The following is a 144,179-nucleotide window of genomic DNA, read 5'->3' as shown; positions in this document are numbered from 1 at the left end:
CCATCAAGTACTCCTTAGCACCTATGTGTACCCATAATGGTGTTGGGTCCTCCAGGCAGGGATCTGTGACCTTCAAGGTGCTGCAATTCTTATTCTTGCCCTTATGACCTTGTAGTCTGAAGGATTTCTAGGCCCACAAACTTAGACAGCTGATTTTAAAGTTGAACTAGTTTTTGGCTTCCCAAACATATTTACTCTCCATTCCTTTCTCTTGATTTCCTATGCCAGAGATCTGTCAGTTTCCCAGATTTCTCTCTTTTCCCCATCCCTGGAATAAAATCAGTCACAGAGTCCTAAATCTTCTATCCCTGAAAATGAAACTCAAAACCCACCCTCTTTTTCCATCTGCAATGCATATAGAATCCCTTCTCCTCACTCCCATCCACTGAAACACCCTTGTCACACCTCCCATACTATCCTGCAACTACCCTGGGAGCTACTGGAAGTTATATTTAGCTTTGCTTTCTTAGTAAGCTAGCACAGGGCCAGCATGTATTTGGCATTCATTGACTCTTTTAAATGAATAAATGAATGACTGAATAGGTGATGATGTAAGTGATGCGCTGTTCCTCAGCCATGTCCCTTCAGATTTCTCTGTCTATCGGTCTCTCTCTCTCTCTTTAAACATGGCCAAATGCTATTTATCCTCCAAGACCTAGTGCCCATGTTCACTCCTCCAGGAAGCCTTCTCTGACACGGTCTCCCTGTGTGGCTGATTCACTTTTTCTTCTGTGCTTCCATAGGTCTTGTGCTTGTGCACGTAAGAATCAATAATTCAATGTCTATATGTATGTTTTTTCTTGTTTGTCTCTTCTGGGGAAGAGCAAGTATTTAATTTCACACTTTGGGTTTGCCTGTTGCTGCTGGAAACAGTGTTGAGCTGGATACTGAGGGTAGCTTTTCATCATTATATTGTCTGAGTTCTGTCTATCAGAGGGAGTGGGCTTATTTTCTGAGCAGCAGTGACTCTGAAGAACATGATGTTAGTAAGAAATGGAGAAATAGAAACACTTTTACACTGTTGGTGGGAATGCAAATTAGTTCAACCATTGTGGAAGACAGTGTGGCAATTCCTCAAGGATTTAGAAATAGAAATACTGTTTGACCCAGCAATCCCATTACTGTGTATACACCCAAAGGATCATAAATCATTCTGTTATAAAGACAAATGCACACATATGTTTATTGCGGCACTGTTCACAATAGCAAAGACTTGGAACCAACCCAAATGCCCATCAATGATAGACTGGATAAAGAAAATGTGGCACATATACACCATAGAACACTATGCAGCCATAAAAACATATGAGTTCATGTCTTTTGCAGGGACGTGGATGAAGCTGGAAACCATCATTCTCAGCAAACTGACACAAGAACAGAAAACCAAACACTGCATGTTCTCACTCATAGTGGGAGTTGAACAATGAGAACACATGGACACAGGGAGGGAAACATCACACACCAGGGCCTGTTGGGGGTTGGGAGGGCTAGGGGAGGGATAGGAGGGATGGGGGGATTGGGGAGGGATAACATTAGGAGAAATACCTAGTGTAGATGACAAGGGATGGATGTAGCAAACCATTATGGCACATGTATACCTGTGTAACAAACCTGCATGATCTGCACATGTACCCCAGAACTTAAAGTATTAAAAAAAGAAAAATATGTGTGTGTGTGTGTGTGCGCGTGCGCGCGCGCGTGTGTGTGTGTATTAGCCTGCCAGCTGCTGTGGCTTCTGAAACTTTACGCCAGGTTGATTCAGAAGGGCTAAAGCCTATTGATCTCAAAGCTTGGGTGGAGAAGGGGGTTAAAGCTGTCCTTCAGCCTCGCTTCTGTTCCCTGTGCTAGATGGCTGATAAAAGAGGAAGTTCTCTCCATTCACAGCCCCCTCTATGGCAAACAGATGCTAGGCATGAGACACTGTACTCTGATAGTTAAGGTCATGGACTTTGGGTCGGACTGAGTTGGAATTCCCACACCACCAGTTACTTACTAGTGGTATGATTTGGGGAATGTTGCTCAGCCTGTTAAAACTCCTGTTTCCCTAATTAAGAAAAGGGATTTGTATAAAAGTCAGCCCCCATAGAATCTCTCTTATATGCCAGGCACAGTGTTTTATTTTTAGTCATTATTTTTAAGGATAGGATCTCATTCTGCTGCCCTGGCTGAAGTGCTGTGACGCAACTGTTGCTCACTACAGCCGGGAACTCCTGGCTTCCAGCAGTCCTCCGACCTTAGCCTCCCACAGCTCTGGAGTTACAAGAATGAGCCACCGTGACCTGCCTTACCTGCCTTATTGTTATTTTTGGTTGTGGTTAAAAAACCTGTAACGTAAAATTTACCATCTTAACCATTTTTAAGTGTACAGTTCAGTAGTGTTAAACCCATTCACGTTGTTGTATAACGGACCTCCAGAACTTTCTTATTTTACTAAACTGAAACTCTATACTCATTGAACAACTCTCCATTTTCCCTTTCCCTCACCCCTGGCGACCACCATTCTAATTTTGTCTCCATGAATTTGACTACTTTAGATACCTCATGTAAATGGAGTCACACTAGTTGTTTTATTATGACTTCCAGGTGCTGTGGCTTCTGAAACTTTACGCCAGGTTGGTTCAGAAGGGCTAAAGCCTATTAATCTCAAAGCTTGGATGGAGAAGGGGGTTAAAGCTGTCCTTCAGCCTCGCTTCTGTTCCCTGTGCTAGATGGCTGATAGAAGAGGAAGTTCTCTCCATTCGAATTATGCTTATTTCATTTGGCATAATGTCTCACGGTTCATCCATAGGGTAGCATGTGCCAGGATTTCCTTTTTTAAGGATGAACAGTATTTAAGGATGAACAGTATTTCATTGTATGTGTGGACCATATTTTGCTTATCCATTCTTCTGTTTATGGACACTTGGGTTGCTTATACTACTTGGCTATTGGAAATAATGCTGCTTTGAGCTCTTGCTTTCACTTTTTTTGGAATATATACCCAGAAGTAGGATTGCTGGATTATATGATAATTGTTTTATTTTATTTTTCAGGAATCATTATACTGTTTTCCATAGCATTTATACTATTTTGCATTCCCACCAATAGTGCACATGTTGTAATATCTCCACATCCTTACCAGTATTCATTCATTTCTGCTTTTTTCAAAAAAATTATAGCTATCCTAATGGGTGTAAGGTGGTATTGCATTGCAGTTTTGAATTGCATTTCCCTAATAACTAGTGATGTTGAGCATCTTTTTATGTGCTTTTTGGCCATTCGTACATCATCTTTGGAGAAAGGTCAAATTAAGTTTTTTGCCCATTTTAAATCAGGTTTTTTGTTTTGCTTTGTTTTTGTTGAGTTGTAGGATTTCTATATATATTCTGGCTATAAACCCTATAACAAATATATGATTTGCAAATATTTTCTCCCACTCTGTGGGTTGCCTTTTCACTCTATTAATTGTGTATTTTGATGCACAGACATTTTAAAAGTTGATATGGTCTCATTCATTTATTTTTGCTTTTGTTGCCTGTACTTTTGGTGTCATCTCCTGGGAATCCTTGCCAATCCTAATGTCATGAAGCTTTTCTCCCTGTTGTTTTCTAAGAGTTTTAGAGTTTAGAGTTTCAAATATATGGAGTTTCAGTCATATCCCGGGAATGCTTGCCAAACTCAGTGTCATGAAGCTTTTCTCTTTGTTTTTTTCCTAAGAGTTTTAGAGTTTAAAGACAGTTAGGTCTTTATTTTGAGTTAATTTTTATATATGGCATAAGGTAGTGGGACAACTTCATTCATTTGTATGTGGATATCCAGATTTCCCAGTACTACTTGCTGAAGAGATTGCCCTTTCCTCACTGAATGCTCTTGGCACCCTTGTTGAAGATCCTTCAACCCACACTAGAGCATTTATTTCTGGCTCTTTTTTTAAATTCCATTGGTCTATGTGTCTGTCTTAATTTCAGACACATAGACCAATGGAATAAAATAAAGAGCCAGAAATAAATAGTGTTGACCACACTATTTTGATTACTGTAGCTCTGTAATATAAGTTTTGAAATCAGACCTCCAACTTTGTTCTTCTGTTATAAGGTTGTTTTGCATGTTCAGGGTCTGTTGAGATTCCTTACAAATTTTAGAATAAATTTTTCCATTTCTGCAAAAAAGAATAAAAATGCCATTAGGACTTTGATAAAGATTACATTGAATCTATAGATTGCTTTGTGTAGTATTGACATTTGGACAATATTAAGTCTTCTAATCCACGAGCCTGAGATGTCTATCCATTTCTTTGTGCTTTCTTTAATTTCTTTCAGCAATGTTTTGGAGTTTTCAGTGTACAAGTCTTTTTGCTTCTTTTTTTAAGTTTACTTTCCTAAGTATTTTGTCCTTTTTTTTTTTTTTTTTTTGACACAGTCTTGCTCTGTTGCCCAGGCTGGAGTACAGTGATTTGATTTCAGCTTACCGCAACCTCTGCCTCCTGGGTTCACGTGATTCTCGTGCCTCCCAACTAGCTGGGACTAACAGGTGTGCACCACCATGCCCAGCTAATTTTTGTATTTTTAGTAGAGGCAGGGTTTCGCCATGTAGGCCAGGCAGGTCTCGAACTCCTGACCTCAAGTGATCCTCCCGCCTTGGCCTCTCAAAATGCTGGGACTACAGGTGTGAGCCACCGCACTTGATCCATTTTACCCTTTTTGATGTCATTGTAAATATAAATGGATTTGTTTTCTTAATCTCTTTTTGGATATTTCATTATTAGTATATAGTAATGCAACTGATTTTTGTGTGTTGATTTTGTATACTGCACCTTTGGGGAATTTGTTTATTAGGCAATTTAAATCTTTTACTTGGGTAACCTCATTTAGTCTTTATTGTCCCCCAGTGATGTAGGTATCATTACTACACTTCTCTTACAGATTAGGACACTGAGGCTCAGAGTGCTTGGGTAACACGCCCCAGGTAACTGGTTGGAAAGGCGCCTACCAGACCTTTCCTGGATGGAAACTCAGACTTCCATTACTTTTAGTGACGATACTTACTAATCACTTTTTGATAAGGAGTTTTGTGAGAGTTACATGACTTAGTCTTTAAAAATGCCTCACATAAAGATCTGAATACTTAATAAGTGATAGTTTTTTTTTAATACTTAAAGAAAACTTCATTGAACATGCAAAATGAAAGGACTCACAACATTCCAAGTAAAAAGAAATTGGGGATTCTCACCTAAAACATATTCTAGCAAAAATATTTCAATTACGAAGATCATTTATTTTTTATATTAGAAGCATCAAGGAAAAAGAAAGACTGCTTAGAAAGAATATAAAAATTGTTGTCTACAGACTTTTCTTTTGTTCTTCTAGGTGGAGCTTCTACAGGGTTTTTAAGGGAGAAATTTGGAAATAAAAATTTTGAAAACTTTATAGTAAAATCAATGACGTACAAGCAATAGATACACATTCTTAGCCATGCAGGGACTTGAAATAGACTTACACTAGAGAGGTAAGACAAACCAATGTTAAGAATATGAGAATGGGGGAGTTCTGGCATGAAAGGACTTGTAGTTCTTCTTTTACAAAACTTAGACTCCAAGATTCAGCAATCCCACTAAGTGCTTCCTTGAGTGTAGTCCTCACTACTCTCCTCAACTGCTCTTCTGCAACTTCACTGAGTCCAATAATTATATTTCCCTATTTGTATATGTTTCTTAATACAGGTTACATCACTTAATTCAGAAAAATAGGGATTAGGAGAACCAAAGTTATTTGTGAACTTACATGGGTCTCACAATAACCGAGTGGCATTATGGGATTCCTGCTGAGTTTGTTAAAACGCAACCTTGGCCTGACACCAAACTCTCCTACACCAGAGCACCCCTGGGACTGACAGAGGCCTCTGGACCTGTGCTGCCATTTCCGCTGGCTGCTTGGGTTTTCTGTGTCTTGAGGGCGAGGGGCTGCACCAGGAGGCATCCACAGATGCTTGCCATTTCTCTAATAGTTTCTTCTGGGCAATACCAGAATAAGGCTGGAGTCCTGATTTGCTAGTCCCTGCAAAGTTGCACTGCAGAGTAGGGGCCCAGCCTTCTCAGGCATATCCAGCCCCAGAACCTTCCTGCCTGGCACTTTTCTTTAGGAAAGTCTCTCAGATCCTTGGTTAGAAAACCAAGAGTGAGCACGTCTTCCTCTTTCAAGATAGCTCTCTCCATGGCCAGAAGACCAAAAGGAAAGGCTGAGGTAGAAAGGGCCCTGACATCTCACACTCATGGTTCTGGCCCTGCTTTTTTTAGAAAAGTAACTCTTTCCCATGGCTAGGGGAGAAGTCAGACCTTCCTGTTCCTCTTGGGCAGGGCATGAAGCAATTTTCAGCCCTGATGTTGACACCAGGTTATACCCCCAGACCTCCCTGGGCCAGGTTCTTTGGTCTTCTGAGCTCTGGCCTTTCCAATAGGAAAGTGAACAACTAGCCACAGAAGGAAGGCATGCATCGCTTTTGCAGAGGAAAAGAAACAGCAGGGAATGGAAGCAAGGACCCAGACCCTGGGACTAACTAGTTTTCCCAAGCTCCACTGCTTTTTGTCTGGGAGGAATCAGAAAAGTTACTTAACCTTTCTGAGTCTTGGTCTCCCCACCAGAAAAAGAGGGAGATAGTGCTATATGCACAAGGAGATTGTTTATAGGAAAAAATGAGAAGATCTACACAGAGAGTTTAGTGTAGGGGTTGGCACACAGCAAATATTCCATAGGCATTAGTTACTATCAAGATTACTGAAGGTTGCATCTAAATCCTTAGTTTCAGCAGCTATCGGAATACACAGTGTACGGGAGGCAGGATTGTGAAGAGAGGACTTTGGATTCAGTGAGAACTGGGTTTAAATGCCCACTCCAGTAATTACCAGTAAGTAGTATGAACATGGAAAAGTTAGTTGTCTTCTTTGAACTTGATTTCTCACCTCATGCTTTCCTTGCGTGGTTCTTGCTAAGGGCTGGTGGTGAGATTATGTGAAATCATGCATGCCAGGCACACAGTGGGTGTGTAATAATGGTTTCCATTATCACTAAGGAATCAAGTCAAATCCATTCAATGGTTGGCCTGAACCTCTGTGGGTCTGACCACTATTAAACATGTGAAGGTGGGTTAGTTAGTCTACTGGCCTTTTATGTGTGTGGAGTGAATCAAAAGAAAAAATTAAGGTCAAAATAGCTTTCTTCATTTGATCGTTCACTTTTTCATACTTCCAGTGCCTGGCACAGTGTCTGGCTTATTTTAGGTCCTCAATACATATTTGTCAATTTAAATAAAGCTTTATTAATGCCAACATAGTTTTGTATGGGCAGGGCTGGCTCCATGGGCAGCCATGTTGGCACGGCCATGCTTGGAAGAGCACCATGATATCTTCAAAGTTTAATAATTTTAAAATAAGGGCATTCCATTTTTATTTTGCACTAGGCCCCACAAATTATTCATTGAGTCTTATATACAGGCAAATAAAATGCAATGTAAAAAGGCTAATCTTTTCCTTCTAAAAACTCTCCCTTGGCTACCCATCACACCTAGAAGAAATCCAAGCTCCTTGTGTGACTTACTAAGTGTGCCTGCTATCTGTGGTCACATACACCTTGATTCCTGAACTTCGGCCACCCAGGCCTGCTCATTTAACAGACTGAGCTCTCTACCTGCTCCCCATTCCTGTCTCAGCTCCTAAGTCACTTCCATAGCAACGTCCCTCCCTGACCATCCTCCTAGCTACTCTGTCTTTTTTAAAAATTTGTTTTATAATTTCAGCTTTTATTTTAGATTTGGGTGTATATGTGCAAGTTTGTTACATGGGTATGTTGCATGATGCTGAGGTTTGGGGTATGGATCCCATCACTCAGATAGTGAACATAATACCCAACAGGTAGTTTTTCCACCCCTGGGCCCCCCTTTCCCTTCCCCTTCTAGCAGTCCTCAGTGTTGAGTGTTCTCATCTTTATGTCCATGTGTACTCAATGTTTAGCTCCCATTTGTAAGTGAGAACATGCAGTGTTTATCTGTTTCTGCATTAATTCTCTTAGGATCATGGCCTCCAGCTACATCCTTGTTGCTGCAAAGGACATGATTTCATTATTTTCTGTGAATGTGTCATATTCCATGGTATATACATACCACATTTAATTTGCCTGTGGTGGGCACCTGGGTTGATTCCATGTCTGCTATTGTGAACAGCTCAATCCATTTCATTAGCCGGCTTTACACTCTTCATATCTCCTAATACTTTCTGAAAGGTGTTAGTTTACTTTTATGTTGACTTGTTTGTTTTCTGTTTCCCACACTGTTCTAGACTTGATGAAGCCAGCCATCTTCCTGTCTCATACCCTATCTTGTTCCCAAAGCATCGCCCAGCCCTCAGCATGCAGTGGGTGCTCTGTGACTACTATGGACCAAAGAATGAATGGACTCGGCAGTTCTGGGATTTAAATCTTAAAATGCTGATCCCTCAGGACTTTCTCTGATGGGAAATTGAGAGCAGAGTTGGCACCATATACTCTATACCCTAATTGGGGATGAGTGACCATGTGGCTCCACAGCCTTGCAGTTAAGCAAGATGACCACCATTTCCATGTTCTCCTGGTAACACAGGCTGTGAAGGGCTGGAAGCTGGGACTGGGCTCCTAAGCCCAGTCTCCTGGGTCAGATCCCTGCAGTAGGGTCCTCTCTGCAGATGGAGTTGTAGAAAGATCTGGATAGCTGGTGTAAACCAAGAGAATAGAAAACAAGAGATTGATATCAATGAAAACATCAGGTGAGAGGCCACTTAACCCAACGCCCCATTTTACAGAAAAGAATATTGAGATTAAAAGATAGGAAGAAACTTATTCTCTAATAACAATAATAATAGCAAAAATCTAACCCAACTTAAACCAAACCAAGTAAAATAAATGAAACAAATGAAAAGGAAAAAAAAAAAAAAAAAAGAAAACCATGAGAAGCAGTATAGTGTAGCATTGAGACCTCAGTACAAGTATGGTATTAAATGAGTTAATACTCACATAGGGCTTAAGGCAGTTCCTGGCACAAAAATTTGCTATATAAATGTTCCCAAATTAAAGACTAAATCAATTGTGCTCTTTTGTTGTTCCAAGAAATTTGCAAGCTTATTACTCATGTTATTTCATTTGATTCTTCCAGCTACCTGTTGAGGTAGTTGCTACGATGATTTGTCCCCATTTTACAGATGAGGAAATCAAGGCCCAAGTGGAAGAGTAGCATGGGAGCTGGTGTAAACCAGATATGGCCCCAGTCCGGCTGACTCTAGGGCTGGGTTCTTGGGCACTACCCTGGATTGCACTCAAGGGCAGAGCTGGCCTGGCACCTCTGTGCTCTTTCCCAGTGCCAGACCTGGGATTGGCCTAAGTGGGAAATGCTGCTGATTCACATGTGCTCTGCTGGGAAGCTGCCTTACTCATTGGCTCGTTCATGCTGCAAGCATCCCCTGCATCTGCCTTGCTCAGACTTTGTGCCGGGTGCTGCGAACAGACAGGTGAAGTCAGGTGTCTCCTGTTAGGGCAGCAGGCTTCCAGCCTGGAGGGGCTGATGGAAGGTGGGACACACGTAGGAGAGCTGATGAGTACAGGCTTGCTGAGTTTGCTTTCCTCTGTGTAGGGAGTGCAGCTGGCCTGGGTGTCAGGAATGGTTGGGATCCCAGATTTACCAGAGCAGATCTGGCAAACCTTTGAACCCAGGTGGCCTGCTCAGCCCTCCTATGCAAACTCTCATGTGGAGGGCTGGGATGGAGAACTCTGCTGGGTCTGGATGTGCCTGAGAGCCTCACCTCCCAGGAGGCCAACTAGCTGTGGTGAAGGGATAAAGTGCTAACAGGAACTACCCCTGGGAGCCCAAGGGCCTTCGGCAATGATTACAGATTCATCTCCCTTACCACTTCCTGGCTTCTCCAGCCTGGAACCCCTGGGCCTGTTCTGCTCCTTTGGATCTTGTCCCCACCCATGTCATAAGCACCCCAACAAGCCTTGTGGCATTCGACATGGTCCACTCAAGGTGGTTCCTTCTTCATTCCACAGCAGGCATGCCCAACCCTACTGATCTCATTTGCCCGTTCATTCATGGCTTTATGCCTTAAGTCAACAAATAGTTATGGGATTCCTATTGTGGGCTAGGTATTGTGGTGCTCTCTAATAAGAACACAGCTGAGAAAAAAACAGTTATAGCTTCTACCCTCAAGGAACCCACATTCTAGAAGGCTAGCATAAAAAGAGTAAAGCAAGGAGGAAAAATAATTACACATTTAAAAATGTGCACATCGGTGATATAAGTTGGTGATCTGAATTGACACTGATTCATATTAGCTCATGAGAGTCAGTTGTTAGATTTTCAGGAGTTTTTGTGAGCTAGTTGTTAAACACAGACATTATAAACATTAAATTATATAAATAGTATGTATTTTAATAAATAATATAAATCATATATATTATATAAAAATCAAAATAAATAATGAATGCATCAATTATTTTACTTCTATTGTATCCATATGATGGAGATAATATGTAATAGTGAGTGCATTATTGTAATTCTTTGCTTAAACCCATATTCAGTGACCACATATTGCTATCTTGATATTGACCATAATGGGAATATTTACATTATGATGATTAGGAGACACGACAAATGAGGGCTTTTGTTTTTCTCTGACAACTCTTTGTTAACATTTGCTAGCACACTCCTGGGATATGGGAGAGAATACAGGGGGATTTGACTTCAGGTAGATTCATTTATCAGGGAAGATCTCTCTAAGAGGGGAATAGTTTTCTATTTCTGAGACCTGAGGATGAGAAGGAGTTTGACTGTTGTAACCATGTGTTGCAGAGTTTCATGGTCTGGGGCATGGGCATTTCTGGGAATGGAAAGGGGACCAACATGGCTGCTCATCAGCACATGTCGCTATGACATAAGCAAGAGGGTAGGAGGAGGGAGATGGGGTTGGAAAAGCAGGCAGGGGTCAGGGCATACTGTAACCTCCAGGAAGGAGTTTGCAGTTTATTTGAAGCCATGGGAGAGGTGCACAGCTGTGAGAGGGCAGTACTGCCTGACTCCCACTCCACATCTTTCCTCATTCTCCAGAGCTACAGGGGAGGGGATGTCAGGAAATGAGCTCTCTTGGGGGCAAGCTTCAACCATAAAGCCATAGAGACTAATGGATAAAGATCCCAGCTTCCTGTTTTTCAGATGGAAAATTCTGGGAGGCCTTCTGTACACTTCCCAGAGGTCCTGGTACACTGAAGGTCCCTTTGCCTACAGTAATGATCTCAGTAATATTCCCATATGCAGATTGAGCATCCCAAATTTGAAAATCCTAAATCCAAAATGCTCCAAAATCTGAAACTTTCAAAGCAGAAACATGATGCTGAAAGGAAATGTTCATTGGAATATTTTGATACTCATTAGAGTACTTCCTGGGATCATCTCCCAAACTGACTACCTGCACCAAAGGCCTTATGGCAGGCTATGATCGCCAGGGAACCCAAACTAAGACAGGGTGATGTGAAAACCAGGCACATGGAACTAACAGATGGGGAATGGATTGGAGGGGCCATTTCTGCCCACTCAGCTTCCTCTACCCATGCCTGGGTCCCCTGGGTTCTTTCTGCAGGGACCCCTTTATCCCACATCCTGGAATCAGTCCTGACTAGGGACAGCCTAGTTCCTGCCCTTAGGCCTGAGTGGATCAGCCAGAAGGTGATGAAACCTAACACCACATTGTGGGGGCCACTTCCCAGGCCTGGCTGCATCTGTGAAGACCCCCAATCCCTTCCCTTTTCGGTCAGTCTGGCTCTTGATGCAGATTATTCTTGGCTCCTCCTGAAGGTATCCTCATCCTGTCCTCCCACCTAGTTCTGTCAGACTGCCGCCTGCATCTGATGGATTGTTGAGCCCTCTTGAGCTGAGAGCCCCACATGGTGGCTTGGCTGTTCTCCATCCCTCGTCATGTGCCTAAATTAGGCTATACTTGGTATGTCCCACAGATCCCTGCCATGGAGAGTTGATCTCACCTGTCCCAGCCTGGGCCAAATAGGATACCCAGTGTGGCCCCTTCCTCAGTTTCCCCAGTTCAGCCTGGGTTAGCAACATCAACCCACTCACTCAGCAGCCTCGGCTTCAAGAAACTGCTGCTGCATTGTGAGAGTCTGAGACTGAGCCTTCAATGAGGGCAGGTGATCTGTGCTCTTTATACACCCCTGACTGAATCCTTCCCTGCTTGGCAGCCCCATAGGCCCCTTCCTTCTCCTAATGCCCCTGACTTTGCACTCCTCCACACTGGCTATCCTTTGTCATCCAATTTGGTGAGGCAATGGACCCTACTCCTTCCAGGACATGTTTCCCTGGCTCCATGACTGGGAAACCTGCCCATTCTCCCTCCCTCTCCCCTAGGGACCTGGCTCCCTTTCTCCCCATCAGCCCCTCCTGCTGCTCCCTTCTGAAGCTCTCCAGAGCATTCTGACTCACCTTCTGACTCAGGAGGAGCATATTCCTGTTCCCACGTCCTGCAACTTAAGACCTGGAGATCACAGCTGTTACCTCTGTGCATTTGTGTGCCTCTGTGTATGTATGTGTGTACCCCTGTGTATGCATGTGTGCATGTGTGTATTCTTGTGTGTGTGTCCAAGTGTATGCATGCATGCCTGTATGTGCCTGTGTGTGTGTGTGGGGGGGGCATATTTTCCCGAGAGAGCTGGGGAGGGTGATTCTCCTATCCCTTCTCTACCTCATATATCCATCCCTGACCCCTCAGGAGCAGACAGCCACCCTCACAGGCCCCTGGAGGGGTAGATGGTGAGTTGCCACAGAAAGCCTTACGCTCATACAAGTACAAGACAGTACAAGATGACTGTCCTATCCAAGGTGCTTTTTAGAAAAGAAAATCCAAGTTGATGACCCCATCCCTAAACCCTGAGTCTAGAATCTCTACATTGTTGAGCTGGCAGGAACTTAGGGGCTGAAGCCAACTCCTCATTTGTTACTTTGGGCCTAAAAATACCCAGATTAGTAAGAACCATGTCCCAAATTACCCAGCAAGCAAGTGGCCAAGCTAGATTGGCAGCATAATTAATTTATGCCCTGAGCCATATCAGTCTGCCATGCATCCTCTCCCCTTGCCACCCTCCACCATCCTGCTAGACCTGTGCCATCCAGTATGGTGGCCACCAGTTGCACGTGGTTATCAAGCACTTGAAATGTGGCTAATCCTAATTGACACGTGCTGTCAATGTAAAATATGCATCAGATTTCAAAGGCTTAGTATAAAAAAGAATGGGAAATAGCTCATTAATAATTTTTTATATTGATTACATGTTAAAATGATATTTTGGATATATCGCATTAAATAAAATATATTATTAAAGTTAAATTCACTCATTTATTTTTACTTTTAAAAATGTGGCTACTAGAAAAGTCTTAATTGCATATGTAATTTAAATAGATAATGGTTTATGTTTATGGCTTACCTTATATTTTAGCAGGTGTTGACCCGCCTTTGGACCAAATATGGCCCACTGACTGTTTTTATAAAGTTTTATTGAAATGTAGCCATGCTCATTCATTTCCATAGAGTCTATGGGTGATTTTGCTCTGCAATGGCAGAGTCATGACAGAGACCTTATGAGCCACAAAGCCTAACATATTTACTGTGGTTCTTTTTAGAAAAACTTTGCTGGCCTCTGTACCAGACCATCAATTTCGTAAGAGTGGAGATTCTGAGCTTCACACAGGATAAATGCTTACTTAATACTTGTTAAATAAATGAATTACTTGATTAATTTTTAGAAGATAAGTTTGTTGAAATTCCAGGCAGAGGACATAGTGTGTTGTCAAGGCATGGGAGAAACAGCCCTGGGTTCTGATTTGAGGTGGCCTTACACACTCACATCAGCCCCCTCCTTGGTCCCTGGCCTCCTGCTTCTTTTTTTCCAGGAAATCTCCATTCTGCCTATGCAAATCTCACCAACCAACTCTCGAATCTCCAGTAGCCTGGTTGCTGCCTTTAGGATGAAGGCAAAGCTTGTTAGCATGGCCTTCCAGCTCCTCCTGCCCTGCCCTGCCCAGCCCTTTAGCCTGGCGCTCTGCCATCTCCTCTCCCCTCCAGGGCTCCGGCACTTCTCCTGCACATACCCCACCCATTCTGATCTTCATGCCTTTCTTCATACTCTTTCTCTGCAAGTCACATAGCCACCCTTCCAGGCTCAGATCCAATAGTTCTTCCTTGAGACACAATGTGGCGTTTTGCCAGCTTTGGAGTTTCTTTTAAATGATTGTTCCTGTACAATAAATGATAGGAGGCAGTCGGTTCCCACAGCACTTTGTATCTTTCTTCACTGTAGCACTCATAATTGAAAGCAGGAAGTCTCACTTTTTATTTGGTATTTGCTGTGTGCCAGACACCACCCTCAGGTCTCTCTACAGAGTGCCTTTTGAAATTCTCATCACACTTCAGGAAATACGTGCTGTTTTGCTTCCATTTAACAGGTGAGGAAACAGACTCAGAGATGGTCCTGAAATTCAGATTCAGATTGCCAGATTCTAGAGCCCACAGTCTTAATCGAGGGCCTGTGTTCCTTCCTGAGCCTAGGTCCTACCTACCGATGCCTGGGGTCTCTTCCTTCAAGAGAGGTCCTAGAATCAGCCCTGTATGGGGACGACCTAGGCCCTGCTCTGAAGCCTGAGTGTATCAGTCCAGAGGTAAGTCTAACCCAGCATCACAGTATGGAGACTTCTCTGCAGCTGCTCAGAGAGGCAGCCTCCATCCTGGAAGGTCTAGGGCATACAGTTAAGTATATGCTAACTCTTCCTCATTTTGGGTCTCAAAATAAACCTTGCTTTCTTGTGGAAGTCCTCCATGATTGCCCAGACTATGATAGATCCTTGGATATATGTTCTCATAGTACCCAGCTCTTTTCCTTCTGTAACTCTTATTCAAATTTTTTTTGTACTCTTTTATTGTTGGTTTTCCCCACTAGACAGTAAGCATCATGAGTGCAGGAACTTTGCTCGTTGTATTTCTAGCACTTTTCTCAGTGTCTGGCTGTTGCTAGGGACAGGGAATACTTGAGTGAATGAACGAAACTCTACTTGGTCTCTTCACCTGGACATCAGCCTCACAAATCCACAGGGAAGCAGAAAAGCATGTGAGTTTCTGTCCCTATCACACTCCCTCTGCAAGTGACTTAGTGTTGAAGACACTGGCATGTGCTGAAAGGAGACAGTGGGGGATTGATGATCACAAAGCTGGTAATGTCTGAGCTGTGAGCAGAACTTGAGACAAAGCACATTCCTCTGCCTCAGCCAAGGAAACCTACTCTCCATCCGCCACCAACCCCACGTGGCCTCTTGGGCACAGCCTTTGCTGACATCAGAGCTGAAGAGCAGTGGGTGGGCAGGTCCCCTGTCTGGGGACAAGCGGACAGGCCTGTGGCCTGGGCAGTGAGTCAGGCAGACTCCCCACCCTGACCCCACCCCCAGAGAATGAGGGAAGCGAGCTGCTCGGTCACACACAGACAGCTCCATGGAGGAGGGATGGAGTGGGATTCCAAATCACAGCTAAAGTGTTTCCCCCATTCTTCCTCCTGCTGCTTCAGTGGGTGTGGCTTGAGAATTTCAGCTTTCACCTGTTTCAGGGAAGGCAGTGGCCCAGGTGAGGCCTGCAGTGGTTGGAATTTTTATATTTTCCCTGCACAAATGTCTCAAGGCTCTGCTGGGGAGTGGGAGGGTTGGTCTGCCCTAGGATTCCTGAGAATCAGGTCTCATGTGCATACCTGGGTCTAGGGTGAGCAGCTCATTTTGGTTTGTCTGGGCCTGTCTTGTTTGAAAAACGAAAAATTACTTCCCAGTCCTAGGCAAACAAGGCTGGTTGGTCCCCCTACTGGGGTCCCTTGCACTTCAGTGATTGGCTTTAGTACCAGCTGCTGTGTCACTAGTTGCTGGCTGACCACTTCTTCATCACATCAGCACATGGCCTTGGGTTTCTTTTGAGGCTCATGCTTGGGCTTAGACTAGGGACAGCTTGCTTGACCTGTGAACCTGGCCAGACCACCAGGGGTTGGTGTTAGCTGTTTCACACCCAGTGTAAAGACCACCAGAGGTTCTGCTGAAGTTCTTGCAGATGGTGGGGTGGGGGATGAACCCAGGGCATCTATCTGATCTACCAGTTTGTGATCATGGCCACATTGAGCTGGCCTGAGTTTTGGGAGATATGTCCATGCAAAGCAGAATAAGCTACATCAGGGGATAGAATAGATATACAATGCAAGACACATAAGTAATTTTAAATTTTCTAGTAGTAAGATTTAAAAAAGAAACAGGTGAAATTAATTTTAATAATAGAGTCTGTTTAACCTGGTTATCCCAAATATAATCACTTCCACATCCAATCATGGAAAAATTATTAATGAGATCTTCTAAAAGTTTTCTTTCTTCATTGTAAGTTCAACATCTGGGCCTAAGTGGGAGGATCACTTAAAGCCAGGAGTTCTAGGACAATCTGGGCAACAGAGTGAGACCCCATATCTACAAAAAATAAGATAACTACCTGGGTGTAGTGGTATGTATTTCACGATGTCAGTGTATCTCAATTTGGACCAGTCATATTTCAAGTGCTGCTTGGCCACATGTGGCTCTGTATTGGGCAGAGCAGAGCTAGGCACTTTTGCAGAAGGGAAAAGGGATCTTTATCCATTTTTGGACTGATTCTTTCTCATCTTTGTGGGTTCATCTACCTACGATCTTTGAGACTGCTGACGTTTGGATGGGGTTTTTATGGGGTCTTTTTGGTTGATGTTGTTGTTGTTGCTTTGTTTGTTTTTCTTTTAATAGACAGCCCCCTCTTCTGTAGGGCTGCTTCAGTTTACAGGGGAACCATTCCAGACCCAGTTCTCCTGGGCCCCTCGGGCACCTGGAGGTATCACCAGTGGAGGCTGCAGGACAGCAAAGGTGGCTGCCTACTCCATCACAGTACTTCCTACTCCTTCCTCTGGGAGCTCTGTCCCAGAGGGGCACCAAGCTGATGCCAGCCAGAATGTTCCTGCATGAGGTGTCTGGCGACCACTGTTGGGAGGCCTCACCCAGTCAGGAGGCATGGGAGTCTGGCTGCCCCTTGGCTGAGCAGGTTTGGCTGCACTGGGAAGAATCCCCCTCATCTGGACTTCGGCAGGCAGGAAAGACTCGGTCTGCTAAACCATCAGACCAAGGCTGCCCCTCCTTCAGGGGCTCCATCCTGGGGATATTAGAATTCTGGCAGTAAACCCCTGGCTGGAGTTGCTGTAATTCCTTCAGGGAGGCCCTGCCCAATGAGGAGGGATGAATCCAGATCCCAGCTAAAGAAGCAGTCTGGCCACACTCTGCCCCAACTACTGAACTGTGCTGTGGGGAACTCCTCTTGGTCCAAGCTACCCAGTCTTCCCAACACCAGCAGGAGAAAATGGCTGACTGGAGCCAGAGTGATGGTGGCTGGCCCTCCCCTCAGAAGCTGGGTCATCCTAGGCAGTGTCCAGCCTGCTGCTGGCTGCAACCTGAGTGGGTGCTCTGTGCCTGGGACCCAAGGCCCTGCTGGTGTGGGCTCATGAGGGGACCTCCTTATCTGCAGATGTACGGATCCATGGAAAAAGTGTGATTTTCCAGGTGGTAACCTCCCTTAGCTGGGTGTGGGAGTTCCCCTTATCCCATGTGGGCTGTTGCTCCATCCTGCTTTTCCTAGCTCCGTGTGGGTCATGCCAACCTCCTAGTCAGTCCCAGCGAGAGAAACTGGATACCTTAGCTGATGCAGCAGGATTCACTCACCGTTTTCTGCCTTCTCAGTGGGAGTCACAGCCTGGAGCTGCTTCCAATGGGTCATCTTGGTTCCTCTGACCAATACGCATTGTTTAACCTCCTAAACTCATAGTAGTTTGTCATGCCAACAGTAGCCAATAAGCATAACATGCATGGGTACACTTAACAGTTGGTTTATTAAATGCAAGTAGATGCTGTGCACTGTGCTGTGTACTTTGTGTGTGCAGCCTTGCTTAGTTTTCATAAGAGCTTCATGTGATAGCATTATCTTCATCCCCATTTTAAAGATTGGGTCTTAGAGAAGTTAAGGAAATTGTCCAAGGTTACAGAACTTGTGAGTGACAGCAGTGGGATTTGAACACTGTTCTGTCATTCTGTTCAGCTCTATGTAGAGTCACTCACATCTAGAGTAAAAGATCTTTTTAATTCTTTTTTTCTCTGATCCAGACATGATGAGGATACAGTCTGCTTTTGCAGAACCCATGAAAAAAAGATGTCTACAAGACACTGGAAAGTGACAGCTCTTTAGGGCAACATACTTTAGTACTTGAAGAAGCATCTTTATTTTTTTTTTCCCTTATAAATTGTTTACGGGACATATGCTTTAGAACTCAAAGATCCATCTCTTTTCACATAACCAATTATAGAACTAATTACAAACTGTTTTTATCTGTTCATTAAGGTAGATATAATTAAAGCAACATTTTGTTAAACTAGTTTGAGTGTGTGCTTTAAAGTAATAATTACTACTCTTATTTCTTTGAGACTCTTTCTAATATGTCTTGGCTCTATCTCAGGCTAGCTCATGTTCTCTCTTGCTCTCTGTTCTACATCAGAAAGACTGTGAACCTTCTGTCCTGCATTCCTGCCACTTTACCTAGTTAATTTCTACTCATCCTTCAGTTGTTCTCTTGAATATTCCTTCCTCTGGGAGGCCTCCCTGATTTCCCAGGCTGGATGAGTCCTCTGGTGTTCATTCCCACAGTGCTCCATTTCTTATTTTTATCTGTCTTATTACACTCAACAGTATATGAATGCATTGCCTGTATTTTCCACTACACCATGAGCTTCATGAAGTCAGGGCTTAATGTTTGTGCTGTTTTCTCTTGTGTCCCAAGTGTTCAAAAGAGTGCTTGGCATGTAATAAAGTTAAATAACTATTGGCGGATTGATTAATGATTTGGCCTGGTCTTTGCCTCTTACTGAACACTGTTGGAGTCTAGACCTACTTTAACTGAGTTACACATTTTGCCCTATCAACCACCCTCTACTTCTTCCTCCTACCTCTGATGGGGGTAGAAAAGCACGTACACACACACACACACACACACACACACACACGGAGCAATGTCTTTTCAAATGTCCTCTGCCTTTAAGCTAGAGGCCCTTAGCCCTTGTTAGTGAGCTTTTGAGTTAGGATATAGAGGGAGAAAAAGGTTTCTAGGCCACTTTTGGGGAGGGGTGCATTGCCTCCTGGGAGTATCTACCTTCTCGGGTACTGGGAGATTATTTGTGCTGTCTTCTGTCTTCTGCCAGATGTCCAACTCTGTCTCTGAACAGCACTCTGAGGGAGGCCTTCTTTGCCCTGAAGCTCACAGCCTTATATCCCATTCTTGCTTCCCTGTGGGCTGGTGCTTACGCTATGGAGGCAGAAGCTGAGGCCACACCTCCTTCTCCCCCTTTCTCCTTAGTGCCCTACGGGTGTCTTCAGTAGGAGGTTCCCTCCTTCTAGGCTCAGCATTGCTGCCCAGACAACATATGGCCATGAGCATGAGGCCAGGGTGCAGTCCTAAAGGGGGACTGACCCCTGGACCGCAGCCCTCTGGTGCAATGCCAGGGTGGTCATTTCACAATAAGGAGGGAAATTCACATCATGGAGTGTAAGACCTTTGACCGTGGAATCTCAGCTCTTGGAAGCAGATATAGCTGGCAGTGGTGTTCTCTTGTGTGTCTGTTCCCAGTCTGGTTCAGATCTTCTCCTTTCCCCCATTCATGCCCAGCCTTTGCCCTGAATGCTGCTGTTTCCCAGTGTCCATGGTCTGCTCCACCTACTGTCTAGACCAATGGGACACCAGAAGAGGACAGTCTGATGGAGGGGATGGGGGTAGAAAAGCAAAAGCCTTCACACCTAAAGGTGGAATTGCAGCAACCCCTCAGTGCTTCAGGAAGCAGCTTCCTGGACTCCATGGGGAGCTGGGTGAGCACCCTCATTTGTTTCTTTGTCCCCCCAGGACACCGGGGCATCTGGAGGGTGCCCCAGTCCTTATGCCTGCTAACCTTTTTGCCTGCCTCCTTGCTGCTTGTCTCATTACTGTTCTCCAGCATCTTGTTCACACCATTTATCCTCAACAACTCTGCTCCTTTATTTTTCCCACAATGGATGCAGAGTAGCTTAAGACCTTTGGAGTCCACAGACCTGGGTTCAATGCCTGACTATTTGACCTTGAACATGTGACTTCCCACTTTGAACCTGTTTCCTCATCTCTAAAATGGGCTTAATAATTCATTTTTCCCAGGGTCATAATGGGCATGAATTAAAGCAACACACCAATTTAACATATACTTTCTGAGCACCCACATGTGACAAGCACAGAGTGGGGTGCTGAGATTATAGTGGTGATTAAGACAGAATCTGGTTGCAAGGAACCTACAGTCTAAGTGGCAGCAGAAAGCTCTCACACATATAAAAAGAGATACCCCAATAAATAAAGTCATAATTCCCACTGCATATTGGGGGTTGCTAAGAAGCAAACAGGTGGAAGCAGTGAATGAAAGCACCAGGGTGAGGTTACCCTTAGTAGGTGAGGACAGGGAAGGGCAGTTTTAGGAGATGGTATTACCCAGAACCCTGGAGAATGAGAAGGGTTCCAAGACCTGTGACAGTGGGACATAGAGAGGGCCCTCCTGAGCACTAAGGTCCCAAAAGCAAGAAACAGGTGAGTTTATGGATCCCAGTGGGGATCTTTGTGGCTTGGTATATGTGAGTGACAGTTAGGTTAGGAAAAACTGAGGCTGAAGAGGCCAACAAGAGTCAAAATATGCTGGGTCCTATGGCCTAGCGGTTCTCAGGAGCATCAGCATTGCTTGGGAACTTGTTAGAAATACACATGCTTGAGCCCCACCCATGATCTGCTGAATTGGACACTCAGGAGGTGAGGCCCAGCAATCGGTGTTTTACCAAACCCCACAGGTGATTCTGATACATGCTATGTTTGAGCATCTCTGCTAGACTATAGTATGGAGTCTGGATTTTTGGTCCTTTTGTGGCAGAACACTGTTAGAAGGTTTTAAATGAAGAGTGAACTGTGACCTGATTTATTTATCTCAAAAGATCCTTCTGGCTGGAGGGTGGATGGCTGGTGGGAACCTGGAGTGGGAGTTTAATTTTTTAGCTGAGTTAGGCCTACAGTATGGCTTAATGGTTGGGGTTAGCACCATCTTTGTCTCTTCTTTCCACACTCAAGCCTTGCTGTCTCCTCTTCTACTTTCAGTGAATTTTGAGCAGCCACACACTGTCCACCTGAGGTCACTTTCCAGGGCTATTACTTGCAGGGGTTGTACACCATAGGGCCATGAGGCTGGACCATGATCTTGCAGACGTGGGTTTCAGCACCTTTCTTGTGGGAAGACTAGGAGATGAAACTCAGCAGGCCATGGCTTGTGTCTGGAAGGCTGCCATTATTTGGAAGGAGGAGGCAGGAGCTGCACTCTTTAAGGGTCATGGAGCCAACAGGGAAGTCAGGCGGTCAAACTTGCACTTTCCTGCCCTCATCCTGGTTCTGTGGATAGTGTCCCATGGACATGGGTGGCCCTGGAAGACTTACAATGTAGATCCTCCTCACTGTCAGGCCCATCCCTGAGGCCCCAAGTTTGGGAGCTTGCTGTGGAGTATCCACCCCTGTCCAATTCCTGAAATTGTGGTCAAGAAGGTAAGACCCCCACAACCTCACCATACATACCACCAACGAACAAATCTCAGCAGACATTTAGATAAAACTTACTAAAACACCAACAAAATCAGGAAAAATAGTTGAAATATTCAGGCAATTAAAGCCAAATAACTGAATGATTTTAGAAATTTTAGGCAAAATAGTTGAAATATGAAGAGAATTCAGGGAAAGCTGTTTGGTAGTCAGTGTGGCCAGAGGAATAAGTGGAGGTTTGGATCTATAGCCAGGGCTTGCAGATACCATCTTTGCTGTGTGTCCTAAAGTAGGTAACCTGTTCTTTCAGAATCATCATTCCCTCTTCTGTAAAGTACAGATAATAGCACCCACTTTGTAGGAATTGGGTAAAGACTGATTGAAATCCTAGAATACACAAAGTGACTAGCAGAGAGCAGGCATGCAGTGAGTAGTTTCCCTTTTGTTACTACTATGCTACTACTGCTATGCTTCCTTGCTGACTGTTACAGCTCCTATTGCTGTGTAACAGACTACCCCAAACTTAATGATATAGAGAACAACCATTTTAAATATGTCCACAATTTGTTTAGATTGAGAATTCAGAGAGGGTACAGTAAGGATTGCTTGACTCTGCTTTAAAGCTTGTCTGAGGCCTCCGTTGGGAAGACTAAAAAATGTGGAGGTGACTTGAACAGTAGGAGATTGGAGAATTTGATTCCATGCATCTGGCACCTTGGCAGGAATGGCTGGAAGCTGGACTCAGCTGGGCCTGCGTGTTTCTATTCCGCTGTGCTCCTTATGTGGCAGCACAGTGTCCCAGAGAAGGAAACTTTGTGGTCCTTTATGACAAACCTTGGAAGTCACATAGCATCATGTCTGCCACATCCTACTGAAGGAGTCACAAGACCACTCTGATTCAAGGAGGGCAGACAGAGATCCTACCTGTCAATGAGACAAGCGTCAAGAAATTTGTGGCTGTGTTTAAATCCACCACACTAACAAGCCTTCTGGATATAAACTGGTGATGACCAAAACTGCTCCTAGTTCATTTTCTGAGTGATATGGAGGTGCCTTTCAGCTGCTATAGATGCAAAATCAGCTCCTTGCAAGCTTCAGAGTTCAACTAACCTTAGTCTGTGACCTGAGTTGGGGCATAGAGTCCATTGTAGCCTGTGGAGGTCTGCCTAGATGGGGAAGGGATGAAAAAGATCCACCAGGTTTTCCCTCTCCAAGCATTTAAAAAGCAGTAATAAATGGATGAGAGCCTGGGAGGTGTGATTGATTTGTTTTATGAATCACAGAAGAGGCTGTAACTCATGGGAGATTAAGGCTGAAGTAAGTTGTACGGCTCTTGCATTACATGTAGAGATTAATGACTTATCACATGAGGCCCCACCGTTAACCCAGCTCACCCACAGGGAGTTTAATAGCAGGGCCATACGGGCTGACTTTTAATACTTGAGCAGATGCTCCTGGCTTGTGTGTGGCCCTGATTCTCAACAAATGAGCACTTCCCTGGTTAGAGCTATGAATGCCCAGGAGTTAGGGACTAACTTCTCTTGAGAAGAAGGAGCTAAGTATTTCCAAGGATACCCATTTCCTTCCCACCCTGTTATTTTCTCAAAGCAATGAGCAGAATGTCTCTGAAAGGCTGAAAGATGATGTCACTTTCCTCGGGTCCTTTTCAGGTCCTGTGCCGAACGTTTTGTAGTTTCCTATGGAAATTTCACAGTAGCTATATAAGGTAGGCACTACTGAACCCATTTTATGGAGGAAAAATGTGGGCTGGAGGCTGCAAGGTCTGATGCAAGAAGCATGGGCTGGATTCACACGGACCCAGGTTGAAATCCTGGGTGCATGCTTCCTTCATTACTCTACCTACTGTCTCGCACTTCCCGTTGTCCCATCTTGTGAAATGGATAATGTAGATCCTTTGTAGAGGTGCTCTGAGGACTACATGATCACAGTGTCTGGCACCTAACAGGTGTTTATTAGAAGTCAGCCCAGGAGACTACTGTGGGCAGGAAGGGGCAGGAGTAAAAGAAGTCATCATGTGCTTCTAAGACAAACCTGGTATGCCCTGGGCACCTCTGGGATCATACCTAGGAGTTCAGAGAAGTTGACTAGGATGATTCGATAGTTCTAGGCTGGGGAAGATTGAGATTAGGCTCTAAATGTGCCATGATACAAAATCTCAGCCTCATGGTGCTGGGTGAGTGATGCATGTTGCAGAGTGTGGCTTGGAGAATTCAGGAGTTGGACTGGTAACATCAGCTGCAAGCTGAGCCCTACTTACCCAGATATCTATCTGGATCAGACCAGCAGCTGTCAGAGGTCTCAGATGAGCCTTCATGGGGGCCAGAGTTACTTGTGTTGCTGGTGGGCCCAGCACTGAGTGAGACCATGGAAAGATCTTGAACTTTTTCAACATAGCCTGTTTGTCCATCTTTACATCTCAGCTACTGCCTCTGGTCCCTTGACCTGCCTGATGGATTAGAGCCCAGGATCTGGGTGTGCCATCACATATAGTCCTAGCTGCTGGTTTGCATCCAGCTGATTTATTCAGTTGGTACTGTAAACGTTATATGCACCTGCTCCCTCATCTTCATACGCATAGAGAAGGCCTTGGGTTTTATGGTTGTCCATATCCCACCAGAGTCTCCCACATTGCTTGGAAATCTGTCTTCCACTGGAACCAACCAACACACATTAATGTTCTTGAGCTTGACTTAATGAATCCTAATACTAAAGATGGAGTAATTCCCCTTAAAACTCACTGAAGTAGCTTTAGGACATTAAGACAACTCCCCACCCTTGTTCTCAGAGTAGGAGTCATAACATTAACATTTATTGCATGGATACCACACGTCAGACCAAGTTCTTTACATTTTCCACATGAGATAATCCTCCCACCAAATGCATCCACATCTCTCCTCACAGCCTGGCTCCTCCTTCTCCTCCTTTTTTTGATTTATTTCTACCTAGTATGTAAAAAACTTCTATCTTATAGTATCCTTACTAATTTTAATTGTCTTTCTCTCTACCCCCATGACAATGTAAAGTCACAGGACAAGAATTTTTGTCTGACATATTCACTGTTATATCCCAGCCCTAGACAGTGTCTGACACAAAGTACAGTTTCAATAAACATCAGGACTTGTGTCTTATCAGTGGAATTGATTGGATGAATGAAAAAATATTTATGAGCTTTCAGAGACTTGGGTCTCCCAGATGGCTGTCTCCTACCCTTAAGCTCTGGGTTTGTCCTCACCTGGCTCAGGGACTCTAATCTCTGGGGAGCTTACCATGGATAATCGGCCCCTGATTGGGCCACTTAACTTTGCTCTCTGGCTTCAGTCTTGGCCTCTGGCTTGGGTTTTCCAGGAAATCAAAACCCAGCTGTTCCAAAGTCAAGATTGTTCCAAAGTCAAGACTAGGAATAACTCCTAAGTTAGACACTCACTGGCTCCTAACTTGTCTCTGAAATTCTGTGGGGCTCTCACTCCTCTGTGGGGCAGATACATAGATGCTGAGTCATATTGGGTCTGAGGTCAGTCCTATGGCCACATAGCACATCCTGAATTAGGCAGTCAGTCAACAGGTGCTTACTACACAGAGATAGAAATTTGGGGCCATGCTGCCTGGGTTAAAGTTCCACTTCTGCCATATATTAGCTCCTCATGTAACCTTTCTGAGCCTCAGTTTTGTCATCAGTAAAATGGGCTTAATGATGCTTCATTGGAGGCTTTAGTGAGATAAAGTTTAAAAAGCAAATTTGGTTTGGCATACAGTGAGTGCTCAATAAATGTTTAGTAATATTATTAGGTGTCAGGTACTGGGCTTGTTTTGGGATTATGGGGGCAAATAAGACACAAGTCCTGGTTCCAAAGGACTTATACTCCAGAGGGAGAGGCTGACAAATTTTTAGGAAATTGTAGTGCCATAATTGGAGCTGTGATGGTGAAATACAGGGCATGACGGCACCACTCAGGAGGGCCAACCAGCTCAGCCAAGGTGAAGGACAGGAAGCCAGAGAAGACTTCCTAGGACAAGTGGTACTGGAGTAAGTGAATATACTCTGCCAGGTTGAAAGATGTATGTATTAGTTCTCTATTGCTGTGTAACAGATTTCTCTCAAACTTAGAATTTTAAAACGAAAATATTCATTATCTAACAATTTTGTGGGTCAGGAATCAGGGCATGGATAAACTAAGTCCTCAGGCTTGGGGTCTCCCCTAAGGCTGCAGTCAGTATATTGACTGGTCTTGAGGTTTCATCTGAAGCCTCAACTGGGGCAGGATCCCTTTCCAAATTTACTCATGTGGATGTTGTCAGAATTCAATTTCTCATGGGCTGCTAGACTGAGGGCCTCAGCTACTCACTGGTTGCCAGCCAAAGGCCTCCCTCAGTTCCTTGCCACATGGGGCCCTTAAAAACATGGGAGCTGGCTTCCATCAGAATAAGCAACCAAGAAAGGATGAGCAAGACAAATCTGTTACCTAATTGCAGAGGTGGCATCCCATCATTCTTCTCTTCCAGTAACTTAGAGGAGAGTTATTAGGTCCAGTCCACACTCAAAGGAAGGAATTATGCAATGGCAAGAATATCAGGATGTAGGATCATTGGTAATCATCTTAGAATCTGCCCTCCACAGTAGGGATGCTTCTTACAGAAAAAGGAAGCAACATTGTGCAAAGGAATGAAGGTGTGAACCTGTATGGTGGGTGTGTTTGGGAAAAGGCAAGTGGCTCAGGAGGAACAGTTCAGAGGAGAATGTGTTGGGTGGTGATTGCAGGTGGAGGTGACAGCAGGTGGCACTGGAAAGGAGGTGAGGACTAGTCCATGAATAGCCTTGAAGACCCTTGATAGGATTTGTTCTTTATCCCCAGGACAATGGGGAACTGCTGAGAGGTTTTGAGGAGGGGAGTGACATGTGGAAGGAGAATCTGCATGTGTTTTCACATGACCTTCAGTGACTCGGGAGACTCTTCTTCAAAAGAATAAGAACTGATCAGGAAGTGGTGTCTCAGGTGTAGCCAGCCCACATTTTCACTCATATGCTCTTACAGATTTGTCTTATGGTTTCTATACTCATGACTACTTTCTCTCACCCCAGTATTGTCTCCACAAGCCCACAGGTTGGATATTCTCATTGTCCTTATCAACCTCCTCATCAAAAGTTTCAACCACTGACTGCTAGGCTGGCCTGTGCTGAACAGAGGAGATTAAAAGGGGGGCAGGGACAAAGGTGAATCAGACTTAGGCAGGGCAGACCCACTATACCCTGTGGCTAAATCAAGGGTATTTTTTTTTGAGACAGAGTATCACTCTGTCACCCAGGCTAGAGTGCAGTGGCGCAATCTTTGCTCACTGCAACCTCCGCTTGAAGGTTCAAGTGATTGTCCTGCTTCAGCCTCCTGAGTAGTTGGGATACAGGTGTGTACCACCACACCAGGCTAATTTTTGTATTTTTAGTAGAGACAAGGTTTTGCTATGCTCACCAGGCTGGTCTCGAACTCTTGAACTCACGTGATCTGCCTGTCTTGGCCTCCCAAAGTGCTGGGATAATAGGCATTAGCCACTGCACCTGGACTAAATCAAGGGTATTACTAACATAGTTAATATTTACAGAGGGCTCACTGTCTTAGCTCATTTGGGTGGCTGTAGCAAAATACTATAGATTGAGTGGCTTATCAACCACAGTAACTTATTTCTCACAGTTCTAAAAGTTGGAAATTTCAAGATCAAGATACTAGCAGATTCAGTGTCTGCTGAGGGCCTGCTTCCTTGGTCACAGATGGCACCTTCTCACTGTGACCTCATATGGTAGAAGGGGCAACCAAGCTCCTTTAGGTTTCATTTATATGGGCATAATTCTCATTCATGAGGAGTAGACCCTCTTGAGTTAATTATTCCCCAAAGGCTTCACCTCCTAATACCATCATTTAGGCCTTAGGATTTTAACATATGAATTTTGAGGGGACATAAATATTCAGACCATACCACCCACCATGCACTGGATAGTGTGTTAACTGAGTTATACACACCTCGTCTCATTTAACTCTCCACCAACCTCCTGGAATATACACTTTACCAATGCTAAGTGTATGTTCTGAGAGACAGGTGACACGGTGGTGACTGCACAGGAATCTGGGAAACTGAAGCCAGAGCCCAAGCTCTCAGATGCTGTGCTGTCCGGCCACAGTCAGTAGCCTGTGGACATGAGTGTACTGCATCTTGGTCATTTCTCTTATTATGACACACATATAAACTCATCACATGACATTTTATAGTGATGGAAAAAGTCAAGAAAATAAAAAATAACCGAACTCCAAAATGCAGAGACAATGGGATTCTCTGCTTAAAAACTTTTTTAAAAAATCACATTTCTATGGCAAAGTGATGCCTGACACGTTGTCTCCCTGGGACATAGGATTATCCAAGCTTCTGGTTGATTTTAGTTCTTCAGGGAGGTGATGGAATGTAGATCAATGGCACGGAGCTTGCTGGAATTTCATCTCTGTCACTTGTAAACTATGTGATTCTGGTAAGTAAAACTCTTTGTAGCTTACACTGCCAGTGCCCCAGCTTTATTCCTCCAGATCCCTTCACAGTTTTGTACTCACCAGCCAATGGGCTGGCAAGTGTGGCTTCTGGCTGCAGGAGCCCCTTAGCCCCTGTGCATAAGAGCTGGAGCTGAAAGCAATTGCTGGGTGTAGGGGGCATATGTTCTCAGCTCCATTGCCCCTCAATTGGGATAGCTCTGAGGTGTGACCCATACTGTTTGCAGAGCTTTCCTGTGGGACTGAGCCAGACTCACCTGCTGTGGGACTTTGCTTGATAGAACAACTTTGTTGGCCATTTTCCTTCTATGGTTCTACTTCCTCTTGGCGAGTGCTTTAAATAAATCTTTGTTTCAGTGAAACAAAAATGGATAGACATTCTACAAAATTCTCAGCCAATCCTCTTCAAAAATGTCAAGGTCAAGAAAGGCAAAGAAAGGCTAAGGAAATATTTTAGCTTAAAGGAGACTAAAGAGACATGATAATTAAATGTAATTTCTGGTTCTGGACTGGATCTTGAACCAGGAAAAATAAGACATTATTGGGACAATTGAAAAATAAATACTTTATAAGGACATTATTGGGACAATCGATGAAATCTGAACGTAGGCTGTGCAGATAGTAATATTGTGACAGTGTCAAATTTTGTGATTTGGTAATTGTACCATGGTTGCATTAAAAGTAATGCAGGAATAGAAAACCAAAAATCACATGTTCTTACTTATAAGTGGGAGCTAAGTGATGAGAGTACGTAGAAACAAAGAGGGGAACAACAGACAGTGGGTTCTAACAGAGAGGGAGGGCGAGAGAGGAGCAGAAAAAAGAACTCTTGGGTATTAGGCTTAGTATGTGAAAGCTAACTGTAATCCCAGCGCTTTGGGAGGCTGAGGTGGGCAGATGATTTGAGTTCAGGAGTTTGAGGCTAGCCTGGGTAATATTTTTGTAGAAACTTTGTCTCTACAAAAAATATTAAAAAATTAGCTGGGCATGGTGGCTCGTGCCTGTAGTCCCAGCTACTTGGGAGGCTGAGGTGGGAGGATCACTTTAGTCTGGGTGTTGGAGGCTGCAGTGAGCTAAGATTGTGCCACGGCACTCCAGCCTGGGCAACAAGCCAGACCCTGTCTCAAAACAACAACAACAACAACAACAACAACAACGAAACAACAACAACATCCTTATTCCTGGGACATCAACACTGAAATATTTAGGGGCAAAGGTGCATGAGGTCTCTAAATTACTTTAAAATAATTCACTGAAAAACCATGGGAGGCAGAGAGAAGAAGGAGAATAATGAAGCAAGTAGAAGAAAATATAACAATTGGCAAAGCCGGATAAAGAATATTATGAAACTCTTCTGCTGTTATTGCAACTTTTCTTTAAATCTGAAATTATATCAAAGTAGAAGGAACCTTTCTTTGCCTCACCATCTGCTTCTGGGGGAGCTAAGCTAAGACACTCAACTGAGCCTCAGTTTCCTCAATTGTTAACTAGAGATCAATGTCTTTATCTCACCAGATTGATGCAAGAATGAGAATAGCTAATATTTGAGATAAGCCTGGCACAAAGCTGGCTCTCCTCTTCCCATTTTCTTTTTTTTTTTGAGACAGAGTCTCACCCTGTCGCCCAGGCTGGAGTACAGTGGTCCAATCCTGGCTCACTGCAACCTCCGCCTCCCGGGTTCAAGTGATTTTCCTGCCTCAGCCTCCCAAGTAGATGGGATTACAGGGGCACGCCACCATGCCTGGCTAAGTTTTTGTATCTTTAATAGAGATGGGGTTTCACCATGTTGGCCAGGCTGGTCTCAAACTCCTAACCTCATGATCCACCCACCTCGGCCTCCCAAAGTGCTGGGATTACAGACATGAGCCACCGAGCCCAGCCCTCCTCTTCCCATTTGTTAGCCATGCATTCTGAAACTCAGGGCTTGGGATGACAGCAAAGAGCACCTTACACAAATGTCAGGGGCCTCGGAGAAAAACACACTGTGCTTCCCACTTACCTCTCTCTGAGTCTGTGCTCTCTCACTCTGCTTGGCCTGTCTCTTTGTACAACCCTTCCCTGTCTGCAGCTGTGGTCAGTGATTTTTGTAGATTGAATGAAACTCTGGGGAGAGGCAGAGTTTTTTTCTGGGGAGATCAAAGACTCAGCCTAAGATAAAAGAAACCTTATAAAATGATATATATTAGGAACAAAATAAAACAAAACACAAACCCGACCTGGGATCATGATCCATATGTCAGAGTCAATATGTCCAGACTTCTGCGATATGCTCTATAGAGCTGCCAACTGAGACAGGAATGTTGCCTTGTCCAGAAAAGGCAGCCGCATAAAAGAGAGATTTTTATAGACTTTGGCATGAGGATGAGGCAGGAACCCACCGTATGTCCAAGGCTTTGTGAGGAATCTCTAGGAACTGATGTGGCTTCTTTTAGCCCTACATTTTTTAAACAGCTTTGTTGAAGTATAATTGATATTAAAAATATACAGATTTAACATACACAGTATGACAGTTTGGACATATGCATACACCCATGATACTACCACCGTAGTAAAAGTAACAAACCTGTCTATTCCCTTTGTAAGTTTCCTTTTGTACCCCCTTTTTTGTGATAAGAACACTTAAAATGAGATATACAAATTTTTAGCTGTGCAATATCATACTGTCAACTATAGACACAATGTTGTACAGCAGATGTCTAGAGCATATTCATTTAGTATAACTGAAACTTTATACCCATTAAGCAAAAACTCCCTTATTATTCTCTTCCCCCCAGGCCCTGGCACCTACCGTTCTACTCTCTGCTTCTATGAGTTTGACTATTTTAGATACTTCATATAAATGAAATCACGTAGTATCTGTCCTGTGGCTGGCTCACTTGACATAATGCCCTCCACGTTTATCCACATTATCACAAATGTTAGGCTTTCTTCTTTGTTAAAAGACTGGATAATATTCCATTGTATGCACAGATCACATTTCCTTTATCCATTCTGTTACTGTGTAAATCAGGGTTCAACCAGAGAAACAGAACTAATAGGATATATGAATTAAGATTTATTGCAAAGAATTGGCTTATGTGATGTTGGGGATTGACTGGGGAAGTCCAAAATCCATAGAATAGGCTGTCAGGAAGGGCAGGCTGGAGCTCTTGGCTGAAGCTGCTGTCCACAGGCAGAGTTTCTTTTCCTGTAGGGAAGCCTCAGCCCTGCTCTTAAGGTTGATTGAATCAGACCCACTCAAATTATGCAGGAGAATCTCCCATACTTAAAACCAACTGATTAAGGATTTTAATCACAGTCACAAAATACATTCACAGCAAATTCTAGATTAGTGTTTGATTAAAAAACCTGCAGACTGTAGCCTAACCAAGTTGACACATAAAACCGACCATCTTAGTCACCAAAACCAGTTGAAACTCCCTGCTAATATTTTCAGGATCCCTGCCCTTCTTTCTGCCCTCATTTATACTGCCCAAAGTCAAGCCCCAAGGTCAGTGGCTCCTTCCTGGTGTCCATATATCCAGGCCCATGGTCTATATCCCAACTCAGTGTGGCATACTTGAGCTCAGAAGCCGCTTGGCATTCCCCACTGATTATGGGACAAATACCAAAATCCTAAGCGGAACGGTTACTGCGATTCATTTCAGACCAAAGCCCTAAGCCACACTGATTTGCTCATCTATTTCACAACTTTCCTTCTGTACATCATGATAAGAGCTGACATTTCTTGGCCCTTGCCAGTTCCCAAACACTGTGCCCAGTGCTTTGACATAGATTGCCTAATTTAATAATGAGAACAATTGTAGTTTTCATATGGGGAAACTGAGGCACAGAGCGATTAGTATAACCTGTCTCAGTCACCAAGTTGGTCATGGCCTAACCTGTAATCTCACAAGTCTGACTCCATAGTCCCTGACTTTGAGCATTACATTATGCTGCTGCTCCGAAGGATTTGTCCTCATTTATCTGATGAGTTTCTACTTATCCTCAATGTCCATCTCAAATGTCAACTCTTCTCTGAAGCCTTTCAGATTTCAAAGGTAGAATCTGCAGTCCTCTGTTCTGTGCCTCCAGAGTTCTTTTCTCACTGTGTTTTTTGTGCCCTTTCTATAATACTTTGCTAACTTGGCTGCATTGTCTCGTACTTGATGTGAACTCCTAAAGGAGAGGCAAGGTGTTGGCCTCACCTGTTTCCCTAAAGCCCAACACAGGGGTGGATGCAACTTCTAGTTACCATACTTGTTGTCAAAAGATTGACTTATCTGAGGACTTATGTCTCCCAAGGCCCCACTAATGACCGTGCATTGCTAACAGCCATGCATTGCTCTGCTCTTTGGTCTCTACCCATGCATTCTTGCAATAAAATGGAAGCTGATTTCTAATCCTCTCAATTGCCATTGCAGCGGGGTGCTGATGACTGATAGCAGCCTGCAAATAGAATGGTCTAACTGGTTAATGAAGGAACGGTGGTATGTGCTTTTCCCCCTTGAAGAAGCTAAGTAGCTCTCTCCACTGCCAACATCATCTCAGCTATGTTTCCCCAGTGTCTCAATGACTGAATCCAGTGTCAAAGCAGTTGTCTGGGAAGGCCCAAGCGTCAGATGGCATGGTGTCACTGATGTGCCTATCTGGGGCACTCTGGCATCTCCAGGTGGCTGCAAGGAACTTCATTTGCATGAAACCTTGAGATGCCTTCTGGGACCAAAAGGCAATAAGGGTCCCCCAGTGTACCAAAACTAACATTCCTGAATGTGGGCATTGCATGTTATTGCCAAACTTTTAGACTTGGGTTTCTGTAAATTAAAAAATAAATCAATGGATTTTCCCTGAGGTGGGCAAGCTCCCAGATGCCTGGGCTATTAATGGGAAGTGACAGTGTCTGTTGCCAGTTGTCTGTCAGCCCATGCAGCCTACAAATGATCCAGGCCTGAGTCCCCCCAATCCTAGCTAGGACGCTGTTACACTTTGCCCTAAGTGAGAAAGACTCCCTTGTTTGACAGGACAATGCGTATCCCTTGGGTGGGAAGGGGATCCTGTCCAACCAGGGGAGAGCATCAGGGATGAATAAGGTAGCATCAAGTGACCCACTCTGGCATGGAGGAGAGATGCAAGGCTCAGATGACAGGCACATGAAGTATTATAATTAACCTCCTGTCCGTGAAGATTGCTCATTCACAAACATGTGAATGTTTGTGTCCTCCCAAAATTCTTATGTTGAAGTCCTAACCCCCAGCATTGTTCTGTTAGGAGGTGGGGCCTTTGGGAGGTGGAATTAGTGCTACAAGAAGACATGAGAGCGCTCTAGCCATATGGAGATACAACTAGAGGATAGCCATCTGCAAACCAGGAGAGTGTCCTTATCAGACATCATTATCTATCAGTGCCTTGATTTTGAACTTCCTAGTTTTCAGTGAGATATAAATGTTTTGTTAAATCATCCAGTCAATGATGATTTGTTATAGCAGCCTTAACCGACTAAGACAGCTAGTCATCACAGAAAGATTTGAATGGTGGCAACTCCAGATGCTGAGGAGGGAAAGGAGAACTCTAAGCCATTGCAGTCCCTTTTATTCTGCTTGGGGGCCTCAGAGTGAGTAGCTAGCTGCATTCCCACTGTAGTTTGGCTGGTCTGCCCTAGGCTTGCATGATTTCCCTACCTTCATCAGCCTGCTCCAGTGGCCTCTTCCTGAGAGCTGCATTCTACAGCTTTCTTGGACTGCATGCTTCCCAAGGGTGGGGACCATCTCAGTCATCTGTGTCATCCCGACTTCCAGCACAGGGCTTGGCACATCTCTGGCACCCAATAAACATTTGATGAATAAAAATGAGGTGCAGATCACAGACAAGACACAATTGCTTCACTCTTAAAGACACGTTGATTGGCTAAGATCTGCTACAGTCTTGCTTAGGTGCAGTTACAGCTACATGGCCTTAGTTAATTTTATTTGTTTTGGCAATTATGATAACAATTATGATAATAAGAATTCTCTTTCACTCCCAAATCTTCTGGCTTGGATGTCTAAGATAGTTGCCAAATTCTCCTGGGTATTTGCCAATTCTCCTTTTTGCTCTGTACTCTATGGATATGGCCTTGCTCCTCCAAAGCACTGGTACAGAAGTGGGTTTGGGAGTTTAAATTAGTCAGTTAATCTGTTCTTTATTTGGACTAGGCAGATTAACTGGGGGAGTGTGAGAGAATAACATGAAACTTGGGGACTAAAGAAACTTGAGTCCCATTGTGATTAAGGCATTTAGTCTCTATGTAATTTTGAGTAAACCTCTAACCTCAGTTTCCACATCTGTAAAATGGAATTAACCATCTGCCACATAACATTGTTCAGAATGTTAAGGAACTACAGGAAATATCTGGAGAGAGGGAGCTCAGGCTGATGAGGGGGATAGAAAATTAAAAAAAAACAAAACTCTTCAATATCTGTATCCTGGCAGGGGTGAGTCTGAGGCCTGCTGTGGGAGCCTGAATTACTGAGTATCCACCCTGTGCCTCAGACTGTGCAGGACAGAGGGGCCATGGAGGTTTATACCCATGCATGTGTAAATGCAATGCTCGTGGCTCACCACAGCCTCTGGCATGCGTGGGTCCTGGATTGGGCTTGAGGGTCCTGTCAATGGACGTTGATGAAATGTCTCTTTGGAAGTAGGGTCCTGCACACACATGTGAATTTAGCTCCCAGTGCACATTAGTCATAAGAAATAGAAAATGATAGCTTTCAGGAGGCAACAGTTAAATGGATGCAGAGGGCATGAATGTGGACACTTGTTAGAAACATGAACTTTCATTGTAGGGATCAAAACTCGTCCTTATACTAAACCACATGAAAAGGGGGTACATTTCGTGACTTTGTTCTGGGTGGAGGATTTAAATGGTAAGAGAGGGGCCGAGGTGGAGGCCAGGAAGGAAGGTGACTAATTTGTCCTGCTGGATCCCTGCACCTGCCCCAGTGGGAATGAGGTTGATTTCAGCAGGGAACATTTAAATAATGGTGTCTAGGATGGGTAGGGGTGGGATTTGGGGTTTGGGAGAAGGGGGCAATCAGTTAGGCAGAGGTGCAGTGCTGAAGGCTTTGGAGAAAGAGTGTGGAGTGCAGACTAAGAACCGAGGTGAGGTATAAGATGATGTATGCTGTTCATCTGGCCTCTCTGTGCCTCAGTTTCCTCATTTGAGAACATGGTGCTGAGCTGTGTTTCAGGCACAGTGAAAGAAAAAAAGGTGACAGTTAAAAAGTGTTGTGATTACCCAGATCACTAAATAATTGCATTTAATTATTTATAATGTGTTTTGAGATCTTGGGATGAAAGCTATGGAGATTATGTCCCATTATTAACTTGCTGTTAGGAACCTCTGTTCAGGTAAAATACATAATTACTACCCGAATTTGATATGGGGAAAGGAGTAGAGGTTTGTCATCTCATTCCACTCCCAGGTCTTCCTAGCTATTTCAGGGTACAATGTGCACCCACTTGTTCTAAACCTTTTTCCTTATCTCGTGCATGGCCTGGGCCCCACCACTGTTATATCCAGGGAGTGCATTCTGGGTGAGGGTTTCCTGGGCTTTTCAGAGTTGATGAGGCTGGTCTCTGCTGTCCCTGCCTATCAATCATCAGCTCTAATTAGATTGAAAACATCTTCCTCCCACCCCCCCCAAGTTTGTGGCAGGTCACATGGCCGCTATGTAAATCTCAGCCCTGGGAACAGTTTAACAACTGCAGTGACCGTAGGTAGTAAGTCAGCCATCCCTACAAATGGAAAATAAAAACAACAACCCATTACAGATGATGGTAGGTCTGTAACCTGCACGCAGCACGTTGTAAACTTGAGCGATTGCTCCTGTGCTTGGCTGAGGACAGGACCGGGGAGGGGGCACAAAGTGGCAGGAGAGGAGATTTGTGACCTGTAACTTCCAGGTTGCCTCTCCCCTCTCAGTCCTGGCCCAGCCCAACCACAGGTACTGAAGAACTTCAACCTGCCCTGTCCTGAGCAAGCAGGACGTGGCTTCACATCAGGCTCCCTCTCCACCTGTGGGCGGGGGTTAGCATTGGCTGGTTATACTTGCTGCTCTCATTCCAAAGCTGCTGTATGTGCTGGACATTACTGGGACCACTGCAGTCCTGTTGCCGCTCTCATGGTATGTCATCAGCTTTAGAGGGGGAGCATGACAGAGGGGAAGTGTAAAAGCCGTAAATACGGAGACTCTTTAATCACTTGCTTTAGACACTGCTGTAACCTCAGCATCTAGAGCTGTGCCAAGAATACAGTGGGTGCTCAAAAAAGATTTTTTTTTTGAATGGAGCAATAAATGAATAAGTAAAGTCTCTGGGTTGGGGAGCCTGGTCTGATCCCAGCTCTGCTGCTTGCTAGCTATGGTAAAGTGGGAAAGTTACTCAAGCTCTCTGAACCTCCATTTTCTCTCTATAAAATGGAAATTAAGTGCCTATGTACCTCGATTGTTGGGAGGGCTAAAACAGACGATGTTTCTAAGCATGCCTAGCCCTGGCCGGCACATGAGTTACTTCAGAGGGACAAATGAGGCTATTGAGGCATAGAGAGGTTTACCAAAGTGGTGGAAAATGTAGGGGGGGAAAGCTCAGGTGTAGTGAGTCATTCAGACTTATTTCTTTTCACTGATCTGAACTATGCATGTCCCAGATATTAGAGAGAATTTGGTGGTTCCTCTCTCCAACCCTGAAGGACTCAAGAGTCCTCAGAACCTATTCAGGTCTGATGTCCATTTCAGCACGTGTTTATTAAGCACCTACTCCATGCCCAGCTGGGCTGGACCTAGGGTAAGGGTGGATAAAACCAAGTCCTTGTTCTCAAAGAGCTCACATTCTGGTGGAGAACATAGACACAGTGGAAATGACAGTGGAATATGACCAGCACCATATTGGCATTATATACAGAGTTCTTCAGAAACTCATAGGTGGGAGGGTCTAACTCTGTCCAGGAGTATTTGGGAAAGCCTTAGAGAGCATAGGATGTAAACTGCGTCTTGAATGATGAGAAGAAACACTCCTGATGGAGAAAGGAGTGGATATTAGAGGTAGAGAAACTAGGGCAGAGGGAAAAATCTGAAAGTCTGAATATGCGCGGAGTGTGTGTGGATTGATAAGTGGGTTGGTGTAGAAGGAGTAGAGGCAAGTGAGGGAGTACAGGAAGACCAGGAGGGGTCAGATGATGAAGGGCTTATGTACTATTCCAAAGAAGTATTAGTGTTCTTTTTCTTAAGGGCACTGGGGAGCCACAGTGGACTATAAGCAGGAGAATGACAAATACATTTACGACTTGATAAGATTACTGTTGACTAACTGCTGAATGATACAGAAGGCTTCAAAACCGGGCACAGTAAATGCAAATTCAGATGCAACTGAAGGTAACCCAGTGTGTACGACACACCTGACTGTCATCTCATTGTAGCTATGGGCAAGGGAGCTCCAGGGAATTATAGCAACCACCAGAAACCAAAGAAAACATGAAATGATCCTTCCTTAGAACTCCCAGAGACTGGCCCCATGACGCCTTGATTTTGGACTCCTGTTCTCTTGAACTGTTAGAGAATGTATTTCTGTTATTTAAGCCACTCAGTTTGTGGTGATTTGTTATGGCAATTCCAAGACATTAATACACCTTCCACAACAGCCTGTGAAGGATATGCAATTTTTTTTTAAAGGAAATCTAATTCTGGTAGAGACTGAGGATCCTGGTAGAGATCTCTGGTAGAGGCTGAGTTATCCTCCAATTATGGGAAGGGGGAAAATATGCACATAATCATACAAATAATCATGCAATTACAAAGCTGATAAGTATGATAAAATTAAAGCATAGGAGATGGGAGGATCATGGTTACCCTCCCATTAAGTATAGGATCTGGGTTTCAAAATAAGGTTTACTGACATCAAACTCATTCTCTTTTCATTAGACTGGTGAGGAATTCTGTGAGCAGCTTATTTGGGAGAGAGGTTAGCTATGCGTGGGAACTCCAGTTCTGGGAGGTGAACAAAGATGCAGATTGCCTTTGGAAAGCCCCACAGAACATTCTAGAGACTCGTTTGAAGCCAGTAGGAACCATTTAATCAGCTCGAGGGACACTAGGGTCACTGCTCCTTTCTTTTTGAGTCCTCACTTCCATTATTAGCATAAATAGAAAATTTCCAAGGACCACTGGCATCTTGTTTAGCAAGAAGGGGACCCATTCTCTTCCAAATGTCAGGTGGGAGAACTAGAAATCTTCACCCATTCACTAGAGTATCATTTTGGTTCTGACTACATGGTGGTGCTGTTGAACACCAGTCTCATATATGGTCCAGTGGACCCTTGTTCACTGAAGCACTAATGTTCTTGCTGGCCTAAATTTCTTCAGAAGTCTCAGTGATGGGGGCTTTAGATGTGAGGTGTCCCAGAATGGGTCCGACTTTCATTACAGCAAGAGCCCAGACTTTCATTACAGTTATGTGTATGTGGGTGCCTGTGTGCATATGTTATATGTATGTGTGTGTTGGTGTCTGTAAGTCTGTAGGTGTATATGTGTTTACATATGCATGCATATGTGCATGTGTGTATGTGTACATAAAGCACTTGGATTCCCAAGCCTTTTTGTAGGATAGAGTACATTGTCTCTAAAATGAGTATTGAAGTAGTCTTTCTGATTTGAGGGTATAGGAGCTCTGTCTTCTATTTCTATTTCTTCCTGGTAGTATGTTGATGGGAAGGCATTTGACTGGAGCTAGGGCGAGTAGGCTGCAAACATGCTTAAATTTGACTGCCACAGGAAGGCCTTCCTTCACCCCAAGTTTAAGTTAGGACTGCTCTGTTATAGTCACTTACAATGTCCTGTGCTTTAATTTATCATACTTATCACCTTTGTAATTGCATGACTATGTGTGTGATTATTTGCGTAATGTTTCCCCACACTTCCCATAATTGGGAACTCCATGAATACCAGAAGCATTTTCTTACTTCTGTATTCCCAGAGCCTAGAATCTGGCACTTAAGAATTTGGTTAATATGAATATACTATCAGAGACAACGGCTCAGACCTCAGTTCTGTTGCTAAACATCTGGCCTATGAGATCGGGGGCTAGTTGTCCAATCTCTCCAAGCCTCTGCTACTCCACCGGGAAAATAGATATAAAAATATACCTACTTTGAAGGGATGCTGTGAGGACTGAGTAACATAAGGCATGGAAAGCACAGCATCATGCCTGGCACAGAGCAAGCACTCCCCATACAGCAATTTAAAAACATCTTCCTCCCTCCCACATTTCTTTCCTTCCCTTCCTTCCTTTTTCTTTTCTCTTTCTTTTCTTTCTCTCTTCCTTTTGTCCTTCCTCCTTTCATTTCCACCCTCCTGCTCACTTGCTACTCTCTTAGAGCATTGTGTGTACATGTGTATGTGAGTCCATGTTGTGTACATGTGCATATGTATGTGCATATGTGGTTATGTGTATGTGGGTGCCTGTGTGTATTTATTGCATGCATGTGTGTGTTTGTGTATATAAGTGTCTGTAGGTGTATATGTGTTTACATATGCATGCATGTGTGTATTTGTATCTATGTGTTATCTGTGTTAGTTGTATGTGTATATATGTATTGTATGTGTATATGTGTTTTTGTGTGTGCCTATGTGTATATACACATACATGTATATATGTGTGCATGTGTATATGTGTGTGTTTGTGTGTGTGTCTGTATATGTGTATGTGTGGTTTTTTTTTTTTTGCTTGTGTGTGTGTATCTCCAGCATGGGAGACTCTCACCCATGGGTTGTGAGTAAATCTTGGGTAGAGGAGTCTGTGTTACCAGTTTAGGGGCTCCATTGCCTGGAAGGCCCGGCTCTTCCAGGGCATGTAAGGACAGTGCTGTGCTCAGAGCTGTCCTCACCTGCCTGGCAGCAGCTCCACCCCTACAAGCCATCAGCAGGGGAGGAGGCCTGATTTGTGATGAGGGCCAGATATCCATACATCTGAGTCTGTCTTTTGCCTGCGTCATCCTGGGTCTTCTCTAGCTCCTCCTGGCCTCGAGACTTGGAAGGTGAGAAGGATGGGAGGTACAGAACAGGTTGTCGAGGGAGATGCCTTTACTTTCACAGGCATTGCAGGAAGACCCTGGGGATGCCACCCACTAGTGACCTTGCAAGTTGTTAAGCTCTTGATGTCTCAGTATTCTTATCTGCATAGTGGAAATTTTTGAGTTGAGAGTCTTAAGCTCAACTCAGTTTTAAGCATACCCAGGCCAGGTAGCCAAATGAGTGAAGAAGGTTAATTTTGGGGAAAAAAAAAGGATGCAGGGGAAATATTCTGACCCATATATAATTCAACCTCAGCCGATTGTTGCTGTATAAGAAGTTCATTTGAGAACTTCCAGCTTTCCAATCATTCAAGAGAAGGCAGAAATATGAATTTGTACACAAAATCTTGCAATAGTTCATGCTGAAGAAACATCAAGATCTCTTAAAACACTCTATGTGTTGTAAACAAAACATCTCTGTGGTCCAGATGTGGTCGTCAGTCCATTAGTTCATGTTCTCAGTGTTGTGCATGTACTAAACACTCAAATATATTTGTAAATAATCAGATGCTGTTTGCTCCAAGAATGAAAGAAGAAGAAAACTGGGGAGAGGGAGAGAAACAGAAATGAGTAGTGGAGTGGGAGAAGGTGGCCTAGTTAGGGGTGTGATTGAGGGCTGGTTAAGGGTGAGTTCAGCTGTGAGAGTGTGATTTGCTTCTGTCTGATCCCAGGGCAGAGCGGACACACCTGGCTCCCCCTTCTCCACTGATGCAGGTAAAAACAAATCTTGTTGTTGAGATGTTCAAGATGGGGTGACCAGGGTGTCTGAATCCTCACCTCTCCTCTGGGATCAGAGGGTAAGATGGGCTTCTCTCCACATGCACATGTTCCTCCCCTAGCTTGCTGTCATTGTAGAATATGCTGTTTTCAGAATAAAGAGGATTTCATTCAAAGGTGGAGGGATTTTTGAGTTGCTCAATTTGGCATTTGATATCACCAGACTAAATCAGATAATATTGTACCAGCTGGGTTTACAGAAATCATCCTGCACCTTAAAGGGCTGGGGCTAAGGTAGGAAGGTGGGTGCCTGTCAGTGAGCTCAGCTACCTGCCTATCCAGATGCGTTCCTTCCAGTACATCTCAATCCATGTGCAGGGAGCTGTAACTGCCCTAGGCAAGTGACTTCAACTTCCTGAGCTTCAGTTTCTTCATCTTTAAAATGGGCATAATGACACTTGGCTCACGTTCATTGGGAGGCCTGGGTAGAATGCCTGCTCCTTTCTTTCTTTCCACCTTGCGTTGGCCAGTGTTACATAGATCTCATCACCTTACTTGCTTCTCCTCTGTGTGTCCAAGATTTCTGAGAAGTTTACCTGACCCCAGCCCCGCTCCTTCTCCCAGAATCTATCTATCTAGGGGCCTGAAGAGGAAAGGTCCAAGATATCTGTGGCTTCTAAACCCTTACTCACATCATCTGTTGACACGTGTGAGTGTACACTTCAACAAGCACACTCTGGAAGTGTTTGGGCTTCTTCAGATTCAGGATTGGCAGAGAGACAGCGTGCTCGATTCTCAACTTGCTTTGGTCAGGTGAAAAGGGGTAGGGTATGTGGTTAGGGCCAATTCCTCCTTTTTCTGGGAACCACATTGGCTCATTTATCCTTGGAGACAGTGCAGCATGGAATGAAGCGTGTGGATCAGCGGAGAAAAAGAAACGCTTCTACACCGTTGGTGGGAGTGTAAATTAGTTCAACCATTGTGGAAAGCAGTGTGGCAATTCCTCAAAGAGCTAAAAACCAAACTACCACTTAACCCAACAATCCCATTACTGGGTATATACCCAAAGAAATATAACTTGTTCTACCATAAAGACACATGTACATGTATGTTCATTGCAGCAGTATTCACAATAGCGAAGACATGGAATCAATCTACATGCTTATCAGTGGAAGACTGGATAAAGAAAATGTGGTATATATACATCATGGAATACTACACAGTCACAAAAAATGAGTCCTTTGAGGGAACATGGATGGAACTGGAGACTATGGCAGGAACAGAAGACCAAATGCCTCATGTTCTCACTTGTAAGTGAGAACTGAATGATGAGAATCCATGGATACAAAGAGGAGAAGAAGAGGCCCTGGAGGCTGCCTGAGGGTGGAGTGTGAGAGGAGGAAGAGGATCAGGAAAAATAACTATTGGGTACTAGGCTTAATACCTGGGTGATGAAATAATCTCTGTACATCAAACTCCTGTGATCCGAGTTTACCTACCTAATAAACCTGCACACCTGCACATGAATCTCTGAACCTAAAATAAGATTTTTAAAAAAAAATAAAGCAAGGATCTCTTTAAAGAAAAAGAAACACAACCAGCCTGGCCAATATGGTGATACCAAACCCTATCTCCACCAAAAATATAAAAATTAGCCAGGTGTGGTGATGCGTGCCTGTGGTCCCAGCTACTTGGGAGGTTGAGGCATGGGAAACAAGGACCATAGTGAGATGAGATCATGCCACTGTACTCCAGCCTGGGTAACAATAGAGTGAGACTTGTCTCAAAAAAAAAGGCATGTGAATTCAGTTTGTTCCAATCCCAGGTCTGCCATTTACAAACTGGGTATCTTTGGGCAAATGAGTTAACCTCTCTGAGTTTCAGCTGTGAAACAGACAAAACAATAACGCTGACCTCAACACAGAACCAATGTCAGGAGTCAATGAGACAATGGACAGAGCATGGCAAGCAGAAGCAATCCAGATTCTCAAGTTTACATTCCTATGTTGATCTAAGTTTATAATTCTGGCAATATACTTTAACAAAAAATAGCACTTTTATTGTTTGATGGCATCCAAATCTGAAGGCAAAAAATTCCAGAAGTCTTAGAATCCAGTACAAAAAACAAAAAAACCCTGGCAATGAGAAAGACAATGCTTTCTTCTGACTATTACAGGGCACAGTGCAGAGTCTATGTTACTTCCCTCTCCGACTCCAAGGAGGTTGAGCAGAGCTCTGTATTGGACTGTGGGTCCAGTGCAGGGGAGGTGGTGGAGTTGAACAAGATGGAAGGCCTTATCTGGAGGCTCCAAGAAGGGCAGAGGCTAGGGAGATTAAAAACTTCAGAGAAAAGAAGCTGAGGTGGGAATGGGTAGAATGGGAATATATTAAGTTGAAAATACTTTTGAGCATATACTGTGATTCTAGACACTTGAGACAGTGGGGAACAAGATGAACGTGGTATATAAGGCATCTAGCCCTTATGTGAATGGTGTGGTGCAGAGTCTCCTTAATGAAGCACGCTTATGTTTTTAATAGTAATAGTAACAACAGCAGCAACAACAACAACTAACAATTACCAAGCTCTCGCTATCTGCCAGGCATTTTGCCCGTATGATCTCATCACATCCCTCCCAGAGCAAGCCATTGGAATAGATATTTTAAACGAAGTTGTGGCTCTGGGAGGCGGAGTATCCCTGCAGTCACTTGGCCATCAGGTGCTGAAGTCCGGTTTGGGGACAAAACCTCATAGCTGTCCGGTGAATGGACACAGGGAATTCTGGGTTTCAACTAGTCCTACTTGGGCTACTTGAGTGCAACCTGAGAGCCTCCCTTCTGTTCTCTTCCTCCAGGACATATACAAATTCTCCTAAGGTAGGAGGAGAGACCTTGGAAAGGTAGACACACTGAAGGAAAGACTGGCATACAAAAAGCAAGTGAGGGAGGGCCATTTCCATCTCCTCCCTTTGGTGGTGATTTTGTTGTCTTTTCCTTCAGGAATGTACAAGCTCACTGCATTCAATCAAACCTCCTGGGCACCTATTTCTCTAGGAGGCTCATACTGTCAGTGGAGTGAGGTTTCCCATGGGTATGTTTCCGACTTTCTCTTTTTATTTGGCATCATTTGAGGATGAGGACGGGCCTGAGGTCTCTTCCTCTGAGGGTTGAGGGACGAAAGAAATTGTCTGATTTCCAGCTCTTTGTGCTGACACCTTGGCTTCATGCACTATCCTACGGATCAGCCCCTCCATTCGGCAAAGGAAGATGAAGCATATTTTTGTGGTCTTTTCAACACTTGGACAAAGCCAAAGGCCCATGTGGGAGAAGACAGATTCATAAGATAAAATCTTCCCATACTTAGGGGTAGCATCAAGTGTGACTGCTTGAAGGGTGCTTGGTATTGGAAGTTATTTTCTTTCTAGACCTTGCAAAGTTGCTTGTATGCATGACTGTGGGTTCCAATTCTCAGGCAAGGTAAAGGTTGAGCAAATTTTTGCCAGGCCTGTTTGAATCTGGACAATGAGAAGAAGAAGCACAAGGCACATTTTTAGAATCACACTGGACAACTCCTTTTTGTGGCCGTAAATGTTCAGACACTTTAAAACAAATGAACTTCTGCTTTCCATCTCAACTGGAAGTGGTCAGGACCCAAACTGAAAGCAGTGGCATCTAGGAGTGAGGCTTACCTCTCTCTAGTGGAATCTCCTGTCCTGGTCTGGCCAGAGTGAGACCCAGGTGCTGGGTCAGCTTGGTGAAGACCTCACAAGATAGCTCATTCTTTAGTTGCATATTCAACAAGAATTAATTGCTGCTCTTTTATGTCCAGACTTGTTTTGGAAACTGGACATTGAGAGATGGTGATGAGATAGCCATTCCTGATCTCTCAGGAAATCAGGAACTGATGACAGAGAAAATATATAGTCAAATAAAATATCCCAATGTTAAAACTTAAAACAAAGGTCTGTATGAAGTGCTCTGGTTGCAGAGAGTAGTCACTAATTCTGCTGGGCCAGGGAAGGTGGTAGGCAAGCTTAAGAGTTTCAATTTAAACTCTAAAGAATGTGTAACCTGAATAATTCTTGACATATCCCACGTGGCTCAGTCTGATTTTGGTTCAGCCAAAGAGAGTAAAAAAAAGGCAAATGTAATTGTTGGAAGTGACTCAAGCTTTGATTCAGTTTCTGAATGAAGTGTTAAATGGGATGGGCTACTCTTATAAATACTGTCTTCTTCTAGCTCCCTCACTCAATATTCTCTATGTGGGAGCCCCTGAAGTTCCCTCTATTTTCCAATCTCAACTGTCAATGCCACAAGACTCTCTGACTCTTAGCTCTCTTTTATTTTAAGAAATACGTCTTCTCTGTATTACCTATATCTCAGCTCTTTGTTAAATAGGGGACTCCATCTCTACATTCTATGGTATCTTTATGACGAATGTTGCCCTGATTCTGCCTCCTGAGGAAGTGGAGTGGGGAGGGAGGGAAAATCCTGAATACTCACATTTTAGTAATTTTTATTCCTGTTAGAGTTAAATGGGGTTTCTCTAAGACAAGCACTGGGAGAAGGTCCACTCTAGTAAAGAGGACCTTCTCAAAGGTATAAAAGAAGACATGAGAGGGCAATTAGATGTGAATAGAGCTGGGGATGCACATGAGGAAGAAAGTGGAGTGATATGTTTGAAGAATTTAGAAGCCACTGGAGTGTGAGTGACCTTGACGCCAATGTGTAGGAATCTGGACTTGATCCTGAGAGTCATGGAATCCATGGGGGATTTTTTTTTTTGCTTGTTTTTAATTTAGATAAGATGGGATCAGGTTTGCATTTTAAGAAGATGGCTCTGATGGCTTGTGGGAAAATTGGACTGCATAGAGAAAGAGACTTGTAGCCAGAGAACCAGTGAGGAAACTCTTGCAGAAGCCTGGGCACATGAGACCTGAATTGATGTGACCAGGGAGACTGGGAGGAAGGGATGGATGTCCAGGCTATTTCAGGGTAGAAGAGGCAGAGGAAATAGCTTTACCTGTTGACCAGTGCCCGCTCATTTGTCAAGGTGGTCATGAAAGAAGGCATTAGGCACAGGACACATGGATACCCAAAGCCTTGGCACCCAATCTATGTGCGCAGTAGGTTAATTGCACCTGTAATTAATTACAAGTCCAGGCTTGGAAGCCTTTTTCTGAAGACATAGACCAATGGACTCAGAACAAGCATCTGGGTGAGGCTAATCCACGTCCCCAACTTTCCTGGCCACTTCCCACACAGACTCTCGTCTCCAGAGACCAACCTGGGAGCACTGCCCTCTTTCTCAATCCATTGTTCCTCCCTGCTTGGCTTGAAATCTAGGTGGAGGCAATAATAACTTCTTTCCCAGGGTGCATTCAAGAGCACGGAGAGGAGGACATATGGCCTTTTGAGGCAAAAAACCAGGACTCAACTCCAAACACCACTGGGCTTGATGAGTCACCTCACCTCTCAGATCTTTAGTTTCTTCATCTGTAAAATGCAGGAGTGCCTCCGTTTATAAGTTGTGAAAATTATGAAGTAACACACACAAACCCATATCATGTGCTTGGGACATAGCAGGTGCTCAATAAATGTTTTCTTCCTTCCATTGAATTTTGACTTCCAATGTAAGCCTCAAATCATTGCACAGGGGGATAAGCAACTGTGTCTGGTAACTATTATATTATTTTATAGATGAGGACATTAAGGTACACACACACTATATATGTTACTATTTGTAAAATCTAATTTGTACTATCTTACAGCCAGAAATTGGCCCGCTTCAAGCTAGATCCTGAAACTTACCCCACTTCAAGCTGAGTTCTAGTGTCTGGCTTCAAAGGAACTTCAGCACCGAGGTTTTAAAACACACAGCACGTTAATTGACCAGGGGCCTGGGAAGCTGGATTCTAAGGAATGCCACAGAAAGTTTGAGTCTGAGCGTCAAGCCTATCTTCTTTCTGTGAGCTGGGTGACTGGCCAAGTGGTCCTCTCACCAGTAGGCTGGCCCATTGCTTATCATAGACTTTGTTGAAGCTGGGACCAAATTGCTCTGAAGCAGTTGTGTTGTAGAAGGAAAAGAACAGAGAGAAGGAATGAGCCATGTCCCGGGCTCTGAAGGGGAGACATTGGAGGCCTTAGAAGGACAGGTCTCAGGCTGGGGACTGCATGGGGACAGCCTTAGGGAGCTCTTTTCTTTCTACCACGAGGGGCAGCTGAATTCCAGAAAGTCGTATTAGTATAGGGCTTTCTATCTTACGGCATTTAACCTACCCAATTCAGCTTTGAAACAAAAAGAAAGAGAAGAAACAAAAATGTAAGCACGGAGATAATTCTGACCATTATTCTCCTCAGTGAGGATAGGCACAGAGGAAGCACTTGGTGTGGGGAAAGTGAACCTGCCAGCTGGGCATTCATATGCCTCTATATGTATGAGTGCCTTGCAGCACCAGGTGTGATTCTGGGGGTTAAGGATTTTGATATTTTCATGCAACATTGTCCCAAGCACACGTCTATTTTGTTCTCTAAGTGCTTAAGGGAAGCAATGGTGGTGATTGCTTCCCTTAAGCACTTAGAGAATTCAATACTAGAGAGGTAATCTGGCCTCGTGGACAGATTGAGAAAGGTGTGTGAGTCTCCAATAGGGATCCTAGGATGGTGATTCACAGTTCTTACCAGTTCCCTGTCCTTTTCTCTGTGGACATAGAAGACTGAACAACTTTTAGCTCAGCTGGGGCCATGTGACAGATTCTAACCAGGTTCTAACCGACAGATTGTGAGATAAATGATATGCCCCACTACAGGATTGAGGTTTGTAATTGCCAGTGCAAGAATCTCCAGAGCTGCCTTTCTTTCTGGCATGGTGACCACTGATGGCTGCTATGTAAGCCCTGGATCCTGAGTGACTTTGGCAGACAGAGTCTCCCTGCCTGCATGAGAAACTTACAGCACTGGGTGAGAGACCTTTACAATTTCATCTGAGCTCTTTGGGGCTGGTTGTCATAGCAGCATAACCCAACCTGTCCTTACTGATACAGGGATTTTTAAAGGGGAATTTTGGGTATATATGATTGCCACCTTATGCTGTGACTTTTGAATCTATGCCCCTGTGGGCCCGTTAGAGCAATAGCTCAGTACTTCACATGCATGATCCCATTCAGTACCTACCAGTACCCTAAGAGGTTGATAGGATGTCCCCCAGTAGGTGAGGAGATGAGCACAGAGTGGTCAGATACCTCGTCCATATTCACCGTGGTAGAAGTGGGTTTTAAAGTCAGGTCTTTCTGATGCCAAAGCCTATGCTCTCTCCATCATATCACCTGTCCTTGTAGCTTCAGAGCTAGGTTCTCCCAAGAGGGAGGGTAAAGCAGTTGAGGCTGGTAATGGAGCTGCTCCACCAGGCCTTGGCCATTCCAATGTCAGCCAGTTCCTGCCATGTGCCAGGTGTTCCTGCTCCTCCACTTGCCCCACACTTCCTCCTACACTAATGATATTTACTCTTGCCACTCTGGCAGGGTGTTCCACTGCCTAATTACTGTTTAGAAACCTCTGAAGGCAGAAAACATGATGTTAAGTGCTTAATGGTTAAAGGATTCGTGTCAAGTCTAGAGTTGAGTGGGAGACCTGGGTTGCTGGCACAGGGCAGGGTGGAGAAACTGGGGATTGAGACCAGAGAAGATGCATTGTGTCATGGAAAAGTAGGGCAGGAACAGAGGCTCTGGCAATGCCTACTTAGGCTTAAGCCAAGACTCATATTATCTGGGTCATGTGGCCATGGGGAATGTCACCCACCACTGTCAACTCTCCATTTTTCTCTGGGGCCAAACCCTTGGTTTTGCCATTGTATCACAAATACCACAAACTATTTATTGAACAGTTACTAAGTGCCAAAGAGCTGGCTAAGAACCAAACAGTCATGATTTCATGTATTCTCCATCGTCATGAGATAAGCTTTTGTCTCCATTTGGAATCTGAGGCTCACAGGATGACATGATTCATTCAAGGATGCACAGGTGGTGAATGGTGGATTCTAATCCAGATCTTTCTGGATCTCAAGTTTGGGATCTTAAACTCCAAGCAGCCATATGTCTCTTTTGAATGAAGTTTGGAAGAACAAAGTCAGGCGTCTTTGGGGTCACAATAATATGACTTTGACACTTCAAACTCTGTGCTTCAAATTTCTATATCTTTAAATCTGCCTGAATCATGGTGCCTACTTCATTAAGGTGGGAATTGGGATTATATAAAGTAATAGAAATTAGTGTCCTTCCTGAAAATTCTTAGCTCTTAGCTTAAAAATACCGTTCAGTGATAATCCTCTCTACCCCAGACTTACAAATTAATTCCTCTCTTGATATCTTCCAAGATGGGGAACTCACCACTTCTCAAGGCAGCCCTTTCCCACATTGCACAGAGCTCTGTCTCAGAGAGCTCAAACTGAGTGAAGATACAGGCAGAAGAACATGCCTCACCCCCAAGGGATGTGGGAAGAGTAGAATGAGGGGGAAGGAGTGGACATTTAATGGCTGCATCCTGGTGGGTGTCCAGGAGTGCACATCTGTGATAGTGATGACTCCATAGTGATAATGGGCCCATTTCCCTAATTGGCATTAGTGACGCCATTTGGTCTGAGCACCCACTTCTGCTTTTCCTTGAGCCACACCTCACTGAAGCTCTGCTCTAAATGGCCACACCTGACCTGCCAATATCCCTGCCAGTATCCCAGTCTGGCTAATACTGATTGGTCCTGGAAGCTTAGGCAGAAGGTGTATCTCTGTTTTGGGTGCTTTTAGACCCAGGATTTTGGCCTGTCTTGACCTGGATACAAGTGAAAGCCTGGTTTTCTTCCAAAATGGGATGACCATTTTCTGAGCGCAAAGGCCTTTTATGACTCACATAATGGCCTGGACCAGAAATTTCCCCTCACTGGGATTTGACAAGACCTCCAGGGGCCAAAGCTGACTACCAGCCAACCCACAGGAGGGAAGGGGACATGCTGACTGACAGAGACAGAGAGATAGACTTACAGATCCATAGACAGAGGGTGGCACAGAGAATCAGACAGAGAAATAGAGAAGGAGGGATGGAAGGAAGAAAAAAGAAAGGATGGAAGGAAAAGGGAAAATAAGGAAGGAAAAAAGAAAGGAAGGAAAGGGAAAGGAGGGAAGGGAGGAGGAAAGTGGAAAGAAAGAAAAGAAGGAAGGGAGGGAGGGAGGAAGGAAGCAATAGCACATACTTTCACAAATGTTGCTTCTTTTGGGAGGCTCCTCAGTTCCCTGTCCTGCTGTCTCCCTCCCTATGCTGTCATATGCTAGTTACACAGAGACTCATGAGTACAAGGGCAGCTGGGAAGAAGAGAAAACAGGTGTTCTGGCTCCACTGCACAGCTGAGTCTCTTCAGACATGTGTCGTAGGCTTGGCTATCAAATGGAGACTTCTCCCTCCTGAGTGGTTCTGAGCTGCTCTGAGTTGTGGATTGGGAAGTTCCTTGGACTCTGAGGGATGCCTAGAGGAAAACTGGGGTCATACTTCAGAGGTGTAGGCCTGGGACACCGTGGGAACCCATCAATAGGCCGAAGCTGCCTGGCACTCAGGAGCTGAGTGGTGGCTGGGGTGGGGGTGGCCAGGGTCAGCTGCCTCCTGAGATGAGAGGCCCTGAATGCCTCTGTGGGTCCCAGGGGGAAGCTCCTGGGGGAAGAGGGGTGAGAGAGGCTCTGGAGTGGGTTTTGCTACCAAAGTGAGATCTCCAGCTTGCCTTGGGTCCCTGCATTGTTACTCATTTTCTGCTTTTCCCTTTCTTACCTTCTGCTCCCAAGGGCTGGGACTTCACTCTGGCCTCTTTTACTTATTAGTTTATTAAAATCATTTATTCATTGATTTAGTAACTACCTATTGAGATTTGGTATGTGTTAGGCATGGGAGATAGAGCAGCAAACAAGCATATGCAGTCCTGGCTTTGTGAATCTTGCATTAGAGCAGGAGAGGCACAGAATAAATCCACACATAGGATTACTTAAGACATTGGCTGGTGCCATGAAGAAAATCAAGCAGGCTTGTAAAGTAGGGAATGACTAGGTGAGGGGTGGGAAACATGAAGAGCTGGGTTAGGAGACATCTCCCTGAGGGGGTAATGTTTAAAATGTGATCTGAGTGACGAAGCGCCAGTCCTGCAAGGACCTAGGGGAGGGCATTCCAGGTGCAGGGAAAAGCAGGTGCAAAGGCCATGAGGCAGGAAAGAGAGCTTAGCATGTCCACAAAATAGAAAGAAGGCCTCTGGTTACCCTCAACAATGGATTGTCCTTGGCCAGGCACAGTGGCTCATGCCTGTAAGCCCAGCACTTTGGGAGGCCAGGACCTGCAGCAGATCACCTAAGGTCAAGAGTTTGAGACCAGTCTGGCTAACATGGTGAAACCTCCTCTCTATTAAAAATACAAAAAATGAGCCAGGCATGGTGGTGGGCACCTCTAATCCCAGCTACCCAGCTACTTGGGAGACTGAGGCAGGAGAATTGCTTGAACCTGGAAGGTGGAGGTTGTAGTAAGCCAAGATTGTGCCACTGCACTCCAGCCTGGGCAACAGAGCGAGAATCCATCTCAATAAGCAAAAACAAAAATAAAAACCACAAAACAAGAAATAGATAGTTCTCATGCATAAAATTTGGACCAAAGGCTGCCTGCCTTGAACACCCACTGAAAATGGAAGACCTTCCCTTGCTGTGGTCCCGATTAACCCTCTTCATTCCCCTCACTTCTGCCTCTTCCTGTACCATCTTCATATCTTGCTTCACTGCTGTGTTCTGAGCATGCTCCACAGCGGAGCCCCAGAAGCCAAAGGCCTCCTTTTAGATACAAGTTTTTTACTCAACTCTGAGGCAAAGAATCTTTCCCTAGATAGAGGTTTGTCTGTTTCTGACGTGGCATGGCCTGGGGCATGGCATCTCTTTTACCTGGGCTTACAGATTGGGCAGGGCCAAATTGGCGTTGGCAAATGCATCACTCATTTATTCATTTATCAATAGTTATTCGCACCACCATCAATAGAAACAAGGATAACAAGTGACAGTTCATGAGGGGAAGTTAGCAAGGAAGATATTTTTTGACGGCATCTAACTGGGACCTGAGACTCAGGCAAGATTTTTAGAAGTAACTGATGTGTAAATGGGAGTCTGAAAGGTAAGTAGGAATTGACTAGTAGAGGGACTCATGAGAAGGAAGAGAACTCTAGATTCTGGAAACTGCCTGTGCAAAGGCCTTGAGGTGGAAGACCTTTGGGGGTGTATGTGTAAGAATCTGGGTGGGAATCCTCTAGCCTGTGGGGTCCAGATTCTGCAGTGCCTTTTTCCACCATGGTTTTTGTGTGTGGATTTTTTTTTTTTCGCATGCTTAAAACTTCTTTATTAGAGAGTCAGGCCTATCTCAGAGGTAAATTATTGCAGAGGAGAAACAAAGATTGAAGAGATGATTAACCTTGACTTTCTCTTGTGCTTTTCCCGCATGTGGAAAGTGATTTCTGCAGATTCCTCTTCCTTTCTGGACCTGGCTTTCCAGTCTCAGGTTTCTGTCTCTGCCTACACGCCCCCATTTTCCAGTATCTCGCCCAGCTACCCTCCTGCCTGTCTTGAAAATTCTGCTCCTTCTGCCACGTGATATTTTAAGCCCCAGAGCTCAGGCTTGAGTAGACAGACAGTCCAGCTGTGGTGAAGAGAATGAACTGGAGGAAGACAGCATGGATGGGGAAAGACCAGTAAGGGGAGGTTGTGATTATCTGGGATGGCAGTCATGGCAGAGTGGGTGCAGAGAGTTGCTATGTTTGAGAGATTTTCAGGAGGTCTTTTGGAAGGCGTGTGGATAGACCTACGATGGACATAGACACTGAAAAAAGAAACACAGGAGGCAAGATGGGGAGGCAGAGTGAGGCTGGGGGAAGTCGCAGAGTGGGGCTGGGGGAAGTCACAGTGTGGAACTTGGAGTCAAACAATGCACAACCTTGAGCAAGTCATTCATGCCTCTAAGCTGCCTTTCCTTCCGCTTAAAGTGAGGAGACAAGCAATGCCTAGCTCATAGAGTGGTGGTGAGAATGAAATGAGCAGTGTTTAGTGCAGTGATTGGCACATGCAAGCTTTCACTGTTAAATCCATTCCAGGGGCTGCTTTCCATAAACATGTGGTTACTATAGATCTGAAGTCTGGGAGGAAGACCTGGCTGAAGGCAGAGATGTGAGATTTATTTCCCTGAGTCATTGCTCCCATCCACAGGGAAAATGTTTGCAGTATTAATATTGAAGTATTTAAGAGAATCAACTCTTCACCGAACAGCTTCAGATGCTTTAGAGGAACTTGTTTGCATTCGAGCAATTAATATGCCAATTGCAAACCAAGCCACTTCACTCAACAGAGCCACCCAGGGACTGGGTGTAACAATTCAGTGTTTAGTGTTTAGTGTGAGTTACAGTATGTGTTGTGGAGCAATAAAACTGTAGTCTTCTTTTTTCTCTTCTTTCAAATGCATTTCACTTTTCCTCTTTCAGACTGGTGTTCCTTCCCAGTAAGTAGCCAGCATTCATGGAGTGTCTGGAGTCACTTTGAATTCCCTTGTCTTTTGGTCCTAATGGCAGCCACAGGGCTCTAAGTGGCCAACTGTCCTGAGAAGGGTGTGATAAGTGCACTGAGGGGCAGGTTCATCTGCAACCTATAAGTTCATTTGAGGTGGCCTGGGGTAGTGACTGATTCAAGTTAAGATAATAAACATATGATTTCTTCTTTTTTAAATTGTTTTTTTAATTTTGAGATGGAGTCTCTCTCTGTCACCCATACTGGAGTGCAATGGTGTGATTTTGGCTCACTGCAACCTCTGCCTCCCGGGTCCAAGTGATTCTCCTGCCTCAGCCTCCTGAGTAGCTGGCTTTACAGGTTCATGCCACCACACCAGGCTCATTTTTGTATTTTTAGTAGAAATGGGGTTTCACCATGTTGATCAGGCTGGTCTCGAGCTCATGACCTCATGATCTGCCTGTCTCAGCCTCCCGAAGTGCTAGGATTACAGGCATGCGCCACCGCACCCAGCCAACATGCGGTTTCTTCTAACCCGGCTCTGGGCTCTACATTTCTCCCATCCAAGGAGTCTAGTTGAACAAGAAAAATCAAGAAAGTGTGAATAGCAAAGGAAGAGATGAATGGGTAAGAAGATGGACCAGCTGAAAATTTAAGAGTCCTATCAGTTATTTGTGCTGTGTACAATACAGCCCCAAAACTTAGTAGCCTAGGACAACAACTTATTAGGCAGGGTGGGTTTTCTGCTGTTCTCCGCTGGGTTCATCATATGGTTCTATTCAGGTGGGACCTGGGTGCAGCTGAAATGGCTGGGGATTTCTGGTCCTCTCTCCAAAACGTGGGTCACTCTTACCTTCCTTCGGGCAAAGCAGCCTCAGGGCAGTGTCTCATTGGCCAAAGCAAGTCACGCGTCCGAGTGCAGGATCACTGTTGGGGAGGAGACTGCACAAGCGCACGGATTCTGAGACGGGAGTGTCATTGTGGGTCATGGCTATGACAGTCTATTTCAATAGCCCAATCAACATTTCAAAGACTTGTAACTGCAGATCCACTGACTCACATAGAGGTGGTGATGCAGATGCTGATAATAATCATAGTAGGATTATTAATAAGATGCACCATTTTACGCAGCATGAATTAAGTGTTAGGGGTTTAGATAATGTATTCAGTAAGTCTTCACAGCAATTCTTCCGGGTTGGTACCACCCACCCCCAGTTTATAGTTGAGGAAACCAAGGCTCAGAAAAAGTGAACTCTGTTTCTCAAAGCATATCTAGTGGCTACAGTTCTTCCTAAAGTGGGAAAGGCATGACCTGAATCCTTCCACCTTGGCCAAGAGATCTTTGGACAAAGCTAACTCACAATTCCAAAGGAAGTCCTTTGACTTGCTGAGATGTGAGCAGCTTTCACCCAAATGGCAGTTTGGTGAGCTGAGCATAAGTGAATCAGAAACACGAGGCTGATGTTTGTCTTCATCTGCACAGGGGTTTGGCAGTTTCCAAGTTCCCTTGGCAAGCAGGATTGAGGCTCTGCCAAAACCTGGGGTCTGGCATCATCCTGCGGGCCTGCAGGTCAGGCCAGGCCTCCAGCCCTTCTGCTGTTCCAATCAGAGTCTGGCCCCTTGTGGTCTCTCCTGCTGCTTCTTCCTGTCCTGGAGCCCCAGGAATAGACCAACAGGAGATATCTCGATGACTCCAGCACATGTGGGGGCAAGACGGCACCGGGTATGGGTTGCTGGAGCACTGCCAGGGCAGCAGTCCCCTAGATGCCAGGAAACCCAGGTTTCAGAAATTGTGGTGGCAGTACCCATCCACAGGGCCTGCTGTCTGGAATAAGCTCTGGGTGAGGAGAAACTTGGCCTAACAGGGCAGGGAGGCTCACCTGGGGCCAAGAGGGAGGCGACCTTGCCTGATGCCTTTAAAATCCTGGGATGCCAATCTGAGAAAAAGCAGGTTTCAGGCTGAAAACATTTGGAACAGACCTGGTTAATTACACTTTTTTTTTTTTTAATTGCAAAACTTCTCAGAACCTTTGATATTCTGATGTGACAATCCAAGAGGGGAAGCAGGGGTGCGGCAGATTCAAGCTTGCCTGACGGTGGAGCATTTGGCTCGGCATTTTGTGGGGCTGGTGTTCTATAGGAGGCACTGCTTTCAGTGTGCTCTCCTTGCCGGCAAGGATGATGGCAGGGACCACCTCCACTCTGTTGTTACCCCTATAGTCTAGTACATGATAAGTGGCCTGTGAATGTTAGGTAAAAAAATCAGTAAGTAAATGAATGTAGGACACTCACAGACTCTCTCACTGTTCCTTTCTCCCTCCCTCCCCCTCTCTCTCCCTCCCTCCCTCCCTCCCTCCTTCTCTTCCTCCCTCCCTCTCTCCCTTCCTCCCTCCCTCTCTCCCTTCCTCCTTCCCTCTCTCCTTTCCTCCCTCCCTCTCTCCCTTCCTCCCTCCCTCTCTCCCTTCCTCCCTTCCTCCCTCTCTCCCTTCCTTCCTACTTTTTCCCTCCCTGCTTCTCTCCTCTGCTCTTCCTCCCTTCCTCTCTCCTCTCTTTTTCCTCCTCCCTCCCTTCTTCCCTCCCACCCTTCTTTTCTCCCTCCTTCCCTTTTCCCTCCCTTCCTCCTTTCTTTTTTTCCTTCATCCAAGTATTTCTTATAGTAGTCACTGTGCTAGCTCCTAGGGACACAATATAGAAACAGAACAAGACTGGGCGTGTGGCTCACACTGGTAATTCTAGCACTTTGGGAGGCTGAGGCAAGAGGATTGCTTGAGGCCAGGAGTTTGAGACAAGCCTGGGCAATATGGAGAAAACCCATCTCTACAAAAAAATCTAAAAATTTAGTTGGGTGGGGTGGTGGGTACCTGTAGTCCCAGCTACATGGGAGGCTGAGGTGGGAAGGTCACCTGAGCCTGGAAGGTCAAGGCTGCAGTGAGCAGTCTAGCACATGCCACTGGACTCCAGCTGGGTATCTAAATAAAACAAAACCAGAACAGGTCTATTGTATGGTAATTAATTAATCACAACTTTTGACTTCAGGAGACTAACTGCTTTTTCTCCCTTAACTGGAGAAGGGTGAGAGTCTGAGAGCTGCTGGGATCCCCATCAAGTGCTAGAGAGCAGGCATCTCCTGACCCCCGGCAGGCTGGCTGCAGATCAGACTGCAGGTTCCTTCTTGCTCCCCTGGATTATCCTTTAACGCCTCTTTGTTAGGAAGGCCTCCCATACCCCAGACCTGGCAAAGCAGCCACCAGCCCTCCAGCTCCCTTTCCTTGCTGCTGCTAAGGCCAAGCCACTGGCCTGGCAGCTCTGGGAGAGCAGAAGCCATGTCTGCCTTGCCCATCAGGGAGTCTCTAGTACCTGTCAGGGACCTGGCATTAGTGAATACTTGACAAATTATGAAGTCCAGATACAATGCTGATTTAAGGCTTAGGTCAACATCTATGGGTAAGAAAGAAACAAAAGGAGCAATGTGTGTTCTGGGGTGTTCCTGACTTCTTGACTATGGTCCCAGCTCTGAAGCTCCAGATGTGCCCCTTGCAAAGGCTGAAGAACATCCCCCCAGCCTCCCTTACTCATCCCTGAAGTTGGAGCTCAGCCAATACCCCACCAAATCCCCTTATGACCAACATTTCTTCCGGGGAACTGCAAAGATCTCTCTTTTCCATACAAAGGCTGCAGGTATTCTCAGGGAAAAATAGGGTGGTCCTCTCTGGAAGGAGAAAACTTATATGGGTTCAAGGTAGCCAACTTTATTCCTCTTCATTAACTGAATGGCTCCAGGTCCCAGAGACTTATGGGGGATTCTGGGACCATTCCTCATCCCATGTCGGCCCTTAGCACCTGTATCTGGTGGTGACTGGTTGGTTCCATCAGATGCTAGAGCTGAACTCCCTTCCTGAATTCAAGGCAAAGATCTGAAATCATGGAGAACGTTAACATTGTATTATAAACGTGGAAACCTGCTTCAGATGACAGTATGGTGATGATGAGAAGAGGGGACTCTGGGGCTTCCCCCAACATTGAACACCCACAATAGGCAAGTGACTGGGCTGGGGCCTATGTTCGTGCCTTACACAATCCTGCAAGACAGGGACTGCTGCTCCATTTAAAAGATGAGGAAACTGAGTCTCAGTGAGCAAAAGTGACATGTCAGAATCCAAGTGGCTGAATGGGCTTTGAAATCAGGCATGGCTGATGCTGAAGCCTCGGTGACTTTCAGACAGCTCCATTGCTTCCTGAAGGTATGCACTTTCCAAGGCTGTCTCCTCAGCTCTGATGACAAAGAGAAGGCCTCAGGGAGAGATGTGAGGCATGAGACCAAAAGGCAATGGGGTAAGGGAAGAGGAGTAAAGTTACTCCTTCATTTATTCATTCATTAAGATAATACTGAGCATCTCCTCTGGGCTAAAGGCTGCGGACCCAGTAGAAAGAAATCTACTATGACCCTGTAGACTCAGAAGGTGAGTCACATGTTTTTCAAGTACACTAAGTCCTCATTTAACTTTGTTAAGTTCTCAGAAACTGTGACTTTAAGTCAAAGAATGTGCTATATAACAAAATCATTTCACCATAGGCTAAGTGATATAAACGAGAGGTAAGTTCCTACGGCATGCAGTATGTCCTTTTGCTTAATGTCACAGTTTCTGAGGACCTATTGATGATATTAAGTGAGAATTTGCTGTATTCCACACATAAATGTAAATGGAATCTGTGAACAGTGCTCTGAAGGAGAAGTATGAGGTGCTAAGAGACATAATGAGAGGGCTCTGGTATAGTCAAGAAGGGCAAGCTTCCCTGGGGAGGGAATGTTTCATCTGGAATCTCAAAAATCATTAGGGGCTGGGCACAGTAGGTTGCACCTTTAATCCCAGCTACCTGGGAGACTGAGGCAGGAAGATCGCTTAAGGCCAGAAGTTTAAGACCAGCCTGGGAAACATAGCAAGACCCCTGCCTCTTAAAAGAATGAGTAGGACTTAGCAAGATGTGTGAGTGTGAAGAGGCAGGAGCAAGAAATATTCCAGAGAGCACCAAAAGCATATGCAAAGGCCCTGGGGCAGAAGAGATCCTGGTGCTCTCCAGGATCTGAAGCTCCAGATGTGCCCCTTGCAAAAAATAAAAGTCTGGGTGGTGTCTTGAAGTTGGAGCATAATTAGTTACTGAAATATTTTAAGCAGAGGAGGGAGCATAATCATGTTTGGATTTGGAAACTGTCTTCCTGGCTCCTACACAAGAGGGTATGCTTCCATGCAACTGCTGAGAGTAAGCCTGCCAAGAAGGGACTGGGAGCTGAATCTCAGCAAGTCAATTCCTTTTGATAGGTCTCAGTTTCTCCATCTCTACAGTGAGTTTGTAGTCAATGGTGGATACTTTTCATCTGGTTTAAATGCCCTGTGGCACTTCCTTACTCTTTATGCTGTCCCTCAACAGTACTTTCTCTCCTGGGGAGAAGAAATTCTTTGTATTTCTCAATCTTCCTCTTGACCATTTTAACACGAACACTTGGAAAGTGAGTTCCCATGTGCACATGGATGCATATTTGTAAATACTTAGAGAATAGGAACTGTTTTCTTGGGATCGCCATGCAGTGATATCTACTGAACCTAAACATGTGCAGCTGTGATTTAGAGATTCTACTCCTTGGCGTCAACTTTCAAAAAATACCTGTGTGTGGGCAAAGAAGGCTTATAGGAAGGTATTCATCGTAGTGTTGTTTATAAATAGAGAAAAGGATGGAGACAATTTTAGAGTCGGTGCTTAACAACAATTAAAACTCATGGCACATTTATAGTGTTAAATACTAAGCAGCTATTAAAAGAAATCGTGAATCCTCTATGTGACAATGTGGAAAATCTCTAAGACATTCTGATGGGTTAAAAAACAAGTTATAGAAGCATACATATTGTGGGAAGATAAGTATGGAAATGTTCCCCACAGCTAGCCTTTCTTCTGAGTTTATTTAACCTGTAGACACCACACAAAGAACAGAGATTGAAGGAGAAATACTTAAGTGATAGTAGTGGTTGTCTCCGGATGGGACTGGAGGTGACAGAGTCAAGGAGGACTCCTTCCTTCTTACTAATATTCTAATAGTTCTAAAAGGAGGAATGCACTTATATATTTCTTATGCAAACTAACATTAATTTAAAAACAAGTGAGAGCCCTTGAAGACACTCAGGAAAATATTAACCATATTTACAACTGCAGAGGCCGTGTGGTAGGGCCTGAGGGGTGGTTTCCCATTTCTATATTTCTATATTTGATAGTCTTTACATTTTTTTCATAATGAGAATATGTTTATATATTCATGGTGCAATAAAAAAAGGAAAAAAGGAAGTAGTCCTTCTAATTTAGTTCTTCTCCAAATGAGCTCAGTAGCTGAGAACACTTGGGGGAGCAGAGGCCCAGGGAGCCCATGTGATTGCAAGCAAGTGTGCAGTGAGTCAGTGGGAGAGGAAAGAAAAGGCCATCCACAGGCCCAACTACATCACGTGACCCCAGAATACAGCAAACTGGCTTGTTTTGCAATCCAGGCAGGTCCTTTAACCACAGGCCTGCTGGCTGGCCCCATGCGGCTGGGGGAGAGGGTGCCAACTCTCTTCTCTCGAATGAGTCATGCCTCTTCCCGCAATAGCTGGGGGAGGATGTGGAGAAGTTGGTCTCCAGGGCAGAGGCACAGCAACTGCTCATAGGCCCCTGCCAGGCTGGGCACCCTGAAGGCCGAAGAGCCCCAAGGGCCCTTGGGATGTCCCCAGATGGGGGCTGTAGATTAATATAATCATGGACATCTGTTACAGGCCATTGCAGTCAGAGCCCATGTGTGGTGATTACAAGCAGGTGGGGTTTTGAGGAGTTTCCATTGCACACTGATGTATATTACATCCAGGACACTGTGCTCATGTGTCTATTACCTGTGAGACAGAGCTGGCTGGCCCCATTTTACAGATGATAAAACTGAGCCTTGATGGAGGTAAGTAACTCATCCAAATTCTCAGGTCCAAGCTAATAAGTGGTAATAAATTTTACCTAATAAATAAGGTAAAAAACTGAGTGTAGCTAAATCCAAGACCAGATAATTTTCATTGCACTCTGTTTGCTTCCTTTGGGCAAAAAATACAGACTCCCAGCTGTGTGTTCTTGGAGGCCACTTCTCATTTGATATGCTCTCAGGTTTGCTGATAGAAGCAGAAGACAAGGCACAAGAAAAGTGGGAGGTCCTCAGAGATGGCAGCACAGCCATAGATACTGTTTCTCTGCAGGCACCAGCCTGAGCACATCACTGCCATGTGCTCTTCAGTCTCAACAACTGGTGAAACAATCATCCCTGTTTTCCAGATGGGCAAACTGAGGCTCAGAGACTAAAATGATTATCAAGTCATGTAACTACAAAGAAGAAGCAGGGTTCAAAACCAGGTCTGTTCGATTCCAAAACACCTTCTGTAGTTACTCATAAGTCCCATCAACCTGTGGGCATACATTCTCAGGGAGACCTGGCTCTCGGCCCTCCTTTCTCTCTTCAGCCTGACTCTTATCCATGAGGCAAATTCTCATCCCTGCTTCAATGCCCCATGGGACATGACCTTCTTCATGAAGTCTTCCTCAGCTCCTCAGTGAGGGATTCTCACCTCTGTCCTCATGGCTTCCTGACCACAGAGACCCATCCTGACACGTGTCACATGGCTTTGTTGCTCTTCCTACTTGTCTATTCAGGGGACTGTGAGCATCTGCAGGGTAGAGATTGTATCATGTTTATCAATTGTTTTTTTAACCTGTATCATGGTTATCAATTATTTTGTAACCCCCTTGATTATGTTTTTTATTCAGAAACTAATGCAGTGGTTACATCACAGCTTTATGGATCCACAGATCTGGATTTGAATCCTCACTAGGCTGGGCGATGTTGGGGCAATTACTTATTTTAGCTCCATCTGTAAAATGGAAATTCTAATGTCTACATCTCAATGACCTTGTAAAGATTAAGTGAAATATGTATGTAAAGTGCTTAGCACAGTGCCTGAGGCACAGAGCGCATAAATATTCTGACCCTCTGGCCTATTCCCGTGGTGCATCAGCAGTGTACTGGGGAAAGCGTGGCTGCTCTTGTTAATGAGGCTGCCCTACTCCACCGCAAGCTTTGAGTGCTGTCCACGATTTATAACTCCATCTCCTGAATATATCATTCTTTATTCTTCAGTGGCCACGGATGGTGACTTACACCCACATCTACAAATGCAGATAGGAATGGAATAGGCTGAACAAATCTGTAAACAATAATTCATATATAAAGTTAAATAAAAATTAAACAAACATTTTCAAAAACTAAGTTAATTTTTAGTTCTAACCCAGGAGATTATAATGATTTATATGAATCATTTAAGAAAAAAAAATGTTATTAGTGCCCAATGCTGGTGAGGTTGGATTGAAAATCATGCAAGCACTGCTTGTGACCATCCAAATTCTTACAAGCTTCTGAGATGAGAACACATTGTCACACCCTGATATTCAAAGTGAGAAAATGATCTTGAAGAAAAGACTAGCTATAAGCAAAAGATGTTTATTACATCAGTATCTAGAATAGCAAAACCCTAGATAATTCTCAAAGGCCTATTTACAAGGGTGTGGTAAATTAAATCATGTCACACCAATGTAATCATCAGCAGTGTTGATGACAAAGGTCTCTTGGAAACATACAAGGTATTTATTATACAATACCTGGAGAGCAGAATATTAACTGGAATTTATGAGTGCAACTACGTTAAATTTGGGCAAGAACAAATATGGGCAAGAACAGAAAGGTGAGAGGTGAAATGAAAGGGTTGAGGTGGGTGGCAGGCTGTGGATTGCCTCCAATGCTATGGACTGAGTTATCCTGTAAGTGACCTGAAGAGGTCCCCGGACTTTAGGATTTCATGGCCAGCATCCTTTTCACCAGGCTGTCCAGACTTTCTGCATCTCCTGTAGTCAGGCCTCACCAGTGATTCCTCAAATACAGTTTCCTAAGGTAGAAATGCATATAATTGCCTTTTGTCTGGCTTCAGAAAGCCAAATGGCCATTACCAGGGATTTTTGGGAGGTCAGTGCACTCTGATCTTGACTGGAAGGTTCCCCATGAGTGCTCTTTAGCATTGATCAGTAGGGGCTGATCTTGTTTAATGGCTACTAAGAGCTCTTTTCATAGAAGCAAAGAGCTTGCATGGTGGGGAAGCCACCTTAGGCCTAATGAGGCTGATGGTAACCCTGCTCATTAAGTTAGGACATTTAGCTGTCCAAGAAATGTGGGAATCATGCACTTTAGCCTACAGGATCATTTTCATCTTTAGTCAAAGCAGCATCATGGATGGAACCATTCGTCTCTGAAAGGAACTGCAGAGGGGTCCTCTCAGGGATAAAATTCCCAGCTCTCCAGCCACCCACCGTCTCCCCACAATCCTCTTTAGCCCCATCCACAGATGCAGGCTTCTGTCCTATGCTTCCATCACAGATGACTCCGCCTTTGCCCAGCTGCTGAGAACAGGCGTGCACTGCCAGTCAACACCCAACCCTGCCACCAAATCATGCTATTATAGCCTGGATAACCACCCAAATTCTTACAAGCTTTTGAGATGAGAACACATTGTCACGCCCTGGTATTCAGTAGCCATAGAGGAGTGCTTTGGCTCAGTCATGATTTTGCCTTTACAGTTGTTCATTTGTTCATTCATTCATCTGTTCTTCGGCTATGAAGTGCCACGTGCTCTGTGTCAGACACTGTTCTAGATTGTGGGGATATGGCAGAACCATGGTGGCCCCAAGGGAGTAATAAAAAGCCAAGAAAATAACGTATTTCCATCAGTTCTATAGAAGAAATCAATGGGGTATTCTGTTCTGATGCAGAACAATGGGTAGGGATGAGCAAGGTAGACCTTTTCTCCATTGGGGTGACCACTGGAGAATGTTTTGAGGAAGTCTCACTTCAGCAAAGGCTGGAAAGGGGAGGAAAAGCCAGCTATGCAAGAAGCAGGGGGAAGAGCCTTCCAGGGAGAGGGAACAGCCAGCTGAGCAGCGTGCAGGCAGGCGGGAGCTGGTGTGGTCCAGCATGCTAGAAACATGCTTCCCTGTCTCCTTTCACTCTTCTCTCTCTTTCTGTCCCTGCTCTCTTGCTCTCCCTCTCTCCCTCCTTAGTTGACCATTTTGTCTCCATTTGTATCTTAATGTCTGATTGACGTACTTTGAGTCTGACCCTGTCTGTCTCTGTCTCCTTTTTTCTTCCCCTTGCTGACTCTTTCAGTCTCCTGAACTCCGAATCACTTTTTCCCAGCCTTTATCTTTTCTCATACTCCTCCCACCCTGCCCCTAGTTTTTTTAGTGCCTCTCACTTTCTCTCTTCTCCCTCCCCTTTAGCTTTCTGTCTACCCCTGACTTTGGCTCCAGTGCTGTCTCCCTCTTTCCGCTCCTTTGCCTGATGCCTCTTCCGTTCCTGGGCAGAGGCCGCTGGGAAGTGCGTTTGATTGATATTGCTACTGACAGTTAAAGCCTGTAAATCATTCTCACAGTGGGTCTCTGGGAGGTGGTAAGCCGGCAGTGTTTTGTCTGTACCCGAGAAAGACAGGGGTTTCTAAACAAATATATACATTCTCAGAAATCCAAGTGATTGTATTTCTCCATTGATCCATGATGACGTTGAGTAAGTGTAAAGCTTGCCTGGTGCCTGCAGGGAATCACAGAGTGAGCAGCCTGTGCTGGGCGAGGAAGGAGGAGGGGGCCAAAACTGGCCCAGTGGGGCCCAGGCTACAGCCTGTGCTCCAGGCTCCAAGGACCTGAACAAAGTGGCTTATTTGTAGAAGGGAAAAGGATTACTTCCTGTTGGGAGAATCAGAGAAAGCTTTATGATGCTTAAGCGTCATCTCTTTTGTGAAACCTTCCTGACCACCTCTCTCATCCCTAAAGAGAAGTGACAGCTCACCCTACATGTGAGCTCTACTGTGTATAGATGTCTGGCTCAGCACCTAAAACTCTTTTTATTTTTATTTTACTTTAAGTTCTGTGATACATATGCAGAACGTATGGGTTTGTTACATATGTATACATGTGCCATGGTGGTTTGCTGCACCTATCAACCCACCGTCTAGGTTTTAAACCTGGAATGCATTAGGTATTTGTCTTAATGCTTTCCCTCCCCTTGCCTCCCATCCCCTGACAGGCCCTGGTGCGTGATGTTCCCCTCCCTGTGTCCGTGTGTTCTCATTGTTCAACTCTCACTGTGAGTGAGAACATGTGGGTTTGGTTTTCTGTTCCTGTGTTAGTTTGCTGAGGATGATGGATTCCAGCTTTATCCATTCCCCTGCAAAGGACATGCATTCATTCTTTTTTATGGCTGCATAGTATTCCATGGTATGTATGTGCCACATTTTTTTCATCCAGTCTATCACTGATGGCCATCTGGGTTGGTTCCAAGTCTTTGCTATCATAAATGGAGCACCTGGAACTCTTTAGGATCATTTTTTTGTCCATGGGTTTTTCTTCCTCATGGGACTATGCACTTCCTAGAAACAATGATCCAGGGGTACTCAGTTCACACCCTTTGTGGCCATCCTGCAGCCTCTATCCTGTCTGGCTGAGCTGCTTTCCAGTTCAGTGCTCATTATGGGGGTCTATGTAAGTAACACTCACTCAGTAGGTTAATGGCTTTGGGAAAGTGCCTCAGTTTCCTAATCTCTAAAATAAGTATATCAGTGAACCAGTGCGGGTAAATTGCTTGGAAGATGGCAGAAAATGCTCACTCATGTGAGCTCCTGTTACTGCTGTTACTGTTAGTATCACCGTTGTCATCATCATCATCGTCCTCTTCAGGCTTGGGCGCCTTGTAGTTAATTGGCTATAGAATCCTAGCTCTCTTAGTTCTGAAAGAATAGACCACTATAATTTTTGACACAAAGGGCTAGTTATAATCTATGTGGGTTTTTAAATATTCTTTCGAATATATTCTTTTACACCCCGAGTCTCTGTGCAGAAATATTTGGAGAACTCAGGGATGGGTTTGGGCATGATAGGTGTTTGAGGAGTATCTTGCTTGTCTGCTCTTTCTGCTTGTCTGCTCTGCCTGGAAAGGCCTACTTCCACGCTGATGCCGTTGTTTCTTCCCGGTGGTGGGGTCTTGCCTGATGCCTGGCCCTTGCCAGCCCTTGGGAAGGTGAGATGACTCCTTTCGTTTGGTCGTAGCTGCACAACATATGCTCTGCCCGGGTGTTTGCCACAGTAGTTTAAGGAGCTCAATTTATTTGATTCTGAAACTTCCCACTTGTCTCTGAGCTTTGGCTTGTTCTAGTGTAAAGTGGGAGTATCATGTGCTTATACTTCAAATGAAGATTAAATGAGCGAATACGTTCTCCATCCTTACCCCATTGTAAACTATCCAAGGGCAAAGGCTATGTCTGATTCATCTCTGAAGTCCTCGAGCTGCGCTATTCAGCATGTCAGCCATGAGCCACATGCTGTTATTGAGTGCTTCATATATGGCTGGTCTGGATTGAGCTGAGCTGCAACTTCAAGATACACAGTGGGTTTCAAGACTGAGGACAAAATACATGCAAAATAACTCAGTGTTTTTTTATATTGATTGCATGTTGAAATGGTAAGATTTTGGATATGTTGAGTTAAATAAAATGAGTGAAAAAATTATTAAATATTTATAGTACTTATATTTTATATTAAAATAAATATCTACTCTGCCACAATACTCACTTTATAACAAAATAATTGTTAAGTGATAACATTATTATTTAAATGTATTTTACTTATTTCTTTTTTATTTTTTAAAATATGGCTACTAGAATATTTAAAATTACATCTGTGGCTCACATTATAGTTCTACTGGGTGACGCTGCCTTAGAATACAGTTAAGAATCTGCTTAGCACAAGTGAGCAATGCAGATAGAGGGGAATGAATGGATAAATAGAGAAGGAAAAATAGCAGTAAATGAATAGACAAATAAATTAGTAAATTAATAAAGGGTTAAGTGAACAGATGAAAATAGATGAATAGAGAGAGAAATCAATAAATAAATAGAAGGATGGATAGATGCAGCAGGTGTGGAGAATGGAAGGAAGAATGCATAGAATGATGGAGTGAAAGAATGGCTATAAATAAAAAATGAAAAACTGATAGATAACTAAATTATGAAAAAAGTTAAATATGTAAGTGCCTAAGTAAAAAAATAGATACATTAAAAAAAAAGAACAAATGTCCTGAGAAACCAGGACTTGACTTTGACAAGAAGGTTTGTTCTTGCGCCTGAGTCTAAGCCTTTGACCAAGAAAAAAGGTTTACCCTTGCTCTTGGGGAATTTATTATTTTAATTGTTAGCCTTCATCAGAGGTTATTGGAATTTCTTCCCCTTCAGACAGTTTATCACTTGTAAATTATTTGTCACATCGTTGCCATTCTATCCAGATCCTTAACTTTCTAATCATGCATCTTTTATGGGGTCTCCTTTAAAGAAGCACTATAATTACGTGCCAAGGGTCTCAGTAAATTTTATCAGGCCATAAAATATTATACTTTAATTATTTGAAAGGGGAAGAAAGGCAAATGTTCCCTCTTCAAGACTGGTGATCAATACTGCAGGGCCCATGGTGGCACAGGCTGGTCCAGACGCCCTTCCTGGGGAGTCCAAGAGCTCATGCTTTTGGTCTGATGCAGTGTCTGCACACACTAGTGGGGCCCGATGTACTGATGGTCTTTCTTGATTCTCCAATGGACATTGGGCCATAATCAACTCAAAAGTATACATCCTTGACGTGGTTTCATCATGCACAGCAAGTCTAAGCAGTTGTTTTGGAGGATCCTGTTATGTCGCCTTTTTTACAGATGAGGAAACTTAGACCCAAAAGGCAATTATACATTATATTCTAATTTAGCTTTCCTGGCTCCATGTGATTTTTCTGCCCCACCCCCCCCCCGCCACCGTGTCACAACTGCTATTATGGACTTGAATCAGAGAATGTGTATGAGTTCACTGGGTGGATTTTTTTTTTTTTTTATTCTCAAGGGTTTGGAAGCTGTAATGCTCTAGCAACAGCACTTTGCATCCAACATTTAATTAGGTTGTTTATTCATGCTAAACCCTGGTGCTGGAAGAAAGCAGTAAACAAGGTAGACAAATCCATGTTCCTTTGGGGACTGTGGTTTTCCTGGGGAGATAGGCATTGGTCAAATCATCAATATAAACCATAGAATTTGCACCTATCATGACTCTTAAGAATGAAGGGTCCATGGGCTTTGAAAGCTTAAAAACAGAAGCCTTTAATGAGATGAGGTTTGTCATGGAGGATTTCCTGAGGAACTAAGTGATCTGAGATCTGAAGGATAAGTAGAAATTAACTAGATAAACAGAGGAAGAGAGATTGTTCTCAGTAGAGGGAAAGGATATACAAAGGGCCTGTGGCAGGAAGAAAATACAGGGTGGTTGAAGCCTAGTTACCAATGAGAGACAGAGTTAGTAAGCCATGTTAAGTCCTTTGGTTTTTACCCTAAGAGCACTGAAGTTTCAGGCAAAGGTTTAGTGAAGAGAGATTTCTTTAAAGGCAGTGCAGGCAAGGTAAAGCTCCTTGCAGCAGATGAGAGGAGGAAGGATTGTGTGTAGAAATGAATGTCAGAGGACTCATTTCACTAAGCACAGAGGTGAATTCAAGAAGAGGAGGAAGGCAGGAAAGGATGACTAATCCCCACTCATCCTTCTGGTCTTGGCTTCTATGTCATTTCCTTAGGGAGTCCTTTTCTGACCCCCAGTTTGGCCAGTCCCTTCACCCCCTCCCTAGTGGTTCCCCACCCTTCACTTCCCTTTTCATAATACATATACTATTACTGCCATGTCTTACTTAATGGCCTCTTCCCCTCACTGGCTGTGGGCACCATCTGTGAGGGCAGGGATCAAGTGTGTCTTGATCACTGCTAGTTACCCCACTCCCAGCCCAGGGCCTCGTTCATGGTTAGCGGGCGAGACATTGCTAAACGAAAAAATGAATGATTGGGACATCCATGAGAGATGGAATTTGTAAGGGGCACGTTTCCTCTAGACTCTTCCCCTCATTGCCCCTCCCCTCTCATCTCTCTCTCCCTCCTTATTCACTTCCCTTTTTTGCCCTAAAGCTGAACTCTTCCTAACTTCCTGTTTAAGGGGCTCTCATCTGAAAGATGTGATTGACACATGAGAATATATCTGAGCTCTGGGTCCATAATATCAATTTCCCCAAAAAGGGTTGTGATGTGTATGTTCTTCATACAAATTACCTTGATTGTTGATTCAAGAGGTAAAATGACTTACTTGGTCATAATTGTATAGGAGGAAGATGACAGAGCAATTTGTGAAAATCCTTCATGTCACCATCTCAGAGTGACTCATCTTCCTACTAGGTTTGCTGCAAATTATCTCCGGGTGAATGGTGAACACGTTTTGGTAAACCCTGTGGTCACCAAGCTGGTGAAATCCCTAGTAAAACTTTTCTGCCTAAAGAAAGTTGCATATATATATATCAATAATAATACTTATGCTGATGGTAGCTAACATTTGTTCCAGGAACTCTCCCAACTCTGTATCATTCAGTCCAAATGCTGAATGTTCCAGCAGCATTTTCTTTTTGGGTAACTGAGTATCTATTATGACATAACGATACCCTTAAAATAATAATGGAAAACAATGATTATTTACTTTGCTCCCAAATCAGCAATTTCAACAGCGTTTGGAAGTGACACACAATGTTCCACACAGCATCAGTTGAAGCAGCTCAAGTGAAGCTGAAGATAAACTCCCAGGATGACCCATTCACAAGGCTGTCATCAGAGTTCTGGCTCTTGGTCCCCTTCGCAGGAGGCTCTCCGCCAGCATGTCTTGGGCTTCCTCACAGCATGGTGGCTAAGCTTTAATTATGAACATCCTAAGGCACAAGAGGTGGAATTTGCCAGTTTCTCAAGATCTTGGCCTGGAACCTTGCAGGCCACTTTTGCTATATGCCATTGGTCAAAGTGTCATAAACCTGCCTAGATTCCAGGGAAGGGAAAGAGACTTGAAGTGCTATATTTTTAAAACCCCATGGCAAATATTCATAACCATCTCTGGGGTCCCTTGAACTATTACTTTGATTCAGCATAATCTATCACTGGTTAGGGTGACCATGATAATTTCCTGTCCAAACTAGGAGACATTAAAAGAATGAAATGGAATGCTAGGAATAATAGGACTGGCCAATGAGTGCAAAACAATGGTCTCAGACAAATCAAGTATGCAGTCAGCTTGTCTCTAGGGGCAAAGATTAATGCCTTTTAGATGTCCCCAAATAATTTTGGAAAGGTTATATAAAGACCACTGTGTTCTGTTTAGGAATCCACTTAAGAAAATCTTGATAAATCATTTAAAAATAAAGAGTAACGTTTTACCTAGATGTAAAATCATCATTTATCTGGAAGTCTCATTTAAATAGAGTTACTGCTTTCCTGAATCTTCCAGTTAACTGTACTGCTCCATGCCACCATCAGAGACAGAGTACCCCTAAATGCCACTGGCTGTGGCTGTCCTGGCCTCCAGTTGCTGAGTGTTCATTCTCTGGGCTAGATCCAGAGAAAGCAGATGTGGGTAAAACATGATCCTGACCTGTAAGTGCTTGTGACTTTCTTAGACATGACAGAGCCAACAGGTCATTGCAAAGTTCAGTGGTAAGGGCCACCCTAGAAGTAAAAGTCCAATATTGTGAAAACGATGAAAATCGGGTAAATGGAAAAATTTCAGAAAGATTTCACAAAGGGAAGTGACATCGATTTATTATTTTAATTACCTAGTATGTCTCAGGCATTTTGCTAAGCATTTTATGTCTATCATCTCCTTCAATATTTAGAAAACTCCTTTTGGAGTGAACATTGTTTTTTTTTTTTTGAGACGGAGTTTCGCTGTTGTTACCCAGACTGGAGTGCAATGGCACGATCTCGGCTCACCGCAACCTCCGCCTCCTGGGTTCAAGCAATTCTCCTGCCTCAGCCTCCCGAGTAGCTGGGACTATAGGTGTGCACCACTATGCCCAGATAATTTTTGTATTTTTAGTAGAGACAGGGTTTCGCCTTGTTGACCAGGATGGTCTCGATCTCTTGATCTGGTGATCCACCTGCCTCGGCCTCCCAAAGTGCTGGGATTATAGGTGTGAGCCACTGCACCCGGCCTTGAGTGAACACTGTTACTATCTCTAATTTGCAGATGAGGAAACGGAGACTTAGAGAGGGGAAGTAATTTGCATACAAGTGGCAAGCAGCAGAAGTAGAACAGGTATTGGGGAAAGTGAGGGAGGATGAGTAGGAATTTCCAAAGCCTCAAAGAAGGGCATTTTAGGCAGAGGAACCAGCAGTGGTAAGGCCGGGTGAGTGGAATAGAGCTTGACTAGCTTGGGATACTGCTGGCCTTTTGATGTGCTTAGAGCACAGCTGGGGAGAGTGGGTGGAAGGAAGGTGAAGGGGGGTTTTGGCTGGGAAGGAATCCTGCAAGGTAGAGAGTTTGGATATTCCCAGCAGGCACTGGGCTCCTTCTGTGTGTTGAGGCAAGGAAGTGAGTAGAATGTTAGACTTCGCCAGCATGAGCCATCTCCAGCTTCAGCCCCTCGCTGTTCTAGGAGATATCCACAGACCAGCAGCATCACCCAAAAGTTGCTTAGAAACGTATCATGAGGCCTCACCTCAGACCCATGGAATCAGAATCTGCCTTTTAGCAAGAGCCCCAGGTATTCTGTCTGCCCATGAAGCTTGGAAGCACTGTTCTGGCACACTGCAGATCTCAGAGTTCATGACTTTATCTTCGCTCACACTCAAGACCTTCCACTGAAAGTTTCCGGTTTTGTAAATCTGAGCAATGGTTTGCAAAGGTTTTGGGAAAAGGTCAGAGGTATAACATCAATAACTATGATCCAGCCATTAGATTTCCTTCTCCTGGTTGTTCTAGTGGCCTGGACACTCTGCAGTGGAATCAGGTCCAGCTCTGGTTCCAACCCCTCCAAAAACTTGGAAGAAGTCAGCTCAACAATACAATTTCATGCGCCACTGGCAGGCACCATGGGTCACTGGGTCCTTATATCATGAGTCCACTGTCACTAGTCCCTGAGGGCAGGTATAGTTATGAACAGATCCCTGCCCTGTCTGGCTCATAGAACAGCTAACCAAGGCTGAATGGGAAAGTGACATTCATATTTTACTAGGACAGGGGCTCTCTCTGGCAAAGGTTGGGAGTCTGAGCCCTGAAATGGCTCCCTTTGGCAATCATACTCCCTGCCCATCTGGAGATGCTCTGGGGCAAGAGTGAGGGTAGATGGTCGGGATGTCAGATACTAGAAGGCTTAGGTTGCAGAGATGTTGGCTCTTACTCCTGGCCATCAGGGAGCTTTAACTAGCTCCTAATGTTGGGAGTGGTGATGCTGGGTAGAAATGCATCTTCCTGGACACTTCCATTTTTCCTGCTTCCCTCTGCAAGCCATTTCATAGGTACCTCCTCTCCCACATCAGCCTGTGTGACCTCTGGGATGAGGGGTTCAGAACTAGTTCTTGACCTACAAGAGCACTCAGGAAAATGAAGAGAGAGACAAGTAGTGCAGTGTTTTAAAGGCTCTGAGAGAGGGAAGCAATTGGTGCTGGGAGTGCAAGAGGAATGGGTCTCTGGTTCCACCTGGAAGAGAGCTCTGCCATGTGCCGCCTTCATGTCTTTGATCCAATATCACAGCCTCTTGGATCCTCAAAATCTTAGCCATGTATGCCATGGTTATACTAATTTCCTCTTTTAGGTTAAGGTGGGGACTAAATGGCCTATGGGACAGCACCCAGTTGAGGATGTGGCAGAGGGTAGGCATTCATAGAATCCCGTCCCTAACTCAGACTCCAAGCAGGAACAACCATCCTGCTCACCAAAAGAGATACATCAAAAGGGCTGATTTCATTTCGCAAGCCACACTTGGCCCAGAGTTCCACCCTGTCTTGTAGGGAAGTGACCTCCTTCACGTGCCTGAGAAGATGCATGTGATGATGGCGTGCCCCAGGCAACCAAAGGGATCTTGCAAAACTTAGAATTCTCTCCTTGTTGCAGAGGAATGAAAGGGAGGGAGGAAGTAGGCACCCCTCCTTCTTGCATGGCCTACAAAGGGTCTTAAGGCTGTTTTTATGAAGATGGATTCTGAGTGATTCAGGAACTCGCCCTAAAAGCGCTTCTTTCTTGTTTTCCTTTTCCTTCTCCTCCTGCTTTTCCTTCCTCCTTTTCTATTCCTCCTCCCTTTTCTTTTAATAACATACCTTCTATGTACTTTCTGGAACTTTTTCCCATAGAGGGTAACCCTCAGAAAACAGTGAACTGGTCTAGGCTCCAAGGGACTTGGCAGGTGAGCTGGTTCATTCTGTGGTTTGCACCAGCCTGGCAACTGGAGAGCACAAGACAACGCTCCCAGGAGGGTGGTAAGGCATAAACCTGGTTCACAGAACTCAGAGAAGCTTCAGAAACCTGGAACAAATAGGCTGTAATGTCAATGAGAAGGTCTGGCCCAGCAGAGGAGGTGAGCAAGTTGGGACCCTACTCTTCCTCCCATTGGCCAGACTCTATCCATTCTTGCATGCTCAGCTAGAGACACTTGAGAATCTGCTTTTCTTGATGCCCCCAAGTCTTTTGGTCTTAGCAGTAGGTAATGACTAACTCCTTCCTGTGAACAGCGAGAACTCTGCTGTCCTTTGAAGGGAGCATGAGTAATGGGTCCACTTCTGCACTGTGGCTCAGCCTCTCTTCCTAGTCACACCAGGAGTGACCCATGCTATGCACTCTCATGGTGCCCACACACCACTCGTGTATGCACATTTACTTCACCCATATACACGCTTACACTTTAAGTGTACTTGGCTCCACACACCTCACAGGTACAGGCACCTGCACCACAGGGCTCGTACTCCCCTCCACAAGCACGTCCTGCCCACTGACTCCATTAGGGAGCTTTATTGCCTGAGCCCCCAGGTGTTTGCAGACCTAGCACTGGCAGTGACTGAGTGGGTCTTTTGGTGACACATTCATAAAATCTCATAAATTGTCTCTGTGCAGCGTCGCATGAACATTTTTATTTTCCTCAATAAATACACACATTCTTATTTCCTAACAGTTCCAGCATTGGCAAAATGCCTGGCCAAGGGGTTCACTTACTGTGCACTGGGCCAGGGTGCATCACAGATAGGAATGGGGCCACTCTGTCATTTGTTTGAGACTTAAGACATCTTTGGGGACCTGGGATAATGGAGGCCTGATTTGGATGGGATAGTAGGAGTCATCTTGTCTGGATACATATTCTACCTCTCCCCTGTAAGCCATTCATCTTTTCACTCATTCATTTTTTTCTATTGAAACTCTTTTACAAAGGTTTAAGGCAAGAGTTACTATCAAGCTTGTTTTTCAAACTCAAAAACTGAGGCTCAGAAAAATTCAGTGATAGTCAAGGATGAGGCCTGAGAATTGCATGTGAGTGACACTTCAGATTATTCTGAGGCAGGTGGCTCCTGGTCACAGTGGGAGAGTAAATGTATTTTGTGATTATACTTAGACCTCAGGGCGTAGAACATATTTTCCCCCTTTTTAAGAATAAAAACACCTTGGACTTACTAACTCTGAAGAAGTGAGCAGTTACACTTAGGACAAACTTTTTTTTACTGGAAGTTAAAACTCTAATAACTGTGGAGTTGACCCTCCAGAGAAGCTGGGGGAGGTGGGTTATTTACCCCTTTCCATGCCAGTGCAACCCTCTCCCGGCTGGCTTTGCTCTAACTTGGGCATATGACTGTCACTTGCCCCGCCTTACAAATGATGACATTACCTTATAAGGTGATACCGCTTTACCCCTTACAGAGCTCTTCCACAAATATCATCTAATCCCCACAGCAGTCTCACACAGTGAGCTGTTCCCAACTTCATTTAACAGCATGGGAAGCAGAGGGGTTAAGGTGAGGTTTCACCACCGGTAAGGGTCAGAGCCTGGACTATGATGTCAGCTCCTCAACCTTTAGTAGAGTTGTTTCTATGAGCTAACAACCATTTGCTTGATGTAAGGGGGTTGTACTTCCTGTGAGCTTCCAGGGGTCCAGTGTGATGTATGGTAGGAATTCCAGGGCTGTGGTAACTAAAGTCTCCTGGAATGGAAAGAAGGCAGGAAAAAGGGAGATGAGGGCTGGGGGCAGAGATGGGAGGGTCCTCATTTAGCATTGCCCTATTTTGTGCTACCAAGTCATGCTAATTGGGTGCCATGTCAGAAGTGGAGGGTGACATGTAAAACAAAGGAAGAGTCTTTTTTTCTGAGGCTTTTAAAGTTAAAAGATTGGGTAAGGTGGAAGTGAGGAAGGTATAGAGCTCTTTGCTTTGCTTTGCTTTGCTTTGGTATTCTGGGAGGTCCATTATGAAGGAGCTATCAATGGTCTATGAATGTCACAAAGGACATGGGCCACAGGGGAGGTCCATAAGCTCTGATGCACCTGCCTCTTTCTGGGTTCCCCTCAAAATCCTGCGGGGATGAGGCAAGGTCTTTCCCCTGGGGCACGTCTGCTGAGCAGGGTGTCAGATCATACAGTTAATCCCTTACAGATTATGTGTTCATTTGAGATGCTTCCAGAATACAGAGGAAGATGTTGATATTATCTTAACTCTTCTGACTCACCCATGGGAAATCATAAGCTCTGGGCACTTCAGCCTGTTCTCTAAAGTCCCGAGTCTTCCTGATTCCTACTGGCCCTGCTCCATACTTCCTGCTTTGTGCTTGTGCTCACAGAATAATGAGATGCAACCCAGGAGTCTCTTGTTGCCTCCTCTGCCACTTGTAGATCTATATTTCATCAGCGAAGTGTCTTTGGTGGCAGGGATGGAGGTTTTGCATGGGCTTAGCAACATGGACTTTCACTCCTCAAGGCTACTCTGCCTACTGTGACCGCTCACTGCTCTACCTACTAATAGAAGTGACCCACTCTGAGTCCTCAATCTGGCACCATTCCCCCTGGGATCAGCCTAGCGGTAGGGTGATTACATTGAATTATTTTTATCATAGAAGGAGCAGTGCTTTGTTCTCACGGGAACAGACACTTACTTTAGATAGACATAGACCTGTTTTCTCTGCCTGAAATGCTGCTTCCAGAACTACCACATATCCCAGAGGGTCCTCTTTACCATGTGTTCCAGGAGCATTGCTTCTGACCAAGGGGCTCATGTGTCAGCAAATGAAGATCAGCAATTAGCTCATGCCCATTAAATTCACTGGCCTTTCAATGTCCTCCATCAGCCCAAAGCAGGTGGCCTGATAGGATTCTGGAATAAGCCTTTCGAAGACTTTATGGCCCTAGCTGGGTGGTAGCACTTTGTGGACTGGAATAATCAGTGATGGATTCACCATAGCCAAGTTTCATAGGTTGGGGAATGAACTCTTCTTTCTATTACCCTCATGATCTGAGAGCAAAATGTTTGCATCCTTCCCCTGTGAACTTAACCTTTCTTTCCTTTTTTTTTCTGTCACCCAGACTGGAGTGCAGTGGCACAATCTTGTTTCACTGCAACCTCTGCCACTTGGGTTCAAATGATTCTCCTGCTTCAGCTTCCCGAGTTGCTGGGATTACAGGAGCCCACCACCATGCCTGGCTAATTTTTGTGTTTTTTAGTAGAGATGGGGTTTCGCTATAATGACCAGGCTGGTCTTCAACTCTTGGACTCAAGTGGTCCACTGTATTGGCTGGGATTACAGGCATGAGCCACCGCACCCAGCCTAACCTTTCTTTACCCAGAAGACTTAGACCCCAGGGGAGAAGTACTCCCTTGAAGGAGCACAATAACAGCCAATTAGAGGGAAGTTGAGACTGCCTCCTGGCCCCCCTTGGACTCCTCATGTCCCTGAGTGGACTTATAAGGAAGGGAGTTACTGTGCTGGCCAGGGTGACTGATCCTGAATACCAAAGAGAAACTGGGTTGCTACTACATACTACAGGTAAGTGGAGTGTGTCTGGAATGTAGGGCATCCCCTGGGGCACCCATTAGTATTTCCAAGTCAGGTGATAAAAGTTGAAAAACTACCGTGACCAAATACAGGCGGGACAGCTGATAACCCAGATCCTTCAGGAATGAAGCTTTGGGTCACTTCACCAAGCAACAAAGCATGATGAGCCAGGCTACCTGCTCATTGCAAAGGGAGCATGCAAAATGTGGCAGGAGTGTACCAGGACTGCCAGCCATGACCACGTGACCAGTTGAAGAAATAAAGCCTATAGTAATTATGAGTATTTCTTCATTATTTTGATATAATTATATTTGCATTAACCAAGTCTTTTCTTTTTCCCCACGCTAATTCTCTCTCCATCAAATGCAAGATACATTAAGAGAAATAAACCTTGTAACTCTGCATTTAACTTACAGACTATCAAAAGGGTGCGACTAAGTGTGGCTTAGCTGCAAGATAAATGAACATCATCCAGTGGGACTCTGTATTCTCTTTCAGGGAGATAGCATGTTTTCAACTGTTTGAAGACCAGTTGCATCATGTTAAGCAGGAGTACAACTTTGCTGGTATCTTTATTTGGGTATTATTGAAAGAGTTGTGCATGGATGCCAGGTTAAGCAAAGGATGGATGGTGATGGTTTTGAACTGTGCCAATTTAGTAAAGACGGAACAGTGTTTCCCCAAATTCCCTTCCTTGTATGGTTCTAGGTTAGGGTTGGCCACAAGAGAAATTTACCTGAGATGAGGAAGGTGGAAAGGAAGCAGCTCTCATTTTACTCTGAAGATCATTAACACAATGTGGAAAGTGGAGGGCTCCATACACTGCTGCAGCCCTTGCAGGCTTTTGCTGATCAGCTGTCTTTCACTGGCTCTCGTCCATCAGTTTCTCTGAGCCTAGGTCATATGTATGTGCAGCTCTGTGACAAAGGGCTTCAGCTTCTTCTGAAAGTTGCCTGTTGACAAGGTTAGACATGGAGAGAGACAGATGTGGATCCCAGTTCCTTCCTCTCTACTGCTTCACATCATTTTATATCCTGATTGTCAACCCTGCCAGCATGTAGCAACTTCAGATCCACTGCCAATTGCAGAGTCTACAGACATTTCCGCCAGTTCTGACAATCACATTAGGGCCAATTCGTATTGTAAATCTTGTATTCCATACTGCTTATGGGGTTCTGCTTACATATTAAGAAGTTTGTTCATGGTGGAGAAATATTTATTAAGTGTCTACTACATGCCAGGCATAGTCTAGGGGTCTGGAATATATCAATGAACAGAAGAAAAATACATACTTATGCATTTGGGAAATGCTTATATAAAAAATTTTAATAATTTATTGCCTAGTAGAAATAAAGTGTAACTGCCTTGTGTTCTTACTTGCTCTTCCTGGTAATCCTACCCATCATGGACAGTGAGATACTGGTGGGCTTCCAGCCCTGTGTTTGGGACCCAACTTTGTACCATTCACATTGCACTGATAGTTTCTGCAGTTCCACAGGTTGAACACGTTTGAAGTGACTTATGGTGAACCTGAGGTTCCTCCAACAACAGTCCTCTTATTAGAAGTCCAAGCTCTCCTTCACTTATTTACCTTTTGGAGACCAAGGTAAATTTATTATCTTGAAATAAATGGTGCGATGCTATATCTTCTTTAATTCTCATACCAGTCTTGTAAGGTGCATATTATTTCTAATTATATCTACAGTGTAGAAAGTGAGGTTTGTAGAGATTTAGTAACTTGTCCCCAGAGCCAGGAAGTAGTAGAATCAGAATTTGAACACCAGTCAATCTGACTTTCAGTGGGCTTTGTTCACCTTATTTATGTCATAGGTATCTCAGTTTCTCAGCAATAGAAAACATACCTACATTGAATCAGTTAGACTCATCTTTATCAAATAGCTCAATCTGCTTGGGTATATAGCATTGGGTTTCTTCTTGGGAAGCCCAAGCAGGCTGATGACCATAGGATGATGGTGATGATGGTCTCCAGGCACAATGAAGGGTGAAGAAGAATTAATTCTCACCCTTGCAGAACGTTGATGGTGGGTGACCCATTCAGTTGATCTGTTACTCTGGTTTCCCAAGGCCAAGTGTTCACTTCTGATGTAGAGAACTCCATCTGCGACAGGGATTGCAGAGGCTTGTTAGGCTGGTTCTCTTCAAAAGTAGAATAGAGGATGTCATATATCATTGGCACCAGGCTGTGGTCCCAGGAGCAGCTTTGGGGAACAAGCCATAGGCTGAGATGACGGAGCTAGAGCAACAGCTCAGCTTGTCTTCAAGTTTCTCTCTATTGACCTCTTCTTAGAAGCAGAGACACATACACACATTTGAGATGATATTGCATATAGCATTTTGTATCATGAATCTTTTCACCTAACCCTATATTTCAACTTTTCAACAAGTTTTTAAACATTCCTCAAAAACATGATTTTTAATGACTAGATAGTATTACTTATGGACACACAATAATTTAATAAAACAATCTCGTTGCCATCAATTATGTAAGCTCATTCTTTTTTTCACATTTAGTCATTAGGTTATTTCTAATGATTTACATTTTAAAATGTGTATAGGAGATACTAAATATTTTTAAAGTTACCAAGATGATAGATTAGTTTTCTAATGTGTTATTATTGCAATTTTGAAAAAATGTATATTCATTTTATATCAAGCTCTTATACTCAGTCTTCAAATTAGCACATTTTAATTTGATTGTCTTAGGATTTGAGATGTGTGGTAATGTCATGAGTAAGTGTTCATAATTTTGTTTTCTTTTTTCTAATAGTTATATTTCAATGTTCTTGTTTTATTGCTTTGACTAGAATTTCCAGGGCAATTATTAGTGGTGATATTGTAGGGAACATTCCTGCCTTGCTCCTACTTCTAATAGCAATACTGCTTATATAGTGCCTTTAGTATAAAAGCGACTATTGCTTTCAAAATACATATGTTAATCATATCATTTTAGGTTTGAATTTTGCTATTCCTTATATTCTACAATTTTTTTTCCCAAAAATGGACATCAAACTTACCAATTAATTGTTAATATTTATCTAGATGATTGCACTTTCATTGACCTGATACATATATTTGTAATGTAATAATAATGCTATTATAATAATGTTATATTATATTATTATAATAATAATGCTATTATTATTACATTACAAATATATAATCTTAAATAATAGCATTAAATAGCTATTATTAATAGCTAGGATTAAATAATCTCTTTATTAGTGGTTTTAAATAGCTATGTGTTTAATGTTTTAATGAATTAAATTTGCTGGTGGGCTTGTAGAATTTTTGTAACAAGCCTTAAGAGCAAGATTAGTTTATAGTACTATATCCATATAGTACATGCATGCTGACATGAAAGAGATGGGAACAAAACACATCCAACTGTTAGCAGTGGTCTCCTCTGTGTTGGATGGTGGAATACTGGATTCATTTTACTACGTTCCCCTAAAATTTAATATACATTTCTTATGATAAAAGTGAACATTGTATCAGTTATCTATTGCTGTGTAACAAATCAACCCAAAACTTAGTGGCTAAAATAACCACCATTATATTGACTCATGATTCCAAGGGCCAATAATTTGGGCTGTGCTCAGCTGGATGTTTCTTCTGTTGGTCTTGGCCAGGGTTACACAATTCTATTGCAGTCAGCTGGTGGGTTTGGTGGAGGCTGGTTGAGCTAGAGGACCCCAGCTGAGACAGTTATTTCTGTTCCTTGTCATGCCATTCAACTTGATAGAACTGTTCACAGTTGACTTTGCAAAGTCAAATTGCAGAGGAGGGCTGCATGCCGGGATGAGAGGAACTGTTGTAGACAATTTTTGAAAGTTCATTACAAACATACATTATAATTAAAAATAAAGAGTAATATTAAAAAAAGGATAATATGCAGTGATGACAAATTTGGCAAAGTGAGTTTTCTTACACATTGCTGAGGACCCTACTAAAATTGTAACAAAAATGATTTGGCAATGCATTTTATGAGTGGTAAAGTGTTAGTAGACTTTGACTTAACTTTTTTGAATTCAATTTATTCGAAGGAAATAGTCAAAGTTTCATAAAAATTATGTGCAAGAATTTTTCTGTATATCATTTTTATAAGTGAAATACTAAACACAATGTAAATGTCAAATATTAGAGGAATTAGTGACAGTAGATGGTATCTCTGTATGATGAAACATAATATAACCACAAATATTATATTTTTGGGCATGACAAAGCTTTAAAAGTAGGATTTGTGTGCTTTCACTATGAATCTAGTTTTGAAAATTGATTGTATTCATATATGTTAATACAATAAACTTTAGAATACAACAACATGCCTGTACACGCAAAGAGAAAAATAACCGGAAAACATATATGAATATAGTAATGATAATTATTTCCGGGTGGTGATTGGATTACTGGTGGTCTTTGTATTATTAAAGCCACAAGTGTCAGTTTGGGGCCAACCTGCCACTTTTGAGTTAGACATTGCTGATTTTAACTGCCATCCTGTGTCCTGTGGAAAGTCCACACCTTCCTAATGAGTTGTGTGACTCCTTGAGGACTTGCATTCTCACCATCACCTCTAATAGTGACTTCATGTCTTTACAATTCCATTATTCTGTTCTGTCTTTTGTGCTTTTTTAAAAAAATTATTTTTGTAGAGATAGGCTCTCACTATGTTGCCCAGGCTAGTCTCAAACTCGTGGCCTCAAGTGATCCTCCCACCTTGGCCTCCCAAAGTGTGTGGTTTTTCTTATATCTTTGATCTGGCAGCTTGACCAATGCGTGTGGCATAGTTCCTTCTCTTTTATTTCTTCTACCTCCAGTCCTCCTTCAAACAGTTTGGAATATGAATCTGTTGCATATACTGTACTAGACTTTTACTAAAGATCTATAGATTGGCCGGGCATGGTGGCTCAAGCCTGTAATCCCAGCACTTTAGGAGGCCAAGGCAGACGGATCACGAGGTCAAGAGATTGAGACTATCCTGGCCAACATGGTGACACCCTGTCTCTACTAAAAATACAAAAATTAGCTGGGCGTGGTGGCGTATGCCTGTACTCCCAGCTACTTGGGAGGCTGAAGCAGGAGAATTGCTTGAACCTGGGAGGCGGAGGTTGCAGTGAGCCGAGATTGTGCCACTGCATTCCAGCCTGGTGCCTGGCACCTGGCGACAAAGTGAGACTCTGTCTCAAAAAAAAGATCTATAGATTAAGAGTCCTTTGCAGGGGCATAGATGAAGCTGGAAACCATCATTCTTAGCAAAGTGGCACAAGAACAGAAAACCTAAAACTGCGTGTTCTCACTCATAAGTGAGTGTTGAACAATGAGAATGCATGGACACAGAGAGGGGAACATCATACACTGGGGCCTGTTGGAGGGTGGGAGGTTAGGGGAGGGATAATAGCATTAGGAGAAATACCTAATGTAACTGATGGGGTGATGGATGCAGCAAACCACCATGGCACTTGTATACCTGTGCAACAAATCTGCATGTTCTGCACATGTACCCCAGAACTTAAAGTGTTATGAAAAAATAGAAACACTAAAAAGAAGAGGTTTATTGTCATATACCATCTAAAATGAATACATTCTATATTATATCAGAGATACTTAAAGATTTTTGTTTTTGTTTTAAAGATTCCTTATTGGCAGTCTTGTGAAAACTATGGACCCTTCCAAATATTATGTTTTTAAATTCATGCAATAAAATGTACAGGATTACAAAGAAAATGAATTATGTTAAAATAAACTTATCAAATATTTAAGAAAAAAATTGGTGATACAGTGATGTGAAGTGCTTCTTTACTAATAATGCATTCAATAACATGATATACAGGTTAGACAGAAATTGAGTATAGTATCAAAGTAATGATAAGTATAAATAATATTTTGAAATGTATGCAACAACTATAATATGATATGAGAACATCTGTGATTTCTATTGATTGCAAAGCCAGGAAAGTTACCAATAACTATTGTGAGGGGTTGTTTATGTATTTATAATTGAAGAAAATGTTAATTTTTGTTGGAGGTTGGTAAAAATAAGCTGTAATTTTTCCCCCAAGTCAGTTCAAAGACTCCCTGAATTCTATCTGTACATCACTTGGAATCCATAGGCCCTGGATTAAGATTCCTTGTATTAGATATTTCTGTTCTTCAAAGTCCATTTGGCTCTCCACATGGGTAACACTATGCCATGTTAAGCCCCATTCTCTTGCCATACTATTTTTTTTCTCTCTCACTTTCTCTCCTCTCAGTTTGTTCTGAGATACTTGGAATTCTTTTCTCTTTGTTAATTTGAGTGATTCTATAATATCCGATTCCTAATTTTAAAGGTATCTTCTGCCTCATCTTTGTATGTACACAATCCTTCAGGGTGTTTTCAATCAAAAGAACTGGTCATTTACTCCTTTGGTATTAATAATTATGCCAGCCACTGTTCACAGGGTATTTTCCATGGATGAGCATTGTTCTGAAGAGGGCCTTATTTCTTTTTATTTTCTCAAGGGGCAAAGCTTGTCCAAAGTCACGCAGCTAGCAGAATGTGGAGTCAGCTCTTACCCACGGTACTAGGCTGCTTTCCATTAGTAGCACCCAGAAGAAAATGAAATGGAGCTATTTGGGTTTTTCTTTTCATAGGGTTGGCCATCTTTAGAAGGCAATTATTTTAAAATAGCATTTTGTTTCCTCTGGTGGTACATTTCTAAATCTTTCACAGTGGTGCTGGTTTTCAATGCTTTGGCTGGCTAGGCTCTGGATCTTCCTGGGAACTGCTAGGAGAAAGCTAGTGCATAGGATGAAAGTGGACTAGAGCAAAAGACTCTGAGAGAAGCAGAAAGAGGGGACATGTCTGGGACTTCCTGGGTCCAGTCTATTTGAAGGCCTGGCTGGAGCCTGCACCTTGGTTCTCAAGTGACTCCTTTGGCCTTCTATCATAGGCCCCTTTAGGCTTATTTCATCTTCAGTTGGCTTTTGTTACTTGCAACCAAACATATTTAACAAATACATAATTGACATACATTAATTTTAAAACCAGGAAAAGAATCCATGTTATCAGCAAGCATTACCAGTTATGAGAAAGGATCTATCATTCTTCCCAGCCCATGCCCCAGGATTGTGCCATTCTAGTGACAGTAGAAGTGATGAGAATGGTATTGAAAGTGATTCTGGGGAGGAAGGTACAAGAAAATGAAAATGCATATCCTTCTTTATGTTTCTACTGTGGTTTTTCAAGCATTGAAAGCCAGTACCACCATGGAAGCTTTAGAAGTGTACCACCAGAGGAAACAAAATGCTATGTTAAAATAATTGCCTTCTAAAGATGGCCAATCCTATGAAAAGAAAGACCCAAACAGCTCCAAATATAAACTAATGTCCACCTTGTATCTTAGCCACTCTTTTTGGGACAAATAATAGCCTTTTGTTGCTTGTGAAAGTTTATTTGTTAAATTGGTCTTTCTGTGTTTCCACCCTGTGGGACTATATACTCCCACAAAGTAGAGTTCCTCTTTGTATCTACTGAATTCTAAATGCCCAGGAAAAGATGAAATACAAGACAGCCACCATGATGCTATTGATACTTCGTGGACTGTGATGCTGGTGAGAGAGGTGTCTTCCATCTTGGTTTGCATTTATTAAGTCAGCCTCCTATCTCCACCATCCAAAAGGCTAGCCCATAAAGGAAAGTTCCTGTACTCTGTTAGTGTCGGGAACAATTGTCTCAGGTCTTTTGCTCTTATTTTAAACCTGGTGTTGTTCTATTTCTTCCAGGCTTGAAGTTGTGTTTAGTCTCCTTGGCATGAAGTACTTGCTTTCCTTAAGAAATCTGGCTTCGTCTTTGGGCTTACTTGGGTAGGAGATCATAGTCATCTTTAGAATCTCAACCCCAGGCCCTGGCTTGCCAGCAAACACTTGGATATAGGATGCCAAACCTGAGTGTATTTGGAGTAGAGGTGGGTAATATGAACCAGGTGACAGGGATAGTTGTTTTGGTCAGAATCCTTTCATTTTTATGCCAATGAAACTCAATTCAAAGCAGTGTAAGCAGAACAGGTAACATTTTAAATAATGAAATCTATGGACATGCCTGAATCCAGGGGGCCCAACAATTTTAAAAGAGCTTCTCTCTTTTATTTATTTATTTTTGTCTTATTTGAGCCTTTGGTGTATATTTCATGTTAAATAAGTTCTTTTTTTCCTGTTGGCAATTAGTGACCTCTAGCAGTTTTAGACTTACCCAGGCCAGTCTTGTGATCCCAGTGACAGAATTAAAAAAAAAAGTCAGTCTCAATATTGGTAAAACAGATATATTTGTACCTTGGGCTCAAATTTTGGACCAGTGATGAAATCATATGACATAGGGAAAGGGAAGGAGAGAGGTGTGTTGGAAGATGAAAACAACAGATTATCCACCATCGGAATGGCCAGAAGGGTAATTATGTGGGAAAGATGGGTAAGGGAAGTGATGAGAGCCAGAGCATCAGTGGTGTTGTTGTGAATCTGGTCATGGAAATGGTAGTGCTGGCTATGGTAGTGGTGGGGTATTGGTGATTGTGAGAGATCTTCCTTCTTGTTCCAGATCCTACTAATTCCAAGAGCACAGGCCAGGAGGATGGTGTATCCAACCCTAATACTAGTGCAGCTCTTGCCTTTAAGGGCACAAAGTGCTACATGTTTGTCCTAGAAAAAAATTCAATGGTTCCTGAGTCAGCAAGCTCCCCACGTTTGTGGAAGCAGATCACATGGTATCTCAGAAACATACCTATGAATGTTAGAAAAAAAAACAAAACAGAGAAAAATAAGCCTCCACCACCAGGATGGCAGGAAGTGTGGTCAGCTTTCTTGGAGGTGAAGCCAAGATGAGAGGTCGTTGGCTTGTACTAATGAAGAGGCACAAAAACTGCTGATTTAAAGAATAATAATAAAAAAGCACCCTGGGGGACATTTTATTGCACTTAGAAAATGTCCAATTTCATCTTTCATATAAAAAAGTAAAAAAAAAGGCACATTTTGATTTTCATAAAAACCAATAGATTAATATAGAAAGAAGAAGCTCCCAGCCAAGAACTAAGCCACAGTTGTGTTCATGTGTATGCCTGAGCTAACTCCTCTGGCCTCATGTGAGCCTCTGCATTTGGCATGCAGATCCCTTGTTCTGTAAAAACTATTTCAGGAACACTTTGAAAAGGCTGCCCAGTGATGGCTGCCTCATTTGGGATTTATTATAATATCATTAGGAGGGGTTATATCACTTGGTATAATGTCAGACACATTGTAGCCTGTGGTTTTATGATGTGGACAAATATCACACTCAGGAATAAGATGGCTCTGAACAAATCAGTTCCATCTGGGTCCTACTGTAAATACAGCTTTTCCCTTCTGCTGTGGAGGGTGGATTTCCATTCTCTTCTGGTCTCCTGACCTTCCATTCTGTAGGGTCTTTCTTTTCTTGACCTCCTTCCTCCTCTATCTCTGGGGCCTAGAAGGGAGAGAAGAAGGGGTGGAATATGAGAGAGAGAGAGAGAGAAGGAGAGAGAAATTCTTTGAGACCCCAAAACCTAATAGAAGAAAGAAGGTGCTTGTCAAGCTCAAATAATGCAGAAAGACTGGGGAATTTGCCTTTATCCAGTACCTGCCATGTGGCTGAACCTGTGCTAGATATTTTCACCTGTTTCATCTCACCTCATTCTTACAACGAGCCTATAGAGTGATAGATAATGTCACCATTTTACAAAGAAATACTAAGACTTATGTGTTTAAAAATAAAATCTTTTTTTTTTTTTGACAAGGTCTCACTCTGTTGCCCAGGCAGGAGTACAGTGGCACAATCTTGGCTCACTGCAGCCTTGACTTTCCAGGCCCAAGTAATTTTTCCACCTCAGTCTTCCAAGTAGCTGGAACTACAGGTGTGTGCCACCACTCTTAGCTAATTTAATTTTTTTTTTTTTTGTAGAGATGGGGGGCGGGGGTGTCTCATTCTGTTGCCTAGGCTGGCCTTGAACTTCCAAGTTCAAGAAATCCTTCCACCTTGGCCTCCCAAAGTGTTGGGATTACAACCGTGAGCCACCCACCTTGCCTCAAAATAAAATTTTGATTCAAGTCTGTAAACTAGTGAGTGGGGAGTTTTGAAGCTTATCTGAAGTTCATTCCAAAGCCTGTGTTCTTTCATGGAATTCTGCTATCCCCAACATCTGTACATCCATGAATAAACTGTTCACAGGAAGTAAGAAAACAAGAAATGTGGATACAAGTTGTATTTGGTCAAAAACATGGTTATATTTATTTATTTATTTGATGGAGTCTCTCTCTGCTGCCCAGGAGTGCAATGGCAGGATCTTGGCTCACTGCAACCTCTGCCTCCCAGGTTCAAGCAATTCTCCTGCCTCAACCTCTTGAGTAGCATGCAAGTCACCAGGCCAGGCTAATTTTTGTACTTTTAGTAGGGATGGGGTTTCACTATGTTGGCCAGGCTCATCTAGAACTCCTGATCTCATGATCCTCTCACCTTGGGTTATTTTAAAAGCAAATAAGAGCAGGCACAGCCTCCTCGCAGAACTCTTTGGCTTTTTTTTCTTTTTTTTGAGACGGAGTTTCGCTCTTGTTACCCAGGCTGGAGTGCAATGGCGCGATCTTGGCTCACCGCAACCTCCGCCTCCTGGGTTCAGGCAATTCTCCTGCCTCAGCCTCCTCAGTGGCTGGGATTACAGGCACGTGCCACCATGCCCAGCTAATTTTTTTTTTATATTTTTAGTAGAGACGGGGTTTCACCTTGTTGACCAGGATGGTCTCGATTTCTTGACCTCGTGATCCACCCGCCTCGGCCTCCCAAAGTGCTGGGATTACAGGCTTGAGCCACCGCGCCCGGCCTCTTTGGCTTTTTTGAATAAAGTTAAGTATCTGCCTATCCTATGAACTAGGGATATCGTTCCCAAGAGAAATAAGTACATAGGTACAAGTCCACAAAAAAGCCGTGCACAAGAATGTTCACAGCAGCTGTTTCGTAGTAGCAGCAACCTGGAAACAATCCAAATATGCATCAGCAGGAAAATAGAGAAACAAACTGTGGTGTGTCCATATGGTAGAATACTACACAGCCATAAAAAATAGTAAAGTAGGGATATATGCCACAACATGGATGGATCTTATAAATATCATATTGAGCTAAAGAAGAGAGACACAAGAGAAAACTCGATGTATGATTCTAGTATTATAAAATTCGAGAATGAAGAAAATTACTCATATCTAAAGAACTTAAGCTCAAGAGATAGCTAAAGATCTAAAAATGTTAACATTAAGATAACCATCTTAATCTTTGATTAAACTATATTAATATTATAGGTTAAGATATTTATCTATATCTAGATAGTAAAATTACTAATATCTAAGGAAGTCACGTTCTTTTCCCTTTGTTTACTTTTCCTCATACTTGAAATTTCTATAACTGGAATCACACCTTACCCAGCAACACCGCTGTTACTCTCACCCTTTTACAAAGGTGAAAGGAGTTATCCTGGGTTAGGAGCGGATTGTGCCCAATAAGGAGCAAGAGAAAAGTTCCTGAAGCAATGGACCTGGAGAGTTGTTTATACATAGGTAAAAAACTAATTGAGTTGCATACTTAAGGTTTTGTTGTTTATACACTAAGTACTCAAAAAGCAGAATATAATAAAGAAATATTAAAAGAATCAGCTCAAGTGATAGGAAAAGATGGTCAAACTTGTCACCGTCAGTGCTTTGGTTTTCAAAAATTGGCTATTTGGTTAATTTTAACTCTACTCTTAAAATAAGGTAGTAGGGACGTGTGGAAAGATATATGTTGTGCTATAATATTGGATGTTGGATGTTCAGGAAGAATAAATAAATGGTTGATTGATTTATTTTTGGTTCTTTTTAATATAGACAATGAGGTGTCATTCTCTTCCTTGATAAATTGTTACGTGCGTCTCCTGCCTGCTCCCTGCCCATTTCCTGTTGCCTTTATTCTTCCTCCCACAACCGCTATCACTAGCACATTTGTATTACAGAGTTTAACAGGTCAGAGGATTTTAGGTGAATGGAGAGAAAAGGAAAACGAAAAGCTGACTTCTTTCATTTTGGTGTTAAAATATAATGAAGTACTTTCCATGGGTTTTATTTTATTATTTTCAGAAAGGCTCTTGTAACAGGTCAACTCATAAATTGGCATGACATCCTGTTTGTTTCTGCCAAAAAGTCAGTCAAAGTGAGAGGATTAATTTATTTGCGCAGATATGTGTCAAATTCACTTAAACAATGCTGGGATGTTAACACTGATGCATTCTATTAAGGAATGCAGACTTGATTTTATCACCATCCCCCTAAGGAGAGCAACTATATTTTGGGAGGGGTTTCTATGATATTTACTTATGTTCCATTATGTTTTCATTTATTTCTATGGCCTCAGTGTAGCCTGAAAGAACAATTCTCAAGTAAGCTGAGGCTGTGTAGACAGATACTCTGAGTAGTTTAGATAATTCATCTACACTGTCTTACATCATGAAGTTGCTGTTCAGTTCCTTGCATCTCTTTGTATAGCTGTGGGTTATTTGGGCCAGAGATCCTGTTCCCCTGAATCTTCAGGGAGTTTCTCTTCACTCTGGTAGCTTGAGTATGATTTCTAAAGGCTGCCTTTGGCCTCCCTGCTCTTCTGTGTGGATGCAGCTAATGACCTCAGTGTCTACCTAATGGCATCTTACTCTGCAGTGATGGCTGTTCTGCATACAGAGTAGGGGAATGGTGATGGGTCAGGATGGGTGGAAAAGTAATAGTTTCATGATGGAAATGCAGACAACTCTTGGATTAAACTCAGTGCTCTATTCCTTCTCCGTATGGACCATGTCAAGTTCTCTATTTCTGTAATTGAAAAAAAAAGTGAGAGCACAGTTTGTATCATCACTGGTGGAGTATTAAGTTGTCTGGGCTGGCACAAAACAGTGGACAGAAGAGCCAACTGCTGACCTCAGTAACACATGCCTAACTCCTAGTGCAAGGTTTGGCTTAGGAATAAGATCTTGGTCATAATTACTCATGGATGCTCATGGTTATCTGGACTGGGACTCACACCCTCCCTGTCCATGGCAGGCGGTCAGACCCTGCTGAGAGATGTGCAATTCATAAAATCCTTCTATGTAACTAAGTCCATGGTTGCTATTAGTCTGCAAAACATGAGAATAATAGGACTAATTTAAAAATTTAAACCCTTAGACTTTTATTTCACTCTGTTCCTTATAAAATAGTTGTTTTCTTAGCTACATTGAGGCACTTAACATTAATCTGCTTAGTTTTAAACAATGTCCAAATGTTTTCATATGTACCCCAGTCATTCTTGGCTTGCTTAATGAGCTCTAAAAATATTTATTGAGTCCTACTATGTGCTAAACATAGTTCTAGGCAACGGGGACCAAGAAGACAAAGAGGTAGAGAAGTTTCTCATTATTAGAGGACTTAGTTCTAGGGAGGTAGACAAACAAGAAGGGAATAAACAAATATACAATGCCAGGTGATAGGGTTCGTGGGTAGATATGATGGTGCAGGGAGTATGGTTGTAGTTAGGTAATCAGGAAGGATTTTCTGTTAGAGCAGAGTCCTGAATGAAGAGAAGAAGGCCATGTGGCTCCCTGAAAGAAGAGTTGTGGTGATGGAATAGCCATCTTGGCCTACTCTCATGGAGAAAGATGAAGAAATGTGCGAGGTAATATGGCCCAGAGATCAGGTGAAATCACCAGTCTCTGGACCTCTGGATTGATAGAGGTCCTTGCTAAGAGTTGGAATCCCCATAAGCTAACATTTCAATGGTCATCTTGGGCTCTGAAGTTCACCTCTGAAAGTGCATTTACTGATCCATGCCATATTAAACCAGGCATGGTCAGCTCCCTCCTTGACTGACTATTCCCCTGCCTTACACATATACAGAAATAATAACCCATTAGACTTTAGCAATGGCTTGGCATGTAGGAGTACCAAGATGGCACTATATCTGAGCTTCACAGCTGCTTCAGAGTAAATATTAGATAACCTACTTGTTTGAAATGTCCTTGGGTCCCAGGACCTAAGCATCACTACTCCCCAGACAACACAACTCTCAACCTCCTGATATCTTGATGGCTCTTTGATTCCTTTCCCCCTTCTCTACCTCTCCTCCTCATCCCCTCTTTCATGGATTGCTCTTGGAATCTCCAAATTCCTCTGGTTTTATTGTGTATTGGCTCTTTGCAGCTTCAGCTCCATCTTTGGACAATATTTGTATATCGAAACTTATCAACATACTCGGCAGAACATGAGCCTTTTATTAAACAGCACACCACATTTTCTTTAGAAGGCAGCAGTGATTAGAGAGAGAAAAATGCCAAGAAAGAAGCACTGTATGTATAGATCTTATGTTCTCGGCCAGTATGTTCTGCTGGATTAAGTCTAGGGTTGCATCTTCAGGAAGGGAAAGGACTGGGTGCTATGGATAAGAATCACGTGAAGAAGAGACAGACCCTACAAAAATAAATGGGAACATAGAAGGTAGACTTCAGACCAGTGATGTTCTCTCTTCAGGCTTTGTTCTCTTGAGCTTAAGTATTCAGAATGTGGTCATGGGCTTCCAGAAATAGAGGTTCATGCTTCATCTGGGGAGTGCAGTCCTGTGACTACATGAGTCGGTCACCTGGAGAGACTTTTAGGGGAAGAGGGCATGTACAGTCAAAGAACCAGGCTGGGCATAGTGGCCCATGCCTATAATCCCAGCACTTTGGGAGGCTGAAGTGGGAGCATCTCTTCAGCCCAGAAGTTTGAGACTAGCTGGGACAACATGGTGAGACCTCATTTCTACAAAAAAAAAAAAAAAGCTGGGTGTGGTGGCATACACCTGTAGTCCCAGCTACGCAGGAGACTGAGGTGGGAAGATCACTTAAGCCCAGGAGGTTGAGGCTGCAGTGAGCTGAGATAGTGCCACTGCATTCCAGGCAATGTATCCATCAACATTCCATAGGCACATTCTTTTTGACCTAGTGTTTCCACTTATGGAAATGTGAGCACTTTCATATGACATATTGTGATAACAGATCACTAGAAACAACCTTAATGCACATCATTGGAAACTCAATGTAAAACGTGATACGTTGATAGGTGCTTATAATTGTAGCCATGGAAAAGAACGAAGGCCCTGTCCCTGGAGGGACATAGAATGATATCTAAGATATGTTGTCCAGTGGAAAAGACGAAGGGCTGTGAAATGTTACAGTAGGCTTTATCAATGAAGTCTTGAAAAAATGTTTCGATGGATAAGGTGTTCTGTGAATTAGTATTCGATTGAGCTGTATCTCACCTGCTTGGCATGATTCCTCCCAACCTTGGTGATCTGGTTCTCTGGGCATTTTATGCAGACTTCTGGCATGGTTCCTGGAAGATAGTAGGTCTCCATCTCTGCTTGGATTCCCCTGGGGGTGGAGCTTATTATTTCATTTTGCCTTGCAAAATGGACAGTTCTAATTCTCAGGGAGCGTGAGCTCCTCTGCCTCTTTTTAACTCCTAGCCAGGGGTTCTGGCATGGCTCCGAGCAGGGTCACTCTTGTTAATAGTGCTCAGTCCTTGCTTGGTTGTATCTGTTCTCAATCAGATGTTCTTCCAGATTCTCAGTAGCTCCCACACTGCCTTTAAAGCTAAGAAGAACCTTCCACCCTTTTGAGATGGGCTTTGCTCCTAGTGCATGGTCAACCTGCCTGGGCACTGCTGCTAATGCCTCCCAAGATCTCTGGGAGATGAAGTCTCTCTCTGCATCGAGCGAGTGCTTCCTTGCTGCGTTCTGGGACTCCTACAGTAGTTCTGGCAAGTTAGTGGGACAGAGCTTTAAAAAGGCTTGTCTGGCTGTCTCTAACTTCGAGGCTGTCAGCCATCTCAGCTCAGCTGTATGTAGTTTAATGAATTGTTACTCTTTTGTGACTGTGCCCTGAGGTGATTCCTTACCACAAAGGGCAAGCTTGAGAAAATCAAATAAATAAATACTAATGAACAGGGAAGCAAGGCTTGGAGAGGTTAATTGCTTTTCTGGGGTTGCAAGGCACTAAGAGGGGAGCTGGGTTGGCTGCCACCTCCTCTGTGCTCCGGCCACTTTGCCATTTCACTGTCCCAGAGAGGCCCACTTAAAAGCGAACATATAAGTGGAAGTAACTTTTTCAGCAACTTATTGGGTCTTTTCCCACTTAGGAATATTGATTTTTCTCCTCCTGAGCCTGGGATGAAGGCGAATGGTTGAGTCTTTCTGAGTCTGAGCACCAAGTAGGTGGGCATGGTCCCAGCTTGAGTAGGTGTCGGTGACTGCACCTGGGAACTGGTCTCCAGAAGCCCATGTCCTCTCTGCGATAGACGGATTATGTAAAAAGCTCCGAGACACCACAGAAACCTGGCCTGGTTGATACCTGAAAGGAGGGAGGTGTATGGCGTACATTCTACTGCTCTAATCACGCCACTTTAATGAGATACAAAATTGTGCCAGTTTCACAATTATGATATATATCAGCGCTTAATTATATGTATAGGATGCTGTATTCAATTGAGTACATGCAAATGGAAAAGAGATTTTCATCTTACGTGTCTCTCCCACTCTCCCTAACAAAGAACTTTCTAGGGGTTTTAGACATATGAGCATAGTGGAGAATCAACTTGTACCACATGCCAGCATCTTCTGGCTTTCAAAACAATGAGGAGACACTGAGAATCCATGACTAGAGAGCTAAGGACACTGAATAAATAAAGATGAACATGATAAAAATATGGTGTATTTTGATAGCCCAGGCAAACATGTCTGGCTTCAATTTGTGGGGATTGTCTTATTGTTAAATGACAAACATAAAAAAAGAGCTAATAAAAATTCTGTGGCTAAAGGTCTTTTTAAAAAGTACTAGAAAAGCAAGTTAAGAGTCATGGGCTGCATTTGTTACTGATTATGAGCAGAAATGGGGAAAAACATTGACCCCTGTGACTTGGCTCTGAATGTGCTGATGAAGCCCCTGGGATCTCCCTGCATTTTGCTTTCTTTATTTTTCAATTATTACCTTTATTATTATTATACTTTAAGTTCTGGGGTACATGTGCAGAATGTGCCGGTTTGTTACACAGGTTTACATGTGCCATGGTGGTGTGCTGCACCCATCAGCCTGTCATCTACATTAGGTATTTCTCTAAAGCTATCCCTCCCCTAGTCCCCACCCCCCTGACAGGCCCCAGGGTGTGATGTTCCCCTCCCTGTGTCCATGTATTCTCATTGTTCAATTCCCATTTATGAATGAGAACATGCTATGTTAGGTTTTCTGTTCTCGTGTCAGTTTGCTGAGAATGATTGTTTCCAGCATCATCCATGTCCCTGCAAAGGACATGAATTCATCCTTCTTTATGGCTGCATACTATTCCAGGTGTATGTGTGTGGAACCAACCCAGATGCTCATCAATGATAGCCTGTGTGTCGCTTTCTGATGCCCATAGATGCCGGGATAAGGAGCAAGGAGGGAGGGCTTCACAACAGGCCACTGTTTTATTGTAGGAATGGCTTTGTGAAGGGCTCTTGTGACACTCCAGGATCCACTTGGAGGAAATTCACCAGTTAGCAAACTCTATGAAAGAGAGACCTTGTGGGAGGAAGTAAGGTTCAACTATCTAAAATGTCCCTGGCTTTGTCTTAGGTACTGGGAATACCTCTGGCAGGTAGAGAGGCCACTGATTTTAGGGACTTTCTTCTTTCTACTTGATGACTCCAGGGAAAATCTAGGGAGCCAGGTCTTGGTAGCAGGTTGGCTAACCTCTGTTTCTGTTCTTGTAGAAACACGGACTCTAGGGAGAAAAACTGACCCATCTATTAAGACTTCATCCAGACCTAATACCATTATTTTTCCATTCATTAACTCATCCATTCATTTATTCATTCGTCTCGTGAGCTTTTAATATGTGCCTGTCAAAACACTAAGGCCGTAGGAATGAATAAGGTGAGGCCTGGCGTGGTGGCTCAAACCTGTAATCCCAGCACTTTGGGAGGCCGATGCAGACAGATCATGAAATCAAAAGATGGAGACTATCCTGGCCAACATGTTGAAACCCCATCTCTACAAAAAATAGCTGGGCGTGGTGGTGCGTGCCTGTAGTCCCGGCTATTTGGGAGGCTGAGGCAAGAGAATTGCTTGAACCTGGGAGGCAGAGGTTGCAGTGAGCTGAGATTGCCCTACTGTACTCTAACCTGGTGACTGAGCAAGACTCCATCTCAAAAAAAAAAAAAAAAGATGTACGAGTAAGACTTAATTCTGTCCTGCAGAGTCTTGCAGTCCAGTGAAGGAATGCATGCAATAAAGCATAGGATACCTCTGGTGAGTCCTAGCATAGCAGAGGTTTCCCAGAAGCACAGAAGCAGGTGTAGTAAATGCTCCCCTGGGTGGGAATGATTTTGCAAAGGGGACAATGATTGAAAAGTGTCAAGAGAAGTTCACCAGGCAGATATATTGGAGAGAGAGATTATTTCTGGTAGAGGGATTTGGGTGGTAAAAGGCAAAGAAACCTGAAACAGCTGAGGATTTTGAGGGATCTGCAGGCTTCACATCTAGAAACAGGTTTCTAATAAAGTTCCTTGATCGTTCTATCCAACATAACTCATTTCAATGATAGCTTTTTTCTTATATCTAGGGCTCCATCCAGGTGTCTGGCATCCTCTGTGATAATGAGGATGAATAAATGGAAACTAATATGAGAAAACCAGGTTTGTCCAGAAGGAGTTTCAAGTCCAGGAGAGGTAAAAGCATGCAGATAGCCTGTCCAAGGCATTACAGTGATTAGTGCATTAGAGAGGCACAACCAGATAATTGCAGGAAACAGAGGAGATGCCACATGCTGGAGAAGCAGACCAAGAAGGCTTCCTGGAGAAGGCTAAATTCGAATTGGGTCTTCAAGGATGGAAGACAAAAGACATCCTCCTATGCATGAACAAAGATGTGGGAATTCCCTAGGCTGTGCGAGAATATTTCTACTGTCAAATGTCAAGCTAACTTCCAAAACATTAGTTTACAAACCAGGTTCTATACCAGAATCCCTTATTGAGAGGAGGGAGGAATTAAACAGAATTTCTGGGACTGATTCCTAGAAATTCGGATTTCAAGTGGAACACACATTTAGCGAACTCAGAGGATGCCAATACCTGGAACGCAGAAGGGATCCATCTGATGATGGCGGGAGGGAGGGGAGGACTGACTAGATGTACACAGATGTGGGTTCAAATCACGAATTTGCCTCTTATTTGCTCCGTCACTTAAGGTAATATGCTTAGTTCCTTTCAGCCTCACATTACTTGTTGCCAAGAGGTGATAATAACAGCCCAGAAGGGTAGCTGTGAAAATAAATGAGATGATATTTGTCACAATGCTAATATAATTTCTGACTAACAGTAGGTAGGGGATAAATCTGAGTTTTCTTCCTCTCCTCTGTTTAGTAAAAATGGCATATATCTTTTGGGGTGGTCAAAATGCCCAAGAGGCATAGTTCTTGGCCCCAAGAAAGCACTGGCATTTCCCATTCTCATATAAACTGTTAGGCTAAGGGAGTCTCCTGGACCTCAGCATCTTTCCTGCCTTAGATAATGTCTAGCATTCTCTAGCTATGCCCTTTAAACCTGGGCATTAAACAGTTTTTGTGTCCCGTGAATATACAAATATCCCTAAGGAATGTTAGTGGATTAGGCCCCTATGAACTCACACCTTAGAGTGAATGAAGTACTGGCTGAATGCTAACCTGATAGAGGAGTGTCAGCTCTTTAAGCCTGCAAACTGGTAATCAGGTCTGGTGGTTTTAAAATTCTGCTTCATGAAGCTCTAGAGGTGAGCCCACAATATTTGGTTATGCTCTGGACAACTCTAGGGGGAGCCAGCCTCATAGTCTACAACATGCCCTGTAATTCCTAAGGTTGTACAGTGTATAACCTGCGCAACTGTCTATGGTGGCTCGCCCTAAGGGTTTCCATGGAGTTGGTTTTGGAAGGAGGGTAGGGAGTCTGGCAGGCAGAGGTGGCTACAGGTCTCCACTTGCCTTCAGAAAAGCCCTGTGGTATAAAGTAGGATTTTGTAGAAGGTTTTCTTTAAAGACAAAGCAAAGGATAAGCCAGGGCCCTATTCAGTCTCCCCATTTTGCAACTGGGAAACTAAGGTTCCACTGTGAGAATGTGGTAGAGCCAGCACTATTCCCCAGGGTTCTTTGGCCTGGGGGGACAGGGTAGGACAGGCATGAGGGTTGGGGAGTGCTCCATTCCAGTAATGTGTCTGGGCAGGAAGAGGAGGTTCTGGCCAGAGTAATCTTCCAGAAAGGACAGTTTTGAAGAAATCAAGCCTCTGGTCACAGGTGGAGCCTTAGGCCTGCCTCCAGGGAAACTCAACGCTCCTGCTAAGCAAAGGTGTCAGGAGCTGAGGCATTTTCGGATTGCCTGTCATTCAGGCAGGCAGCAGCTAATAGAGGCCTGTCTAGGCCAGAGCTGAGGCCTGGGACCATGCATTTGCTCATCAAGGCCAGGGAGAGGCTTTGAAGAATCCACTTCCCCTTTTCCTGGCTGAATTATAAGAAACGGAGAGAGAGGAGCACTCAGCCAGGAAGGCAGGCCAAGGCAGCCCTTGAAGGAAAAGGAAAGTGAGATGAGGGTGTATGTGGGTGGGGAGAGACGCCCCTCCCTCTGCCTCCTCCTCCGAGCTTCCTGCTGGGGGCACCTCTCAAAGCCTCTTGGGGAGCCTGGGCCTGTTCTCTGGCAGGGGCCTGAGCCGGGCCTGCGGTCAGCCTTCCAGACTCAGGGCACCTCCAGGCCTGCCTGTGGGTCTGGTTCTCACCTCAGGGATCTCCTGGGAAAGCAGAGCAGGCGGGCCTGCCTGGAGCACTTTCGGGCAGCAATGACTTCAGTGCTTGTCCCCAAAATAAATGCACCACAGACAAGACAATGTGGTCAGGGGCTGAGGAGTTACTGTAAATACCAGCCCGGGGCTTCCTATTTCTGTTCCTGTGACTCCCAGCGGGGTAGGCGCTGGCCGGCCCCTTCCCAGTGCACTCTGTTCTCACTGCCACATCCAAGGAAAAGCTTTGCCTAGAATTCTTCATCCAGCTGTCCCTGGGACCCCGTTTTTGGTTTGCAGAAGGCGCATTACTCCCACCCCCAAGCAGGGCTTAGACTGAGTCTGGCTTTCCCCAAGAAAGGGATGCAAACGCTAAGTGTTGGCAGCGTGCCGAGTATTCACATGTTTTTTGGCCTCACATTAAGCCCTAAAAGTTGCAGAATCAAAATAGTAGCATCTTATCCTTAAGAGCACTGTCTTAACCTATGTATGCCTAGTGTTCCATTATTGGAACGCTAAGCTTGGAGTTATTTATGTCCTACTGCTCAAGGTCATCGCCAAGTTCTGATTTTTCACAGAAAGAATTTTTAACCGTTGTAAATGGGTTAAAGGCTCTACATGGTTTAGCACACATGGTCCTAACCATAGTCACAGGATATAGATCTTATGTCTATACCCATTTTATAGATGAGAAAATCAAAGCAAGATATAAAGGTGCTTGCCCAAGACACCCCATCAGTAAGCTAGGAGTCAAACCCAAGCGGCCTGACCCCAGACCTGTATTTGTAGCTACTAGGCTGCACAGGGCAATGATGTCAATCACTTTCTGCAGAGCGAACAATCTGCAAAGAAGGGTTCAAGGTCATGTGGCTAACGAGTTAGTGGGTGGACGTGAATCCAGGCTTGGTGGGCTCCAAAGTTCCTCCCACTGCACTGGGGCACCTCCTAGAGGCAGGACAGCAACACATCGTTGAAAATTTGTTCTGATCTCTTTCCAGCTTCTGGGCAGCTGACACCCTGGCTTATAGCTGTCTCCCATGGTCCGTGCTTAGGGAGGGATGGATCAACATCCACACATACCCACACAAAGGCTTCCAATTTGAGTAAGTTTGCTGTTTCCAATGACAGATGGCCCCTGCCTTTGGGAGGCTGCTCTGGTTGGGGTGTTTCTTGTCTTTTAATTACTGAGTGCTCTCAAGGTATATCTTCCTCAGAGTCCTCTCACTCTTAAAGAAGCACGCTACATCTCTGAACTGACCCCTACCAGGAAATCTCACAGCAGTCTCCCAGGGTGTCTGGTCAACCTAGAAAATGGGCGGGTAGCTCATCCTATTCAGCACCTCTGCTGTAGAAGGGAAAACAATGGAAGCCAGGCATTTTCCTCCTAAGGGGAACTAGTTAGTAGGTTCGCATGTAGGGAAAGAAGAGACACTGGTCTGGGTTGACCACATGGAACAAAACTTAAATGCTGTGTCATTTCTTTCAAGCAGATCTGCTGAGGCCAAGTGGGAGCCAGGAATACCTTCCTGTTCATCTAAAGTATCTAATAAGACACTAGCATTGGGTGACAGTATGTTGCTTTCTGCATATAATAGAATTGTGGAATCTCATCTGGTTTACCTTGCTTTGGCTAGTAAGAAGCTCATAACTTAAATTTGTACTTAATTGTTATAACTGTTCTCAAAAAAGAAGTTACTGGAACACTTCTACTCCCTTCATCTTCTGCATAGTGTGGCTCTTCTTGTGTTTTGTTTAGGATAGGTCTGAAATTTTTCATTTTATGTGAACTCATTTATCATAAGCCACCTGGAATTCAGAGTCTAATAAAATAAATTTTATAAACACATTTTGCAACTAGTATGTGCCAAGTACCATACAGTTTAATTTCATTCACTACCCATTTGTTGTTTGCTTGTTTATTTCTCAAATTTGTTTATTTCTCAAGTATTTGTTGAGCATTTTCCATATGCCAAGATGCCTGTCTTAGATTGCTTGTGTTGCTATAAAGGAATACCTGAGGCTGAGTAATTTATAAAGAAAGCAGATTTATTTGGCTCATAGTTCTGCAGGCTGTACCAGGAGCCTGGCATCAGCATCTGCTTCTGGTGAGGGCTTCTCCTCATGGTGGAAGGAGAAAGGGAGCAGGTGTCACATGGTGAGAGAGGAGAGGGAGGTGCCTGGCTCTTTCAACAATCAGCTGTCATGAAAACTCACAGAGCAAGAACTCACTCATAACCTCCAGGAGGGATTGGAGGCCATGACCCAGACACCTCCCACCAGGCCCCGCCTCCAACACTGGCAATCATATTTCAACACGAGATTTGGAAGGGACAAATATCCAAACTATATCAGTGTCATTGGTGCTGGGGATACTCTGGTGGGCAAGTCAGTCAACGTCCCTACTGTACTGGGGGTCACCATGAGGGAGTCAGGCATTAAACGAAAAGTGCACATGGGTAAACACACACTGCACACAAGCACTCCAAATGCACTCCACACAACACATACACTTCACATGCACACACACTCAACACTCACACAGCGGGCCAGCTAGTGTAAAGTCTTATGAGAAAAAAAATTAATAGGGTAAGAAGTGAGAGGAGGTCTGAGTGGGGGGGGGCAGGGAGGTGAGACATGGCTGTTTTGCGTGGGTCACCAGGGGAACCCTCCTGGTTTACCTGACCTATGAGCAGAGACCCAAACAAGAAAATTGAAGTCATGTGATAATCGGGAAATGCAGGTAGTGCCTATGACCTTTACAACAATCTGGGGGGCATTAAGGGAATCAATGGCTTTTAAAAATTAATTGTTTTAGTAGAAGGGGAGTCTGAGGCTCAGAAATTTAAAATAATTTGAAGCTGAATCAGGCTTCTGTCCCAGGCCCCATGTCATTTCTGTCAGAGTGAGGCATGAAGATGTGTGTGAAGGGTTTAGGGCCAGACCCACCTGACTGCATTCCAGCTCCTCCATCTCATCAGCTCAAGGCATCAGAGTCAACTTTAGCAAGTTGTAACCGCTCTGTGCCTTGCTTACTCATCGGTAAAATGGGGATAAAAATAGTCCCTACCTTACTGGATTGTCATAAGGATGAAATGGTTGGTTCAGTACGTGGCTGGAGGTTGAGGCCTGTTAATGTAAGCCATTATTCTTATACATGTTGATTGTCTTCCTTCAAAGGAGATGGGCTACAGACTTCCAAGTCACTCTGGCTTCTATGTAATGCCACGTTCTCCTTCGTCTCTTCCACAGGCTGGAGGAGACTTTCCCTGCAGCAGCAAAGGCTGCATGCTGAGACAAGCGGCCTCAGGGTGCAGGGTGGAATTGCTGCACCATCTCCCTTGGGTGTCTCTTATCAGGGACTGATGGCAGCTCCAGACTAGAGCATTTGGAGGTGGTCTGAGGTGGGTATGGAGTGAGGGTGTTTCCCAAAGAGCCATAGAATGATGTGCTCTTCCTGAAAACTGTGCTATAGAAAACCTATGTTTTGCCTTCCATTCCACAGCAACTTCCTTTAAAAGCATCAGGGAAGGGAAGCACACAGAGGAGGTGGGGCCGGTCGGTACTACAGCGTAGGCTCTGAATTGGAATGCAGGTCCCCTGGGAGCCTATCTGGACTTACAGAGGCTGTTTTTTGCTCAAAATAGAGGCCTTAATGGTTTCCTGTTTAGATGTTATTGCTTTACCCAAGAGAGATGGTGTAGCAATTCCACCCTGCACCCTGAGATGGAAGAGATGAGGAGACCAGAGTGTTACCCTCTGAGGGCTGGCTGCACCCTGCCCTGCCTGGTGCTTCTCTCTGACAACCACAGCTACTCTCTCCAGGCTCTTTCCTCCCCTTTAAACTGATGGAAAGTAATGGTTCCTCTGTGTTGTCAGCCCCTGGATGCTGCGCCAACTCTTCTGGGTCTCCTTAACACTGCTTACACCCTTGTAAATGCTCCCTATGATAAACTCTCCTCAGTTTTCCCCGTTCAGGAGCCCATCTGTTTCCTTCCAGGACTAGCACTCATATAAGCTGACAATGTATTTGCATTCTAGAAAATAATTCAGTGTTCCAGACTAGAATATTGTTGATATTTTTTTTGAGACAGAGTCTTGCTGTATTGTCCAGGCTGGAATGCAGTGGTGCAATCTTGGCTCACTGCAACCTCCACCTCACAGGTTCAAGTGATTCTCCTGCCTCAGCCTCCTGAGTAGTGGGACTACAGGTGCATGCCACCATGCCCAGATATATATATATATATATATGTATGTATTTTTAGTACAGACAGGGTTTCACCATGTTAGCCAGGATGGTCTCAATCTTCTGACCTCATGATCCTCCGCTTCAGCATCCCAAAATCCCAGCTGGGATTACAGGCATGAGCCACCATGCCCAGCCAAGAGTATTTTGATTTTTAAAGAGAATTCTCATACCTACATTAAAGGAACACCAAATTTTTTACTGTATCAGTGAAATGAGTTATCATAAACCATGAGTAGACAACCAAGAAATATAAATGGTTAATAAACTGAAAGATCAGCTCAACTGTAATAAAATAAACCACAAGTAAATAAAAAATACCCTCTTGAATCCTGTTGTGAAGATGCTAAGTGGGTTACTTAGGGAAATGCATCAAGAGCCTTAAACATTTTTATTCTTGTGAGTCAAACAACTCTCTTATGAAGTATCCACTTAAGGAAATACACAGAGACGTAAAGATCTATGGACAAAGATGTACCTCTCAGGGTTATTCAATAGTGACAAATTGGGGACAATGTTCATATTCTACAAAAGAAGATTGGCTTAAGAAACCATATTCATGTAGAAGTAAAGTGGTTAAGCACATAGGTACTCTGGCATCAAACCGTCTGGTTACACATTCTGCCATGGTGTGTGTCGTCTCCTCTAACCCTCCCCATGGAAGCTGTGCTTGACAGGGGACACCTAGGAAGTGCTCAGTGAAGATGAGTGTTTATAGATTTTTAAAAGTTATTTTCTAGAAAAGATCCTCTATAGCTGTTGGGTGGATGCTTCTGAAGAATATTTAATGATATGTAAAATTATTTGTGGCATAAAATAAGGATCAATAAAAGAAGAATTTATAATTTAGATATAGAATAATCCTCATTATTTTAGCATGAAGGTATGTTAAAATGATAAGAGCCTTTAGATCTAGATGGTATGATTACTCTTGATTTTAACTTTCTTTAGTTTTCAAATTTAAATAATTTGAAAATAGATGATTAACTTCCTCCTTTTCTTCTTTCTCTCTCTTACTATGGAGACACAGATGACACCATAATAAGACAAAATGAAGTGACCTACAGTCCCATTTCCCAGATATCTTTTACACACACACACACACACACGCCTGTGCACACACACACATGCATGCGTGCACACACACACCATTTAAAATAGCACAGAAACAAAATCCAAAGTCTTCCTCTCACCTACCATCTTCCCAAATGAAACCATTGGTAATAAATCCTTTGATTCATTGCAGAAGAAAGTATGTGCACATACCAGCAGATTCAAGTTCTTTTCAAATAAGCTTGTATTGATTTTATAATCAAAAAATTGTAGCATTTAAGATGTGGGCAGCTTTATTGTCAGCCCCTGGAGGAACAGGCTTGGGTCAAACAGCCTGTCCCCATCCCATTGCAGGATGATCAGGAGCAGAGGCACTACCGGTGGAGGGGGGCTGGAATCAGTTTTGTGGCCATTGGCCTGGGATGGGGAGGGGCTCTAAAATGCACACCTTTCATTGGTCCTCGGTTTCCTCATCATTGGGGTAGGATAGACCTTGAGCACTGCACATCTTATGTTGGGGCAAAAACCAGCATTAAGAGACTAATGTTGATTCCTGAGTTTAAGTATTGCTGGTGTCTGCTGGGCCTCCACGAGCATTGCTACCAGTCACTTTTCTATGTCCTTGAAAACATCCATCTTCAGTTTTTCCCAAGGACCTCAACTCTCTTGATTTCTCCAGTTCCCCAAACCCTCACCATCTGGATCCAGCTTCCTCACTCTTCCTCCAAACCAAACTGAGCACATTTTGTTTTCTTTTGCTCTTCCCTGTCTTCCCCTAGTTCTACCCTAACTTCCCTAGAATTTAGGTCATTGATTGCACAAAGGAAAAGAAAAAAACAGGGAACCATGGGGTTGAACACTCATATTGGGCAATACATATAAGGTTCATAAAATTAACTGGAAGCTGTCTCTTGATGCAGTTCCCTACTCACTGAACTCATGTGACTTGAATAAATCACCAAGACTCTTGATGTTCTGTTTTGTTCTATGTGCAGAAAGAGAACACTATATTGTCTTTAGTTGACAGTGGTCAACTCTAGAGAATCTTCCATTTCCTGAGTACAGAGGCGGGGAGGCATTATGGGCAGTTCACATCAGCACTGGATACGGGAGTCCTTATCTCATGGTAAGGGTTGAGGAATTTCCTGGGAGCTGGGGTTAAATGGCAGCAGCAATCTGTTCGTGGCCTCATTTTGGACGCAGTGCCAAGCTCTCATCCACAAACTCACAAGTTCATGCTTTTATTTAGAGTGTGGGCATAGCACAAATTCAAGGTCAGAAAGATTGAATTGGATCTTACTCTTTATTTTCTGGCTAAATGACCTTGTAAAGGTCCTCAGGTTGTCAAGTCTCAGTGTATTCTTCTGTTATACAGGTCTAATCTTTCTTTGTTCTTTAGGTAGCTGTTGTGACAGTAAAATGAGGTCCTTGTAATAAAAGCACTTTTCAGACCCCATGATGTTAGAAAGCTGCAAAACACCTTCTGCTGAGTCCAGGGACTAGAAAATGAACTCTTGCATGGTAAGAATGAAAAGATTCCTTTCTTTTATTCATTTAACAAACATGAAACATGTGTATGCATTCATTATATACCAGGAATTCTTCTAAGTACTTGACAAATAGTCACATATTTACATTCTCCTAATCACACAATGATAAATATACAAATGTTGTTCCTATTTTCCAGATGAGAAAACTGTGGCATAGAGAAGTTAAGTAACTTGCCCAAAGCCACATAGCTAGTAAGTAGCAGAGCCAGGATTCAAACCTAGATACTACGGCTCTAGAGCCATGCTCTTCACTATTACATCATGTTACCTTCTTTGCTTGTGATGTTTGGTTGAGCAAAGATAACTTGAGAAGTACAAGAGACTGACAGTGAATCTTAGTCCTATCATTTAGCTGTGTGGTCTTGGGAAGGTTAATTAACTTCTCTGAGCCCTTACTCCCTTATCTATAAAATGAGAATAAAAATGCCCATATCAGATAAGTTTTGCAGAGGTTAAAGTGAGGCACGTTGTCAAGCACAGGCACAACAAGGTAATGTGAGTTGGATTTGTAGGCAGGGCCTTACCTGAACTCAGCCTTAGCCACTTACTCGGTTACTGGTTGATTTAGACTTTTCCGTGTTCTGCCCACCAGCCCGCTGGGTAACCACATTCTTCCAAGTGTGAAGGACCCTGCCCATACCCATTCTAACACTTTTGGAGTGTCTGCCTTGCAGATCGGGGTAGGAAAGCTCTCGTTCACAGGCTTGGGTTTGTCTAACAATTACAATTTTTCAGGCCCAGGGAGTCAGCTCCCAGGCTCCTATTTCCTTTGAGTTCCAAATAGCCAACGGGGCCCCGCACTTCTCTGTCCACCTCCTCTTCCAAAAACTTGCTGGTTAATTTTAGGGTTGAGGAGAGGCTCTGACGAGGTCCTGCCCACGTGGGGTTAAAGTTACCAGTGGCCTCTGCCTCTGGTCAGACTCGCTGGGAACAGCAGCAGTCACTTCCCGAAGCTCAGTGTGGGCAGGAGCTCGGCCAGGGCAGTGGGCAGTGGTTGAACACAACATTTCCAAGATGTTGGGAGCCCTGCCTTGGCAGACCAGACCCACAGCCCACATTTTTGCAAAAGAGACACTGTCTTTTATCAGGCATAGCCTGATGCAGTTATATTTTTCATATCATTTTAACTCTAGAAATGGCCCAGCATTTACGACTGCAAAAACTTAATCATGTCTGCCTTACCTGAGGCCCCTTTAAAAGATAAATGCTGACAGATTATCTCAATAATAAGGAAAAAGTCTAGTCACAGTTCTTTACTCTCCATTAAAGGTCTCACAAACCATTTATTGATTTTTTTAAAGAAAAGAAATTGGAAGAAGCATGTACCAATTAAGAATAAAACTAACAATTTATTGCCCTTAGATCTTTAAAGCAAATAGAGAGTAGAAAAACACTTGCTTTTTTTCCCTCCCCTATATTGAGACATAATAATTAGGCAACTATGTAAATAACCTTATATTAAAACCTGAGACAGCCTGCAGTTACTCAGGCTTCTGTACTGGATCATAAAGATCAGTTATTGCTTCTGGGTTCTCTGATTTTGGCAAAGCTTTTCTTTCTTTTCTGAAGGGCTCTTAGAAAAATTGTTTTCTTCTCCGCTCTTTTGCTTTGAGCAGACTGATGATAAGCTCATCTTCTCACTTGTTTGTAAGTTTACTGAACGAGCTCTAGGAGATTCTTGTTTGTTTCTGTAATCTGCAAGCCTTGACTGAGCACAAACTATGTGTTGTTCTTTATATCAGACGATGAACATTGCTACTGAGAAACACTGAGCAGGAAAAGAGGACACTGAGAATTTCCAGGACTGTAACACTAAGATGATGACAAATTTTTCATTGAGGGAGAAACTAAAAACAAGGAAAATATTTTGGTACTGATCTGTCATGCACTTGTCTGGCCAGGCCACCCCATCTTTTTGTGTGTGTGTGCAATGATTCTCTGCCCAATAAATATTTGTGAAATACCTAAATAAATGTCTCCCTCCATCTGAAAACTAAGCACTACCAGGGTAGGCATTTTATGTTTTTTGCTGATGTATCCCACACGCTGACACATAGCAGGCCCTCAGTTAATATATGTTGAATGAATAAACAGTTGTCCTCCGCTCATTGGTTTGTTTGACATTCAAAAAGTTTTTTTCTAACACCTACATTAAGTCAGAAATTGACCTAGGTGCTAGAAACACAAATACGATTGACATGGGACTGCCTTTTCTGATCTTTCAGACAAGGGAGGAGAGGGAGTTGATCAAGCTAACATAAAACTATGCTGTAAGTGTTAAGTTAGGGGGACTTTGAGATACTCTCTTGGAGAATATGGTAGGATGCTTCACCAAGACCTGTGGAGTGAAAGAATAGTGTTTAGATAAAGAAAGGATTGAGATAGAGTGAGCAATTGAGTTCTAGGAACTAGAAGAGGAGGGTTAATGATTGGAAGTGACAGAAAAGGAACCAGAGAAATGGAGGCTGCCATGTCTCGGGTGAGAAGCAGGGAGTGGTGACATGAGGCTGGAAGAACAAGCAGAAGCTGAATTGTGCAGTGCCTCACATGGGTTTGGATTTAATTTAAAGACAGCATGAAGCCATTGCTGAGTATCCAGGGGACCAATGAGGGCAGATTTCTATTTTGGAAAAATCCCTCTGGTTTCTAGGTATAGGATGGATTTAAAGGAGAAGGCCCAGGCCAAGAGGCAGCTAAGAGTTTCTCCTGCAACCTAGGGGAGATGTGGTGGAGACATGGATAAGAGTGGACAGGCTGTGGGCTGGAAGAACTAGAGGGATTTATGAGAGAAAGACTAATGGGTTAGGGAGTTAGAGAGAGGCCATCGTGGTGGGTGACTCAGGTTTCTGGTTTGGTCAACTGGGAAGGTAGTTTGAAATAGGTCAGGTGCAGTGTGGGAGAGAAAACTGGCATCAAGTCCATACGTGAGTCTCGAGAGACTGAAAGGTTTATGGCCCCACTGAAATAACTCTTCAATTTACTTTGAAGACACATGGGTGAGAAGGAAGAAAAAATGCAATTTAAAAAGCTGTGTTGACATGAATGCACATCCACACCAGACATCTACAGATAAAGGGCATGGATGGATTGGTGACCTGCAATTGTGCAGACTGGTGTCTACTTTGTCCAAATTTAAGGATTTTATCCAAATTTCTATATTACCCTAGAAGAATAATTTAAAACATTGTTGAACTGGGTGCAGGGGCACAAGCCTGTAATCCCAGCACTTTGGGAGATGGAAGAATTGCTTGAGCCCAGCAGTTCAAGAACAGCCTGGCAACATTAAAAAAAAAAGCAAAAAAACAAAACATGGTTGGCCCTCTGTATTCATGAGTTCCACATCTGTGGATTTAACCAACTGTGGATCAAAAATATTGAAAACAAATTGAAAAAAGAATGGTTGTATCTGTACAAAATATATATAGACTTTTTTCCTTGTTTTTATTCTCTAAACAATACAGGATAACAACCATTTTACATAGCACTTACCTTGTATTTGGTATAAGTAATCCAAAGAGGATTTAAAGTGTATGGGAGGATGTGCACAGGTTCTATGCAAATATTATGCCATTTTATATTAGGGACTTGAGCATCTGCAGATTTTGGTTTCCACAGGGTATTCTGAAATGAATCCCCTGAAGATACTGAGGGACAACTGCATTGTCTTGGATAGTCTCTGATGCTATAACGTCAGTCCTCTTTCTGTGGCTGAGAGTGGGGTGGATGAGAAAGAAATTGGGCTTACTGCATTTTTCAGTACACCAAACCTCTCCTTGCTTTATGAATTCTTTCTCTTTATTCTAATAGTTTTGGAAGTATAATATTATGAGGTACAATATCAATATTGTATAAGGAATAACCCGTCACTTAGAATTCATTCATTCAGCCATCCATCTGTCCACTCACTAGTCATTTTCTTTCTTTCTTTCTTCTTCTTTTTTTTTTTTTGAGACAGTCTTGCTTTGTCACCCAGGCTAGAGTGCAGTGGCACAGTCTTGGCTCACTGCAACCTCTGCCTCCTAAGTTCAAACAACTTTCATACCTCAGCCTCCCAAGTAGCTGGAATTACAGGTACCCACCCCCACACCTGACTAATTTTTGAATTTTAGTAGAGATGAGGTTTCATTATGCTGGCCAGGTTGGTCTTGAACTTCTGGCCTCAAATTGATCCACCCACTTGGCCTTCCAAAGTGCTGGGATTATAGGCATGAGCCACTATGACTTGCATGAGTTTTTGATCTGTATCTTTGAAGACTTGGCTCCAGAACAGCCCTTTGTGTCCCTGCAGTGTCTGGTCCATGCCTGTTTATTCCTTGCTTCCACTCCTCATCCTATGTCCCTGTTTCTCTGAGCCTAGAAAACTTGGCGGCTCAACATTCCCAAGGTGTGAAGAGAGCTGCCACAGCTCTTTTGACCCACAAGATCTTCCAGCTGATGCAGCAGGAGTTTATTTCACTTGACTCCAATTTAACTGTCCTGAGCCCCTTCTTTATATTGCCAAGAGATTTCCTAACAGATATGTAACCCGGCGATTCAGGCAATTATTCACGTATTCCCCCACATCATTAGTTTTATGGAACACTGCCAGGGGGCATATTTTTCTTTCCTAGGACTCCTGAGAATAAAGGAAATAGAACTCTTACCATGAAGTCATATTAAGGAGTTTATTTCTCAGAAAATACCCCATAGCACTTTTATAAAATCTTATACAGATAGACTGCATTTAGGAAAAGGATTATTTTTACCTCACCTGCTGCCATGAGAATTGCTGTCCAGGCCTCCTGCCTTCCAGGTCATGGCTTCTAAAGAAATTTGAGGGTATCTACTGACCACAAAGGGGTGCCCGTGGTTAGTGTAGGGAAGACATGGTTTAGGATGGATCTTGTTGGGTTTGACTAGGGTGATAGAATTTAATCATCCAAACCAGGATGTGCTTTTAGAGAGAGGGGTGCTATTATTAATTATAGTGACATAACAGGTATAAATCAGAACCATCCAGGCCCACTGGGACATGGGGTTACCCTAGACTTTGTGCTCTATTCCTACCACTTACTGAAATTTTTTTTCATTGGCCTGACCAATAAAGTAAAAACCCAAAGCATTCAGCCAAATTGGGCAAAATATTAACATTATAACCTAAAGTCATAGTTTTCTTCACTGACCTGGAGAACCAGGAATGATGAGGTGTATCAGCTAGCTGTTGCTACAATAGTGCTGCACAAGGAACCAACACCAAAACCCAGTGTCCTGAAGCAGCATTTATTCTTATGTGTCTACATGCAGGTAAGTTGACACAGGCTGAGCTTGAATCCAAGCCCAGGTCGGGTCCAACTCTGCTTCACACATCTCACCTTCTCCACAGATCAGTGGGACCAGTTCATGCAGGCTCTTCCCATGCAAATGGTAGAAGCAGAACAGAAGCTTATGAGTGGAGACACGTGATGTCTCCTAATACCAAGGCTTGAATGTGGCACGTAGTTCACAGAGTTACTTCTACCCACATTTTTTTAGCGAAAGCAAATCCTACAGACAAACCCAATCTCAGTGGGGCAGGTAAATATGCCCTACCTTTGGTGGGGAGTATGCCAAAGCCACAGGCAGAAGACAAAAGTACAGAAAGACATAAAGAATAGGAACAATAGTGCAATCTACTGCAGGGAACATTCGGCAAAAGGGAGTTTGCTTTTCTCTCCCCAGGCCTCTAGTACTAGGATGGCTGAGTTTATTCGACCTGTTGCATGCTGAGAAAGTGAAGCAAAGAGAATACAGGCCCTTTGGTCTGTTAGAGGCAGGTAGCTGCCCTCACAAGCTGACCACACAGAGGATGCTGAGAAGTGGGCTCACTCTAAGAATAGGGATGCCCAAAAGAGTAGAGGATGGAGAGATTGAGAGGAAACCCCACAATTCAGAATAGCAGCCCTGCCCTGGCAAATACGATGTAGTGAATGGAAAACTCTTTTCATTCACCAATCAGATTAATCATTTCTCCTTTCACAGAATGGAAGGAGTGAGGGAATAAAGAGAGGAATAGCAAGTGCCCAGGCACAAACTGCTCCTTTCTGAGGAGGGGAAGCAGAAACCCTTTATGAGGTTCAAAGGAAAAATGTTTCCAAGTTGCAGGCATTTCTGTGGGATGTGCATAGTAGCACCAGGTGGATAATTTTCCATATCGTGAATATTGGCCTTCCCATTCCTTTGCTGTTTCTACAGTTCCTTTTGGACAAGCTCTGCTGTGAGCTTGGTGCCCTGTGCCATTCAATCACTTCCTACAGTGCCCCCATCCCTGCCACAGTCAGGCCCTGAGCCTTTGCCTACCTGCTGTCAGAGCCCTGTGTATCCTCCTCTCAGGTAGGTGATAATGGCAAGTGAAAACTTTTAATCAGACAGACGAATCATGCTGATTATACCTAGTTTAATAATGGATTGCCCCTCCCAGGGAATCTCCTGTCCAGGGTTTAAGCCAATTAAAGGGCTCTGGGGGACTGCCTGGCTGGGGCTTCAGGATCAGAGGAGGGCAGGCTAAGAGGAGGCACTTGGGGAAGATTTCAGGGCCAAACACATCTTCCCCTTCAGATGGAACAGGGTTCTTGCCATGTTCGAAGGTGGCCAAGACCTTGGTGTGTGGGGTTAATCACACAGATGGATTGTTTAACGTCCACAGAGCAACCAAAGGGATGACCTGTGGACACCAGGCCGTGTCAATTCACCATTATCTTCTCCCCTGCTTCTGTTCTCCTAGTTCCAGTTCCATCTTTCATAACTTGAGCTCTTGCAATGACTTTCTAGCTGATTTGCGTATTCTACTATCTAACCTCTATATAGGGCAGCTAGAGTTATCTTTTCTACTTTTTTTTATTATTTACATGGTTAGGAAAAAATATTTAAAAATATAGAAAAGTGCAGTGATATTATAGCTAATAGCCATATATTTGCTACTCCAAATCAGCAAATGCTTTTCCCCTATTCTGTCTATCTTTCTATATTGAAATAACACACATATGGAAAAGTACACATATCTTAATGTACAGCTGTTGAATTTTCACAAAGTGAACACAGTCGTATAACCACGCTACAAAAAGAAAAGCAGCCTCTCCTTTTGCCCGTTTCTTGATATTCCCCCACCTTATCTGATAAAACATAACCATCTCCTGAGTCTAATAGCATAGACTAGTTTGCCTGTTTGTGAACTTTACATAATGCAGTCATACAAAGTGTGTTCTTTGTATGTTGCTTATTTTAAACCTTTTTTAAGAAAGACATTTTTAAAGATAAATGATAAGTCACCTGCATTCTAATTCTTCTAATTCTTTTCCTTCCCCAAAGGCAACCAGAATCATAAATGTAATAGCATATTTAGTTCATGTCTTTATATGTTTACATATTTATATAGCATCACTTTGGATGCATTTTGTTTTAATTAAATAAATGGTTTTGGAATATATATATGTTCTACCACTTGCTTATTTCACAGAATGGGCTTTCTAAACCACACAATGGGTTATGTGACTCTCTTTCCTTTTTAAACACCCCACCCATGCCTCTCCAGACTGTTAGTTCCTGGAAACAGGAGGAATGTTTTGATTCTTCTTATTCTGTGATTCCATCCCTGTGGCTGATGCTTTATAAAGATGTTTTGGGTGAATGAATGAATCAGTAAACAAATGAGCGAAGTTTCCCACTTCACAAAGAACTTGAAGGTCCGAAACAAATACTCCCTTCTCTACTGACCCCCTTTTGGAGAAAGGTGTCCCCTTTTTATCTTTTATCTTAGTTTTATTTTTTTTTTGGCTGGTTTGTCTATGAAACTCTCCAAAGACGTAAGTCAATCAGCAAGCCCAGCACAGAAATTTGACTTTATAAAATGTTCCTTCAGAAGAAATAAATATTTCAGAACTGTGTACAGTCTTTGCAGCTTTGCTCCTGATCTGTTCTTCTGGAACAGGGATAGTAGCATTCTTCCTAAGGTTTTCTAACTATAAACAGAGAATTATCATAGCGATGTAAGGAGATTAAAACATTAAATCCACATCTTGGTAAATTGGTAAAACATCAGTCATCCTTCAAGTTAGCAAGCGCTGGGGTTTCTGTTGAATTCTATTGGTTCTTCCAGGCTCCCCAGAGGTAAGATCATGACCAGAGAAAGAGGGGTCACTGTTGACATTCTGAAGGAACATCTCACAGCCATGCTGGGAAAAGGAAAACTGGTCCTGTCTGTCCAGCCTAACTACGGCTGATAGCACTGAGAACCAAGGCTTCATCCTCTCTCAGGACCCAAGTTCATCCTTCCTGTCTCCTTCCCCTCCCCCAGAGCTCAGCCACTCCCTCACTAGGGTAGCATAAGGGAAATATATTCATTTTAGATTTGAAATATTGGTTATATCACCAACTGTGGATGATCTGGACAAGCCTGTGACCTCTCCAGTCCTCAGTGTCCTTAAGTGTGCTGCGGATATAATGCTACTACTTCACAGATATGTTAGGAGAATTCAACTACTGAGGGGTGCGGGATGTGCAAATAATACTCAGTATTTTTCTACTTGCATATACAGGTAGACAAAGGCTAGAAAGAAATACAATAGATGTATTAGTGCACATATATGCATATTATATGTGTTCTTGTGTCTAATTTTCTTTCTAAATATTTCATCCTATGCATTTTCCAATATTTTAATTAGATTGAATACTACATTGTTTTTCTTTTAGTACTATATTTGTAATATTTGTTTTAATACTATATTGTTTTTGATAGTTGCATAATATTCTAACATCTGGTTGTATTGTAAGTACACCTAACCATGTCCACATTGTGAGCCATTTTGTTTATTTTCAATTTTTCATCAAGGAGAGTTATGAGGTCAACCCCATCTGATTTTTTTTCTTTTTAATCTTTTGCAAACAATGTGCTTTTTATTATTTTTGCTTTGCTTTGTTTTTTGCTTGGGATACTTATAAGTTATTTTTTTCCTAGCTATCAAGCTGTGGGTTTTTTTTTAAATAAATTATGATTTGTGCAGAGTATACCATTTTGTTTTGCAATTTTAGATCTTTTATTTTCAGTTCAAGAATGTTCTAATATAGATTTGATTGGTGTTTCAGTGTCATTACTTTTCTGGAGACTTTTTTAAGGAACACTAATCTTTTCTTTTTGTAAATTGGATCACTTTTCTCTATTCTTCATATATGCCATCTGTTTGCTCATTATTTTCAACTCCAAATTCCAAAAGATATGTTTCAAATTTATTATTTCTCTGAAACTTAGTTTTCTGCAGTATAAGTTCTGCTCTTTATTGCTTCTAATGTAAACTATAATTCTAAGAGTATATTAATTGTTTCTGTGCCTTCTTTGGTATCTCAGGAAGATTTTCTTCACCTTAGCCTGCATTTTGCTTTTGCAGTTTGTTTCACTTTTTATCTCCTTTTCTTCCCTAAAAGCCATACTTTCTTGCAATTTATAGAGAACTACACACACACACACACACAAACACACACACGCACACATATGCACACGCACACAAACACATATACTCAAACACTCACATACCTCACATATATATATATATATATATATACATTTTTTTCTTCCACTTTTTAAGTAAATAAATTCAGAGGCATGCTTTTTCTTGGCATCTTTAGGCAAACTACAGTCCATGGACAAAATCCAACCTATTCCTTGTTTTTGTAATGAAGTTATTAGAACACAGGTCCTCTCATTCATTTATGTATTGTCTATGGCTTCATGCTTTTACACTGCAGTGTAATTACAGCAGAGACTGTATGGCTTACAAAACCCAAAATGTTACTATCTGGTTTTTCGTGAAAAACATTTGCCAACTCCTGTGCTATTTTCCTCTGTTTAATCATTGTTAAATGGAAAGACATACTTCTAAATCCATGGTCTGCTTCAGGGGACTATAGATCCTGCTGTCTCTGTATTTTGATAAATTTTGTATTTATCTGCTGTTTCTGTATTTTGATAAAGTAATTCCCTCAGACTTAAGTTAGAGCAGAAACTGATCCATCAGGGTACTCATTTAGGGGAAACAGATAACATCCTCATAGTAGGGAGTTGATAAAAGATTTATTAAGGAATCATTTCCAAGGGTGTGGGAAGAGTTTAGAGGCTGTAAAAAGGGATCACACAGGCTGGGTATGGTGGCTCATGCCTGTAAGTGTCTTTCCTATCTTAGCACTTTGGAAGGCTGAGGTGGGTGGATCACTTGAGGTCAGGAGTTCGAGACCAGCCTGACCAACATGGTGAAACGCCATTTCTACTACAAATACAAAAAAAATTTAGCCAGGCATGGTGCTGAGAGCTTGTCATCCCAGCTACTTGGAAGGCTGAGGCAGGAGAATCACTTGAACCTGGGAGATGTAGGTTGCAGTAAGACGAGATCAAGCCATTGCACTCCAGCCTGGGCAACAAGAGTGAAACTTCTTGTCTAAAAAAAAAAAAAAAAGAATAAGAAAGGGATGGCACAGTACCCCAAGTCTAGTAGCTAATAAGGCATTTGTACCTACCCTCAGCCTTTCAAGGGGAGGAGATCAATGCTACCAAAGCCCAGAGCATAGCTATATGGAAAGCTGCCTGCCAAGAGTTATAGCTTTTAACAGAGAGACATGTAAATTGCAATGACTAGTGGGAGGAAGTCAGAAGCCACAGCAACAAAGGCCTCACTTCGTTCTGGACTTCAGCAACTGTCCTATAGTGTAATTCTAGTGCTCTCCAATTCTGAAGTCAACCAGAGACCAAAGTACAAGGATTCCTTCAGCCTAGATGCAATTCAGTGGTGGTTTGGATAAAGAAAATGTGGTGCACATACACCATGGAATACTATGCAGCCATAAGAAAGAACAAAATGCCGTTTGCTGCAACATGAATGCAGCTGGAGGCTGTTATCCTAAGCAAATTAATGCAGGAACAGAATACCAAATATGCAGTATTTACTGCATGTTCTTACTTATAAGTGGAAGGTAAACATTGAATACACATGGACACAAACAAGGGAATAACAGATACTGTGGCCTACTTGAAGGTGGAGGGTGAGAGAGGGGAGAGGATTGAAAAACTGCCTATCGAGTATCATGCTCATTACCTGGGTGATAGCTTATCTGTATGCCAAGCCCCCACAATGTACAATTTATCCATATGACAAACATGCATATGTACACCTTGAAACTAAATTAGAAGTTAGTTGGAAAGAAAAAAAAAGAACAAGGAGTCCTTTACCATATGCCCTACAGGTGTGCCTTCTAGGGGGCATGCATAGAGTCAGGGAGGGTGAATAAGTAAAAGATATCCATCACTTGGAGTTTATGTTTGCAGGATCTAGATCAGAGCTATCCAATAGAAGTTTCTATGATAATGGAAACATTCCCTACCTATGTTGTCCAATATGCTAGCCACTAGCTACATGTGGCTACTGAGTCCTGGAAATGTGATTATGAACTTAGGAATTGAATCTTTAATTGTATTTGATTTCAGTTAATTTAAATTTAAATAGCCACATTAAAGTAGTGCCTGTCATATTGGACAGCACAGCCATGGATGGATTTCTATTTTCCTTCATGCACTGGTTACAGTATACTTTGCTGGACTGTTGTGAGATATTTTGTTCCCTGATTCTTTGGGTGTGAAACAGATCATTTATTTCTGGGCATTCTGAGATAGTCTCTCTCTCCCCCCTTTGGTAGAAAGAACATCTGAAACCTCACAACCACTAAGAAGCATACCTTGCAGGCCTTGTTTTATGACTTTGCCTAATGCCAGCTTCATAGCCCATCTTGGATCTCTTCCACTTCCCTCCATATGACATTGCAGTCAGATGATAGTCTCTAAACTGAAGTAGAAAACCATTCCTGTTCATCTCCCACTTATGAGTGAGAACATGCGGTGTTTGGTTTTCCATCGACACAGAGAGGGAACAACACACACAAGGGCCTGTTGGGGCAAGGAGGGTGAGGGGTGAGGGGAGGGAACTTAGAGGACAGGTCAGTAGCTATCCTATTTATTATTTTTTTTTTTTTAGGAAATAAAAAGAAAAAAGAAAACCATTCCTGGTGGTTTCAGGGAGGATGGCTTTAGGAAGCTCTTGGAGCATACCAGCGGGGAAGGTGTCTGTTTTTTTAATCAGCCTAGATCTGGAGTCTCTGCTTGTGAGCTCAGACTCAACAGTGCCAGCCAGCCTTGATACTCTGGTTCAGAAGTCCGTATGCGCCATCAAGAATATTATTTTTATCAGTTTCCTTTCATGTTATAGTTAATAAAACTTTTGCTTAGAATTTGAGACTTGGTTGATTATGTTTCTTAGCTCCAAGAGTGTTCGTGTATGTAATTGTCCCTTGGTATCTGTGGGGAATTGGTTTCAGGAACCCCATAGATACCCAAATCTGTGGATATTGAAGTCCCTTACATAAAATAGCATATTAGTATTTGCATGTAACATAAGCCCATCCTCTAATATACTTTAATTCATCTATAAATTACCTGTAATACCTAATGTAATATGTTATATAAATATAATAGTTGTTATACTGTACTTTTAAACACATTTTATTTTTTATTGTTTTTTTTTTCCTTTTGAATATTTTTGGTCTGTGGTTGGTTGAATCTGTGGATATAAAGGCTGATGCATTTTGGTGGGAAGCTGAGAGGTCATATCAAGGATGGCTATGTGGGTTCTGTTACCTCCAGAGCCTCCCCTCAACATTTCTTCTTTACGATTGTCACTGTTGCTGTTGAAAACAGATCATGATTTTGAATGTGCATAATCTCAGGTCTGATGCAGAATTAATAGAAATTGCTTGATTTTCACCCAGAGACATTAATTACTATTTGTTTTACATTTGCATTCACAGGTATCTGAGGAAGGAAATTAGCATACTTTGTTGTTAGGCCATTATTAAAATGACAGTCAGGAAAATATTTGAAAAATATTGTCTTTCTTTTTTTCTGTTTTCCTCTCTGGCATTGATATTATTGCTTTTTTTTTTTTTTCAATCTTGTCTATAACTTACATTTGTTGCAAGACTTTGAAATTCCAGATACGTCTTGAGGAACATTTTGGGATGTTGGTACTTACAACAAAATCCGCAGTGCTGGAACTGGAGTTCCCTAATGACTTTTGCATTTGTGTGTAAACAAGCCAAACCAGTCCAGCTATTCAGAGCTGGTGAATCAGAGGCACCTGTGAAATAATAATTCATTGCTTAAACCTTTGGAGGGACACATCCAACACATTTAGCTGGGTGCTTCCTGAAATCGGGATCTGCTTAGAGTTGAGCTGAGAAGGCCAAACAAAGGAAAACTGCAGTCTTTTCATCAATGTACTAATGAAGAATCCTAGAACTGGAGTTTGACAACCGGGATTCTTGGCCTGGTGATGCCCCTGAGGAGCTGAAGATGCTTAGTTGAGTCACTTTATCTTTTTATCTGTCAAAATGGGTCTTACTCCAGTGGCTTGGATCAAAAGGGGTAAAGAAACTTGATAGCTCTGAAAGATAATATCGATTTGGCAGGTGGCTTCAGCTGCAATTTCTAGTTTTGTTCTTATTCAGTCTTTTGCTATGAGGGTAAGATTTGGCCCCACTTTTCATGTGTACCCATACTCTATGCAGCCAGACTATGCACTGGCAAAGGTGGGCACTGCCAAGAGTCTTTCCTGTTCCTCTGTGTTTCTCCTGTGACCTTGAGCTCCATTAAGAAAGAGAATCCAGGAAAAGAAGAGCCTTCCTTTTAATCAGTATTAGAAAAATTAATTAATTCAGTAAGTTTATTGAACATCTGTGTTCATTGTCCCATTCTTAGGGAACTCACATTCTAGTACAGTTCAGGATATGTGTATTTTCCTCAAAGATGGGAAGATATGAATTGGTTAATTGATTTGACTGGTTGATTGATTGATTCATTAAATAATCATTTGTTGGGCCTTTTATGTACCAGGCCCTATGCCAGGCACTGGTGATTGGAAAGTGAATAGGGTAAGATACCTATCTTTAGAGTTACTGAACTCTTCATATGCTGTGCATATGAATCCCTAGAAAATTGTCATACATTCAGAGTTCAGGATACTCCCTACTTTGACCAGGCATCTGACTTTAGAATCTGCATTTTGAACAATCTGGAAACACTGCTCTGGGGAATGCATATGCAGCAAGGAACATATATGCAAACATACACATGCACACAGACACACCAAACACACATGTACACAAACAGACACACATAAAAACACACATGCATATATACCCAGACACACAGAAATTCACAAACACACACAGATACACACACACACAAACACATGTACACAGACAGACCCACATAAAACCACACATACATATATACCCAACCACACAGAAGCTCATGGATGCAGACATACACACACACACACTTACATGCACATACAAACAAACACATGATCGCAACCACCTGTATACACATACCCACGAACAGACAAAATCAGTGTGGGATAACCGGGAAATATTTTTCAGAGCAGGATTTCAGCTGCTTAGGGGAGACAGGCTACTTAATTCCACCTGGCTTCCTGGGCTCTCCTACATTCAACCAAGAATTTCCTGTCCCAGGCAGTGACTTGGACATAGATTAAAAAAAATAAGTTCAAATAAAAAAATTAAGTTCATGCCTCACTATAAATGTACACATTTTATAGAAAAAATATAGATACATATTATTATAAATTATGCCATAAACTTGGTTCCCTTCACTGCAAATTTTTTAGAAAGAAACCTGCTTTAAATTGCTGTATTATTTCACACTATTTTTTGGCATGTCACCATTTATGTAACTGATAAATTATTTTTGGATCCAATTTTAGTAATGGCTACTTGCTACTGGCTATTTACTAAATACTATTTACTAAAATTGGAAATTTACTTTATAGCAAGTATCATGCAAAGCAGTTTCCATGCATTATCATATTTAATCTTTGCAGCAAATTTATAAAGTATTACTATTTTTCCCATTTTGCAGCTGATGCAACTGAGGCTCAGAGGTGAAGTGTCTTGCCCAAGATAGCACATTAAGCAGTGGCATTTCTAATTTTCCCACTTGTACACATGGCAGTAAAATGCCCATCTTTGGACATAAGTCGTGGTCCCTGTGCTTGATTTTTTTTTCTCGTAATCAGATCCCGAAAGGGGACTGCTGTGTGATTCCATACCCCATCTTGGGCAGACCCTGCTTCCTGACCTTTTCTCTTTCCTCAGTTGCCCTCATTGCCCAGGATCCCAGAGTTTTTCAGGCTCCACGAAGGCTATGTTCTTTCCTTCCTTTATTTCTGTGACTACCTTTCTGCTGCAGATGGAGGGAGGTGAGTCTGGGCTCCAGGGACCCCCCACCACCTACTTAGCCTCCAATGTCTCTTTGAAAGCCACATGTAAAGGCCAATAAGATCAGGTCAGGGTGACACTGTGACAAGGTGTCAGCACCTATGGCTGTACCTGGATTGTGACAGGCACCTGGGGAAACTTTCTCCATGACCCTTGGGTGGTGACTGACAAACAGCATCAATCACCAGAACAGTGGGGCCATAACCAGAAGGAAATGTTAAAGGCGGCTGTGAGAAAGCCCCCAGGCCTCCTGCCACTGTGAACCCCTGGGACACTGGCAGTGAAGAGACTTTCACAGGCAGAGGCAGCAGAAACTGGGATTGCCTTTGCAGAATAAGAACTGGTTAATGCTAAATGCTCCTCCTCACCTCTGGGAAAGCGATCTCTCACAAGGCAGTTTGAAAATACTTGGTTCAGAGCCAACAGACATTTACTGAGCACCAACAGCATGCCACTGTGCCCAGGATTAGGGTCCCTAGGCTCTTGTGGGACACTGGGGAGGATTGAATGAAGGAATGGAATGTGGGGGCCTCTGGAGCATTTTTCTAATTGGGATCATTTGTCTCCCTGCAAGTCTCAGGCCCTCATTTGGACTTGGCTGGGGATTGTGTGGGCAGGGGAGAGGGGTGGGTATTGGGGGAGGAAGTCATCATGAAATTAATTCTCTGCCTCTCCTCTCTGGAATGTCAATAATGTGCTGAGAACAGTGGGGAGTGCAGTTGGCTGTCTGTGCTCCCTTCCCAACCTGGGCTCAGAGCCTCTGAGCCTCCTGACTATTTTGGGGCTTCTAGGTCTCCAGTCTTGTGACATCCCACTTCTTGTATGCTACTCTCCTATTGGAGAATACCGTTATCTTCCCTGCTTTCATCATCCTCCAGGAGGAGACATGGCCTGCCCATTGCCAGGGTTTTCTTAAGACTCTTACAGGACATTGGATGGGATATCTGCTGTTGGCGACAAAGTCCATCTGCTTGTATTCCAGATGACGACACTCTGGACAATAAGGGAGGCCAGGTGCCCCATCACTCTGCCCAAGGCTCACTCCAGCCACATGTTCATGCTGCCTTGCTCTAGTCCCACTGACTTCTTTCTCTGCAGCCAGCCTCTGAACAGGCAAGGCAGCTGGACCTTTATGTTACCATGCGCAGCAATGCTCGACAACAGCCTTGAAATAGTTCCCATTTAGATTTGTCTCAAACTCATGTGACCTTATGTGTGTACACTCTTATAGCAGGAAAAGGGCCTTCCCATGCTCAAATCAAACACTTCCATTTTATGGATGGGGCAGTGTGGATAATTCAGGTACTTACTTGAGATCACACAGTTAGAGCCAGGAGTGTCTTGTAGACCAGTGCCTTCTCGAATTCCCCATGAGGGCAGGAACACCCAAGCTTTGCCTTATTTTCCTAGGAGTAAGGTGTTTTGGGGCTCTAGATCTACAGATATAGATTGCAGGTGCTTTCCCCTGTGTCTGATGCTTATAGAAATCATAGAGAAAAGTGTATGGCATGTGGGGCACTCTTTATGTTGTGTGGAGGAGAGTGTTCCAGTCCCAGTCTTCTGCTCCAGGAAGCTCTGAGCTGATGACTTAGTGAGGGAGGCACTCAATAGAGAGTGAGGGAAACGCCTTGGGTAGTAGGAATGGCAGGACTTTGAGGATGGAGATGATAAGCTGGGGAAAAAGAGGGCTGTTCTCATTCTGTTTGGTGTCTATAATTGTTTATAATTGAGATGGTGAGGACATCTTCAAATTTACGAGTACCAGAAAGAATCAATCAATCAATAGGTCTATATAAACATATCTATATCTATCTACATAATTTTTTAAATTGTAAAAGTAATATATGCTTGGAAAATGTAGAAAATAGAAAAGGAAAATGCAGAAAATAGAAAAGGAAACACATATACTTTTGACACACAGAGAAACATTATTAACCTTGTAGCTCCATGCCCACAGTTCCCTATATTTTGTTTTACTCAGTGGAGCTCATAGACAGTCTATCCTTTCATATCCCTGCTTGTTCCACTTAACAAGCACATTTCATGTTATTATAAGTTCTTTATCAACAATTTGCCTTTTGGTTACATATGATTTTACTATTGTTTGTTTAATGATTCAATGAGTATCAGACATTTGGGTGATTTCTGTTTGTGTGTGTGTGGTAATGTGGTAGTAAAACCCATTTGTACCCAGAGCTTTTATACATAAGTATCTAATAATAATTATTATACCTCAGTAGCTATCAGACATCTTAATGCTTTTAACTTCTTTTCAGGTTGATCAAGTTCCTAATAGACTGCCAAATCATTTTTTAAAAGGTTGGTTCCAATTTTCCATCCCACCAGCACCGTTTGAGAGGTGCCTAAAGGGGCACCTGAGTAGCTATCCAAGAGATACTAGCGTATAGTGTTGAGGAGGGTGGGCTTGGAGCTCCGACTGTCCAGGTTTGCACTGTAACACCTCCAGCTTAGCAATTTTGCAGACTGAGGCAAGCCATTTAGCCTCTGTTTTTTTTTCTAATTTATAAAATGGAGATGTTATAGGACCTCCCTCATAGTGTTGCTTCAAGAATTAACTGTTATTGCACACGACATGCTTGGAGTGGTGCAAATAGCAGACACTCAGTAACAATAACAACAAATAATAATAATAATAATATAAGAATTGCCAAGGTCTCAAGGACCCAAGTCCTTGGTTCATGCTCCTAGAAGACACGTGGAGGAAGGGCTGACCCTGTGCTCAGATGGAGTCAGAGCACAGGCCCTCTCCTTGTACATTCTGCTGAACAAATTCTTATAATTTAATCATGACTTTTAATGTTTGAAATGGTGGCTTTTACATTTTACCGAAGCGTATTGCCGGCTGCTCTGTGTTATACTCCCTGTTTATATTGCAATGCAAATTATTCCTGGTGGAGAGTTTACAAACTGCACTTCCATTATTAATAAGGTTATGATTTCCCCCATTCCACTCTTATCTCTATTGCTTGTGTAATACATAATTCATGCTCACTACCCTTCTCTGGTCTCAGTGCCAGGGCACAGCGATCTCTCTCTCTCTCTTTCCTGATGACGGCAATTGGTATTCAGTGAGAGTATAATGACCATGTCCCTAGCTTCAGCTCTCTCAAAGGTGTTCTCTGGAAGGGCTCAAATGCAGACGTAATAGAAGCCCTGGACCATTTATGGCCACTCTTGAGTTCCAGTTCTCTTTGAGCTTTGAGTCCTAGGCAGACACATGTAGGACTTCCCAGGGCACTAGAATGGAATTTGCCAGTCAGGAAAAAAGTGGTACCTTGGTTGAGGATGGGACAGAGGATTGCTGATAGGACTGCGGTGTCAGAGAGAGGGATCAGTGCAGCCTGTACCAGCTGGCTTCTCACTAGCAGAGTCTGAGTGTGTTTCTGGATAAGACAGAGTCTGGGTCCTCACCTCTTACCTGTCGAGTGTGTCTTTTTGTGGATAGCAGGTAGGCAGGTTTTCATAATCCCAGCTTGAAATTTGAACCTCTGCTCTATCCTTTCCCATTAAGAATAGCCACTGAGGCTGAGTCCCATAAGAAAGTCCCATAATGGGGTGGGACAGCCATCTGCTTAGGAGCGGGCCTCATTTGCACATGCCTGAACTTAGGAACTGAAGACAGAGCAGACTTCTCTGGAAGCTTTGGGTGCTTGGTTCGAGTGGGTGCCGTCAGCCAGAGGATCAGGAAAGTCTCAGAGGAAACTGACATGAGGAAGTGGAGGACACTGCACAGGCTACTTAGCCCCCAGGACTGAAGCAACTGGTGTCTGGATGATTGTCCTTGTAAACTGCAAGGCCAGGCCCTCTCAGGTTGGGGGACAAGCCCAGTGCAATTGCACCACCAGATAGAAAAAAATATTCTTTGATTAAAATTTCCCAAAACTTGGAAGCCCTCTGTTTTCCTAGAGAGGAGGGTCCTGAAATTTCTGCACATTCTTTAGGAAACTGTTCTTTCTCACCTCACTGGGCGTTGCCCCACTAGTGCTGACCATGTCACTGTCTTTAGCTTAATGCCTAAGTTCCCAAGAGGAACTTCACCCATGGCAACACCTCCAGTAACTCCCCTACATGAAGAACTCATTCTCTTCTGTGAAGCCTGGGTCCAACTCTCCTGGGGTGGGTGGGGGATATTAGCGATGCGCAGTGTCAGCCATGGAGCTTCTCTGGCTGATGAGGGACAGCAAGGGCCCAGGGTGTGGGCTGAGCTCACAGGTTATTCTTTTCCGGTATCTCCTAGCAGTGCCCAGAAGCTGGGAGCAGCCTCCATTCCCCTCTTGCTGGAGAGTCATAATTCCCACAGTCCAGGCCTGACGGAAGGGCTCATGATTCCCCTCTACTAAAAGTCAATGTGCGCCACCTGATGGGCCAGCTCCCCTGGGAGGAGTCACAGAGGAACCCCTTGGAGATGTTGCTGGGCTGTTGTCTTCCCAAAGAGCCACCTTCTACCCTGACATCAGAGTGTCCACCAAATCCGAGAGAGCCCCAGAGCCTGTTTCTGGAGGCCGTGGTGGGGCACTCTGGGTCTGTTTCCTCACCACATCCCTGACATGAACCTCTTGAGAATACTCAGCACCCACTCCACATTTCCCCACAGGCTTTGAAGCCCATCCTCTCCTGGCTCAGGTCTTTTCCTTGCTGTCTCTGCTTTCTGTTTCTTCTTCTGCTGATCACAAAAGCATGCCCACAGTTACCCAAGCACACAGACATAGTCACAAGCAAATACAATGCATGCATCTCACACACACACACACACACACACACACACACACACACATTCACACACAGAGGAATGTGTGTAGAAATGGCAAACCCAGGTCCTCAGGAGTAGAGGCAAAGCCACACATAGGCACATATTCCTATTCCCACCAATCTGCACGGGAGCGCGCGCACACACACACACACACACACACATCTGGACACATGTGCACCCACTAGACAAATATACAGAGGTACGCGAAAGCGTGCACCGTACCAGAGACAAGGGCATAAACACACACAGATGCAGGCCACGCTCACTTTCAGGAAAGTGGGCATCTTCCCCAACACTGGGGTGCTCCGTAAACCACTGCCGACGTCTTCAGACTCACTCATACTTCCAGGGCCCCGAGTAACCCACTGAATCATGAAGCATTTTCCTGTTCAAGTTTATTTTCTTCTGGAAAAAGGGAGCTACTTATTTCCAAGAAGTGGAGCCGGGGGAGTCTGCTGAGCCGCTCTGTGGCTGGGGACAGCATTTTGGCATCCTTTCATCCTGAAGCGCTTTGTTTACACAGATCCTGTCTCTCCTGGCTTCAGGGCCCTAAGCGCCACTGCCTCTGCCTCTGTGCTCCACCAGGGTGAGTTGGGTATTACAGCTGCTGTTTTCACAGCTTCTGTGTACTGGCCCTTTACTATACCTCCTCAACCATTGCACAGGATCTGGGAATGACTTTTGCTACCTTCTTTGCGTGTCTTTGTTGCAGTGCACCCCAAGTTTCTCTTCAAAGAATGAGTATGTCAGTATGTTCAGCTCTCTTATTCTGTAATTCTCTATTTTAAAGTTTAACTTCCTTGTTATTCTAGTAAACAGCCTTCTCCACCGGTTCATCAGTGGTTCACCTCTGCTCCCCCAACCTCCCCTGACTCATCCTGGTCACCTGATCACCCTGGCTGCCTACTCTGACCAGCCTGTAACCGTCCATCCTGCCAAAACATCTACCCTGCCACTCCAGCTTGGATCCCTGCTCCTTTTAAAATAGTGAACTGGGGTTAGTCTAGCTTGTGTGGTCTAGCCCTAGCCAATAGGGGATGAGACAGCAGCAGGGACGACCCCCCCCCACCCCACATCATCCCTTGTCCAACCAAGCGTGCAGCGGCCATCATTGCTCTGTCCATGGGCCCCGCACCCTTCTATCGAAGTAAACTGCCTTGCTGAGAGGACATATCTTCGAGTGCTATTTCTTTTGTGGCATCAAAATTTTACTTATAACATCTTAATTCCTAGATGCAGGAACTGACAGCCAGCTTAGAGATTGCTCTTAAGGCCCATCAAGTCTGGACGTAAACAGTCTCCTTAGACTACCTGCAGCAATGACTCTGTGCTACAAACTCTGCTTTACATGAATTAGCTCCCAGGACAGGGCTTTGTGCTTGCTTTGTCTACTGTTAACTCCACAGTACCGGGCACCAGCACACAGTAGGAGCGCAAGGAATCTTTGTTGCATGGATGATCTAACCTGATGAAACAACCCTTGGAGTTAAGCAATTTTCTTTTTCTCAGCTTATAGATAGGGAAACTGAGGCTCAGAGGGGAAAGAAGCCCTAACCATAGTTAGCAAGTGGAATAAGGAATTGAACCCAGGTCACTGGCCGTGCAGTACAGGCTTGTGAAGACTGTTGTATGCTCTTATGGGAGCTTGAACTTGCTGGTTAGAGGGGTCCTTAATCTTTCTAACCATGGTGCTGTGATTTATGCCACAGCTCTTTTAATGTTGATGGAGAGCTAGCCTAATGCACAGAAACTGAACCCCATCATCTGGGTTACTGGGTCACTCCTCTGGCTGGTTGCACTGGCTTTTGAGGTTTCCATATTGGTTAGCCAATCCTGAATCCTACTAAGGGCAGCCTAGGATCACAGGCTGGAGTTTCTTAGAGTGGCAAAAAGGTACCTGAACCAAGTCCATTTTTGTTTCTGCACTGGACCCACCATGCAAGTCTCATTCTTGGGACCTTAGTGATTGTGTGATGATGAAGATTCATTCATTCATTCAGCACGTATTTACTGAACATCTCAGGTCATGGGTCCTATGTCAAACCCTGAGGAAAGTGAGTTGAATTGGATAGAGTCAGTGCCCTTGAGGGGCTGCAGTCTCATGGAGAAGATAGTCCTGGGATCAGATAAACCCTGGGCCACAGAATGTAGACATTAAGGAGGTCTGAATGTCTAGAAAAGATAGGAATTCATCATCTAACCCAAAGATGATCAAATACAGTGAGCAACAGAATCACCTTAAAATGTAGACTCATAAGCCCCAGATATTGTACTTCAGTAAGTCTGGGAAGAGGGCCATAAATCTACATATTTAACTATCTCCCCAGCTGATTCTGGCACAAGTGGTCAGGGTGGGAGGACAAAACTTTGAGAAAATCTGTACAAAGAAGTCAGAGAAAATGTAAGGTTTGCCAACAAGCAAGAGGAGAAAAGACCTTAACAAGTTATAAAGTAATTAAAAATATGCTTATTGTGGGAATAATCAAATGAGGAAGAAATAAATGATATAAAAAGTAAGAATGATGCTGGGTGTGGTGGCTCGTGCCTATAATACCAGCAATTTGGGAGGCCGAGGCAGGTGGATTGCTTGAGGTCAGGCATTCAAGATCAGACTGACCAACATGGTGAAACCCTGTCTCTACTAAAAATACAAAAATTAGCTGGGCATGGTGGCAGGCGTCTGCAATCCCAGCTACTCTGGAGGCTGAGGCAGGAGAATCACTTGAACCTGGGAGGTGGAGGTTGCAGTGAGCTGAGATTGCGACATTGTATTCCAGCCTGGGTGACAGAGCGAGATTCTGTTTCCAAAAAAAAAATAAATAAATAAAGTTAGAATGACCCACCCAGGTAACGACTATTTTAGTTTAGTTTGTGTCCTTTCAGGCATTTTTCTGTTAACATCCAACATACGAGTAAAATTCTCAGGTGCATAAATCTGTCTATATCTTTATCTATGGCTACACCTGTCAGTCCTGTCTAAGTGTTTACAAATAGAGCTCCTGGGCACTAGCATCGCTGTGTGCTCCACTCATGCTGGGACAAGTGCTATGACACCTAAGTTGCCCTAGTAAACAAAAGGGTCTTCTCATTTTGCTCTCCTAAGGTCCAAAGAACGCTCCCTCCTTATCTGCTGTATCTTTTTAAGAAAAATGATAAAAATGCTACAGATCATTATGTTTAATTTTATTAATAATCTTTATTGACTATAATATGCATATGTGCACATATCCTATATGTACAGCTATTGCTGAGTTTTCTCAAACTGAATATACCTATGGGACCAGCACCCAGATCAAGACAAAGAATGTGACCAGCACCCTATTCATTCTAATTCTTCACATACCCTCTTGTCTCAGGACTCAGGCATGAGAATTAGAGGCAGAACAAAGGATAGATGAGAGGTCCAGACACCATACTGTAGTCTAAAGTAGCTCCATCCTCTCTTCCTTGAGAATCATTTCTCTCCTGAGATGTTCATCTTACATTTGTTTCGGGTGGATGCTTCCACTGGGTCACGTAAAGAGGGACAAGGCTTGGCTCCAGCAGGGTCCCAGGTACAGAGCTGATGGCTCTCAGCAATAGCCAGAAAGCTGGTCCTAGGAGATCAGCGGTCCTAAGTGACCCTCACAGGGGCCCACATGCTGTTGACCTGATCTCAGTCACTTCTTGTAACATGGTCTCCCTGCTGCCACCTTGCACAAACGAGGCCCTGGCAATGCCTGCCCTGAGGTTGCTTTGGACTTGGGGTCTATGTATAAATCGTGGTTTTCTTACTTCCACCTCTTGTACCACCTCCTTTCAGATCTTGGGGAAACTTCTTCCATGTTCTTCGAGGCTTGATTCTTCTAGAACCATCAGCAGCAATCACCCTTGCTAACTCATTGTCCTGTGGCTCCTTAAAGATTTTTATTAATTATTATTTATTATATATGTATCTTTTTTAATTTCAAAAGGAGTACATGTTTGTGAAGAAAATATGTTCATAACAAAGCAATGTACAAAGTGAAAAATGAAAGTCTTTCCCATTTGCTCATCATTCCCCACTCCCGCTGCCCAGGGGAACTACCATGAAAAATGATGTACATACCAGATTTCTCTCTTTATTCCTTTCTTGGATTTTGCCAAAAACTGGATCATATAATCCAATTTTACAGCTATTTTTCAGCCTTAACAAAATAACACGTACACCCCTCCAAATCAGTTTGTATGATTTCACTTCATCCGTTTTAACAACTTCTTAGAATTCACCACTTTGGATGTGCCGTAAATGACTTAGCTGTTCTGTTTTTTGGGGGCTTTTAAATTGTCTTTTATTTTTGGTATGAAAAATAAGGCTGGAATAAACATGCTTTATGTTTATATTTGTCCAAGTAGTTTGATGAAAAAGAATTCTGGAAGTTTGATGGCTGGGGTGAAAGCACATCTGCCTTTTAAATGTGTGCAGAATTTTAAATATGACACAACATATGCATTTACCAACAGATTAATAAACAGTTCTTCCCCCTCTCTAACCACTGAGTATTTTAAATCTTTACCAATTTTTACCAATTTTTAACTGTAAAAGACTACCCTGCTTTAATCTGTGTTCCCCGGGAACTTAGCTTCTTTCCATATTATTTTCTTTTAAATATGGACTAGCTCTTTCAAGGAAAGAGTTGAGAAATGAGGCTGCAGCATGCTCAAGGAATAGGGAGAAGGTGTATGAGTCTGGAAATCAGGGTGTATGGGTGGAAAAGTTGGCAGAGGCCAGATCATAAAATATATGTGTGCCTGGTTTGGGCTTTACCTTAAAGGCAACAGGAACCATCAAAGAGTTTTAAGAAGGGAGGTCAGATGTTAAGATTTGTGTGTTAGCAGCCCTGCAGAAGACAGCTTGAAAGAACTAAACTTGGAGATTGCAGGAAAGAGGTAATGGCTAGTTTTGGGGATAGATAAAATAAACCAAGTCTGGGAAACTTACTGACTTCTTTGATGGCACATTCGCTGTGGGACAGATGGATTGGTAGTAAAGGTTTCTTCCAAAAGAAGAGGGGTTAGGCCTTCTATGGGATTTCCTGGACCCTTCACAGTCTCTATTTGACAAAGGTGGCATCAGGCCCAGCACCATTAACAGAGATTCCTTCTGGATTTGGTCATTTGGATGCTGGAAGCCATGCCAGTGGGGTCTTTTGAATTTAATGGGTTGTGGAGTTGGGCTTTCTTCTCTCCCCGGGCAATGGCCGCGCCCATGCTTCTCCTATTGGATTTTGATCTGAGCTTGGCTGAATGCCTCTCATTTGATATCCCATGAGCTAAATCTGTGATGAGCCCTCAGCCCAGCCACTCACCTGTTTGGGGAGCATATGCTATGGTCCTGAGGGCTTAGGAGGTTTAACATTCAGTCTCTGCTCTTGAGGAACTGAGAGTCTAACTGTGGAGAAAAATAATGTGCCATGAAACAGAGTTGTTCTGATCCCATGACTATAGAAAGACAATACCCATAAATCCGTGGGATTTCAGCCTAAAGCAGGAGTGATGGTAGTTTGGGTCTATGTGCAAATGCATGTAAACACAGACACTTCACAGCCCACCAAGTACTCTCTTCTGAGTGATTCCAGTTTGACGACTCTTGCCTCTTAGACCTCTACAACTTAATATGATTAAGGCCAGACTTTTTATTCTTCTCTCTATGACCTCAATCTAAACCTATCTAAGCCTTCTTCACTTTTGGTACAATGGCACCATGAGCCACATACTCAGCCCAACCAGAAAGCTGACAGTCTCTTGATCAGGATAGACGTCTCATAGATCATTCCTCCTAAATATATACACAATCTTTCCACTTCTGCCTGTTTTTGTCATCATCCTGATCCAAGCCATCACCATCTCTCAGCTTAAAAAACACAGCAGCCTTCTAATTGGTCTCTGCTCTTCCATTCTTTCCCACCTAAGTTCCATTCTCCAGGCAGCAGCTGTGTGATTAAAAACAACAACAACAACAACAACAACAACAACAACAAAACAACAAAACAACAAAACATAGCTGGGTCCTGCCACTCATGTGGTTAAATCCCTTCAATGGCTTCCCATTTCGATGAGAAAAATAACCCAAACTTCTTGCCTAAGAGGATCTGTTTGATCTGGACTCTGATAACCTTTCCAACCTCATCTGGGACCAGTCTCCCTAGCTTGCTATTTTCACTTCCTCAAGCAAGTCAGCCTCCTTCCCTGTCCATTGTCGGTGCTCTTCCCTATGTCTGAAACCCTCTTTCACTTGCGTTCCAGATATTCCTGTGTGGGAGCCTCATTGTTCTTAAGGCTGCAAGCGAGGCATATCAAGACCACCCAATGTAAGGAGGGGACCCTCTTTTTCTTGAATCTCAGCATCCTGTTTTGTTCATATTGTTTCTTTTTTCTTTTTCTTTTCTTTCTTTCTTTTTTTTTGAGACAGTGTCTCGCTCTGTTGTCCAGGCTGGAGTGCAATGGTGCAATCTCAGCTCACTGCAACCTCCGCCTCCCGGGTTCAAGCGATTCTCCCTGCCTCAGCCTCCCGAGTAGCTGGGATACAGGTGCCTTCCACCAAGCCTGGCTAATTTTTGTAATTTTAGTAGAGACAGGGTTTCACCATGTTGGCCAGCGTGGTCTCAAACCCCTAACATCCTGTGATCCACCCACCTTGGACTCCCAAAGTGCTGGCATTACAGGTACAAGCCACCGTGCCTGGCCCATTCTTCTTTCTATTGAGTTACAACATGCATAAGTGCCTCAGGTACTCTTTAAGTGTTCAGTTCGGTGATTTCTACATACATACTCATATGTACACATTTCTATCACATCACCAGATCCTTCATAGCACTCATGTTTACTGCTACTTACCCGATTTGCAAAGACAAAAGGTTTGATCACACACCATTAGGGTACAATTGCAAGGAAACAGACACCGACTGGTGGCTGGATGGTTGTATTCTTACAAGCCATTTGGAGGGCAATTTTACAGTTTCTATTAACTTTTAAAATGCAGGTATCCATGGAGGCAACAAATTTTCTTTCAGGAATCAATCTTATGGAGACACTTTTACATGTGTGTGAGGATGAGTGTACAAGATGTGCATCGCAGCACTGTTTACGGTGAGAAAATGTTAGAAACACCCTAAGTGTTGCTGTACAGGCGGCAGATGATAGAAATTTCAGCTTATTTATGTAAGGCAATACTGTGGAAGCTGTTATCAAGAATGTTTTGGGAAAATCTTCAAGCTATACTAATGGGAAAAGGTGCAGAACGATGCACAGAGAGTCCTCTCATTTGGATAAAAGAAGGATATGTTTAGCTCTACATGCTTCTGTCTGGAAGGAAAACCAAGAAACTGGTAATAGTTGTTACTTCTGGGAAGGAGAATTCAGGAACTCATGTTCTGAGTGGGAGGGAGATGTTTTGACTTGTTTCCTCCCATGGGTATGTAATACCTTTTCAAAAAGTAAGTAAATAAATAGTCTCCGGACTCCAAGGGAAAATGCGTAGGCGAACAGGCTCTCGCAGGCCAGGCTAGGGCTGTGGGGATAGCTTGGCCTGGGTTAGTCTTCAGAAGCACAGAGGGGACTGGTTGGCTGAGAACTTGGCTTTCATGGGGCCCTTTTGGGGCCTTCCAGGGAAAAGCAGCTGCGCACAGCTGCAGTGGAAGGCAGTGGATGTTCCGTTGAATATTCGTGGGAATCCAGACTCTACCTTCCTCCCCTAGGGCTTGCAGTGTGGGGGTGCCCCTGTCCATCTTCTAGGTGATTCCCTTTATCCCTTTTCTCAGATAACCAAGTACACAGTCAGTGCCCTTCCTTGAGATTCTGGCATTTCTAAGTTGGCAATTTTTAAAAATAGAGAGGTTGAACTCTAGAACAAAAACGTGCCACAGCAGGCAACCAGCTGTCCCTCGGAAAGACCCTGGATAATCTTAGCAAGGGTCTTAGTGAGGCTTGGGCATGAGCAAAAGATGGGTTTGAGTCACTGCTCAACCATTTTGGAGCTTTGCATCCTTGGGCAGCTCAGCAGAGTGCTCTGTGCACGGTTTTCCTTTGTGAACTGGCATCAGCTATCCTGCCATGATTCCCGAGGCCCATTTGTTACTGGTTACAAACCAGTAATGTCTGTCTACCTGCTCTGTGACAGGCGAGGGCTGTGCAGAGGGGCCATTTGCATTATAGAATGTGTTGGTTTCCTAGGGCTGCCATAACAAATAACCACAAACTTGGCTTAAAACAGCAGAATTTTATTCTCTGATAATTCTGGAGAGTGGAAGTCTAAAATCAAGGTGTGGGCTGGGCCCTATGTTCCCTGGAAGTTCTAGAGAGGATTTCTGCTTTCTTCTTCCAGCTACTGGTGGTGTCCACATTCCCTGTGGCACCCCAATCTGCCTCTGTCTTCACGTGGCCTTTTCTATATCTCTCTGTGTCTCACCTCTGGATATCTCTTATAAGAACACTTGTCAATGTACTTAAGACTCATGTGGATAATACAAAATGTTCTTATCTCAAGATCCTTAACTCAATTATATCTGCAAAGACCTGTTTTCTAAGTAAGGTCACATTCATAGGTTCTAGGGGTTAGGACATGGACGTGTCTTTTGAGGGGGCACCATTCAAACAACTGCATAGAATAAACAAGAAAAGTAGGCATGGAACTTCCGAGGTAAGTGCCAAGGGTGCCACCTGGCCTGTGTCCTGTGCTGCAGTGGTTCACAGAAGGGGACAGGTCAAGTCTGATGGTGTCCGAGCCACATGGCATGGCCATAATTTTGACTTCTGAAAAGACTGCTGCTGTGTTTCCATTTGTCTCTCCTGACCCCTCTCTGTCTCTTGCTTGGCCTCCCAATCAAACCAACTTTATTTACTTTATAGGGCTGGGAGGTGGAACAGCACTAAGATGAAGTCCGTTTACTTAAAGCTTCACACACATTTGATTAACTAAATAAGGAGTGTAGCCTAGTTAACAGTGTTACAAATGTCTGTCTTCTGGCTCTCATATCGTGTTACAATGATAAGATGTCACCATTGAAGGAAGCTGGGCAAAGGGTTCAATGGATTCCATGTGCTTTTATTGCAACCTGAAATGAGTCTATACTCATTCAAAGTTAAAAAAATAAACTCATGACTACTTGAAACCCCTGCAAGTAAAAAAAAAAAAAAAAAAAAAAAAAAAACAGCCTCTATAAACCTTTCTAGATTAGAAGGTAGAATAATGTAACCCTTTCGACCGACAGCAGGATGTGGGCTAATTTCTCCTCCCAAGGTAGCCCGGGACCTCCCATTTCCAGGGCTGTGGGGAAATGGCCTCACCCAGGCCCAGTCTCATCCCCATCTCAGGCCTCCTGGGATCCTGTGCTGTGCAACCTCCTCCCTTGGAAGAGAGTTCTGCCAGGCCCTCCCCAAGCTTCCCCAGGCCAGGGCCGGACCCGGTTGCAGACACATGGCTGAGCTGTGCCAATGCCACCCCACCCCACAGCCCAGGCTGAGCTCTGATGTTGCTGCCATGTGCAGACAGCTCTAGCTCCGGCTGGGCTTCTCCTCGTGCTTTCCTGGCAGGCAATGATGGCCTCAGTGACTGCCACCCTGACTCAGAGCGATGCTCGGGGCTCCTAGGAGGTGCCGCTCTGGCTCAGGGCCATCCCACCTTACCCGGACTGTGGTGTCATCAATGTATCCGCCTCCTCCTCCTCCCCGGGGCAGGGTACTCAGTGCCTGCTTTCTCCCCATGGCTGCCTCCAACTGCCACTAGTCTGGGCAAGTTGGAGGCCTCTTCCCTGGGCCACTCTTCTGGTTCTTTCTCTCCTCCCTCCTTGCTCACATGGAGTAAGTGAGTTCTGCACAGTGTGGCCAGGTGGCTTGGTATCGGGGGGGTTATAAACATGGAGTCCGTGAACAGACGTTGAGGGTTCTGTAAACTCCCTGAATTTACCTACAAGATGAATAAGCATTTTTTTTTTTTCTGGGGAGAAAACGATTCTCAGAAAAGTCCAGGATCCACAAACAATGAAGAGTCTCTGAGGACAAGCAGGGGCTATAACATAACTGTTAATCATTTTGTTTCTGCCTTCATCCTGCCTGGCTAAAGTACTATTTCTACCAAATTAGCCCATCTCCGTGCCTCGGTTTCCTCCCATGAAAAATGAATTAATTTATAAGATCCTATAGGACAAATACTTGGTGTTGTAAGTAATAAATGAGAAATTATATGACTTTTCTGGCACAAGCCAGTAAGAACTCAATAAAGAGCTTTTATTATGATATGCCCAGAGTGTGTATTATCGTACTGCATGCTTACAGCAGCTGGTGTGAGAGTGGTATTAGCAATCTCCTTTGAAAGACCTCAGTTGCCCAAAAAGGCAGAGCTAGGATTTGAATCCACAGCCTCTTTCTTTTCTTCCACACTGTGTTTAATTTCTATTCCTCCCCTTACCTGAGTTCTACCTGGTGATCTGTCAAAACCCACCTCAAATGTCGCCTGTCCTGGGAACCTTATCCCTGCTCTTGTAGGTGTTTGTTGTCTTTCTGCATTTTGCATACCTTTATCATGCATATCTCCCATTCCTGTCTCGGGAACTAGGTAAGGTCTGTGTCTAATGCATCGTTTTGTTCCTGTGCTCAGTTCGGTGCCTGGACTATAACAAATGTCTGATGAGTGGGATGTCCTGTCTTCATTCCTCCTTCCTCAATTATTTCCTGCCCATTTGTGGGGTATGGAGATGAGTGATCCATGTCCTCAAGGCACTCAAAGCCTGAGATAGGACAACAACACATCCACTGTGGGCGTCAGCCCCTGTGGGTGTCGTGGACCACCGGTTCAAACCCACGATCCTCCAATGATGTCTGAGTAAGGAGTTGGAAACACCCAGTAGACAATGAAGTCTTTTCTTCAGGTACTTCTTGGTCATGAGGGATGACCTAACGGGAAGAGTGTGAGAGTTGGGTAACTGGCCGTTCTCCTGGGGATGCGCTAGGTGACAGAAAGGAGTGGGCTTGACATTCCAGGACCTGACTGAAGCCCAGGAGCACTCAAGCCAGTTTGCCCAGCATGTGGGCCCTGGCCTCCACTAAGGGTTCTTGGGTTTACAATATTCCTTCTGAAAATGGAAAGGCAAGGCTCCAGATGTTCTCAAAATAGCTGTTTAGTGACCTCAGACAGTGAGTCAGGACTCTGCATTCTGGTCCCCTAGGTATGCATATGAAGTTGGTTGTTAACTAAGCATGGACTCCAGAGAAGGATGAAGAATGGAAGGGGCAAGGGGAACTCCACATTCAGTTCAGTGTTAGTTACTTTCTAGTTTCCTTTTTTGTTTGTTTATTTCTGTTTTTGAGACAGGGTTTCATTCTGTTGCCCAGGCTGGAGTGCGGTGGCATTATCATGGCTCACTGAAGCCTTAAACTCCTGGGATCAGGTGATCCTCCCACCCAGCTTCCTGAGTAGCTGGGACTACAGGTGCATGCCACCACATCCAGCTAATTTTGTATTTTTTTGTAGAGATAAGGTTTTGCTGTGTTGCCCAGGCTAGTCCCCAACTCCTGGGCTCAAGTGATCTGCTCACTTCGACTTCCCAGAGTGCTGGGATTACAGGCATGAGCCACCCCGCCTGACCTTAGTTATTTTCTAACTAAAGTCTGCACCTAAGGGTCCATGTCCAAACTTGCACTCATGACTCTCTTTTCAATCCCATTACCAAAGTCTGGTTCATCTTTGATTATCCACCCAGAAACCAAAAGTCAACCTAACCCTGGGTGTTCCTCATCACTCCAAATCAAATTCATCACCAAGGTCTGTCTGTTTTACCTCTAAAACATCTTGTAAATCCATTCTCTTCTTTCTGTCCCAATGGGCACCACCGGATTTTCTTACCATCTTCTCTCTCTAAACTAGTTTTAGAGTCCCTCATCTGATTTCTTTCATCAATCCCATCTCCCCATGATCCCCAGACATTAATTACAGAAAAGCTGGAACCAAGTTATACCTATGATAAAAAAAAATCTTTTAATGCTCATTGAACAAGACTCCTAAAATCTTTGACTTCTTGTTGTGTACATGTTCCTTAACAAACTGTACAAATATGGAACTTTAGGTTCCATAATTCACATTACAAAGTTAATAACATACATGCTGTGGAGTTTGGGGTAGAATATACTGATGACTTCCACTTAATATAAAATGCATCAAAAAATAAGATGACTGGATAAATGAACAGATGAAAGACTTGACAGATAATAGCAAAATGTTAGTTGTAAAATCTAGCTAGTGAGGATTTGGAAGTTCATTGTGTAACTCTTTTAACTTTTTTTCTGTTTGGAAAATGTCATAACAAAATGTTGGAGAAATTTTCCCTAACAGGTTTATGTCGGGATTAAATCCAAAATCTTTACCTTGGCCTGCCAGGCCCTGCCCAATCTCCCTGCCCTCTGCTATGGATGGATCTTGAGCCAGCTCTATCATGTTTTGTGCTTCAGACAAAGAGCTTCTCTGTCAATTTTTTTTTTTTGGGGGGATAGAGTTTCATTCTTGTTTCCCAGGGTAAAGTACAATGGTACAATGGCACAATCTTGGCTCACTGCAACCTCTGTCTCCTGGATTCAAGTAATTCTCCTGCCTCAGTCTCCCAAGTAGCTGAGATTACAGGTGCCCACCACCATACCTGGCTAATTTTTTTTTCTTTTGTATTTTAGTAGAGACAGGTTTTTACCATGTTAGTCAGACTGGTCTTGAATTCATGAGCTCAGGTGATCCATGCTCCTTGGAGTAGGCCACCATGCCTGGCCTCTTTCCTCTTGTTTTATAGTGTTCATAGTTCTAATCACAATTTTAATAAGTTTATTGTATAATTATAGGTTGAACTATATGAAATGCCATTTCTATAGGTGAGGTGTTCAAATATTGGCAACTTAATAGAGCTCAAACAAATAATTGTTTGAGGATCACTGATATAATTTGGATATTCATTCCCTCCAAATTTCTTGTTGAGACAACCACTAAACCATAGACTTTGAACTCACTGCCTGACAAATGATAGATACTCCATATTTTCTTTTGAAAATTATTTCAATTGATTAATTGGTGGACCGTCACCCATTTATATTTTTACCATATAATTCCTTGACTGTGCATACCCCGAAGTGCTGAGGGTTGTATAAGCATGTAGAATTTCACACTGTTTTCTGATTAAGCCAGTTCTTTGTTATAAAAGGGAGGTAAAGAATTATAGCCCCTCAATAGAGATATCCCAATAAAGCATCTTACTTTTCCCAATTATCTGGTTAATAAGTGTAAGCTCTACTTCTGTTTTTCACAAACCTGGTTAGAGTGGAGCTTGAATGACTGACAGAGTTCAGGCACTTTCCAGAGCACATCCCACCACCAAGAGAAAAAGAGACATTTTTAACTGAATCCCAGATGTGCTGCTTTTAAGTGCCATTAATGGGCAAGGGATTGCCTCTCTGATCCCCAGTTTTTCCATGGGCAAATTTACATAGTTAAGTTCACTTTCCAGTAGTGTGAAGACTAGATGAAGTAATATATGTAAAGTTCCAGAACGGTAGATTCTTTTTTGTTCTTCAACTTTTATTTTAAGTTCAGGGTACATGTGCAGGATGTGCAGGTTTGCTACAGAGCTAAATGTGTGCCATGGTGGTTTGCTGCACTGAACAACCCATCATCTAGGTATTAAGCCCAGCATGGATTAGCTAATCCTCCTGATGCTCTTTCTTCACACACCACCTACCTCATCCCGACAGGGCCAGTGTCTGCTGTTATTGTTCCCCTTCATATGTCCATGTGTTATTGTTTTTTGAGACAGAGTCTTGCTCTGTTGCCCAGGCTGGAGTGCAGTGGTGTGATCTTGGCTCAGTGCAACCTCTCTCTCCCAGGTTAAAGAGATTCCCCTGCCTCAGCCTCCTGAGTGGCTGGGATTACAGGCACGTGCCACCACCCCCGGCTAATTTTTGTGTTCTTGGTAGATGCAAGGTTTCACCATGTTAGTTAGGCTGTTCTTGAACCCCTGATCTTGTGTCCCCCGAAACCAGCCTCAGTTCTGGGATTACAGGTGTTAGTCACTGCACCCAGCCAAGATTTTTTTATACCTTTTTAATTTTTTTGTCTTTCTCTCCCATTCACAGTAGTCATGAATGGGCAAGAAGTAAACGTTAGCCTTGAGAGTATGGGGGAGCCACAGGCTGGAGATGTAGTATTGCATGTCAATCTTGTGTCCTTAGTTCAATGTTCTGGTATTTCAGTTACTGTCAGGGAAACCAGTCAATGGGGACTGGGCACACAGGGCACTTCATTTCTAGGAGTGGAATACCCCTTATGTTATAAATGGACTGACACTAGATAAAGGAAAGAAACTAACAGAACTCTTTGCAGATTAGAGTCTCAAAGACTCAGACCAATCCCATTTGGGTTTTCATTTAGTAAAGTTTGAGTTCTTCACTGATAGGCTACAAATTGACCTAAGTATCTTGACAGCAAGCACAGGATTTACCCAACAAAAAAGGTTTTGATAAATGATTGAGGTACAAAGAAACACAAATCATCACAGAAATTCTTTAGTGATTATAGATGATATATATATATATTTTAATTTTTTATTGCATTTTAGGTTTGGGGGTACATGTGCAGAACATGCAAGACAGTTGCATAGGTACACACATGGCAGTGTATTTTGCTTCCTTTCTCTCCTTCACCCATATTTGGCATTTCTCCCCAGGCTATCCCTCCCCACCTCCCCCTCCCACTGGCCCTCCCCTTTTCCCCCCAATAGACCCCAGTGTTTAGTACTCCCCTCCATGTGTCCATGTGTTCTCATTTTTCATCACCCGCCTATGAGTGAGAATATGCGGTGTTTCATTTTCTGTTCTTGTGTCAGTTTGCTGAGAATGATGTTCTCCAGATTCATCCATGTCCCTACAAATGACACGAACTCATCATTTCTGATTGCTGCATAATATTCCATGGTGTATATGTGCCACATTTTCCCAATCCAGTCTATCATCAATGGGCATTTGGCTTGATTCCAGGTCTTTGCTATTGTAAACAGAGCTGCAATGAACATTCATGTGCATGTGTCCTTATAGTAGAATGATTTATAGTCCTTTGGATATATACCCAGTAATGGGATTGCTGGGTCAAATGGAATTTCTATTTCTAAGGCCTTGAGGAATCGCCACACTGTCTTCCACAATGGTTGAACTAATTTACACTCCCACCAACAGTGTAAAAGTGTTCCTTTTTCTCCACATCCTCTCCAGCATCTGTTGTCTCCAGATTTTTTAATGATCGCCATTCTAACTGGCGTGAGATGATATCTCAATGTGGTTTTGATTTGCATCTCTCTGATGACCAGTGACGATGAGCATTTTTTCATATGATTGTTGGCCTCATATATGTCTTCTTTCATAAAGTGTCTGTTCATATCCTTTGCCCACTTTTGAATGGGTTTGTTTGTTTTTTTCCTGTAAATCTGTTTGAGTTCTTTGTAAATTCTGGATATCAGCCCTTTGTCAGATGGGTAAACTGCAAAAATTTTTTCCCATTCTGTTGGTTGCCGATTCACCCTAGTGACTGTATTTTTATTGAACTAAAATTGGTGGCAGCTTCTTCAGCATACATACTTTAGCTACTTGATAATACTATTAGACACTCTATCTAAAATCGGAATCTTTTGTTCTAATTATAAGCAGCCTCATTAATTGATTGGAGAAACAACTTCAAACAAAGCAAATAAAAATGCAGAAACTTCTCAATTTGTCAATGGAAGATAATGGCCTTGTTGGAGGACTGTTTTGGAGAGGTTCTCAGACTTGAGTATTCACAGAAAATACCTGGGGAACTTGTTGACATCTCCCATGCCCAGACACTACCCATAAAGAGTCAGATTCTTAGCCAGGCATGGTAGTTCATGCCTGTTATCCCAACACTTTGGGAGGCCAAGATGGGCAGATTGCTTGGGATCAGGAGTTTGAGACCAGCCTGGCCAACATGGTGAAACCCCATTTCTATGAAAAATTATTCAAGGAAATTAGCTGGGCTTGGTGACAGGCACCTGTAATCCAAGCTAGTCAGGAGGCTGAGTTCAAGGGATTCTTAGTGACTTAGAAAACACATATTTAATATCTTACAGTTCTGTAGGTCAGGAGTCTAACACAGATATCACTGGGCTGAAACTGAGGTGTCAGCAGGGCTGTGCTCTTTTCTAGAAGCTTTATGTGAGAACCCATTTCCTTCTCTTTTCCAGCTTCTGGAGGCCACCCACATGCCTTGACTCATGGACTCCTTTCGTCTTCAAAGCCAGCAACATCACATCTTTCTGAACCCTCTTCCCTCAACATTTTTTGAGTCACTAAGAATTGCTTGAACTCAGGAGGTGGAGGTTGCAGTGAACCAAGATCACACTACTGCACTCTAGCCTGGGTGACAAGAGCAAACTCCATCTCAAAAAAAAAAAAAAAAAAGTCAGATTAGGAATGTCTTGGATGTGGCCTTTGAATCTCCATGCTTATCAACCTTACCCTGGTAATTCAGAGGAAAATAGCCCAAGGACCACAATCTAGAGGCAATTGATGTAGTGATTGTGATAGTTGGAGTAATGCCCCCTAGAGAGGCCCACATCCTAATCCTAGGACCTGTAAAAATGTTACCTTATTTTGCAAAAAAAGATTAAAGTTACAGATGCAATTAAACTCACTAATCAGTTGACTTCAAAATGAGATTACCCTAGATTATCTGCATGAGCCCACTATGATCAGATGAACACTTAAAAATTGGAAAGCTTTCCTGTCTGTGGTCAGAAAGAGATACATCAAGGGAAGAGGGTTCAGAAAGATGTGATGTTGCTGGCTTTGAAGACCGAAGGAGTCCATGAATCAAGGCATGTGGGTGGCCTCCAGAAGCTGGAAAAGAGAAGGAAATGGATTCTCACATAGAGCTTCTAGAAAAGAGCACAGCCCTGCTGATGCCTCAGCTTCAGCCCAGTGATGTGTTAGATTACTGATCTACGGAACTGTAAGATATTAAATATGTATTTTTAAGTCACTAAATTTAAAGTTTTTGTTATCAGAAAGCTGATACTTCATTGTTTCTTTTCTCTTTTATTTTCCTTTATTTTCTCCTGCTCTGCCTCCTCCTTCCCATCATCCTTCCTCTGTTTCTTCTTTTATCAAGAGACATGCTCTTGCTCTGCCATCCAGGCTGAAGTCCACTGCTGCAATCACAGCTCATTGCAACCTCAAATTTCTGGGCCCAAGTGATTCTCCCGCCTCAGCCTCCCAAGTATCTGGAACTACAGGTGTGTGTCACCATGTCTGGCTACCTTTTTTTTAACATTTCATAGGGATGAAGTCACACTATGTTTCCCAGGCTGATCTTGACTCCATCTTCTTCTTCTTCTTCTTCTTTTTTTTTTTTGTCAGTTATTCTCTTCTGAGCCCCAGGGATAGTGTCAAACAATGTGGCAATGTGGTAACCCATGATTCTTCACAGAGTGTGGGCCAACAGTGTTTATTTGGGGGGCAGCTTTATGGGTTTTGCAGACCTAGAAGGCAGTCTCTCATTGTGGCTTTTGTCTCTCACTCATTGGTCAGTTCAAACATGTGAGCCATTTTTTTCCCCTCCAATCACCAGCAGGCAAGAGATGGGTGAGGAAAGCAGCTATTGGCTAGACTTCAGGCAGCAGAAAAGTATGGGATTGGCCACAGTCATTCTTCATTGGTTGGAGTCATAGAGGGAATTAGGGGGTGGAGAGTCAAACTTTTTCAAGGAAGAGAAAAGCCTAGTAGCATAATGCATATCTTACCTTGGCTTTCTGTTGACACATCTCCCTGCTCTTTCTCTGGCCCCAAAGCTGGATCCATTTTCTTGGTAATAAAAGCCCAGACTTGATAAGGCAAAGGATGGTATGGACAAGACAGTTTAGTCTATTTTAATAAATCATGAGCCCTGAGCATTAGAAATGGGTCTTGAAAGCTCCCATGCCCTTATCTCACACCTGGCAGTGTAAGCATTCATTACCTAATTTCCTCTTCATAACCCCTGAATGAGAGGAAATGGAGGCTTAGAGAAGTTAAGGAATTCACCTATTATCATGTACCCAATTATATCCAGGAGTGGCACTGAGACCCAAGTCTTTATGACCAGAAAAACAGATCATTTTTTTTTCTCTTTTGGGCTTCTTGTAGACAATAAATGCCATTGCTTTTTACAAGATGCATTTCTGTTTTGGCTGCTAATCTAATGATGAATAAATAATGGATCACTGCTGTAGAGCCTGATTCTTTGGCTACACCCAGATAAATGTCCCATTGGCCTCAATAGCAATTAGCTTCAATAAAAGGGTGGACTGATTAATAATAATACCACCACCTGCTATTTATAGATGACTGTCCTCCAAAGAGTCCAAAGTGCTTTGTAGACATGATCTAATCCAGTCTTCCTGTGTTACCGTAAGTTGGGTCTGGCTTGTGGTAGCTTTGCCTTTTCACAGAGAGGGCTGAGATTCTGAGAGGGCTATATCTTGGCACTCATATGCAGAGGGTTGGCATCCTCTACTGGTGATCCCTCAGTGACTTGTTCAACTTCATGTGACTTTGGTCTCCATGTCTATCCTCATGGATTCTGTTCCACATGGGCTTTTGGCATTGCTTGGACCACAGGAGATGGACTGACTATTTCACAGGAATTTTCAAGGCTTATCTGGACCCACTTCCAGGTGGAGGGACCTGCGAACTGCTCCTGGGAATAACATCATCTTCCTTGTCTCCTCTTTATCCTGTTTACTTCTTCTACTTGTTCTCCTCTTCTATCTCCATCCTTCTCCTCCTCCTTCTCCTTCTCCCCTCCCCCAATCATCATCATCACAACAAACACTTATTTGGTGTTTGCTATGTTATAGGTCCTATGTTAGGCACTTTTAAGAAACTGTCTGACATTCCTCACAATATTCACCAATTGGTAGGTATCATTACTGATCCCATTTTACAGAGTAGAAAACTGAGGCTTGGAGTAGCTAAATAATTTCTTCCATTCTTCAGTCATATTCTGTAAAGTGGGCACTCTAAGACTCAGAAGTGTAAATAATTTACCAAGACCACACAGTTAAGTAAAAAGTAGTGAAATGTATTTTAATTCTCATTCTTCCTATTTCCAAAGTGTTGACACTTAATTTGTAAGATCATTTGAATCAGTGAGATGCTGGATGCATGGATGGATGGTTGGATAGAATGGAGGAAAGGTGAATAAATGGTTGGATGGATGAATGGTTGGGAGGGGGAAGAGTGAATGGGGCCAGGACTTTCCTTCTATGCCTGACAGTGGCAGGGTGCTGCTAATAAAAATACATACACAGAACAGCCCAAAACCTTCAGGGACTTATGTAAGTTGACCTGGAGTTGCTTACCTACAGAAGAAGACTTAACTATAAAATGGAGCATTATGAGAGCTAAATACATATTAACTCAAGGAACTCAGACCCAAACCCTGATGACTTCATGGTTTCAATGAACGAGCTGGGCTCCTGGATAAGAAGGATGCATAATTGTACCAAGTTAAAGGAGGGTAGAATGATGAGGATTTCTTTATCCTGTAAGATATCTCAGCAACTTTAAAGTATGGGATGGAATTTAAAACATTTAATCTGGAGTAGAATAAGCTAAGAAATAAGTGGTAGAAACATGATTATTGGTGCCAGAACATCAGGACTAAGAAATCAATATCTTATTGTGCAGAAGGGAGGAGGTGGAGCTAAAAGAAACTGGG

Source organism: Callithrix jacchus, chromosome 5 (genome assembly GCF_049354715.1).
Source record: "Callithrix jacchus isolate 240 chromosome 5, calJac240_pri, whole genome shotgun sequence".
Lineage (NCBI taxonomy): Eukaryota > Metazoa > Chordata > Mammalia > Primates > Cebidae > Callithrix > Callithrix jacchus.
Note: the sequence above shows the minus strand (reverse complement) of the source record.